The 144,179-nt window shown below is 39.3% G+C and overlaps 8 protein-coding genes, 2 long non-coding RNA genes, 3 other non-coding genes and 2 pseudogenes across 17 annotated transcripts; 7 read left to right on the top strand and 8 right to left on the bottom strand.

Annotated features, from left to right (window-relative positions):
* Positions 1-1,909: 1,909 nt before the first annotated feature.
* LOC112179300 lies at positions 1,910-3,012 on the bottom strand. Its single transcript, XR_005804057.1, has 2 exons — positions 2,236-3,012; positions 1,910-2,110 (listed from the first exon to the last, which is right to left on the bottom strand). It is a non-coding gene; the product is annotated as an uncharacterized LOC112179300 (long non-coding RNA).
* Positions 3,013-15,589: 12,577 nt separating this feature from the next.
* Positions 15,590-17,000, top strand: LOC112177713 (zinc finger BED domain-containing protein RICESLEEPER 3-like). Its single transcript, XM_024315972.1, has 2 exons — positions 15,590-16,847; positions 16,933-17,000. The coding sequence occupies exons 1-2, from the start codon at positions 15,590-15,592 to the stop codon at positions 16,998-17,000; spliced, it is 1,326 nt and encodes a 441-aa protein (XP_024171740.1).
* A 7,116-nt stretch (positions 17,001-24,116) lies between these two features.
* Positions 24,117-26,816, top strand: LOC112175688 (transcription factor MYC2). Its single transcript, XM_024313408.2, has one exon. The coding sequence runs from the start codon at positions 24,281-24,283 to the stop codon at positions 26,360-26,362; it is 2,082 nt and encodes a 693-aa protein (XP_024169176.1). The 5' UTR covers positions 24,117-24,280; the 3' UTR covers positions 26,363-26,816.
* Positions 26,817-31,608: 4,792 nt separating this feature from the next.
* On the top strand, positions 31,609-31,992 carry LOC112177712. The gene has a single exon (XM_024315971.1). The coding sequence runs from the start codon at positions 31,609-31,611 to the stop codon at positions 31,990-31,992; it is 384 nt and encodes a 127-aa protein (XP_024171739.1).
* Positions 31,993-34,016: 2,024 nt separating this feature from the next.
* LOC112180624 lies at positions 34,017-36,280 on the bottom strand. Its single transcript, XR_002928380.2, has 3 exons — positions 36,052-36,280; positions 34,945-35,182; positions 34,017-34,202 (listed from the first exon to the last, which is right to left on the bottom strand). It is a non-coding gene; the product is annotated as an uncharacterized LOC112180624 (long non-coding RNA).
* A 21,892-nt stretch (positions 36,281-58,172) lies between these two features.
* LOC112176762 (protein HAIKU1) lies at positions 58,173-60,376 on the top strand. The gene has a single exon (XM_024314827.2). The coding sequence runs from the start codon at positions 58,985-58,987 to the stop codon at positions 59,924-59,926; it is 942 nt and encodes a 313-aa protein (XP_024170595.1). The 5' UTR covers positions 58,173-58,984; the 3' UTR covers positions 59,927-60,376.
* A 208-nt stretch (positions 60,377-60,584) lies between these two features.
* Positions 60,585-63,815, top strand: LOC112176761 (annotated as a pseudogene).
* A 17,611-nt stretch (positions 63,816-81,426) lies between these two features.
* On the bottom strand, positions 81,427-82,408 carry LOC112178771 (abscisic acid receptor PYR1). The gene has a single exon (XM_024316987.2). It carries the CDS (start codon positions 82,359-82,361, stop codon positions 81,723-81,725), a length of 639 nt encoding a protein of 212 aa, XP_024172755.1. The 5' UTR covers positions 82,362-82,408; the 3' UTR covers positions 81,427-81,722.
* A 4,730-nt stretch (positions 82,409-87,138) lies between these two features.
* Positions 87,139-89,390, bottom strand: LOC112177711. Its single transcript, XM_024315970.2, has 4 exons — positions 89,228-89,390; positions 88,941-89,120; positions 87,925-88,113; positions 87,139-87,394 (listed from the first exon to the last, which is right to left on the bottom strand). The coding sequence occupies exons 1-4, from the start codon at positions 89,300-89,302 to the stop codon at positions 87,215-87,217; spliced, it is 624 nt and encodes a 207-aa protein (XP_024171738.1). The 5' UTR covers positions 89,303-89,390; the 3' UTR covers positions 87,139-87,214.
* Positions 89,391-90,902: 1,512 nt separating this feature from the next.
* Positions 90,903-91,658, bottom strand: LOC112177710. Its single transcript, XM_024315969.1, has one exon. The coding sequence runs from the start codon at positions 91,656-91,658 to the stop codon at positions 90,903-90,905; it is 756 nt and encodes a 251-aa protein (XP_024171737.1).
* A 6,458-nt stretch (positions 91,659-98,116) lies between these two features.
* LOC112178681 (mitochondrial carnitine/acylcarnitine carrier-like protein) lies at positions 98,117-104,785 on the top strand. Of its 2 annotated transcripts, none has more exons than XM_024316866.2 (4): positions 98,117-98,313; positions 98,550-98,620; positions 103,381-103,772; positions 104,131-104,785. In XM_024316866.2, exons 3-4 carry the CDS (start codon positions 103,381-103,383, stop codon positions 104,630-104,632), a joined length of 894 nt encoding a protein of 297 aa, XP_024172634.1. In that variant the 5' UTR covers positions 98,117-98,313; positions 98,550-98,620; the 3' UTR covers positions 104,633-104,785. The 2 variants fall into 2 exon arrangements, with proteins under 2 accessions (XP_024172634.1, XP_024172635.1); XM_024316867.2 differs by having other exon boundaries at positions 98,310-98,448.
* Positions 104,786-106,644: 1,859 nt separating this feature from the next.
* Positions 106,645-106,747, bottom strand: LOC112181068. Its single transcript, XR_002928676.1, has one exon. It is a non-coding gene; the product is annotated as a U6 spliceosomal RNA (small nuclear RNA).
* A 915-nt stretch (positions 106,748-107,662) lies between these two features.
* Positions 107,663-107,771, bottom strand: LOC112181081 (annotated as a pseudogene).
* Positions 107,772-113,656: 5,885 nt separating this feature from the next.
* LOC112176126 lies at positions 113,657-120,674 on the bottom strand. Of its 4 annotated transcripts, XR_005803085.1 has the most exons (10): positions 120,335-120,673; positions 119,934-120,243; positions 119,162-119,771; positions 116,864-117,051; positions 116,221-116,492; positions 115,536-115,598; positions 115,341-115,402; positions 115,133-115,240; positions 114,863-115,033; positions 113,657-113,983 (listed from the first exon to the last, which is right to left on the bottom strand). It is a non-coding gene; the product is annotated as an uncharacterized LOC112176126 (transcript). The 4 variants fall into 4 exon arrangements; XR_005803084.1 differs by having other exon boundaries at positions 115,536-116,492; positions 120,335-120,674; XR_005803086.1 differs by having other exon boundaries at positions 115,345-115,402; positions 115,536-116,492; positions 120,335-120,674.
* Positions 120,675-135,159: 14,485 nt separating this feature from the next.
* Positions 135,160-135,263, top strand: LOC112181092. The gene has a single exon (XR_002928697.1). It is a non-coding gene; the product is annotated as a small nucleolar RNA R71 (small nucleolar RNA).
* The last annotated feature ends 8,916 nt before the right edge of the window (positions 135,264-144,179 follow it).

The raw sequence follows: 144,179 nt of genomic DNA, 5'->3' as shown, positions 1-144,179 counted from the left end.
TTTGGTCATTTTTGGCCAAGAAAAAAAGAAAGAGCAGGAAGATAATTTAGGTTGTGATTGGTAAAAGATGATCATGTAGGTCACCTTTAAGATTTTTGACATTTGCTCATAGGAGGCATGTGAAATCGATCTGGAAAAGGAGTTTAAATTTGATCGAATTCTGTCTACCTTGCCTTTTATGCAAGGTGAGATCTATATCAGAACATGAGAATAAATTATACAGTGATTTTATCAGAACATACAGTAATAATTGCCAATTATAAACGAGAGTAATTAATTCTAAAACATTAGATAATTAATCAAAATGAACATTAGTATCAAAACAATTACCAGCTAGTCTATGAGCTACGTGCCTTTTAGTTTGCGGTGCATGATGAAGCCTGATCTGAGGTGAGCAAATAACATGACTTTGATATCCTCTGCAAGCTCACCAAGAACAAAATAATCTTTGATCTTAGAGAATATTTTTTGGATAGCAAGGAGACAATCATTGTGAGACAATCAACCTTTGTAGTTCGAATTTGAAGATAAACTATCTATATATATATATATATATATATATATCATCAGATCCTATCCAGAGCGGAGCTCCGCTTTGGAATTAACGTGTGAAGTTCGAGTTTTGGGTCACTTTTCGGTCGCATATCCACATCTCGACCGTTCAGTTTTTAGGTACTAGTGTATAGATCGTCTCTGCAAATTTTCAGCCAAAATGATGATCGTTAAGGCGTTGATAACTGCCTTAAAGCTAGTACGGTTCAGGTTGACAGATTCAGTCCGTCCATTGGTTTAAGCGAGTTAGATACCTTAACGATCATCAATTTGGTTGAAAATTTGCAGAGATGATCTATACACTAGTACCTAAAAACTGAACGGTCGAGATGTGGATATGCGACCGAAAAGTGACCCAAAACTCGAACTTCACAAGTTAATTCCAAAGCGGAGCTCCGCTCTGGATCGGATCTGTATATATCATTATGTTAAGTGTTAGTTGACAAATAACTATAATTATTCTTATTTATGTTGTGGGGCATTATAGTAACAAAAATTTCATTAAATGTCATGCTTTTGTTAATTAAAGTTGGAATGTATTATTGTAACAAAATGAAGTCGGCAGGCCTCTTAGTTTTTGACTTTATCACTTATAATCAAGTTGCGGATCTATATGTTGTTTTTTTTTTTTTTTGTAATAGAAAATACAAAAATCATGTAACCTTGCACGTGTCATATTCATCATTTCAAGAACTTTTTTGTTTTGTTTTGAGAATCATCATTTCAAGAACTTGATTGCGAAGATTGAAACTATAAAGGATTACAGTGTAATTAAAGATTATGATAAACATGTATCGTATAAACAACCAGTCGAAATCCCTCTCCCTCTCCAACCCCTAATTGAACGGAAATTATTCTATGCACCGACGGTGTAAGTGACCCAACCCTTATAAAATAATCTTAACTCTTGATATTTATTATCAACTTCATTTTTAATAAACAAAAAGTGTATTTAATGCAATCTAACCATTCATTTATGTTGGTGCAAGTGCACGGTGGTGTTCTAAATAATCTCTCCTAATTGAATAGGCAGAGCTCATGACTCATGTACGTATGCTCCATGTGCAAATATTACTGTAATGACAGTAGAGTTCACCCACTTTTTTTTTTTTTCGATGACTAACAAAAATACAGTTCACCCACTTGCTGCCCAAACAAAGTAATATATTATTTTACCTTTGCAGAACATATTATAATGAAAGGCATGACTAATCTGAATGGAACCATGTCCTGATTCATAACCCCGATTAACAGTAATTATCTTTTCTTAATCACTACTTAAAGGGTGATGTAATTGATAATGACAAGATCTGGATTCCTTTTAGTGATTATCTAACTAACTAATACACCTTACAAATGGAATTTCAAAAATAATAATAATTATGCTCTATTGTCATTTTGTCTCGTAGTATGAGATTAAAATTTAAAATGAATGTTCGTAGCTCAATTCGATAACGACCGATTGTGTTGATGTCTAAAATTAGATAATTTCTTCAAGATCAAGTTCCACAAGTCCTCCAAATTAAGTCGACCTGACCCTCCTGATCGTCCAGTATATCTATAAGATAAATAAAACTTATCAAAGTAACACTAGTATGATACCATCAAAAGAGCCTCGGATATCTAAATCGGTAAAGTATTAATGGAGTCTAGTCGAGATTTTGGTGTCTAAGATTTGCATACCTCATAATGGGGGTGTTGTAGCCTTTTTGTAAAGAAAAGTCGATGTATGTTGTGAGCCTCAAAAAGTAAATTTAGGGTAAAGCTCTAAAAATGCGGACTAAGTGGCCTCCAGGTAATCTTAGATTGCAAATCCTTTTGGAACCTTAGGCTCATGTTACGCACATCGTCTCAAGGATCATGTCTTTAGCAATGAGACATTAACAAGAAAATGTATTAATTAGATGATTGTTGTAACATCCATCTCAAAAGAAAATTAATTTTAGCCTCCTGAATTAGATATCAAGTTGATCTAATCACTCATACCCAATCACTTAAACAAGCTCAAAAAAAAAAAAAAAGACTTCAAGGAAAGAGGAACCGGTAGACTAGATATCAAAATCATGTGGTTATGATGTTGACTCGATCACCCAAAATAAAGCATGCCCATTTTAGCACGAACAAAAATAAGTTCTTCTTCCATCAACTGAGCTCCTTATATTCCATAATTTATGGAGTCTTAAAAGACTAGAAGCCATGGATGTATCCGCAACCCTCTTCATAATCAATTCATAGCAAAGACATGCATATAACAGTACTTAAAAAGCTACAGTCTAGCCTCCATTAACAGTACAGAAGATACAGTAGTACATTGAGAAGGAAGAGAAGTTAGTTATCCACATACAAAGCAAACAGATCTACCTTCCAAAATTAAAACGCTTGACATTTGGTAAAGTTTGATACAGATTTGCCTTCGAAGAATTATTGCAACGGGAAAGAGATGGAGGTTGAGTGAAACACTGAAGACGTTGCAAGCTTTAGTGGTGCATGAATATATAAACCCCTATGATTGATGATGGGGTTTGACTAAAGAAAATCAAAGGGATAAGAATAAAAATCCAAAAAATAAAATAATAAAGAAAAGATAAATATAAACAAGGTGGGAGGGGTTTTTCACATGGGAAGGTGGAATATACACGTGCCTAACCTATTAAAAAAAAACAAAACGTGCTTTTACGACACGCATCAAGCAAAACGTGTCTGAATAATTAATTAATTTATTTTTAGGGATTAATTTTAATTAATATGGTTGGGGCTTAAAAAAACACAGAAAGAGACGAATGCGGGCGAGCCTATCAAGGGTCAGGATTAAAGTTCCGTGACGCCAGCGCGTAACACGGCCCCACCATTTTGTGTCCTTGAGTTCTTGTTTGTTGCTATTCATTTCAATTTTTGACCAACGACATTGATCGCCGAGTATTTGGATCTCCACGCGTGGCGGCTGCTGCTACATGGAACCTCCGAGATTATAACTGATGTAAAAGTTTGGTTTGTGTTGGAGGATCTTTCCAGAATTACAGTCACTATTATATCAGAGGTCATTTTTGGGAGAATGCAGGTAGCTCCTGTGGCAGGGGTTGGAGGCTTGAAGCATCTCTTGCGATTTCATCGATGATGATTTGAGTACAAGTTTCTCTTGTTTTGAGAGAATGATGTCGGAGGTGGCATATACAGTACTAGAGTCAGAAATTTTATTTTGAGAAGCTAAAATATAAAACAAAAATAAATTGTACCACTATAAGGTTATTTGAAAAGTGTTGTTTTAGTTAATGGAAATTAGATGTTAATGCGATAGACAAAATTAAGAGCTAAATTTATTTTACCTTTTAAAACTTTACAACTAAATATTATTTGTGTCCTCAAATTTTTAATTTGATCACATATGCTTTTGTATTTTCTAATATTATCAATCATAGCCAAAACTTATCTAAGCCATCAATGGTTTCATGAAATGTTGATATAGTGAGCACGCTTATACTATTTTTTTGGCCTTGTGTCACTCAAGAAATACATTATTTACATCGTTAAGGCTAAAAATAGGCCGGAATTGATGCGTTACATAAACAATTCATGAAAAACTTGATGAATTAGTTGATTGATGGCTATGATTGGCTCCATTGGATAGTATGAGGATATGTGTGATCAAATTAGAACTCTATGGGCACAAACCATATTTTTTTTTTGTTGATAAAATGGCTGGTGCGGCTGCCCTCAAATCTTGATTAATGAAACTATTGAATACAAGGGGGGGGGGGGGGAGGGGGACATTGAGCCTAAACCCCTGATTACAATAGGCACCTAGAAAACATCGTGACATAATATCATGACTCTCTACTAAACAATTGTATTCAATTACGCACCAACTAGCAAAGAGCGCTCTACAGGTGACTCTATTTGCTTTACAGCGGTGACACAATGGAAAGATAACTCGATCTACAACACGATTACAACATAGCATAATTTCCATACTCACAGCTTTCCTATCATGTTGCCATTGGAAAATACATCTAGTGACATTAAGTTTCACTCTGCCACTAGGAGGCAGCGACCATTTGACCAAGCAAGGAACTCGCCGCTTACCTAAAGCAGACACATTACTATCACTGGGAGGTTGCGGCCACTTATCAATGCAAGGAACTCGCTGCCTACCTAGAGCTGACAAGGCACATAAGGTGCATAAACCAGAACCAAACCCACAATGTCCTACCAAAAAATGGTAGCAACTTATTAAATCAACTTCTAGCAAGAAAACATAATAGTAACTAAACACATTAAAATATAAAATAAACCATCTTGAACCCAGAGTAAAACCCCAGGCCCAAGATACATCAGGCCTAGACCAAGCCCACCACTGGATTAGGGCCCAAGAGCTCCAGCCATTGAGCCTGGCCCACGACATGTGCAGCATACACAGCCCAGCCACAACCAGCGTGCTTCCAAGCCCGTCACGCCACTGCTTGCAGATCCCGACTGCCGGCGAAGTCACGTCGCCGATCAACACCTCTAACCGCCCTCCACTGCACGCACCAAACCCAGCCCATACCTGCCCTTCGCCGTCCTCCGTTGTAAGCACTGAGATCGATCCATGAAACACCAATGGTTTTATGGCAAGATTCGAATGGATCAAACCATAGAAACCACCAGAAAAGATACGAAGCCCAGCCCCAAACCCGGTGATTGTGACGAGATCCGAACAGATCCGAGCAGATCTGAGCATTCTCCACCATCTGACGCGAAACCTCTGCCTGTGTCGACACCGTCGTCAGCCAAAGCCATGGCAAGAGGAGCCCATGCAACCCCAATTGCCGCTCACTCACACCGTCAACCCATCCGGCCGTACTCGAGGGACGCCGGAGAGGCCAGAAGCCATCGTCAGCGCCTAGGCGCAGCCGGACAGACACGGTCGGCAACTTTTCTCTCAAAGTTTTCTTTAGGTTTTTCTCTCCGTCTTGATATAATTAGGGCACAAACCATTTTATGTATAAAGTTTAGAGAGATTTTATGCTAGGTGAACCTTCTTTTTGTATGCATATCACCTACATCCACCTTAGATGGCAGCTGATATAGCACAAAACCAAACCTATCAAAGAATTTCATTAAATGACGTGGTTGTGCGCCTGTGTCAACTCATTCAACTACCATAAAAGTGAGATGCAGATGGTATCCAAAAAGATGGTTAACTCTAAAATTAACTAAATAAATACATCTTAACCATGGTGGTAGAATGATTTTTGCACTTTTGGTGTACAATTCTAGACTTAGAGCATCTCCAGTGGAAGAGTTTTTTGTCACGTGGAGTGCCTAGCAACCACTTTTGACAGATTTACTTTCTCCAACTCTTATGTCGATTATGACATGGCAAAAGACCATTCCCACAACGGCACAACCTGTCAAGTTTGACAGCCAAAATTCATCTGTCTTTTTTTAATATTTTTTTTATTGTCTCTCATTCTCCCTCATCCCTTCTCATCTTACTGGGAAATCTAGACCAAAGCAAAATCAAGAACATCTATACTCAAAATTAGATGCACTACTAACTCTTCTTCTCCCTCTCTTCTTCACAGTGAAGAGAGAGACAATTGGACCATGCCATTGAATCCTTTCTACACCCAAAATCAGATTCCTCATCCTCTGTACTCCCTCAAATTCCTTTCTCTTTCCACCTCCAGCAACCCGTAATCAACAATCCCACTCTTTCTTAATGATCAGTTTCCACACAACATCAAATCAGTGTGAATTTGTGTTGGAATTTTAGTTGATATTTCAAAATACACAATTATATGGTTGAAAGTATTTGCCTTATTTTTTAAATGCGTCAATTTAAATTTTAGAGTTGCGAATTTTCGTTTTATTTTTAGAGCATTTATTGGGGATTATAAATTAAGAATTGACTCAATATATATTAATATTATCATGATCATAACTTATCTTATAATTGTTTCATACATGGGTTATATTGTTTACCAATTTTGTAACCCCTCTATTATCATTCAATCTCTTTATGATTTGTATAATTATACTAGCTAGCAACTTCTTTATAAGCCAAAACACCACTTACTCCACAGTGACACACATATTCTTTATCTTTCATCATCTCTTTCAAAATCAGTCTCTCTCTCCCTCTCTCTCTCTCTATTGAATTATTTTTTGTCGTAAAGTTTTGAGAGTTTTACTATTATACGTTTTGCCAAAGGAAAGAATAATGCAGTTCTAGGATCCAAGTTTGCGAGTGTACGCTTACAAGGATTAACGGTTGTTGTACCCTATAGGGTAGGGTGCCACAAACCTGCTACATCGAGACATTGTCTCCGAGGGGCGAAATCTACTCTTAAGGGCAATGTTTACACGCCTCAACCTTAAACTCTTTTCGAGTAATGTGTCCTTCGGAAGCCTTCAAATTCAAGAGATAAGTTCTATAATCCTTGTTATTTAATCTATTATGACAATAATATTATGATTATTATTTATTATTAATATATTCTATTTTTAAGATCATGTAGGAAGTGAAATCTGGTGATAGAAGTAGCATCCATTGGCCAAATTTTCCAACAATCTTAAAAGTAGATATCATTGGTGGATGTTTCCTTGTGGAAAGCTTGGACATAAAGATAAGTTTGGTATTCATTTTGTTGTTGCGAGTATAACTCTTTCTCATTAAACATATTGCCTTTCCGCTCCAAAATTTGAAAAGAATATGTTGTGAGTTGTTTTGAGAATGGAGTCAATACTATATCTTGAGATATATCAACGAATAAGTTTGTTTTTCTAGGTTTGGAATTATTAGTATGGCAGTTAGCTTCCTGCAGATTGCAAAATGTCCATTGCATTTTAATCATGCATTAAGCTTCAATTTTATTTTATTTTGGCTTATGATTATAAGATGTCTTCTTACCCTTTCAAATAAGATTTGAATATGCCCAAATTCTTATTAATCCATTGCATTCATTCCTTTACTTGAGGTCTTAATGGTTGTCTGTTGGAAAACAAAACAAAACAGTTTTACAGTCGTACAATTATTGTTTTGCTCAAGATGATTTTCTCTTTTAATACTACTTATTTTGCACGGTTATAGTTACATACTTGTTCTTGTTATAATTTAACATCTTTTAATATATGTTATAATGGTAAAGTATATATTATTGTTTATGGGTTTTCAATTTCATTTGAATGTTGATCTTATAATGTGCATTTTTCGGTTAGTAATGCATGGTGTAATAATGATTTAAGTTGTGTGTAACTATTAATTTTAGTTTAATTTGCATCCACTTCATTGTTCAATGCATTGTGTTTGTAACTTAAAACAAATAGTTTTGCATTTTTACTTTTCTATATTAATAGTTGTATCTAATATCGTTTTACCGTTTTTGTACTATTTACTGTGCATCATTGGTATTAACCTTATGGTTTAGCAAGAGTTTTTAATTCTCTTTTTTATATGATTTGAACCATAATTATATTCTACACATTAATTTTTTTTTTTTTTTACCGCTATAACTCAAAAAGTTGTTCCTTTGTTGTTGCCTTCGGAATACGTCCCTTCAAAGTATTTTTTCTTCAAGGAAAGAAAAAAAATTTGAAATGTTGCCTTCAGATTATTTTTTCTTCGGAAATAATAAAGTTGTTACCTCTCAATATTTCCATTGCCTCTTCATTAAGATGATGTCTTAGTTACCGGAAATAATAAATTTGAAACGTTGCCTTCAGATTATTGTGAATAATGCATTGAGCAATTATTTTGTCAATTTTACATTGATGGTTGCCTTTGGTAATTTGATGCCTCGAAATATTATCTCCCTACGGTTTATGCCTCCGGAAAAGATGTTGCCTTAAAATTTAGTTACAAGTTATAAGGGTTGCCTCAATATTTAAATGAATGAAAATTGTTGCCTTGAAAATTTGGTTACCAAGAAAACAGTTGCCTGATTATATATTATCGGTGTTTTTGTGTATAATGCAGAGACAACAAGTCTCTAAACATGGTTGCCTAGCCATTGAAGGCGTCAATATTGTTACCACAATTATATATTGTTGCTTACTCCGGTATATATTCGGATGATTAGCTTAGTATGTTGCCTTAATGGTTTTGGTGCCTTTTGAATTTTCATTTCTTTTCGGTTAATGTTGCCTCAAAACAAATAAGTATATGCACTCCTCATTCGTTGACGCCTCAATATTGTCCCTTACACTGATGACCTGAAAAAATATCTTATTGATTGCTGCCTTCGGTTTATGCTTTGAGAAAATGAACATTCAATGTACCTCCATGATCAAATTTAATTTTGATAAAGAATTAAGAGACATTTGGCTACAAATGTGGGGGTGACTAAAGTATCCAAAGTCACGGCAAAATCGGATAAATAATGTTGCCTATTAAATTCCCAAGTCCTTGACTTGCGAAGATTCGTTGTCTAAATATATATGGTTTGATATCATCTTGCCTATATATATGAGCTTGAAACGAATTCAGATAGACTCAAAAATGTGGGGGTCAATGAAAAACAATAAAAAATAGGCTCTTTTATTTAAATGAGATTGGATAACTAAAAATCCAATCAAGATTACTTATTGTTGAGATTATTCAATAAGCTGTGTAGGTCAGAGTTGATTTTGGCCAATATTCTGACAAAACCACTAGGCTAAAGGCCGAAGTTGGCGGTTAATACATCAAGGGAGATGAGATTATGTCTATAACAAAGGTCAGGAGTGATGGTAACCCAACCTATGTGAACAGCGATCCGAGGAAGTAGGTTCATATGGATAATAACAAGTCACTTGTTGATCAGTGACGCACTATCAAATTAAAACTTTGAGTCCCTATGATGCAAAGATAGTGCTTTAACTGGAACGTATGAGAATGAACTTTGTTCTTAATGAGTATCATAGCCCTTACACTTGGGTGTTGTGTCCGATTCCAGTACACACTTGATGGACTCACTTATATGAGTGTGGAAGTGGGGCTGCTTCTTATGAAACTTGGGCAAGTTTTCTACATCACTCATGAATATCCAGGTAGGGGCACATGGCCTATTCATGCCCACTATCAGAACAAGCTTGATAGAGATTCAATGTGGATAGTAGCTCTCTTATTCACATTAAGAAATTATGGTTCATAGAAAATTTTATTTTCACCAAATTTCTGTGAGTCATGGCTAAGCTATCCTATGGCTAGTTCATAGTCCAAAAGACACTAGTTCAAATGCATTGAATTCTCACTTTCTTTTGGCATATCCATTTTTTCAGTTTCATCTGGTATATTTTCATTTTCACTTTGACGCGTCCCGTTATTCTTATGTTGGTAAACTTTCTTGTATTTTGAAATATGTGGGGAATTGTTGGAATTTTAGTTGATATTTCAAAATACACAACTAAAATTTTAGTTGATATTCTTATGTGGGGAATTGTTGGAATTTTGTAAAATGGAAATATGGTGGAAAGTATTTGCCATATTTTGTAAATGCGTCAATTTAAATTTTAGAGTTGTGAATTTCCATTTTATTTTTAGAGCATTTATTGGAGATTATAAATTAAGAATTGAAGAATTGACTCATATTAATATATATTTATCATGATCATAACTTATCTTATAATTGTTTCATACATGGGGGTTATATTGTTTACCAATTTTGTAACTCCTCTATTATCAATTTATCATTCAATCTCTTTATGATCTGTATAATTATACTAGCTAGCTACTCCTTTAAAAGCCAAAACACCACTTGCTCCATAGTAATACACAAATTCTTGATCTTTCATCATCTCTTTCAAAATCAGTCTCTCTCTCTCTCTCTCTCTCTCTCTCTCTCTCTCTCTCTCTCTCTCTCTATTGAATTATTTTTTGTCGTAAAGTTTTGAGAGTTTTACTATTTTACGTTTTGCCAAAGGAAAGAATCAAGCAGTTATAGGATCCAAGTTTGCGAGTGTATGCTTATAAGCATGGTTCTAAAAAACGGCTTAGGCGGTGCCTAGGCGCTGGGTGTCAGGTCACCATTCCGATTATGGGCTAGTCGATGGCTTTAGGCGTCTGGGTCTTCGGCAGCGGCCTAGGCGATAGGCCAAGGCGTTGGGCGCTGCAATTTTTTTTATTTATTTTTTAAATCCTCATCGTCCTGGCAAGGCAGCCCAATCAGAAGGTGACGTCTTCTTGTTCGTGGTCCAGTTCATTCTCGAAGCCAACCTCAAGGCCATTGACGACGTCCGGAGACAGATGATTTTCCCATGGAGAGAGAGAGAATAGATCCAATTGCAGAGAGAGAGAGAGAGGAGGAGGAGGAGGAGGAGGAGGAGGAAGTCTAGAAGACCGCACCACTCCAGCTTCGCTGTAGGTGGAGATCGAATTTCTGATCTGAGTTGTACTGTTGTAGTCCTTTTGTCCTTGTTCAGAAGATATTTGGCTAATGTCGGCGAAGAGTCCAAGTGTCACTCATAGAGATGGAATTAGAAGAGACTCTTTGATTTGAATATTTATTTTCAAATGATTTTTAGTATTTGACTTTGACCAAAACAATATTTTGACTATTTTAATTATTTTTATCAATTACAATAATTTTCACACTTTTATTTATACAATTATAAGTTAAAAAAGTAAAATTAAAATAAAATAAAACAAAACCGCCTAGTCCCTGCCTAAGCCCTTGGGAGTTAGGCTCCGGGCCACCGCCCGACTAGAGCCTAGCGTTTTTTAGAACCTTACTTATAAGGATTAACAGTTGTTGTACCCTGGAGGGTATGGTGTCACAAACCTGCTACACCGAGACATTGTCTCCGAGGGGCGAAATCTACTCTTAAGGGTAGTGTTTACATGCCTTAACCTTAAACTCTTTTCAAGTAATATGTCATTCGGAAGCCTACAAATTCAAGAGATAAGTTCTATAATCCTTGTTATTTAATCTATTATGACAATAATATTATGATTATTATTTGTTATTAATATATTGTATTTTTTAGATCTTGTAGGAGGTAAAATCTGGTGACGGAAGTAGCATCCATCGACCAAATTTTCCAACAGTTTGTTGATGTTTGTATGCATATTGTTTGGAATTGTGAAATTCTCGAGATCGGCAGAGAAGCTTGATTTGGAGAAAGATAATGAAATAGAAGGCTTTGATTAGTTCTTGGGTTGCTAGGATTTGTTTTTAGAATCTAAGCATGTATCTAAACATGTGATGTTTCTTCTTGTAAAAGAAAAATAAAAAGAAAATAGAAAGGGAAAAGGAGAGTCGAGAAGGAGAACTTTTTAAGTAGAGAGAAATAAGGACGCTAATTATTTTTAAATAAAAAAATTTAAAAGATAAATAATTATTCTTATTGTTTGAGGTATTCATTGGAGAAGAAGTTTAGCAAAAATAACATTGTCACGTTAGTCTTCAAATTCAATTTTAACATACTTCATTTAACATCTCCATTGGAGATGCTCTTAACTAAATCATCTGAAAGGTAATTATTTGTAGTGAGGCCCATAACCTTAATTAATTTGATTCCTTAATTATAATTTATTAGATTAACTAAGTAAAACGAATAAAAAGATGACATGCATAAATAAATAAAAAAGGTCTAAATTTTTGGTGACAGAGCCGTTAATGAGGACGATGACGTAACCATGGTAACAAGTTTAGTGGATGCACTAGGTCCCCCCATGGGAATGTGCAAGATGTGGAATTCTCGCGTCATGTGTTTGAACACTGGGCTGGTTTAGTGTTATTTATTGAACTATAAAAGTGGCCAAAGGATGGGCTGCAATGCCCTGTTGGCTGTCCAGCTACCAACAGAGTAGTCCTTGGTAGGGCTGGGATGGTTCGGTTATGTGTTGTCACTCGTCGGAACCAATAGAACTTTGCTAGGTTCGGTTTGAGCATTTTCAACCTCTAAAACTGAGTAAAACTCGAACTGACAAGAATTGATGTGGCTTCTTGGTTCTTTTTTTTCTCCCAAAGTTCTCTGTAATTCGAAGATTTGGAAATTTAGATTTGATTTGGGTTTTCAAATCAAATCTTGAGAGAACTTAGATATTTCTAAATTTGAAATCAAGATGAACAAATAAGACTCTGAAGATCCAGATCTAAATCGATCCATTGTTGAACCTATCCATCTGCAAATGAATTTTTTACATGAAAATAGAAAACTAGGTTGGTTGGTGAAGAAGAGAAGAAAAGGAATTGAGGAAAAAGAAGGAAGAACTAGTCAATGATTAAGAGAAGATGGAGAAGGAAATGACAAATGAGAGTGAAAATAGACGAAGAAAAGAAGTAAGGAAGTAGGGCTGGCAAATCCAACCGATCCAAACCAGCCAACCGCGTCCGTCCCGAACCAAGGGGTTCGGTTACCAGCAAAATCGGTTACCGAAAGTTTGGTACGGTTATACCGTACCGATATACTGTAATTGGTACGGTATCCGTACTGAATATTAACAAAATACGGTATACCGTACCGTACCATATATTTAATATAATATTTAATTATTTAAAATATTTATTATATAATCAATCATAGCCGTTGATTTTCTTCTGTTTTATTCCATATTAACTAACAACCGTTAGATGAAAAATTTCCAAACCCTAAATCCATAATCCCTCATTCCATCTCTCAGTCTCTGCCTCTCTGGAGTCTGGACGACTCACCTCGTCTCTCACTCTCTCTCTCTCTTGAACCCGATCGAGATCTGACCTGAGCCTCTGCCTCTCATACTCTTGGTCCAAACCGGCAAACCCTTATCCCTAATCCGATGATTCCGATCCCTAATCCCTCAGTGGCTCAGTCCATCTCTCGACCACTCCCTCAGTCTCTCTCTCTCTTGAACTCGATCGAGATCTGACCTAAGCCTCTGCCTCTCAAACTCTTGGTCCAACCTGCAAACCCTAATCCCTAATCCGATCCCTAATCCCTCAGTCGCTCAGTCCATCTCTCGACCACTCCCTCAGTCTCTCTCTCTCTCTCTCTCGAACTCGAGCGAGGTTCTGACTTCTGAGCCTCAGTTCGAAGAATCGCGTTCGACCCATTCGATTTCATTTCACATCAAATCGATCGATTGTTGTAGTACTGCTGGTGAGTACGAGCTCGGAGCTTCAATTGTTTTGGATTGTTGAGTTGAGGTTCGAGACTTCGATCTACCCAATTTTAGCAATTCGATCTTGGATATGTTATGTATTATCTTGAGATTTACCAATTTGTTATGGGTTTTGCCACTTTTAATGGTTTTTCTTTTGTGCTTGGAGGAGCAGGAGCACCGAGGAGGCGAGGAGGCGAGGACTAAGTTTGATGTTTGACAGTTTGAGGGAGAAGAAGGCAAAGTTAATGGGTTGAAGGACTAAGTTTGTGGCTCTCGATGGTGGAACTCTGAATTGTAAGCAAGACTCTATTCAATTGAAGGTATAATTGGATATTTGGATATATGCATAATTCTCTGTTTGAATTTTCATGACTATGTGTTGTTCTCTTTGTAAGAGTTTTTATCTGAGCAAGAGAGTAAGAGTTGCAAAGCATTTTAAATGGAGTACATATGAATTTGAAAATGGCAACCCAAGACTCATTTACATTTTTACATGCACCACAGCATTTACAATTTCATTCTGATCCGAGTTTCCCTACTTTATATGTTGCTTTTCTTATTTGGTCTAACATGCTCTGATTAATTTTCAGGTGTTCCAATCTCAAGTTCTCAACAATTCAAGAAATCTTACAATTAAGGCTTAGAAGTTAGAACTGGAGCAACGTAGGAGCACTGCAGTTGGTCGGTTTGGACCAACAGGTCAGTTTCAAAGTGATATATATTCGTAAAGTTAGATGATGAAAATGTTATATATTATATATATGTTTGATGTTTGTATTAATATCACAATGTTTGATGTTTGTTTCTTTTTTCTGCAACAATTAAAATGTTTGATGTTTGTTTGTTTTGTTTGATTCTTTTTTCTGCAGCTATAAATATTATAATGTTTGATGTTTGTTTCTTTTTTCTGCAACTATTTATATCACAATGTTTGATGTTTGTATCATTGTATGCTATGTTTGTTTCTTTTTTCTGCAGCTATTATAAATTTATAATGTTTGTATGTTCCACTTGTTTCTTTTTTCTGCAGCTATGGGTACTCAAAGTGGTAATTTGAGTCAGACTAGTAGCTCAAGCCCTTCGATTAGTTCTGGCATACATGTGACTGGTACTGCAGCTTTGGATCATTCCCCTTTAGGACAACCACCTTTAGGACAGCCACCACCACCTTTAGGACAAACACTCCCACCTTTAGGGCAAACTTCAGGTTCAGTTGATGAAGCTGATCCTACCAACTCCCAATCCCATGGAGCAGCTACTGCTAGGCAGAAAAGAAAAGAGCCTGCAAACAAAAGCCCTCTTTGGGCACATTTCACTAGATGTAAACACCTGAACTCAGACCTAATAGATACTTGTTGGTGTACTTGCAATTATTGCAATGACAGAGTGTTATGTGATACTAAAAAGAATGGGACAAGCTCGATGTGGGCACATACTAGGAAATGTGCTACTCACCCATTACATGCAGAACCTGATCCTAAGCAGGCTAAGTTGAATAGAGATAATGTGAGTGGAGGAGCCTCATACCATAAGTATAACAAAAAGAGGTGTGATGATAGGTGCATCGATATGATTATCAAGGATGAGCTCCCTTTTAGGCACGTGGAGAAGGAGGGATTCAAAGCTTTCTGCAAAGAGTTAGAACCTCAATGGCCTGGAATGGACAGAAAGCAGGCTGCCAAGGGTGTGCTAGATAAGTACAATTTTGAGAAGGCTGTTTTGTTGAGTCAATTGAAGGCAAATGAAACTCGGATCTCAATTACCACCGACACCTGGACATCGATCCAGAATATAAACTACCTAGTACTAACAGCCCACTTCATGGATAGTGACTGGAAATTGCACAAAAGGATCATCAACTTTTGTACAATTACTAGTCACAAAGGATAGGAGATTGGAAGGGTAGTAGAGCATTGTTTGAGGCAATGGGAGATCACCAAAGTGTTTACAATCACAGTAGACAATGCTAGTGCTAATGACTTAGCTGTGGCATACATGAAGAGAAGGTTGACCAGTTACAAGACTTTGATGTTTGAGGGAGAGTTTTTACATTTAAGATGTGCATGCCACATTATAAATTTGATAGTTAAGGATGGTCTGAAGGAGTTACAAGATGGGATTGCTGCTATATGGAACTGTGCCAAGTATGTTAGGAGTTCATCAAGTCGTCTTGACAAGTTTAGGGAGTTTGCTGTTTTGGAACAGTGCAGGGCAAATGCCAATGTTCCATTAGATGTAGTCACAAGATGGAACAACACATACCTCATGCTTGAAGCTGCACTTAAGTATGAAGCTGTGTTCGGTAGAATGGGTGAAGAAGACTGCAATTTTAAAGCTTATTTCGAAGAAAAGGACAGAAATGGCAAACCCAGGGTTGGACCACCATCTAGTGAGGATTGGAGGAATGCAGAAGCATTTTGTTTGTTTTTGAAGAAGTTTTATGAAGCTACTGTGAAGCTGAGCGCTTGGAAGAAGATCACTGCCAATATATTATTTGTTGAAATGGTTACATTGCAAACTGAGATTGACAAGGCTATCATTGCAGAAGACCCTATTTTGAAGAGGGTTGCCACTTCAATGAAGGCCAAGTTCAACAAATATTGGGGAAGCTTCGAATCGGTGAACAAGATAATCATGATAGCTAATGTTCTTGACCCAAGATACAAGCTGCAGTGGGCTAAAGTAGCAATGCAAAAAGTCAATGCAAGCTACGAGACAATTCATTCAATACAAGGGGACTTAAAGACAATTTTGCTGAAGATGTATGATGAATACAAAGCCAATGAAGGCAGCAACGAAGATGAACCGTACATGGGAGAAGATCTAGGATTCGAAGGGGATGACTTGGAGAATCTTGATGAAGTCAGCAAGCAAATAACAAGGGAGAGGATGGCAGAGCAGTCACAATGCATACGAAATGAGGTTGATCAGTATTTATCGGATAGGTATGTTAGCCTCCTTGCAAAGAATTTTGAAATTCATAAGTGGTGGAAGGCCAATGAGTTAACCTATCCAATCCTATCAAAGTTAGCAAAGGATGTTTTTGTTGTTCCTTGCTCAACGGTGCCTTCGGAGAATGCATTTAGTTTGGGATCAAGAGTGGTGGATCCTTTTAGAGCTTCATTGACACCAAAAATGGTGGAAGCCCTTGTTTGCAGTTCGGATTGGTTAAAGTCTGATCCCCCAAACTTCTACAAAGATCCCACTGACGATGACCTTGAAATGTATCACTCTTTGGAGGAACTTGAGAGGGGTAAGCTACTCATATTGTTTGTTACTTTGTTTCTTATTTTATGAATCATGATATTATTTTTAACCTTGTCTTTGTTATTTTGCAGAAAATGCTTTTAATCAAGGAATGGAGTCAACATTGACCAATCTCAGCTCTACACAAACTGATGCATAGCAGGCAACAGCCAACATCGTGAGCTTTCTTGTTCAACGTTAGAAATTGCAAAAATTGCCTAAATTCTTCTTCATTGATTGAATTTGCAGAACTGCCAGCATTCTTATTCTTTTCAACTAAAATTTATTTGCAGAAACTTTGACTCTTTGAGTGAGGCAGGGAGCACAACAAGCAAGTATGAAGTGACGATGAGATGAAATTTGAGTCTTTGAAAGTTTGAATACTTTGTTTTCAACTGTTGTCCGCTTTGTTATTGTATGATTCATTCATTTGTGTGAACTGTAAGTGATGATATGAAGTGATGATGAGATGAACTGTAAGTGATGAACTGAAGTTGATGTGAGAGAGTGAGAGACTGAGAGTTATAAGTTTTTTGATTGTTTTACATTTGCGTATGGTCTGGGGCTCTGGGCCTTTAAATTCAGATATGTTATTTGATTGTTTTTTATTTGCTTTCAGTTATTCAGTTGTTGACAGGTTAGGGATTTAAAATTTTCATTTGGGCCGTAGCTGAAAGCTGGCCCAATCTTAAACTCGGTTGGAGGCCCAACCAACCGCTACCAACCGCTACCAACCGATACCAACCGATACCGAGAAGTCGGTATACCGACTTTTGTGGCCGGTAGTGGTACTTCATTTTGTGTACCAATAAGTTCTGTTACGATAGGCGGTTTTGGACTTGAAGGTCCGGTACCGTACCAAACCCAGCCCTATAAGGAAGAATAGATGAAGAAGAAGAAGAAGAAGAAGAAGAAGAAGAAGAAGAAGAAGAAGAGAAGAAAGTTTGTGGGATGTGCGTCGGCGTGGCTGAGAGAATGAAAAGTGAGAGGGGGTTGTGATTTTATTAGAGAAAATAATAGGGTGTGGGAAACCAAGTGTGATAGCATAGATTTTAGCCACTTAAAATTTGACACCTAGGTATAAAAAACATATGAAGTGTAAGGCAGTAAGCTTATTGTTCTGGTTTTTCAGTTTAGTCATTAATTCAAACACTAAAATTGAAATAGAACCAGTAGTACTTTATTTTAGTTCAATATTACCCAAACAGTGACTTATAACATCAAGAACCACACCGAACCGTTGGTTTTGGTCCGATTCAGGCTGGTTTCGCTGTTTCTCGTGTCCAAAGTCTCAACCTTAGTCCTTGGACCTAGGAAGACTTTGAGATACCGCGATCAATCTGAAAGGTGGATGTCAAAAAAACATGGGCAATGACATCATGGAAGAGAGTTAAAAGCATCGTAACGGTGCGATTATAGTAACGACTCACAGTGCGAGAGTTATGATGAGACTAGAAGAAATGAAAACATAAAAAGACAAAGAGGATAAGAAAGGAAATATGCCATTTTGGTGGTTTTTTTAGGACAATGTACATCAATATATTAAAAGAACAATGTCAAGGTATATGGTATAAATATAAAAACTAAGGACAATGTCTAACAATATGAGGTTAGCATAGTGGTTTGTTGTACAACTTGTATTCATGTGGTCATGGGTTTGAGCAATTATTGGGAAACTTTTTAATTAGATTGATTTCAAATAATGAGACTCACTCATTCAATCAAAAAGTGAAACATCATTAAAAGGAGCCTATCAAGTCCACATCAACTTCTATGTTGTCTAGACATGCCACCTCATTGTCATGTTAGAAATTTGGAATATGAGCCACATAAGCAAGTTGATTTGAGCATTTTTCATTTGACTATCACGTAACAATCAACACCGTCATTAAAGATGGGATGTATTTATGTCCCAGTTGATCGTACCTCGGGGATTACGAGTTAGCTAAGAATCCTATGATTCTAGGTCACCGAAAATCACTTGCACAAACAAATAAAAATAGAAAAAATGCTAAACAAGACACCTAGCCTCATTCAAGCATGACTTTGCATCACACAAAGTCACATAGACTGCCTTGCATCAAGCAAGGCCTAGATAGGGCCGTGAAACATATAAAAGTGCTTGTAATGCTCACGTCCACATGGATTTACAAAATGAATGGTAGTGGGAAAGTCACAATGTTTTTTGGATTTTCATAAATGATAAATAAACTAACCAACTACGACATAAAAATAAGATAGATAGAAGGATGAGATGAATCACATCAAGGGTCACTATGGAATTCAAGGTTTTCCACACAAATCTAAAATCATATGGAATGACGATGATTAATTCAAATGATGCTTCAAATGTTTTGTCGGATTTCCATTTAGCATTAAGAGGTCGAAAAGAAAGCTAAATTGATTGTCATAAATTGTAGTCAAACCCTAAGCAAAAACAAGAAGAAGAAAGAATACTTAGGTTTTGGCTACCCTGTACTAGTCTCAAACCTTATGCCTTGTTACGACCATAAGTGCTCAAAACTAAATGCTTTAGGTTTCGACAATCGATTGTAACACACTCTAGCAATCATCATCACAAATAATAAGGTCGAAAAGAGTACTTGTGATAACAATTACCCTACCCAACAATTCCGAATACTATTTCGACAATCAAGGGTAATAATACTCAAAATTGGGTGATTGGAGAACCACAATCTAAGAAATCCAAATGGAAATAGAGATATGCAATGGACAAATTAATTACACCATACTCATGCCATAATCTAAATTGAAATATAAATTTTCCAATTCTAACACACCAAACATAGATTAAGGAGGGGAATACCTAAACCATACATCTAGAGTGAATAAATTAAATCAAGAGTACACCAATCATATGAATAAACATCAATTTTATTAATTCCTCAACAAAACCATACAAAACTAACTTGGGTTTCAAAACCCTAAAACCATGAAAGGTCACACATAAGTATATATCAATACACATCAAACAACACCATAAGCAAGAAATAAGAGAGAGAAAGAAGAGGGAAAGAGAGGAGAAATCCATGAAAGTTAAGGCAATACTTGTCACTAGCTATTGCCATAACTTCATGGCTTATCTTACTACCCTTATGAAACCATGGTGTAAAGATGGTGGCCTAGATACCGGAAATGTGTGTACCTCCTCCTTGTGCAAGCTTACATGTGAAGAATGAGGGATGAAAAAGAGAAGAAGAGGTGAGAAGGGAGAGAAGTCCCAAATTCGGCCAAAAGGCATATGGTGTAGAAAAATGGGTCTTAAGCTTGTGAAATGCGTGTGCAAAGGTGCTTAAATACCCCCTTGGGTTCTAGGGTTCAAGTTTGGACATGAACCCTAGATCCAAGGGCTCAAAAACAAGGAGAAAATAGATAAAATGAAAAGACTAAAACAACCTAATAAAAATATAGAGAATTAGAAGTTTAGAAAACATTTTGAAAAATATAAACAAAATCGGAGGGCAAAAGTGTAAGTGGGTGTGTGCCTAGTGTGAACACAAATAAATATCTCTATTCACATGTGTGATGTGTGTGGTCCACTAACTATTATTGTTATTACCAAGGTTCGAAAAATCGCTAGGCGCTAGTCGGGCGGTCTCTAAGCTACTAGCGCCCAAGTGCCTAGGTGGATTTGTATTTTTTAATTTTAATTTTATAGCATTTATTTACATAATAAAGACTATATCAAGACTTAATGCCCTATATATATATATATATATATATATATATATATATATATATATATATATATATATAGACACACACACACACACAGATGCTATCCAGAGGGCCTCACTATGAAATTAACGTGTGAGGTTAGAGTTTAGGGTTATTTTTCGGTCTTATATCCACATCTCGATCGTTCTGTTTTTAGGTACTAATGTATAGATCATCTTTGCAAATTTTCAGCTAATTTGATGATCTTTAAGGTATCTAACTCACTTAAACCAATGGATGAACTGAATCTGTCCACCCTAAACTGTACTAGCTATAAGGCAGTTATCAATGCCTTAACGACCATCAATTTTGCTGAGATGATCTATATAGTAGTACCTAAAATCTGAACGGTCGAGATGTGGATATGAGACCGAAAAGTGAACATAAACTCCAACCTCACACGTTAATTTCAGAGTGATGCCTCACTCTGGATATATATATATATATATATATATATATATATAGGGAGTGTGTTATTGTCCCCTTCTATCACAAAAAGAAGAAGAAGAAGTGGGTACACATGCCCTGGACTATACGTCCAAAAGCTAACCATTGTTCCCACGTGGCCCTTCTATCCACATTCCCATGAGATAAAGTTTCTTGACTTTTTCTCTTGCGATTTATCTCCCTCCACCCGCTCAAAGCTTTGCTTTGATTTTTCATTCCTATTTGCAACTAACCAACAACAATGGTGAGTCTGTCCAGAATTCACCCCAGAACGACGCCATCCACATCAGCAAATTCCTCAAAATGGCTTCAGCTACAACACCTCCTCCGTTATCAATATACTCTGAGGACCTCACCAAGCGCCTCTCCTCCGAGCTGAGCAGAAATACTAAGAAAGCCCTCCTCCTTTGGATCCCGACTTGGCTACTAGCGACGCACCATCTTCTGTCAAGCCCTCACCGTCCCTGATCTCCACGGAGCCACCGAAGTCATCTTCTCCCAAACCCCCTCCCAGATCACCCAATCTAACTCACTTAAACCAATGGATGAACTGAATATGTCCACCCTAAACCGTACTAGCTATAAGGCAGTTATCAATGCCTTAACGACCATCAATTTTGCTGAGATGATCTATATAGTAGTACCTAAAATCTGAACGGTCGAGATGTGGATATGAGACCGAAAAGTGAACATAAACTCCAACCTCACACGTTAATTTCAGAGTGATGCCTCACTCTGGATATATATATATATATATATATATATATATATATATATATATATAGGGAGTGTGTTATTGTCCCCTTCTATCACAAAAAAAGAAGAAGAAGTGGGTACACATGCCCTGGACTATACGTCCAAAAGCTAACCATTGTTCCCACGTGGCCCTTCTATCCACATTCCCATGAGATAAAGTTTCTTGACTTTTTCTCTTGCGATTTATCTCCCTCCACCCGCTCAAAGCTTTGCTTTGATTTTTCATTCCTATTTGCAACTAACCAACAACAATGGTGAGTCTGTCCAGAATTCACCCCAGAACGACGCCATCCACATCAGCAAATTCCTCAAAATGGCTTCGGCTACAACACCTCCTCCGTTATCAATATACTCTGAGGACCTCACCAAGCGCCTCTCCTCCGAGCTGAGCAGAAATACTAAGAAAGCCCTCCTCCTTTGGATCCCGACTTGGCTACTAGCGACGCACCATCTTCTGTCAAGCCCTCACCGTCCCTGATCTCCACGGAGCCACCGAAGTCATCTTCTCCCAAACCCCCTCCCAGATCACCCAATTCAAACGACTCAACCGCCTAGCGCCTAATCGTCTACCCACCTAGGCGCCTAGGAGGCCGCTCAATCAGACCGATTTGCTATTAATTGAGTCGGAGAGCTGCCGCCCAGTGCCTAGGCGGCCTGGGTAGTCGAGTTTTAGAACATTGGTTATTACATCTATTTTGAATTTGAAATTTGAATATAAAGATGTAATATAAATGGGCTTGGGTCTTCACTTGTGTGCTTCTTTGGTCTTGGGCCTTGGATTTCTTGCTATTAGACCAAGTTGACTTGATTAACCCGATGGTCAACAAGTTGACTTTTCGTCCTTTAGTCAAAAGTTGACTTTTTGCTTAAATTCGCCATTTCTTTCGACTTTTCTCTTTCTTGATCATAATTTCCTACAAATGAAGAAAACAAAGTAACACTACGAAATAATGCTTGAGTATTCACTAATTTCAAGATAATTAGGGTTAGAAACACATGTAAATTGCGTGTGAATCACAAGTTAACAGACTTATTTGACGGAAGACTAACTTATTGAACCAATTGTTCAAAAATGAAAGTCAAATGGTGTTTTTGATGAAATTAGAAGAGCATGAACTGAAGTGACTTTAAAAATTTGATGCCACCTCATTGTCATGTTAGAAATGGCATATGAGCCACCACATAAGCAAGTGAAAAGACTCTTGACGAAAGGCTAACGGATTGAACCTATTGGTTCAAAAATGAAAGTCAAATGTTGTTTTTGATGAAATTAGAATAGCATATGGGTTATCGGAGGAGGCTTTTCATGGCCGCTCTGTTTTGTTGGCATGGAGGATGGCTATGGTGGCTGCGCTTTGATGTTTGGGGCCTACCACACAACAGATCTGCAGCAGGGTGGAGCAATGACGCCAGTATCAAACCAGTGACGACGACTGCCATTGATGTTCCGGTGATTGTAGCTTGGCGACGGATTGTGGGTTGCAATGTTTTCCTTTTGGTTTTTGTTAGGGTTTTGTTTTTTCAGTTAGTTTTTTGGTTAGGGTTAATAAGTCCCTACTCCTTGGAGTTAGGGTTGTGTTCCTACTCTTTTGAGCTAGGATTAGGTCTAAGTGATATGCCATGTAAATGGTGTCATTCCCGAGGACAATCTGGTTCAACTTTGGTTTACTATGGTGGTCGATTTGCTAACGAGCGATCTTTTACACGTGGTCTGGTACTTTTTGGATATGGTGTTGAAGAGGACGCAGTCCTTTTACTGTTGACCACGAGATACTACTGGGACTTTCGGGATCATCGGTTCAAAGTAGCCTTGGAAAGAGGTGTTTTGTGGTTATAGTTTGGGTCCATTGGCCTGATGGTATCTGTAACTGCGGTTCTTGGGATTTCGGTCTATGTCCCTCCCCCAATGTTTGCTTTTCGTTGGATTGAATGAATATTCTATCTTTCCCTCAAAAAAAAAAAAAAAAAAAAAAACATGTCAACTAGAAATCGGAAAAAACTGGGATTTATATCCTTATCAACGAGAAATAAGTGAAGTTGAAGTACCGACCAGCAGACGCACAACTGCCCTAAAAAGAAAACTGCATGAATCACATTCGACCCAATCAGCTATTCAGCTTAGTGGTCAGTCCAAGCTCTCTTCCTTTCCTCAGGTCAAAAGTCAAACCGTTTCAAGCCAAAGACATATGTTGCACGTGCCACACGGCCAAACTCTTACCCAAACCGAGTAAATATAGTTCAGCTCTCTCCCGATTATTTCATCAAAATCGCCAAAACTCGCTTCTGAGAAACTTCTTCACTGCTCTGTTTTTTACTCCCCCCCCACCCCCCAAACTAAAATTCAGCTGAAATCCACCACAAATAAATCTCCAAACCCCCATTTCCTCTTCTTCCCCATTCCCCCACACACCCATCTTCTCTCCCCATTTCTTCCCCGAAAAACCCAGTTCGCCTAATCCCACAACCAAACCCAAAAAACGGTGCGTTTCATCTCTGCACATGACGGACTACCGGATACCTCCCACCATGAATCTCTGGACGGACGACAACGCGTCTCTCATGGAAGCCTTCATGAGCAACTCCGATCTCACCTCCTTCTGGGCCGCCCAGCCGGCCCAGCCCGCAACCCAGCCCGCACATCCCCTCCACCAGCCTCAGTCCTCCGCTTCCACCTCCGACTATCCCCGCCCTCCGGCCGCGCAGTCGCAGTCGCAGTCGCAGCCTCCGCCGCCGCCGGCCGCTGCGCCGTTCAACCAGGAGACGCTTATGCAGCGGCTTCAGGCGCTGATCGAGGGAGCCAGGGAGAGCTGGACCTACGCCATCTTCTGGCAGTCGTCGTACGAGATGTCCGGAGCTTCCGTGCTCGGATGGGGCGAGGGGTTCTACAAGGACGAGAGGGACAAGGTGAAAGCGAAGCCCAAAACGACGACGTCGTTGGTCGAGCAGGAGTACCGGAAGAAGGTGCTGAGAGACCTCAACTCTTTGATTTCCGGGGCCGACAACACCGCCGAGGACGACGTCGTGGATCAGGAAGTCACTGATACGGAATGGTTCTTCCTCGTTTCCATGACCCAGAACTTCGTCAACGGCGTCGGGTTGCCGGGTCAGGCTTTTTTTCAGTCCAACCCGGTCTGGGTCGCCGGGCCGGACCGCCTCGCCGACTCGCCGTGCGAGCGGGCCAGACAAGGTCAGTTGTTCGGCCTACAGACTATGGTCTGCGTCCCGACGGCGAATGGGGTCGTCGAGTTGGGCTCGACGGAGCTTATATACCAGAGCGCGGATCTGATGAACAAGGTCCGAGTGTTGTTTGATTTCAATAACCTTGAAGTCGGTTCTTGGCCCATGGGTGGCGCCGCCGATCAGGGAGAGAACGACCCGTCGTCGCTGTGGATCAACGACAACCCGGCCAGCACAATTGAAGTTGTCAAGGACTCAGTGCACATGGGTCCGGCGACTTCAGGACCCAGTACTAGTAACCATCAAATCTCGAAGCCGATTCAGTTCGACAGCCACCCTAGTTCGAGTGGCTTATCCGAGAATCCGAGCGCCGTTCTCCAAGTACAATCTCAGAGCAATCACCACCACCAAGCCCAGCAGCAAGTACAGACGCAGAGCTTCTTCACCAGGGAGCTGAACTTCTCCGATTACAACGCCTACGACGGCAGCAGCGTCAAGAATTCGAATTCGAATTCTCATTCCTTGAAGCCGGAATCCGGCGAGATATTGAACTTCGGCGAGAGCAAGAGGACATCTTACAGTGCCAACAACGGGAAGTTGTTTTCGGCTCAATCCCAAATCGCCGCCGAAGACAACAACAAAAAGAAGAGATCGCCGCCGTCGAGGGGCAGCAACGACGAGGGGATCCTGTCGTTTAGTTCGGGAGTGATTCTACCGTCGAGCAGCGGCGTCGTGAAATCGAGCGCCGGCCCAGTAGATTCCGACCACTCCGACCTCGAAGCCTCCGTGGCTAAGGAGGCTGACAGTAGCAGAGTTGTGGACCCGGAAAAACGACCCCGGAAAAGAGGTCGTAAACCGGCGAACGGCAGAGAGGAGCCGCTGAACCACGTAGAGGCGGAGAGACAGAGAAGAGAGAAGCTCAACCAGAGATTCTATGCTCTCCGAGCTGTCGTCCCAAATGTTTCGAAAATGGACAAGGCATCTCTGCTTGGAGACGCCATCTCTTACATCACCGAGCTCAAGACGAAGCTGCAAACGACGGAGTCCGACAAGGAGGACCTCCACAAGCAAGTGGAGACGTTAAGTAAAGAGCTACAAGAGTCCCGAACGTCTTCGGGTTTGGACCAAGAGCTTAAAGGGTCTAATAAGTTGATCGATTTGGATATTGATGTGAAGATACTCGGATGGGACGCTAGGATTCAAATTCAATGTAGCAAGAAGAACCACCCTGCGGCGAGACTAATGGCGGCGCTGATGGAGCTGGACTTGGATGTACACCATGCCAGCGTCTCGGTAGTCAATGATTTGATGATCCAGCAAGCCACGGTGAGGATGGGCAGCCGGATTTACACGCAGGAGCAGCTCAGGTTAGCTCTATCAGCCAAAGTGGGGGATGCCAGATAAAACGTAAACCACAGATAGCTGAATAAGTTATGGCTGAGTTTGTTTTGCTTCTATCGGCGGCAGGGTGCTTTGGGACATTTTATTTAAGGCTCCCGGCAAAGCAGCGGAGCTGAGCTCTGTGATATATACTGTTCTATCCGCTTCTTCAGTAGATTTTTGTGATGTTGTTGTAGCATTATAGATTGAGTCTGAGATTGACTTGGACGAGCTTAAATTAGATGAACAATTTTCCATGTAGCAAATGTAGCTGTATTTGAAAACCCTGTGTTCCCCATCTTGTATCCATCATCGTCAATGCGTAAATATGTGTCATAAAATTTAAACTTTCATGGAGTTCATGAAAGTTCTGGCTTAGTGATGTTGTACTAGTAGTATTTGTATCAGGATGTAACATTGCAATCTCTTGGTTCCTCAAATTCAAACCTCGAAAGAAGGTGAAGGTGTTTCGATTTTACCTGAGTTTTAAGTTGTTTCTGAGCTCAAAGAAAGAGACCCTTTCAAAGTGCGCCCGCCTTGGTTCAATGAATTCTCACCCGTATCAGCATCTGACTGTAGGGGCTTTTTCAATGTTGAATTCTAGCTTGGATGGGTTCTGTTGGGAATATTATTATTTTTCGTGCATTTTTCTCATGGGGAATAAATGCCCCAAATTCTAGAAGGTAGAGTCTATTATACCGACACTTGCGGATGAAAGAAGGGTCATCTTTTGGATTTTCGACTGTCATATTTAGCAATAAGAAGCAGCAGCATGAATGAGTGACTGAAGGTGATAATTAGTTGACAGATACAGATCGAAGGGGATAATTAAAGCTGTGAACTTGAAGAAACCCTAAAAGTTGTTAGATCCTCTTTTAACTGTGCCATGCTTTTTGCAAATGGTACACTCACACTGCTTTTTCCAGGTGATTAAATTCAACATTTGATGCAATGATTAGGGTAAAAATGGTTGGTTTCCACAATCTTGGATTCTCAGAATTTACTGTTACATGTATCAACCATGGTTTCTGTGTCCAGATTTGAACAGGATTGACGTCAAATGTTGAAGGGTGCTCCACCATAAAGTTTTAGCTAGATATGATGTTCATACAAAAAGAAATAACAAAATCTTACTGAATATCATTTGGTCTCTTTTTTAACTACAAAATATTTGAACTTGACTCACTAGCGGTTAATCATAACAAACATGATTCATTATTAATTAGCATGGTATCGATATTGTTCTAATTTAACCACTTATATATTGATTTTTTGTTTTTGTTTTTGAAGAAGGTATTAGCCAATATATTGATCAAAAGCCAGAATGACCCTTACATACCATTTCTAGATAGACAAGAAGATGTGTTAGTACCCACAATGGTACATAGAACTAGGTCACTCATTTGACATTGAATACATCGTAGACATAGCGGAATCCCATGCCATTTGGTACTACGTCGGAGGTGCTAGAAGAACAAAATAAAATAATATTTGGTCTCTTTTTTAATTACAAAATATCTGAACTTGACTCGTGAGCGATTAATCACAACAAACGTGATTCATTATTAATTAGCACGGTATCGATATTGTTCTAACTTAACCACTTATATATTGATATTACAAAAGAGTGAGAGACTACAACATGATCAGAAGTAGATCGATTATTCATTTATTAATTATAATTTTTATTTTCAAAAAATAAAATAAAAAGATCTTTCAAGAACTTGTGTTTCAAATTCAATCCTACTGCTAGTGTATCCAGAAAATGACCTCTTGATCATGTCTTTTTGCAAGTTGCATATGCCTATAGAAAAAAAAAATCAAATTCAAAGAAATTTACTAAACCTGATGCTCGTTAAGCTGGAGCCCACCTGATGCTCGTTAAGCTTCAGCCCACTCTTAATTGTTTTAAATTAATTAACACGTGGTGTGGTGTGGACGTCCAAATCAAGCACAGCCTTTGCGATAATATCAGCTCAGCCACTTAGCTTGAAAGGGTTCTTGGAGATTAAGAAAAGAAGCAAAACAAGGTCCCAGCAGAGAATTTGGGGAGCTGTATACCATTAACAATTTCAGTATTCCCAACCCATCACACTCTCATTATATTTTGAAGAATTTTTGTCACTGTTTTTATTTTGTCTACCTGGAAAGTGGAAGGTAATTATGATTCTTCTGTTGAGAGTCTTGGGACTTTTTTTTCTTATATGATAATGAGACTTATAAGAAGAGGTAATTTTGTTGATGCGGATTTATTTTTCATCTAGTTGTGAATGTATATGCATGCATAAGATTGTTATTTCGGGTCACTTGAACTATATAATTATCATGTTTTCACTGTGTCATATCAAATTAGATTCGAGTTACACCACATCAATTCTTGATAGTCATAATTAGCCGAGTGTTTAGACTTGACCAATGAAATTGATGATTTATTGTGAGTTTAGAATGTTGTGGACTTTAGTCAAAAATTTACAACACTAAACTGAAATTAGTTCTTTTATACACTAAATTTTCGCATTAGTTGCTTTTGTTTCTGGCTATATGATTCAAGATATATTCGGTTGCCCTCCATATGAAAAAAAAAAAAAAAAAAAAAAAACAGTTTGTTTGAGAGGCATGTGACTCTTCAATCGGATATTACCATGTGCAATGTCTTGTCTTGGTTTTTGCTAAGGAGGGGACTGAGACTATTATCTTTTAGCACGGTGTTCTTTCTTACTTGATGAATTCTCTGTGAGTATTCGACTCCTCAACATGGAATTTGTTTAGGGGACCTAATTTCTGCCTGTTTGTTCCAAAAAAAAAAAAATACATTGGCACGTTTGGGATACTTTATGTCACTCCCAAGATGGATGGAGGCTTCGGTGTTCCTCATCTGTAGGCTCTAGCTTTGCTTAACTTGGCACTCCCAACAAAGATATTTTGCGGGGCACCTGAGATGGATTGATTAATTTACAGTTAACGAATGACTGAGTTCAAAGCTACCCATAGCTTTGTTAAATGAATTAATATATATAAATATGTTTCATTAAGATGAGTAGACTCTGCAAAAAGGAAAATCATCTCTCTTTATCTCTTGCTTTGATCTTAGCGGATGAGGGTTTTGAACTTGGGACATCTTTTGTTCTTCTGCAGAGAAATACCACCGTCCACCGGACGTATCAAGTTCTTGTAAGAAAAATCATCTTCCAGCACTTAGGTTTCTGATTTTGTACAATCGCTATTCGCTACCAGTCATATACTTTATCAGGAATATCAGCAATAGAAAATGAGAAAAATATAAAGGTTGGTAAAGGTACCAGTCAAGTCCTATTAAGTTTTGATTAAACGAAGCTAGAGGCCACTGATATTGTACTTAACGAAGAAACCGAATAATATTGCTAGGGAAAGGTAGCAATGAATAGATTTTATAATCGAACTTAATTTACCAGGTAGCTAGGCAATCTCCTTCATCTGAATTTTTAATTGATTGGGATCATCTGGAAGATTGTTCATTCCCTATTAATTTCTTTAGGATAGGGAGGAACTTTCAAGATGAGCTTTCTTAAGATAAAACAATTATAGATCCTAATTGAGATGTATAGAGCAAGACCACTCAAACAACAGTATTTATTCCTAGCAGTCGAAAAAGAAAAAAAAACTACAGTATTTATTTTAATGATGAGATTCTAGTTTCAACATAAGCCATTTTAACAGTTATCATATAAGCGTACTAACAGCTTGAGTACGTCTTTCAATTTAAAGCAATATGGTCTCAAAAATGATCGATTCTCCATCTATGGTCTCAAAGATGATTCTCCAACCATGGTAGAGCTTCATATCTTCCCAACATGAAATCTCAATTTAATTAAGAAAAAATCAAGCCGGTGAATTACTGGCAATATGACTGTTATCAAAATATGTAAAGTGAGACCAGATTCCAATAGGGCATTGCTTCATAGGTTCAACGATTGATGCCAATATGATGTTGTAGTGTGTTCCTTGATCGACACTTGACAGACGAGAGTTTCTTACTTGGGCCTCGGACTCAAGATTAACATCGTTAAACTCAGCATCCGACGTGAATTGGAACACATGCTGTTTTCCCAATTCCGCTTGTAAAGGAGAAGAAGCATTAATGATGAGGAATGGATCACTTAAGCTTAAAACCACTGACCTTGAATTTATGAATGAGTTTGATCAGTTGGATATATGGACATAATACCTTCAACTTTACATTACGGACTGTTTAGTCGACTAGGATATCTCTACATGATCTCATGAATTATGATTATCAATTCAGACTCTTAATTGGTGCAAGGCTTTTTCTTGGCCGGCCGGTTAGTTATGCAGAGAAAGATCACGGGATGTTAAGCTCGAGTGCCTTTGTCAAGGTTGCTCCTGAATAACTCAAAGACTCCTCTCTAAAGTTTTGCTAAGACAAGTCAACACTGTCGAAAATTCATAGCAAATACTTATTTGAATTTTTAATCCTTTACACTTCATATTTCATAGGTATACATAATATATATGCAGAAAACAAAATTAATGTGTTATCGATCTCCATTGCGTGAAAAAGAAGTTTTAAAGATAGGACCATAGGATGTGAGATCAAAATACAAAGTAATTTTGTGAGTATCATTATATTGCCCTTTAAATGTTAATACTGATATAACATACGTAGCAAGTTGAGATTTTTACATATTAATGAATGATGTGTCCGATTTTTCGTTACAGCAGGATTCACATGTGACATGCTGGATGTATTGATAGAATTTGCATAAAACGGTTGTAAACAACACTTTTTTTCGTTAAAAACGTAAAATGGACTAAACCAAGTTTGATTGAAAGATACATAGCACAGCAATGTGACAGCATATAAACCTAACCTATTGCAGTAATCTAATTGGATAGGGATATATCATTGGTGACTGGCCCAAATTAGAACTGGTTAAGCTGTATTTCCGGGTTGGCATTGCCCTAATCCAAATCCAAAACTAACAAAAATAACATTTGGTTGTTATTTGATGGTTGTTATGCCAACCAATATCAGTTTGCCTCCAAGGTTCTTGAAGCATTGACATATTTCATTCTCTTTTATCTCTTCTCCCTTCATTCCATTACAAAAATGTAATGGTGCCTTTTCCATGATCATCTCCAGTTAAACCCTGTTCATACCCGTTCCCCATATGCAAACCTTGCCTGAAGTTGAAGGCTTTTCCAACTTCTGATTGTTGAAGAGCTTTCTATCTAGGGCACACGAGATAAATCATCACACACACATTGTAACCATGAGCCTCAATTGCTTGACTTGCCAGGTTCTGCAGAGGACGGATTCTTCGGGCTCCGAAAGGAACTATAAACAAGGCAAGGCTCGGAAGGCATGTAATAGGAAGCTATGCTGTGTAAACATGGACAGAAGCTGGTCCGGAAACCTAACTCCGCCGCCTTATTATGAGACAATAGATAGGTCAGCTCCTTTGTTGGGTGAGAATGGCAAGAAGAAGAAGAATGCCCAAAAGGCAGGGCATCGCAGGCTTTGTAGCACAGGTGGAGTTGCATATGAAGGGAGCACTGAACCAAAGTTGGTTAGGAGCGCTGGAATGAGAAGGGATTGGAGCTTTGAGAATTTGGGACGGCTCAGAAAAGAAAGCAAAGGGAGGAACTTATATTAATGCACCGAAGTTTCTCTAATTCATGTTCCTTGTTTTTACTTTGCATTTTATTACTTTATTTCTAATTCCCTTTGCATGTATGGCTGGTTGATATTGGATTATATATGGTGGAGATCGATTTAAACATACTATAGTTGTAATTGAGCCTAAAAGTACCTTATACAAAATTGCTCGCTTTCATTTTCTTCTTCTTGAATTTTGGATTAATTACTATGCTCACGTTAGAAATAGCTATCTCTTAATATTAATGAAAGGGGAATCAGGAATCCAATAGCCAGATTGTGTTTGTTATCCTCATTGCAACAAATGAATTCATAATATATTGAATGGCCAGAATCGCCAGATTTTCATTTCATGTGCCAGAGATTGAAGAAGACGTTCAAAGTTCGGAAAGGCTTTATCACCATTCTCCTTGATTCCTAATTTCCTAGTATTGGAAGGGAATGAGAATGACATTTCAAGCTAGCAATGTTTCGCGAAACAAACTCTAACCTCGAGTGTAATCCAAGGATCAACCTTTTCATCCAAGGATCAATATCCGAAATTTCCATTTTCATTCCATTCTCATTGTCTTAAACAGTTGCACGAACCATGAACCAAACCTGTTGGCTTCAGAAATTATTGACTTGGAACATGAAGGGATAACCTCCAGACTCAAAAATGGATCCTAGGAGAGTTAATTTTTACAGGATTCCGCACAGAATTGCAAATTGGACATGATTAATCCTTTTCCAACTTGTTCACCCTTGAATGCTCTGATATTTAGAGTTCCAACACAGGCTTTCTAAACATCTACATTTTGCGAGTGCTTTTGTGTAAAACAACAAATGTGTAGACACATTCTCTGCCATATCATTTTCCAAAGAGATCAATGCTTTTACTATAGAATATGATGTATATTGGATTAACAACACCACCCATTGAATAAAAATAATAATGAATTGAAACGCACTGATCTAAAAAAAAAAAAAAAACACACACACACACACAAGGATTCGATAATCTACAGCTTGTTTAAATCCATTCAGGCTTCACTACCCTATTTTCATCACAACCATATCCCTAACAGGCGGTAAGAAAAACAAATTTCATTAAATGATGATGATGATGATGATGATGACAATGACCTAAGATATTATATAAACATAAAAAGCCATTACGAAAGAAGATGCTGATAGTGGCACATGCTGAAGATTTCTCTTATATGGAAGGAACACAAACACGTCAGAGTTCCGTATAGATACTCCTATCTACAATTGCATGTATATGAAATCATGTGTAATGAAGTTCGAAACAATAAAAGATGCAATGCTTTCTAATAAGCAGATATTCAAATCCCACGAGTCTTTAGAGATGATACATTTGATAACAATCCTTATATTAACAATACTTCAACAACAGTACTCATACATTTTGATATTTTAGACTACTGATCTAGTTAGAGAACTAAAACAGTACAGAAGTCCAAGAATGGTCTTCTAGCACTGTTAAGCTTACATGTCTGCAATTCAACATTTACCAACTAAGGAATTACTGCATACTTTCCCCATTCCTACGATGTCAGTAAGAGCAGAAGTAGAAGAACTTACACAGACAACGACTACTGTTTACCATTCCGTTTGATGGAATGGCTAGGAGTTATCTACCCAAATCATAAACTTACCCCTCCATCAAAATAGGCGTTATCTGTCATCTGCTTTAGTTTTTCTTCTTTCTTGCATCAGCTTTCCAATCTCTTCTCCCCAGTTTAGGTCTATTCATTTCACAGTTATTTTGGTCAACAGATACCTCTGAATATGTTTCACTCTCAAATTTTGGATCTGCTGTAGTTCCAGACATGAACACGGTTTGACTTACACTGGTTGACATCAAAGTAGGGACAGCATAAGCATTAGCTGTAACTTCAGGATTCTTAGAAACATGAGCTCTCCTTGCATCCTTTTTCCAATTCCGTTTGCAGTGCACACGGGGTGTGTAATTGCTAACAGTTTCATTAAATTGCACTTCTACATCTGGTGAAGTTGAGGGCTTTATAATGCTGGAATTTTTCAATTCTGCTTCAAGACGCTTCCGGGCCCTATATCTACGTTGTCTTTCTCGGTTCTTCAAGCGACGAGTGAGAATGTCATTACGACCCCTGGTGCGCTCTCTTTGATCAATAGGCTTCATTGTAATACTATTCTGTGTTTGAATACTGTTCATACATTTGCCTGTTTCATATTCAGAGCAAGTGTAAGCATGGATTAAACAAAGAAAGAGTGCAAAAGACTACTCTTCATGAACAATGTTTCCCCATCTGACGGTAACTTACCATTAAGGTTTGGGTCGCAACTGGTGGGAACTCTATTAAATTAAGATCCATTTGAATGAAAGAAAAGAACAGCATTTACTAAGGGGATTGACTTAGAAAAATATAAACTATAGAAAATTAACAAGTACAGAAAGCCTCGAACAAAAACAAGATGTCAAGTACTAATTTTTTGACCATAGCTAACTATATCTCCTAGTTAGTCAGCACATATGCAAGATGTCTAGGGGCAAATTTATGTGATTGGGAATTAAGCAAGTTTTAATTTACTTCAAGAACTAAAAAATAGATTCCCAAAAAGGAGCATATCAACAACTTGCTTTAAAGTGGGAAAGACCCTCAAGTGACCTTCTATTTTGTCCACTCATCTGCAATGCAAATTGTCATATATTAAATGCTCGTCATGCTATGAAGTGGAAGTCCAATGTTCTACACTTTCAATATGTGGAGACTCTCTTAACTTAAAATCCCCTATCCTATTGAAATGGAGCATCTACAACAATATTTGTTCAATTTGAACTCTTACGAGTAAACCCAAAATGCATAACCTCAGTAAGCCACCCACACCAGATAATATGATTATAATTTAAAAGATGCTCTTCCAAATAAAAACAGGAAGAGGGATATGAAGTTTGGGGTTTTACCATCAAACTAGGATTCAATTATGTTTAAATTCAATGCTAGCAGCTTAGTTCCATTCTTAGATTCTTATGCCTTCAACCCTGTTCAATCTTTATCATCTTTTAGTGCAACAGAGAGACAATCCAGATATGAACGTCAAACAGCTATAACAGCATCGATCTCTATAGCATCCCCTTTCAGACTAAAAGCAGTCCTTCATGTATGTAGACATGTAGTTTATTGTTTTCTGACCCGGAACTCCTGGAGTAATGAACATTTCATTAAGCTATTTCATTCAATAATTTTAAGAACTGAAACACCTGTGTTACAAGGACGACAATTAATAATGAACATCAATATAATTAGTTACAACCTGACACAATATATCAAACTTAAAATAAACCATGACATTAAATAGAAAGGAAATCAATGACATCATAAAACACCCCATAAAGCAACCAATTTGGCAAAGGATGGCTATAGCATAGCTACCAAGAAGCTTTAGGAATGCTGGTCACTACATTGATAGCCAAAGCCACTAATCTCGGTGCAATAACATATTCTATAGTCAATGCTTCCAACGGATATTACATACGCTACTATATAGATAGGCGCACAATACAAACTATACATCATGGCTTACAATGTCGATTTAAATCAAGCTAGTGGACAGTAAATACCACAATCCAGGTCTCAAAGGATTACCATTTCACAAATGCCTTTTCGAACATTCAAGAGCCAAGACTAATGCACGTTGTGCTTGCTTAACAAAGCAGTTGGGAACCTTAATAACAAAACCCCTCTCACCCATTTGCTTAATTCACAGTTCACTGAAGCTAAAAGCAGAGTCCAAAACATAAACCCTAAAACAAAAAAAATACTGAATTTTCAGCAATTCTGCATTCACCATAACAAAATTCAAAAATTGATCATTTTATCTTACTCCAATATGGAATTTAAAACCCTTCCCTATTGATCAATCCTGAAGCATCACAGTACACAGTTTACTCGTATCAAAAACGAAAGAAACAGAGACATCAAATGCAAGATTATGATATGCACAAAGCAAGAAACCAAGGGTTTGGTGTTTTCTGAATTACAGAAAAGATGGGAGAGATGAAAGCACGTACCTTTAAGGGAAATGGAAGCAGATCTGGGTTCGATTGTAGAACCAGAGTGGTGGGTTAGGGTCAAATTCTTGAAGAAGGGAAAGGGGGAGGTGATTGAGGCAGTGAGACGAAACGAAAGGGTTCAACTTTTTAAGGCAGGGCAGGCAACGCCCACGGCCATTTGCATAGGTTTCCCGAGGTGCTCTCCCACGTGTTCAACTGCCCTAATCAATTCCAATCACATTGGTGGAGTTTGGGGTTAATGTCACTACTAAGGGATACCACCCTTTGCAATTTTTTTCTCTTCCTCTTAAGCGTGAAAATATCAAAAAGTTAAAAGTGTACAAGTAAATCAAAAATATGTGTCTGGCCTAAATTCTAGGTTATTTGACCTAGTTGTAATTGAATTTTGAATTAGAGATATTCATAGATATCCGATTAATTGTACGATTATTTTTTCCTTTGTATAATCTGATTCTATGCCTTGTAATCCTCTATATAAAGAGACTCCTATATTATCAATGAAAGCACAACTCAATTCTCTCCCAATTTCAGTTTTTCTTAAACACGTTATCAGCACGACGTCCTAACCCTAAAACCAAATAGCCAAAACCCTAAATCCGAATACAAAACCTTGATACCTTTTCTGCCTCCGCCACACAACTTGAAGACCTCAACCCCAGGAATCCAGAACCGGCCGGAAACTTATCGAACCGGCCGCCGGAATCTCTAAATCACCCGCTACAAATACTCCACCGGTTCACCATCATCCGGACCTCCAATGTCTACCAAACTTTTCCAGCAGAAGCTCCTCAAACCAACAATTCAGGAACCGGAAAAAATATCCCAAAAACCGGTCAGAAAGACACTGAACCAGCAAAGAGAACATCCGGCAGAAGAAGAAAAAAAGAGAGGAGGAGGCAGCCCAAGCCGCCCACTGATGCAGGCCCACCAAGGTGACACGTCAGCAGCACACAGGCAGCGACATCAACATCAGTCAGCAGCCTGTGCCACGTCAGCAGCTCCAGCGACAGGTCACCGCCGGTCACTTTTCCAGGTACCTTTCCGACCACTTTTTTCAGGCCACTTTTTCAAGCCAAATTTTCCGGCGACCTATTTCAAGGTAATTTTTACTAAAAATTCCCGTTTTTGAAGCTTTTATTCTTTTTCTTAGGGACTTGCAAACTCCCTTCTTCTACCCCCCTTTCTTCATCATAGGGGAGATGTAATTAAGCCGAGCTGTGAGGGTTCGTGCTCACTCCAAGCTTGGAGCTTGTTGAGATCTCCAAACTTAGAGTTTGTAGAGAATTTGTGATCGACCACTTACGTCATTGTTTCGATCTAATCCAATACCTCTTGGAATTGAATTTTCTTGGAAGCGATTACGCTCAGAAATTTTATATGTTTTCGTAGTAGCTTTTTCCGCTCCGAAACTAACCATTTTTCTTGTAATGTTTCAGGATGAGTAACCTGAACAAATTGAACTTTGCTCCATTGGGAACAACTGGCTTTGGATATCACAGGTAGGTTCGTGATGTCCTCCAGCATCTTAAGGCCGATGGAATCCTGGATACGATTCTCGAGCCTAGCCAGGACGTGCTAACTGTTGAGCAAGGTCAAGCTTTGGAAGCAAATAGAGCAGCCTTAGAGGCAAATAAGGCGAAAGCCATCATCCTAATGACTCCTCATATGGATGATTCGCTCCAGTATGAGTGTATGAATAAAGAAGGCCCCATAAAGCTGTGGGTCTCACTCGAAGAAAGATTTGGCAACATCCGTGACTCCTTGCTTCCTGACCTAAAAGTGAGATGGTATAGTCTCCGCTTCTGTGATTTCAAGTCAGTTCTTAGCTACAACTCGGAAGCACTTCGTATTAAATCCTTAATGGAATTATGTGGTAAAGAGATCACAGATGCGATGTTGATTAAGAAGACTCTCTCTACCTTCCCCGTCTCTGCATTGATGATTGCTAAGAACTATCAAATCGATGTTACTGCAAGACGGATCACAAGGTTTCAAGCATGACAACATCCTTGTGAAGAACTATAATTCGAGATCAGTGGAAACATAGCATATTCCGGAATCCAATTATAGTCGCGCCCCTAAGAGAGGGCGCCAAGAGCGAAACTCTAATCTTAGGGATACTTCTAGACGTTTTGGTCCATATAATCACTCTACTTGGGAAGGTAACAGCCAAAATAGGCGAACATGGAACTGAAGAGGTCAACGCGGAAAGAGAGAGGGAGGCAATGCCTCTGGCCATGTTGGTGGCGCCACCAACACTAAGAGCCATCTAAATGACGTTTTCAAAGCGCCTCAATCAATGGAGTCTGAGCACAGAGATGAATGTTCTCGATGTGGAGTATCCGGTCATTGGGCACACATTTGTAGAGCTCGTGAAGAAATTGTCACCGCATAGAAAGCATATTGTGAAGCAAGAGAAGCTCATTATGAGGAACAAGAAGATCAAGAAGATGATCTAGAGTAAAGGGTTGAAGACTATAAATCTGGCTGGGATCAATAGATCGCCAATTCTGTTTAAGTCTTTATTTTTCCAAGAGATGTAATAGGCAATTGCCATATATTTTGTAGTAAATGCCATTGGTTTAGTTTTTCTTCACATAGGCTCATCCAAAATGAGTATGATGTCTAGGAAGGTTTTGAGATAAGTGGTACTTAAGCGAGCTTTACTCCACCGACATCTCTCTACTCACCTGGTCATATTTATTTTGGAGTTACCGAAAGAAGTCAAATGACTACCTTTGTTTTGCATTAGCTAGCATTTGGATTCGATTCTCCTAATGGTTAAGAGACAGTGATGTACTCCGTTGGCTTATGAAGAAAATTTTGAGTTCTTTTCATGACTCTATTTTAATTCTGAGCATATGACTGTGTGACTACGATGGCTGGGCCATCAGTATTAATTCAAGGACATGGAATAGCCCAAGTTCCCCTTGCCAGATGGCACCTTGATTACTGTCACAGAAGCTCTCTACGCTCCTAGGGAAAATCGCATCTATGAATAACCAATGGATACCATGCGAAAACGCATGTAGAGAACGGAAATGAGTTCCTTTGCAATACCTCTAATGATTGCGAACAAAGACGCATCTTAGAGAAGTTTATGTGTCTCTCTAGTGGACTCTATATCACTATTCGAGCTATTAAATCCAATAAAGTCATAAGAGAAGATCTCTTAGATTTAGACACATATTGACTTTGTCACGACAGGATAGTTCATCCTGGTCCTGATAGATGATCCGTCTACTAAAGACTTCGCACTGATATCCATTCTCTTGAGCGAAACGAAGTATGAATCAAAAGTTGATTCCTGGACTAAGTGTGATTGCCGCCGCTGTCTCTGGCGCCTCCGCCTTCCACCACTAGCCTAGAGCTGGCACAGTCCCTATCCATGACGCTATGGATGACGTCCATTATGGTGATGGCGCCCTAGGTGATGTTGTAATCACCAACCTTGCTTTAAATAACGTTTCAGACACTTAGGCCCAACCAAAATCCTCATTGGTTGCTTGTAAAGCCTCTCGCTCCTTTTACAAAGCATATTCCTTAGAGAAATTAGGACTGAGATCGTCCGATGCAAATGATATGAAAATACTCATTCTGTTCTTACATAGAGTCCGTTGGGATTCTGTGGATTGATTCAACCAACTTGCGAACGTTTAAATATCTCATGATGTTGGTTGACACGCAAACACGCTGGTCACGTGTTGTGCCATTGTCCACCTCTGTTTCTGGTGGCTTTCTCCGGGTACCTCACACATAATGCTATACCGTCTGGGGTACCGATCCAACTCCTAAATCCTGTATCAAGAACACAACGTTAGAGGGGTAAACCGTACCGGACGGTTTACACCTCTCCGATGCTTAAGTGAGAAACTAATAGATGTGTATTAATTAAATAATGGATAAAGGAGTTATTACCCGTAAAAGGTGGTTGTGCTAATGTCCTTATACTCGAGCATGGGAAAGGAGTCTCCCCTAGCTTCGATGTGGGACACAGGTTGTTCTTCTGATGTCATATCAGCCCTCTTGTTGTGTAAATAGATGGGCTGTGTTGGCCTTGTCCCGGGCCCTGGGTGCCCGGGGTGGCCTCCCAAATGGGCTCGGCCATGGTGGGTCGTGAACCAGGCCCATGGCATAGTACCTGAGAGTATCGATGGGGCCCAGCCGATAGTGCCAAATTTAGTTGAGACTTACCCAGTATGTACAAGTCCCCCAAGTTCCCGTTCAAGATGCTTCTTGGGTGGGGACTTATTATTATTTTGTCTCACGGTTTGGCACTAGTGTGCCTATAGGGAGTCCCCCAAGTTCCCGTATAAGAGAAATCTTGAGCGGGTTACGCTGTACGTAGGTAATCTACGCGCTGTGATAGGACGAAGGTTGAGTCTCTGGTACTAGATGGGGCGGAGACAGGACTTGGCTCTGATACCCGATGGGGTAGAGAAAGAGAACTTGGCTATGATAACCGATGGGGTAGAATTTTGAGCCACCGGTACCTAATGGGGTAGAGAGAGAGAACTTGGCTCTGATACCCGATGGGGTAGAGAATTTTGAGCCTCCGGTACCCAATGGGGTAGAGAGAGAGAGAACTTGGCTCTGATACCTGATGGGGTAGAGAATTTTGAGCCTCCAGTACCCAATGGGGTAGAGAGAGAGAGAACTTGGCTCTGATACCTGATGGGGTAGAGAGAGAACTTGGCTCTGATACCTGATGGGGTAGAGAATTTTGAGCCTCCGGTACCCGATGGGGTAGAGAGAGGACTTGGCTCTGATACCCGATGGGGTATAGAGAGAACTTGGCTCTGATACCCGATGGGGTAGAGAATTTTGAGCCTTTGGTACCCAATGGGTAGAGAGGACTTGGATCTGATACCCGATGGGGTATAGAGAGAACTTGGCTCTGATACCCGATGGGGTAGAGAGAGAACTTGGCTCTGATACCCGATGGGGTAGAGAATTTTGAGCCTCCGGTACCCGATGGGGTAGAGAGAGGACTTGGCTCTGATACCCGATGAGGTAGAGAATTTTGAGCCTCCGGTACCCAATGGGGTAGAGAGAGGACTTGGCTATGATAACCGATGGGGTAGAATTTTTTTGAGTCTCCGATACCCGATGGCGTAGAGAAAGAACTTGGCTCTGATACCCGATGGGGTAGAGAGAGGACTTGACTCTGATACCCGATGTGGTAGAGAATTTTGAGCCTCCGGTACCCGATGGGGTAAGCGGTGCATGTCAGCCACGTGGGGCAGACTGGGTTGTGCAATAAATCCCGTCCTCTCATCTGCCAATCTTGAGAACTAGGGAGAGGCGTGGGACACATGTAGCGATCTTGTGGTTGAGGACTTTTCGGTTTCAACGGCCCTGATGCTTTGGAGATTGAATTTAAGAGGGAAACCGATTGTTTCCCTTCACATTCGCGAAAAAACTCAGAAAACCTTGAAGATTTGCAGAGGGGAAGAGGGAGAGCCAAGGGAGAAGTGTGCGTGCTTGCGGAGTGATAGATCGATTTCCTGTTGAAGAAGAGGTTAGATTTCTCGCCTTGTTTGTATGATTTTGTCTGGTCTCTCATTTCTGTTTCTGCCATGGATGTTTTTCTGTTGTGGGTTTGCTCTTCTGTGTTGTTTGCGTAAAGAAGAACACGAACAAGACAGTGTGGGTTTTACTTCTTGCTTTAGATTTTTGGGTTTGTTCCATTCTCTGGGTTTTGCTTTGAATTTCTAGAAATTTCTGGGTTTTGCTTGAAGTGGGGAGTAATCCACGCTTCAAAATGGTCTGGGTTTTGTTTTGAATTTCTGGGAATTTCTGTTCTAGGAATTTCTGGGTTTTGCTTGAAGTGGGGAGTAATCCGCGCTTCAAAATGGTCTGGGTTTTGTTAGGCTAACCCTTGTGCTTCTGATTCCAGATATAGCGAGATTTGAGGTCCCCGGTATCGTAGTTAGGATGGAATCAGAAGCCAGGGGTGGGGATACGGGTTCGTAGTACCAGTCCTCTTCCAGGCAAGCTGAAGCGGATATCGATCGGTACTTAGGCCAAGTAGATCAATTAGCAGAGAACATGGGATCCTCGACTGGGGTGTTCTCGGAGAGCAGTGAGAAGTCGGACGAGGGTGAGAGTGAGGGTGGATCTGCGGAGGCCCCGGTAGTCACTGTGGCAATTCCCGAGGGCAGACCGAAGCCTAGGTATATACTTGCGGACGGGACCGTATGCGACGAACCCGGGAGAAGTATGACAATGAATGAGATCATCGCCATGCGACTGAAGTGGGGAATACCGGACGTGGTGGAGCTTAGGCCTCTCAGGGATGGAGAGATGGCCGCAAATCCTGCCCCGGGGTGGGTGGCGCTGCACGAGAATCAGTTCCACCAAGGGTTATCGCTACCACTGCCCCGGTGCCTGCAGTATCTGTTGCGGATGCTGAACCTGTCACCGGGGCAATTGACCCCTAATGCTATTCGTCAAATATACAGTATGATGGCCATGTGGGACTTGTGCCAACAAGGGTGGCCTTCCGTAAATTAATTCCGCGCGGTACACAGGGTCCTGTACTCAAGGAAGCTGTCCTGTGCGGGTGCGGTTACATTTGCCGCTAGGGATTACGAACCATTAGTTACCGACATGCCTTCCTCGATGAGCAAAAGGTGGAGGAACAAAGTATTCCTAGCTGGGGGGCGGTGGCAAATTAAAAATAAGAAGTGGCAGCTAACTGGTACCTTCCAAGCTATCGGGGACCATGTTTATACCTTATCCGAGGTGGAAAGGAAGAGGATAGCCCGGGTATATGCTGTTTGGTCAGAGAAAGAGATGAGCTCTTATAGATTCATCCGGCATTCTATACTTTATAGGCTAGGGTTAGGATGGCTCCCCGGTAAGGCTTAAAATATTTATTTATTTATTTATTTTTTTTGCATGTCACTCATCCTTTTTACCTTTGACTAACCTTGGGACTGATTGCAGTGAAAGCGCCGAAGAGGAAACCCCGGAAAGGAAAAGAGGAGGACAGAATGGATGATGATCAGTTGATGGATATGTTGATGGGCCAGGGAGAAGACGCCCTTCACATCGATGTCGACCTAGGGTCGAAAGGTATGGGTCGGTCCGTTGAAGAGACCCTACTGGAGATCACCGATGCGGGATATGGGGAACCTGATCCTGACGCTCCAGTAACCCAAGTCGTGCAGCCCTCTGTTGCTAACGTCATCACGATAGATGATATCGGGACGGGAAGGGTACCGGCCCCCGTGTCTATTTCCTCTCGTTCCACTGGGAGCGATAAGGCATTACTTCCCGGTGAGAAGAAAAGATCCCATAGGCACCAGCACCAAAGTGATAAGCAGGAGGTGACGTATACCTGTCGGGATGTTCAGGGACCCGGTGTGAAGAGGCAGAAGAAAAATCACCCGGGGCCAGAGTCGTTGCCGTCGCTAGGTTTGTTGTCTCCTGCCATTCCGGTAATCCCCAAGAAGCCTATCAAGCAGCTGTTGTGTGAGTACGGGGTTGCCGATGAAAAGTTCGTGCGGTCCATGCTTAGTGACCTGAAGGACATTGACCTCGACCGGGTGTGGGCCAAGGACAATACGCCCAAAGAGAATCGCCGTCTTGCCCAGGAATCCATGATGCGGGTATGGTTTTGCTTTACCCTTGCAGCCGATTATTATTGTATATATATTTTGATCGGTGTGTTTGCAGGCATTCTTCAATGTGTACGCAATTGACGCCAGCGAGGAAGATACTCATCTGAAGGAAGAGGTTAGCAATCTCTCCGGGCAGGTGAAGTATCTTCATGGCGAGAAGGCCAAGCTGGAGAAGGAGCGAGACTCATTGAAGGCTGAGATGGGCACGGCTAAGCAGCGAATCGTGGAGCTTGAGGGCGAAGTCTCTGAGGCGCGGGAAGAGGTGAAAAGCGCTCAGGACTCTGAGAAAAAAGCTGCAGAAATTGCCGTGTCATGGAAGGAGAAGGCAGACTACCTGGAGGATTGCCTTCCTGTGGAGAAGCACGAGGCCGTGGAGGAGTACAAGTCCTCCCAAGAGCTCATTGCTATGCTAACTGCTGCTCAAGATAAGGCTGTCATCATGAAGTTCAAGGAGTGGGTGGCGGCCGGGTACCTGGATGAAGCCAAATTCAGGCGGGGTCTTCTGGAGAAAAAGAAGAAAGATCGGGAGGCGGCGGTCAAGTCTGGTGCCGGTGGGTCCCAGAGTACCGGTGGCGAGCAGTAGTAAATAAATTTTTTTTTTTTTTTTTGTGGAAATTATCGGTTTGAACATTTGTCTAATTCCTGTGTCTGGTAGTCCAGGCTTTTTGTGAATGGAAATTTCTTGAATTTGAATGGGAATTGGAAAGGAATTAAAATTTCTAGGATATCGTACCTTGAGCATTTGTTTGCATCACTTATTACTGGAATAGAGTAACTGACAATAGCTATGTCCGGGATAGGTAAAAAAAAATGCTATAAATGGTCTGAATAATTCATTTTTCCATTCAAATACCACATGGTGGTTAAATACAGAATGAGTACCTGATGGGTAGCTTGCCATAGCTGTATGGTCAAAAAGCAAAAGCTAGGACAAGATGCTCCCGGAGCTACTTGTAATAGTACCGGAGGCGCTGGGTATTCCATGGATGCCTGGAAACGACCCCGTTCATGTCTCGGATGAAAAAGGTTGTGGGGCCTACCTCTTCAATGATCTCGTAAGGGCCTGTCCAGGATGAATCCAGTCCCCGGGGTTCTGGGTAGACTTGCTTCATGACCCAGTCCCCCAACTTTAGTGTCCGGGATTGTACCTTGGCATCATAATAACGAGCTATCCTCCGCTTGTTTGCCAAGTTATGCATGTGTGCCACATCCCTTCGTTCCTCGAGTAAATCAGCATCGAGGTGTAGGCCTTCTGAGTTGGTACCAGCATCGAAGTATTCGATGCGGGGACTCTGGATTTGTGTTTCAATAGGGAGTACTGCTTCTGATCCGAAAGCCATGCAGAAAGGGGTCTCTCCGGTGGCCTCCGTTGCTGTGGTCCTGATAGCCCACAACACCTCCGGGAGTTTAGCAGCCCAAAGACCCTTGGCTTCGTCCAGCTTCTTTTTCAGTATTTTCTTGATTATCTTGTTGACAGCTTTGACCTGACCGTTGGTCTGGGGGTGAGCCGGGGAAGCATAGAGGATCTTAGTGCCCAGGTTCTCTGTGTAAGCCCTCAACTCATCACTGTCAAACTAGGTACCATTGTCCGTGACTATGGTGTCCGGGACTCCAAACCTGCAGTAGATGTTCTTCCATAGGAAGTTTTTGACCTTTTCCGTGGTGATGGCGACGAGAGGTTCTGCCTCCACCCACTTTGTTTGGTAGTCCACAGTGACAATGGCGTATTTGAACTGTCCCACTACTGTGGGAAGTTTACCAATCAAGTCCAAACCCCACTGATAGAACGGCCATGGTGCAAGGAGGATGGAGAGGGCAATGGGCGGTGCCCTTGGGATATTTGCATACATTTGGCATTTGTGGCAAGAACTGGATATTGTTTGGGCCAGGGCCGACATGGTTGGCCAGAAATATCCTGCCCTTAGGGTCTTGTGTGCAAGAGACCGGGCTCCGGCATGGTTACCGCATACACCAGCGTGAATGTTCTTCATTATTTTGTGACCTTCCTCCGGTGTTACACACTTCAGGTTGGGAAAGCAGTGACCTCTTCTGTACAATTTGCCATTCATGATCGTGTATCGAGCTGACCTTAACTGTAGTCTTCTGGCCTCGACCTTATCGTCCGGTGCCAGGTCGTCGACCATGTATTTCAAAATTGGGTCCATCCATGAAGCTGTGTGGTCCACCGTAAATATTTCTGACACCGTTTTAGAAGTGCTAGGTCTTTCGAGTATTTCGACCTTAGTGGCCCCATAGGTAGGACTTGGAGAAGTTGATGCAAGCTTAGCAAGGGCATCTGCCTTGTCGTTTTCTGCCCTCGGTATTTGGGTAAAAATGTAGGAGGTAAACCTCTGAACTAATGCCCAGGCTAAGGCTTGGTAAGAGGACATGTGGGGTTCCTTTGCCTCGAAGTTACCGCTAACCTGGTTTACGACTAACTGAGAATCACTGAAGATACTAAGGTGCTACACCCCTAGTTCCCGGGCGATCTGCAGACCTGCTATGAGTGCCTCGTACTCTGCGGCATTGTTGGATGCTTTTAAGGCAAATTTGAGGGCGTACTCGTAGACTTGATCGTTCGGGCTAATTAGCATGATACCAGCTCCACTGGTTTTCTTGTTGGACGCGCCATTGACGTATAATCGCCAAGTGCCTGGCGGAGGTGGATCAGGGGCTAGTGGTTCAGGTGATTCTAGGGGTGGGTTATGGGGGGAATTGACTCGGAAATAAAATCTGCCGCTGCCTGGCCCTTAATAGCTGTCCGGGGCTGGTACTTGATATCGAACTCCCCCAGCTCGATGGCCCATTTAATTAACCTGCCTGATGTCTCTGGTTTCTGCAAAACCTGCCTCAATGGGTGATTAGTGAAAACGGTGATTGAGTGTGCTTGGAAGTAATGTCTAAGCTGCCGGGCTGATACCAGGAGGGCCAGTGCCACTTTTTCAATGTCCGGGTACCTGGATTCTGCACCAGTGTAACCTTTTCCAGCGTAGTACATTGGGTACTCGCAATCGGAGTCCTTCCTAATAAGAACTGAGCTCACAGCTGTTGACGATGCTGCCAGATATATGTAGAGCATTTCTCCTGGAACAGGTTTGTAGAGTAGAGGTACCTCTAACAAGTATGCCTTCAAGCCAAGAAAAGCAGCCTCGTGCTCCGCTGTCTAGGCTATTACCTCGACGTGCTTGGTTTTTAGCAATTTGAAGAAAGGAGTACACTTGTCCGTCAGCCTGGAGATGAATCTTGACAGGGCGGCCACCTTGCCTGTAAGAGATTGGACCTTGTTTCGGTAGGTTGGGGACACCATGTCTAATATAGCCTGTACCTTCTCCTGATTGGCCTCAATTCCCCTGTGGCTAATGATGTACCAGAGAAACTTTCCTACCTCGACCCCGAAGATGCACTTCTATGGGTTAAGTCGCATACCATTGCGCAATATGATGGTGAAGACGATTGATAAGTTGGTTACGTGATCCTCCAGAGTTAAACTTTTTACCAGCATGTCGTCCACGTATACCTCCATGATAGTACCGATAACTTCCTCAAACATGGAGTTGACAAGTCGCTGATAAGTGGCACCTGCATTCTTTAACCCAAAAGGCATGACCTGGTAGCAATAGAGTCCTTTGTCTGTGGTAAAGGCAATGTGCTCCTCGTCTGCCGGATTCATTCGAATTTGGTTGTATCCACTGAACGCATCCATGAAACTGAGTAACCGGTACCCAGCAGTGGAGTCGATTAATTGATCAATTCGCGGGAGCGGGAAGCTATCTTTAGGGCACGCTCGGTTGAGGTTTGTGTAGTCCACACACATGCGCCATGATCCCGGAGATTTCTTTGGTACCATGACCACGTTGGCTAACCACCGGGGGTATGTTACTTCCCTGACAAAGTTGATGGCCATCAACTTCTTTACTTCAACCTGGATAGCCCGGTACTTATCTTGTGTGAAGGCCCTTCGTTTTTGTCTTACCGGTGTCGAGTAAGGAACAATACTAAGATTGTGCGTGGCTATCTCCGTCGGTATACCGGGCATGTCCTCATATGACCAGGTGAATGCAAATGTGTTAGAGCGGAGAAACGAGATCAACCCTTCCCTGACAACCGGAGACAGCCTAGTACCGATCTTAACAGTCATGTCCGGGAACTGCTCTGATAGCACCACCTCTTCAATGTCTTCTACGGCACCGGGCCGTTCTTCGTCAGAATCGGTATCATCTGTGGGATCTTCGTACCTGTCCGTCAGAGGGTTAGTAGCTACGTGCAACATTTTAGACTTTCCCCTGCCGCGAGATACAGTCAAAGAATAGCATTTCCTCGCAGCGGCCTGATCACCCTGGATCGTAGCACTGCCGGCCGGGGTTGGCACTTTCGTCATCAGCATGTGACCTGCAATGAAGGTTTTCAGACGCCAGAGTGCCAGTCGACCCAGGATAGCATTATAGGATGAGACGCAGTCCACTACGATGAACTCTGTTTTGATGGTTGAACAATTTGGACTTTCGCCTATCGTGATCGATAGGTAATCTGATCCGAGTGGTTGGACGATATCTCCTGAAAAACTAATGAGGGGCTCATTATCTTGTGACAGCTTGGCTCTTCCTCTGTTCAAAGCTTTGTATGCATCGCGAAATAATACGCTAACTGAGGCCCCAGTGTCTACGAGCACCCGGGACATTATATAATGGTCCATTTGAAGCGTGATTAGGAAGAGATCATCATGGGGCATCTTCAGATCGGCTTCCTCCTCCTGCAGGAATGTCACCGATGTCCACCCGGTGCCACAGTCTTGGTGCGGGGCCTTGTGGAAGTTGAAAACTTCCGGACGACCGAAACTAGAATTTCGTTTCTTCCTCAGGGGAGGCAACTCTTTCGGGCCCCCACCGTGGATCGTGAAGATCTGGCCGTACACGTCTACGGCTCTTATCTCCTTAGCAGGTAGGTATCGTTGAAGCTTGCCCTTATGATGAGGGACTCAATTGTATTTTTTAAAGCAATGCAGAGATTGGTATTGTGTCCGGCATCCTCATGATAAGTGCAGAATTTTTCGGTATCCTGTTGGGTAAGTTTACTCTTCGGGAACTTCCTTGGGGATGGTCCCGGAATCTCACCCTTGTTTTCGTTCCAAATAGTCTCGTATGAAGCGTTGAGGATTGTAAATACCTCATATCGGGGCGGTGGTGGTGTCCGGGGGGCCTGCTGTACCCTCGGCTCCCGGTGAGGGTGAGTGGTCCCGTAACTGTTAGACCTGGATGAGGACTCTTTGCCTCTTTTGTTCGAGGTATGGGGTGACATGTCATGACTATGGACCCACTCCCTCTTGCATGGCTCATCCCTGACCGTCGAGGCCGGTGTGGAAAATCTTAGCTCTGGTCTGGGGGTGTCTCCGTACGTTTCGAATTCGGCATGGGTGTGTCTGATGGCAGTGGCCATCAGCTCGTCGCAGTTAGCTAGAGGATTATGGTTGATCCCAAGGTCCCGGCATTTAGCGGTAGCCGCCTGCCATCGATTTACAAAAGGCTTCAAAGTTTCATCTTCTCCCTGCTGGACCTTTAACAGGCGATTTGGTGTGTGTATCCTGTCGGTGCGTAAGATGAATCGAGCTACAAACTTGTCAGCTAGCTCCTTAAAATTCCTTACAGAACTGACCGGCAGTTCGTAGAACCAGCTCAAAGCCTCCCCTGACAAGGTCTCCTGGAACATATTACAACACACTTCATCCGTATATCCCTTGGCGCTTGTTTGTGATCGGAAAGCCTGTAGATGCTGGTAGGGGTCTCCAACTCCCGTATAGTCAATCTTCAGTGGTTTCGATGTATTCGCTCGAATGGCTCCTCTAACCTGTTGGGTGAAAGGGCCTGGGCGGTCCTCGTAAGTCGTCATAGCTCTCCAGGTGTCTCTATTTTCTGTGGCCTGTACCCTTGCCTGCAGGGCATGCAAAGAGTTGCTCATTTGCACTAGTAATGTCGTGTTAGCATTGGTTACCGGCAAGGTTCTAAAAAACGCTAGGCGCTAGTCGGGCGGTGACCCGAGGATTAGCGCCCAGGGGCCTAGGCGGGGATTAGGTGGTTTTTATTTTTATATTTTATTTTTATTTTTATAACATATAATTATTTAAATAAAAATATAAGGTATATATAATGTTGGAAAATAGAAAGAATGGCATGGACAAATTGGTCAATTGAGCAATAACTCACTAAGTATAATAATATAAAAAATAAAAATAAAAAACCAAGCTTGAGTCTTCGACATTCCAACCTATCCCACTAAAGTACTAATTAAACCAAACCCACTACCTCTCTCTCTCTCTCTCTCTCTCGCTCTCTTCCATTTCTGTGCGTCAAAACCTCAGGCAACCTCTTCCCTCTCTCTTCCATTTCTGTGCATCAAAACCCAAGGCAAGCTCTTCCATTTCTCTGCGTCAAGACCCAAGGCAAGGCCACCACAGATCTGAGACCTCCAAGATCTCCATCTACAATTTCCAATCTTTAACAGTAAGCTACTACTCTCTCTCTGTTTCGTTGCCCAGAAAACGTGGTCAAGAAATTGGGGATTATAGTAAAGATTGAAGCTTTTGCTTTTCTTGAACCAAAGAGGGAATCCCATGTTTTCTCTGCACCCAAATAGATGATTTTGATTTTGAATTGTGATTTATGTGCTTAGAATATGGATTTTTCAGTTCTGGGTTGTTGGCAAACTAAGAGAGTGAGAGAAGACAATCGTTGCTTTGACGAATGAGGATAAAAAAAAAAAAAAAAAATTCAAGCGCCTAGGGCCAAGCCTGCTCCGCCCAGCCTCCGCTCAGGCCGCCTAACCTCCGTCTAGCTCGCCTAGGCGGGCGCCTAAGAGGCCAGCGCCTAATACCTTCGCCCAGGCCAAAATCGGAACGGTACGCCTGCGACTAGCGCCTAGGCGCCGCCCAGGCCGATTTTTAGAACCATGGTTACCGGTGGGATATTGTGAACTGGCTGTGGTAACGGTGGTGGTGGCAGATGCCTCAAACTTTCCGGGAATAAGTCTACTGGTATCTGGATTATCCGTTGACAGCCCTCCGCAGAAGGTGCTGGGGCGGTGCTGTGGCCTCTTGTTGTCGGGGCAGTGTTCACACCTGTTGCTAGCGAGGATGCTCTAGCCAGGGCCTGGGTGAGTGCCTCGTTGTGCTGGTGCCTCCTGTCCAGTGCTCGGGCCAGCGCTGTGTTTTCATCTTCCAAATCCTGCATTCTCTGTTGCGCAAGGCCGTTTGTTTCCCTATCGGTACTCCTTTGTTCCCAATCGATCCTGGATTGTTCCCTGAAGGCTGCGATCTCAGCTCGCATAGACTCCAACTCCGATACCAGAGTCACTTGATCCGGGACTATCGGGTCCAAGGATCTGAGACCATGCATTGATCCTTGAACACTTGGCGCTTCTGCTGAAGAAGTTCCTGGAGTGAATATCAGTGCCCGGGCGACACTTCTACCCTCTCCTGCCACTTCTGGCTCATCCATGATACGTATCCCCTATCTGGCGCACCAATGTTTCTGGTGGCTTTCTCCGGGTACCTCACACATAATGCTATACAGTCTGGGGTACCGATCCAACTCCTAAATCCTGTATCAAGAACACAACGTTAGAGGGGTAAACCGTACCGGATGGTTTACACCTCTCCGATACTTAAGTGAGAAACTAATAGATGTGTATTAAGTAAATAGTGGATAAAGGAGTTATTACCCGTAAAAGGTGGTTGTGCTAATGTCCTTATACTCGAGCATGGGAAAGGAGTCTCCCCTAGCTTCGATGTGGGACACAGGTTGTTCTTCTGATGCCATATCAGCCCTCTTGTTGTGTAAATAGATGGGCTGTGCTAGCCTTGTCCCAGGCCCTGGGTGCCCGGGGTGGCCTCCCAAATGGGCTCGGCCATGGTGGCTCGTGAACCCGGCCCATGGCATAGTACCTGAGAGTACGGATGGGGCCCAACCGATAGTGCCAAATTTAGTTGAGACTTACTCAGTATGTACAACCTCTAAATGCTGCATATACTACACTCCTAGCACATATCATATGACAACGGGCTCACTCCTCGGATCATCTTATTTCGTCAATTGGACGTGACAATGCTAGAGAGTTTACATCGAAGACTTTCGATGGTTATTTCATTAGGGACTAATGTTGGACATCATATCCTCATGTACACACCCAAATGGTCTCACGGAAACGACTACGATGGTAGCCCGGATATTGGTAATGCACACCAATCTCCTTGGGGTGATGCAATATCGCATGCAACTATGCTAATTCGTCTACGACCTACTGCCACTCAATGTATCTCTGCGTTACAGCTAGTGACTGGGTACACGTACTTCGTACTTACGCACATTTGAATGAGCCATTTATGTGCCAATTGCGCTGCCACAATGCACTATGATGGGTCCTTACAGATGAATGGGCAACTACGTTGGATTTGTGACTCCAACAATCGTCCGCCACTTAATGCCCTTGCAAGGCGATCTCCTTACCGCTAGATTTGCGGGTTGTTACTTTGATGAGATAGTATTCCCTTCGTTAGGGGGAGATAAGAACACGAATGTTCAGCAGGAATGACATGAATTGTCGTGGTCTATCCCCACTATGTCTCATCTCGATCCTTGTTAAAGCGACAAGATCACACATCTGCTGCAAGTATACTTGCAAGGAAGGACGTCCCTACGAGAGGACATAACGTCACCCTACACGAAGGTAGGCATGGCGCCAACCCCAAAGAGAGTGGCACTCTGGTGTTACAGGCCATGGCCCCAGCTAGGATGCGTGGGAGACTCGTGGATTAGAAGGATACTTTGGCACAACCCAATCCTTGGATCATCGACACTCAAAATCCGTCTCATGAGAATCTTCCGGATTATGTTTATCGTTGGGGGACGCCTCAACGTCAGAACATATTCCTGAGAATATAGAGCTCTTTGAAAATTACACTAGTGTACATGAGACGTGGGATAGAAACTCCATCATAATTGATGATGTAGTTGCGCATTTCGTTGCGCATGAGTTTGTTGAGTCCGATGATATTGAACCACGCTCCTTTGATGAATGAATGCCAACGTAGAGAGATTTGGCCTAAATGGAAATATGCGATCTAAGTTAAGTTGGATTCTCTAACGAAGAGGAAGGTTTTCGAGCCAGTGATGCCAACACCTCCTGACATAAAACCTGTTGACTAATGGGTCTTTGTTAGAAAGCGTGATGAGAAAAAGATATGACAATCTGGCCTTATGGCGCAAGGCTTCTCACAAAACGCCCTGGAATCCACTACGATGAGACATATTCTCTCGTAATGGATGTCATTGCACTCCACTACCCTGTCAGTTTGGTAGTTTCCGAGTAACTGAACATGTAGCTTACAAATGTGGTCACTACGTATCTTTATGGGGATCTAGATACGGAATGTACATGAAAGTTCATGGTTAACTCCATTTAACCAAGTTAAGCGGCTTGAGCGTGTTTTACAAAGAGGTTGAAACGCTCACTAAAGTGACTACTTGATTGGGAAGGGATATGCCCACGCGTTTTCAGAACAAGTTTCTGATTCTGTAGCGGTTCACGTTGGACATGATCTTCATTGAAAGCCCTTAAAGAGTTAAGGGAAACCGCTGAACACTTGAAATTTGATTTTGAGATGAAAGATTTTGGGAGAACACAATTATGTCTCGGTTTGGAACTTAAGCATCGTGTTGATAGATGTTTAGACATTTTGACAAGGTCAAGCCTTCAAGCACCCCCATGATCGTCCGTAGTCTTGATCCTGAAAAGAATCCTCTTTGTCCAAAGGATGATGACGAAGATGTGCTAGAGGCAGGAGTGCCTTACTTGAACATAATAGGCGCATTATTGCACTTAGCTCGATGCATAAAGACCGGACATCTCATTTGCAATGAACTTGTTAGTTAGATATAGCTCTGCGCCAACGCGACGCCATTGGATTGGTGTAAAAGATATCTTTCAGTACTTGAGATGTATGATTGATATGGGCTTGTTCTATCCCTATAAAGAGATGACGGATTCTGACCCATCACACACCAGGAACGCTGTCAACACTGGCCTGCGTCCACTATCCCCATCCCAAAACGACATGTGTTTTGGAAGGTTTTGCTGATGTTGGGTATCTCTCTGGCCCACACAAAAGTCATTCCCAAACTGGTTAAGTGTTCACCATAGGTAAGACCGCGATATCTTGGAGGTCTACAGAATAGACCCTAGTCACTATATCTTCGAACAATGCAGAGATTATTGCTCTTCACGAAGTGGTTCGTGAATGTATATGGATTTGATCCATAATTACGCATGTTCGAACAATTATGGTTTGAAATCTACCACATATGAGCCTATGAGCATTTAGGATAATGCTGCTTGTTTTGAACAAATGAAGCAAGGCTATATCAAAAGTGACAACACCAAGGATAATCAGCAATAACAGACTCTCTTCAAGATCAAAGTGAACTAGGTTCGTTCTGAGGACAGTATGACAGACTTGCTCACTAAGTCATTGCCTAAATTCCACTTTCGAGAAACATGTTGGTAACATCGTTTGCGGAAGTTATCTGAACTCCCATGACCGTTGTCATCAGGGGGAGATGCAGACATCAGGGGGAGATGTCTACATGTATGGTCTCGAAACGTAAAGGGTGTGTTGTGCTCTTTTTCCCATTCGACAGAGGTTATTTTTGTCCTACAGGGTTTTTGTTACTCGGCAAGGTTTTTAATGAGGCAACGAGATGAGCACCACGTTTGGGCGACACAAGAGGGAGTGTTCAAGTAAATCAAGAATACGTGTCTGGCCCAAACTCTAGGTTACTTGACCTAGTTGTAATAGAGTTTCGAATTAGAGATATTCATAGATATCCGATTAATTGTACGATTATATTTCCTTTGTACAACTCTAATTTTATGCCTTGTAATCCTCTATATAAAGAGGCTCCTATTATCAATGAAAGCACAACTCAATTCTCTCCCAATTTCAGTTTTTCTTAAACAAAAAGTTTAGTATCCTTGGACAGTAAAAGGCATGGAAAAAATCAGAAAAGTAAATTTCAGTTTGATAAATGAACCGAACTGGCAGATTTTTTTTTTCATCGTGTTTCGATGAAGAAATAATTTGATGTGGACACTATATAGAAATCACATAAATTAGGAACTCCAAAACAGATAAACTTAAAATGAGTATAAGCTTAATGCTAGATGTAGCACAAGAACACCAGAACAAGTTTGGTAGACTTTGATTTTCAAGCTAAAGAAAGGTTACCCTTTGGACAAATTTATTTTACATATCTAACCTTTACACTCTCAATTATTTGTGTTTCTACGCTTTTAATGTCATTGCATGTGCCTATATACTCAGTGGCGGACCCTGCATTTTATTTATATGGAGGCATATTGTCGTATTTTCTTTATTTTAAGCTGTTGTGACTTTGTCAATGAGCATATGTTAATATTTAGACTAAAATTTTGTATGCTAGCTCGTAGATCATCAATTAACTCCGCAACAAACAAAAATTCAGCGGGCGCATGAACCCTCACTTGCCCTCAACTAGGTCTGCCGGTGTGTATACTCACTAATTTTAATGAATCTTGTTTAATCATTGATCTTACCGTGAATCATCGGTGAGCAATATGAGGGTTTACTTCGGTTTTGTCCTGCAAACATCGCATATGCATACGGTATGCTAGCCATTGATGCATTTGTCGGGCTTTAATGATCCTCTATGGGTGGAGATTTTATGATAGCACTGACCGATGATAGTGGACTAACCTAACCAGTTGGTCATGAGATAATGCATTCCCTTGAGCTCTTATGAAGTACCAACATGGCAACAATACATTCTCAGGGCTATATAACATTTTCCCAGCATTAGCCTTGGGGAAGATATATAGTATTTAAAATAAGTGAAAAAAACACATAAAGCTTAAGGAGTCGAGTTCAAAGATTCTAATAAATGTTGGTCACAGAATCGGTATTTTATACTGGTTGCGTTTGAAAATGTGTAATATTTTTTATTATCGTATCTAAAAAATAGTCTGATCTCATATGTGATATTTAGTGTCGTATCTTTAGATAATTTATTTATACTATTATTAAGAGAAGAGAGATTGTTCTCCATAAATGATTTTTTTTTACCAATTTACTCTTTATATATATATATATATTTTGAAGGTAAAAGATACTGATCTTTGTTGAATTAAGTAGGAGGGAGAAGCTCCTTTTGAACAAGGTCTGTGATGCAATTAGGTGTGTAATTCACCCAATTGTTACATTGCTGGGATTCAAAGGCTAAATTACCTAATCTATGCGCAACCTTGTTGCATGTTCTAGGAGCAAAAGACACCTTAACCTGTGGCAAACTTCTCAAGGTGCTCCGGATGTCATAAACTAAGATTCCATGTTCAGATAGAATAGCAGTTGACCCATTGATGTCATACACAGCTCTTTGGCAATCAGTCTCAAGGAGAACTGACTGAATACTCTGCTGCTGCACAAACCTCAATCCGGTTTGAATAGCCAGAAGCTCCACTTGCAACTCTGAACTAGCAAACTGAACAGCAGATTGAAAGGCAGCAACGACCTCTCCATTGGAGTTTCTAAGGACCCATCCAATTCCACCTCATGTTAATTGAGATATGAAGGCCCCATCAACGTTGAGTTTGAGGTCGTGCCCAGCGGTAGGCCTCCATACTTGTGTAATGCGGTGACTGGGTGTAGCCTCATTGGTGGTTGACTTATGAAATTCTTCCAACCATATCATAGTACAAAAGAAAATGTCGGTTGCCGTACGTGTTGTACCCTCCCACAACATAGTATTTCGATTTGCCCATAGGCCCCAGATGAGCATCCTTAACTTCTCAAAGACCTTGAATTTGAGACTCACAGCTTGGCTCAAGAACCATTCCTTGAAAGGAGTTTGAGGGAGGAGAGAATGTTGCAGGTAAAAGGGAGCCTGGGACAATAAAGTATAGGTTGTGGGGCACTTACAGAAAGTATGATAAGTGTCCTCAATATGATGATCACATAGAGGACAGTTGAGTAGTCCCTCAGTCTTTCTCTAGTAGGCAGCAGATTGCAGCAGGCTCTCCAAACACAAATTTGAACTTTTCCAGGTACCTTAGCTCTCCAGAGTTTCCTCTACAATTCCTTAAAAGGATTACTGGTGGAAGTTGATGCAAGAGCATTGCCAAGAACATGCTCCCTAACATGCTCCCTAGCAATCCAGTACGCACTCTTTACCATGAACCAACCACGCTTATCCAAGCTCCAATATTGCTTGTTAGGGGTGCCATATCGACCTAGAGGAATGCTGAAGATTTTGGTGGCAACAATAGGGTGAAAAACAGCATGAATAATATTTGGAATCCACTGCCTAGTTCGGGAATCAATCAAGTCTGCCACAAACTCAACAGGAGACTCAGTTGGTCTTTAAATGAGGGATTGTGGGCAGTTTGGAACCCACTGGTCATGCCACGCTCGGATATTCGTCCCATCTCCAACCTGCCATCGAATACCAGCTTTTAATACTGGTCGTCCAGCAAGAATACTCCTCCAAGAGAAGGAGGGTGCATCCCCTAAGTCTGCTTGCCAAAACTCACAATTTGGAAAGTACCTTGCTTTGTATAATTGAGCTATAAGTGATGAAGGATTTGTAACAATTCTCCAACCCTATTTAGCTAACATAGCAAGGTTATAAGCATAAATGTTTTTAAAACCCATACCTCCTTCATGCTTGGTAAGACAAAGCTGCTCCCAACTTCTCCAATGGATCTTCTTTTTGTCAGATGAATCACCCCAAAAGAAAAGAAGCACACAACTTGTGTATGTCATCACAGAGAGTTTTTGGCAATAGGTAACAATTCATAGCATAAAGTGGCATGGTTTAAGCCACTGCTTTTATCAAAATCTCCTTGCTAGCACAACTCAGAATTTTAGCCCTCCCATTTTCAAGCTTCTTGGATAATTTTTCCTTGATGTACTGAAATATTTACTCTTTATATATTAGAAGACTTTGAATTAGAAATAATCAATTGGGCTAATAAAATCAATTTACAAATAAAAATGAATGCACTGGATGTGGAAACGTGGTGGATTTTTAAGAGGAAACTGCCACTATTTTTAACCACCTCCCCACACACTCCTTAGAGCTTTAGAGGAGGAAAAACAAAAAAACTTACACAGAGTGTGCAGACCGTAGACCCATACTGATTTTATTTTACGAAAATACAAAATTGATAACTTTGTTATTACTATTATAAAGCAATTAGACAACGTTACACTTACACCAACATAAAAGTCCTCGATGGTAGCTAGCAAGTAGTGACCATCCTCACCTCAGCGTCATTTCCGTTTAATTTTGACTTTGGCGATCCTCTCAGAAATGACATTTTAGCCAAACTAATAATATTGATATTATTATTATTAGGAGGAGTAGTAGTAGTAGTAGTAGTAATAATGAACACGAATCATCGCAATCGCTTCGTCACCCTTTTTGGCCCCCACTTCGTCCCTTCCTTCCTTCCTCCCTTCCTTTGTTTCATCTAATTCCATTCAGCCATTCATTCTATCTTTGACCGACTCCAACAAGCGGGTCTTCAAACCCCTTTGCTTGTCTCTTTTTCCCCGGAGATAGAAACGATCCAGCTTTGACTCTTCTTTGCCGTATCACTTGCTCAAGTCAAGCGTAATTTTCTATTCCCCTCTTTCTCAATTCCGTTTCTTACTTGTCTCGCCTTTCGTGCTGTTTACCCTTCATGCTGTTTTGAACCCTACGAGGATTGTTGTGGTTTTGGTTGGGAGTTTTCCCAATTGGGTTTTGTGTTTGTGGTTCTGATTTTGGTTGGGTTGTTCTCTGTTTTCTGAATTGGATTTTTGGTGTTTCCTGTTTTGGGGGTTAGAGCTACAGGGAAGAAAGTCAGATTTGTTGCTGGTGTTTTTTTTTTTTTTTAAGGTTAATTGTATCTGGGATTTGTTTTTGTGTGTGTGTGTGTTGGAGTGAGCGAAGAAAAGGGCAGCTCTTGTGCTTGATTTGGTTTGAATTTGATTCCTTAAGCAAACTGGGGTTGTTTTGAGCTTGGTTTTGGAGCTTGCTTGGTGGGTATGTGTCCAAGTACATGTATTTCATTTGGTGAAGTTGTCTAGTGTGATTCAAGCTTCTGGCTTTTGAGCTTCAAGTTTGAATCTTTGAACTCCTGTGCTGTTGTTTTGAAGCTTATGAATGGTTTGACTTTGTGGAGGCATTCACAGAAGGTAGATTGGTTGGTGGTTTGAGTTTGTTTGCGTTTTCTACAAAATGGATAACTCCACAAATAGGCATACTGATCATTTGGGGGTGAACAAGATTGGGAAAAATATAAGGAAGAGTCCTTTGCACCAGCCCAATTTCGGTAATGCTGCTGCAAGTGCTGCTAATGCTGTGAATGCTGCTAGGCAACAGCCTCAGCCTCAGGTGTACAACATAAGCAAGAACGACTTTAGGAACATTGTTCAGCAGCTTACTGGTTCGCCATCACAAGATCCTTTGCCGAGGCCTCCCCAGGGTCCGCCCAAACCCCAAAGTATGCGGTTGCAGAAGATCCGACCTCCTCCATTGACACCTATCAACAGACCTGTAGTCCCACCTCCAGTCCCTGTACAGGCAGCCCCGCCGCCTGTTCCTTACAATAATGGCTTTGTTAGGCCTCCCCATTTTGGACAACCATCACCAACACTGATGCCACCGTTTCCACCTGGAGATTCAATGTGGCCGAATACAGCTGAGTCTCCAATCTCAGCATATATGCGGTACCTTCAAAGTTCAATGATGGATCCAACTCCAAGGGGAAACCAGCCTCAGCCTCAACCACAAGGTCCAGGTCAAATTCAAGGACAGCCACCATCAACTGGTTTACTTCCCCACCCATCCATGCCTGCGCAGCCGCCCCCAAGAATGAATGGCCCTGTACCACCTGCGCCTAATCTCCCATCCCCTCAAATGGGTGGTCCTCCACTGTTACCCTCTCCAACTTCCCAGTTCCTATTGCCATCCCCAACCAGTTACAACTACTTGTTATCTCCACGGTCACCTTATCCATTGCTTTCACCTGGGACACAGTTTCCTTCACTGACCCCCAATTTTCAGTTTTCACAATCAGGGATATTAGGTCCAGGGCCTCAAGCCCCACCTTCTCCAGGCTTTTTATATCAATTATCTCCAGGGTTTTTTCCTCTATCAAGTCCACGATGGAGGGGTTAATAGCTGTCTCAACAGTGTTATGCATTTGGCTTCCATGCTTGTTACTGAGCTCGTTTTTATGTAGATTCGTCTACTTGTTAGTGCTTCTGTTGTGAAAAATGTATTGTATACTGGTAGTGTAAGAGGTCCTTTCGGCGACTTGTAGTTCATTTGTGTTCTCTTTATTTATCTTTTGACACTCATTCTGCAGCTAATCCTAAATCCTGTAACAGCTGCTATCTTTTTTTTATTTTTTCGACGAGTTCAATTTAGGAAATATAGTGAAGATCATCAAAAGGGTAATTGGGGAAGATTGGACAGGAGCATGAGCATAACATGAATGTCAGAAAGAGCTGTAACATGAAAGGACGTAGGACACTTGAATTACATATGTAGGCTCTTTAGAAAGAGTTCTTGTAATTGTAATATTTGAATTAAATCTTAGTTTGATGTTGAGTTCTTCTGCAGTTAGATTTTCGTGTTAGTTATTTCAGTATTGTTGTACCTTTTTTTATTCAATGAAGGATATCTTGCTCGACTCCACTAATATGTTGATGAAATGGTTTCTCATTATATTGCTCCTTCACTTTACCTGTTTCAAGTTTGTGAAAGAAAGTGAAATGAATGAACTGTAACCTTATTCAGTTATCTGTATTCATTATTTTAGAATAAAGGTTATTAGGAAGGAAAGTTTATCTAGATAATGGAGTATATTTAACATCTACTTAGCATACTCTCTTCAGATACCTTCTTAGTATTCTAAGCATTTTATTTAGTTTGAGATTAATTAGTAGTGCTTCTATGTGAAGATGAGATTTGCTGATATTCTGACATTTTATGGTTTCCTACTCCTGCCAAGGGTTAAATATTTGCAATATTGCATGCCTGTATTCATGGAAACCTTAATTCTCATGATCTGACTGGTGGTAAGATCTTGATGAAGTTTTGAGGAGCAAACCTTCTTAGCCTCGTAGTTATGAATTCTCTACTATACAGGGGTCGTATAGAGATGTTGTAAAATGTTAGAATGGGTCTGATGGCTTTTGTATTGATAGTAACAGGAGCATAACCAGAAAGCACCCCTTAGAGGTTTACCATGAATCCTTGCATCTTGGTTCTGAAATTTAACTTTCCTCACCTTTAGGTATATCTGCGCATTGAGGAAATTTAGGAACCCAGATGAAGTTGGAAGTTTTAGAAGTTGGAAGGTAGATAGAAGTGCAGCAGCCACTTTTCATTTTTTCCGATTACAGGCGACCCTTAAATTGATCATACCTAAACATCATAATATATGCCTTGGCTAACATAGTAACATAGGGGCTTAAATGCGTAACCTATCATTCCGCCGATTACATATTATTCTGAGCCAGTAGATGATGCAGGACAAGTGCCATTTAGGCTCCGAGATGCTTTATATTATTGGTTGAAGCAAGGGAAGGATAGAAATTAAACTAGAAAGCCATGGCTCTGTCCTTAGGCATCGCCCAATGCTTTTGGACTCATTCTATTCAGCTGCTTATTATTGCTACATGAATCACTGAAAGTACCTAATATCACTCGATAAGAATAACAGACGCAATGTATAACCTAATTAATGCATTGGTTATTCACATAGGAATACCGATCGACAGTGAAACTAAAATACACATATAGACTCCTAATAAGATGGTGCTTGGCACCTGGTTAGGTTCTTTATTATCCTTGGAATTGGAAGAAGTCGATTAAGGCCATTCAAGGAATTTTGAAGTCCTTTGCAATCACCGGTAAATATTGACCGAAATAGGCTAACAAATTGGTCGGTATATATAACATTGCTGTGCAGTGAAGGCCAATTTGTAGAGGCTTTCTGTGTTCACTGACTTTCTAAAATTCCCAAAAGCCCTAGCTCTCTCTTGCCGTTCCAATCTCAGAGTATCTGTTGATCTCAAGATTTAAAGTTTTGCAAGGATGAGCATGGTTGGATTTTATATTGGCAATGAGAGTGGCACTGTAGCCATGGTAAGGGGGAGCAGTATTGATATTGTCCTCAATGATGAGTCTAAACAACAAACTCCGACTGTAGTTTGTTTTGGAGACGAGCAGCAAGTCATTGGATCAGGAGAGGCTGCAGCTTCATCTATTATGACTCCCAACTCAATCTCTCAGATTAACCGCTCAATTGGGATCCTGTGTTGCAGAGTGATCTCAAGTCGCTACCTTTATTGTTACTGAAGGGTCTGATGGGTATCCATTGATTAATGTCCATTATTTGGGAGAAGCAGTGACATTTAGACCTACCCAACTTAACAATTTCCCATGTGAAAAGCATGGTGGAGAAGAACATCAATGCACCAGTTGTAGACTGCTGCATTGGAATTCCTCTTTATTTCACTGATCTTCAAAGGAGAAGTGTTATGGACGCGGCCACAATTGCCGGCTTGAAGCCCCTGTGCTTGTTTCATGAAACTAAAGCGTCTGCTTTAGAGTTTGGTGTTTACAAGAAGGATTTACCAGAAAGTAAACACAGCCAACTCAATGTTGCTTTTGTGGATATTGGACATGCTACCTTTAAGAAGGGCGTGATGAAAATACTAGTTCATTCATTTGATCAGTGTTTGGGTGTACTATTCCGGCATTTCTCTGTGAAATTTCAGGACGATTACCAGATCAATGTTTTTCAGAACACCAGGGCCTGCCATCAGCTTCAAACTGCATGTGAGAAGCTGAAGAAGGTGCTGAGTAATAAATCTGAGGCATCTGTGAATATCCAGTGCTTAATTGGCGATAAAGATGTTAGCGGTTTCATTAAGGAGGAGTTTGAACAAATTTGTGTTCCTATTTTGGAACGACTGATGAGACCTTTGAAGAAAGACCTTGCTGAAGATGGCGAGTTTACAGTAGAAGATGTTGACATGGTTGAGGTTGTGCTCTCATGTTCCTGCTATAATCAAGATGTTGAAACATTTTTTGGGGCTACGCGAGCTTTGAATGCGAGTGAGAACATTGCGAGGCTTTGTGCCCTGCAATGTGCAATTTTTTGTCCGATATTCAAAGTCCAAAAGTATCAGGTCTATGATTTCTTGCCATTTTCAGTTACAATTTCTTGGATACATTATTCTTGTAATCCCCAAAGTACTTTCCTTTTGCCAAAGGGAAATCCTATTCCAAGTCTCAAGCCTCTTGCATATAATGGAGCAGATACATTCTCAGTTGATGTGCAGACTCTGCAGTATGACGATCTTGGTGAAGTGCAGGCAGCACCCGCAAAAAGTACGTATTCAATTGGCCCTTTGAAGTCTACATCAGGTGAACGGGTGAAAATGAAGGTGAAAGTTCGCATGAATTTGAATGATATTGTGTCTATAGAGTCGGCAACTGTTTTGGAAAAGAAAGAAGTTCATGGGGTTCTAGAGGTAACAGAAGTTCGTGTGCCTGTGGCCGAATTAGTTTATGGAGGAATGACTGAAGCAGAAGTGCATAAGGCAAGGACGAAGGAATTTGAGATGGGCTTCACAAGATCGATTAACGGAGACCTGAGCATCATGGCATTTTAATGAAACTTAAATCCTATATGCTTCAGTTGGATATGATTCATTTGCACACAGTACTGTACTCTTATCTTCCAGAGTTTCTACATATGATTTGCATAATACAAATGTTGTTGCATTATGAAGTAAAAGAATGCAATTTTTCTTTGGAAAGCAAGCAAGACTAGGATTAGCATTGAACTGCAGATGAGGCATCCGGGCCAATTGTGAGATTAGCCGTAATTGGTTATGAAATACTTGACGTTCCTTACCTTAGGATTTACTCACTGAAGAAATTACAGGGCATCTTCAACAATTAAAAGCTAAAGTTGAGCTATTTTAACTTGCAACACTACCCTAAAAGTCTATTCGAGCTAGCTCTTTTGAAATTTAAATCTTTAATGTTGTTGGTGATTTTTGCATAGTTATAAACTTATTATACTTCATTGAGCATCTTCCACTATTAAGCTACTGGGAAATTTGGCTCCGAGTTATATATCTTCTCTATGATTCCTCTTAACACATTAAGCTAGCAACTAACTTGAGTTATAGTCGATGTCTTCGAGTAATTTTTTTCTCACGACTTTTCAAATATGATGGTCAAAGGATCAGAAATTTTTTTGCTATTGCAAATGCATCAGTGAGATTAAGAGTTTACACTTAGAAATAAAAAAGTTTGATACAAAGATAGACTTGTTACTTTGTCTGATTTTACTTAACATTTTCTCGGACTATAGTAAAAAAAAAAAAGAAGTTTATACGAGTTGAACCCAACTTTCTTACATTTGCTTCAGCATGCTAGATACCCATGTTCCATCAAAATAATAATTGTGTATAGTCATGTAAATGGATTATATGCAATGATGAACTCCATTTCCACATTTTATTTAGAATTTTATGAAACTACTTATGATAAAAATGGGAAAAGATGGAGACATTGTCAACAAAATTTAGATAAACCAACTTTCTCTAGCAACCAAACCCCATTTATTCGTGAACGAACTCTTCGATTCAATGTCATGTTGCAAGTTGCATATATTATCTTAATTAGCTTTTCGCCTACGGCCTACCAAAAAGCCAATCAAATCGCTTTCTTACGTTTTGACGAAGATGGAAGTACTAGATATCGTGGTGCTCTTCACGTGGTATAGACAAATGCAATCAATGAATCAAATCATAAAAACCATCCAATGCTTGATCAGACTTTCAAACTAGATTGTTTGTTTTTGAGGAGAAGATAATTTATTAAATAAAAAAAACGACCAAGCAAGATATAAAGTTAAATTCCATTTGAGCCGAGAAAAGATCTAAAAAGTAGTATTAAAATAAATACAAGATCAAACAGAACGAGTTCAACTAAAGATTCGAAGACGCACAGTAGGTGTTTGATAATGGGTAGGATAGAGATCTTGGGAAATCGTGTGGGCTTTTTTATCTTTAATTTCTTCTGTTCAGTGTTAGGAAGAGGCAAAAGATGATTTTAATATTCTGAAATTGCTTCCTTCTTATCAAGCTAAGAACTAACATAATTAATTTCAGATTGAGCATATATAGTGACTATAACCAAGCGATTTTTCATTCTCCAAATTACCCCAACAGAATTTGGTTTGAACATAGAACTACCCTAGTAGTATCCATATCCTTAATGCCACCTGAAGTGTAAGTGGGCACAAAATTTTGCTCTGCTGTAATAATGTTGTCGTAGCATTTGAAACACTCTCCATAACTCACCACCGTTCTCTGAAGGAGCCTAGATTGGTTCAGAGGTATTAGTTCCGGTTCAATCGAATCCAGAGGTATTAGTTTTGATTTCTTTATCTTTCTAAAGCCCGCCTTTGAATGCACAATAGCATTTATTAGGGAGTTAATGATGACTAAGATTTTATTTTTGTGGATGTGGTAGATTGCCTCAATGGCGGGTCTGTTTCTCTTAACTTAATGTCTTAATCAAGGGTTATTAGGAATAAATGTGATAGCCTATCACTTCACTTTCATAGGAGACAATGTTAAGGTTACACTCCATTTGGGATTGCCTCTAAAAATGGAGAGATTATTCAGAGCACCGCCGTGCACTTGCACCAACATAAATGAATAGTTAGATTGCATTAAATACACTTTTTGTTTATTAAAAATAAAGTTGATAATAAATATCAAGGGTTGAGATTATTTTATAAGGGTTGGATCACTTACACCGTCGGTGCATAGAATAATTTCCACTAAAAATGATAGAAGTGGTTTAAATTGGGTTTTCACTGCATTTGACAAAATAAAAAATTGAGTTATAGCATGTCCTTAAATATTACTATTACTTTTACCAAAAATATAAAGATTTTTCTCAAATATCAACTTCAATAGTTACCCAATTTCATTCCCTATTTTAGAGAATCATTAAATTTTCATGTTTTCATCACCTATTTTCATATACTAAAAAGACAGAATATAGGTGATACGTGATGAGTATGGTACTTGCCTAGCAGCTATGGCGCGTTATTTTCCCCATGTCCTCTCTGCTTTTCATATGGAGGCAGAGGCATGTAGGGCAGGCCTCATCTTGGCAATTCACCAAGGGTGGGATGGATTCGAACTTGAAAGTGATTGCTCACTGATGGTTGCGGTGTTGTCTCAGAGTTTGGAGGACCGATTTGAGATTGGTCGCATTATCGATGATTGTAAGTCATATTTGGCATCTTTACACTCGATTCAGATTAGTCATGTCTTCCGTGAAGCAAATGGTGTAGCTCACAGGTTAGCTCATCTTGCTAATTTAAATTATCTCAATGATGGTTGGTTAGAGGAGGCTCCTGTTATTATTCAAGATGTACTCTATGAGGACTCATGTAACTATAGTCGAGGTCAAGGCCCTATGTCCCCCTCGATGCATGATTCAAATTTTAATATAATAAGTCAGGCATGGGGATGAGCCTCCCAGCTTGGCTAGGTTCCAAACCCCTTCAAAAAAAAAAAAAAAAAAAACAGAATATAGGTAATGAAAATAGTCAACATTACATCAATTATTTTCTTTTGCTAGAAATGCAATTAATAACTAAAGTCATTTAATAATTTATTCTTTATATTGGCGATACGAGTCTTGTGCTTCCGATACTTGTGCCTAGGAGGTATATGTATACCAACATAACCAATCAAAAATAAAGATTATTCCAATGTAGCTCAATTTTAAGTAATATTGTTGGAACACATTTTAAAAATCATTAGGTAGAATAACTTTGAGATATATTTTTGAACAAAATAAGAAAATTTTAGGTAATGTGGCTGACTTACTCTTAGGGAAATACTTTTTGGTTTTTTTGCACTTCAAGAAAGACTAAATAGCTTATTGCCCTCTTAAGTTTTTTTAGCAAACTACATATACCCCCTTGATAGAATTCCAAAACACAAGTAACACCACAATATTTGGTTTTAAACATTTAAGGACAAAAGTTTACACTTAAAGACATTTTGTCTTTAAGAGGTATTTTACTTCCTCTTTAGTTTTTATCTCTTCCTTTAGTAAAAATAAAATTGACGGAGCGTAGTGGCCCCATGCTTTTGAATTTGTTTGTTTAACATATTGCATGTATAAATCCATCCTCTATACTCGAAGGTAATTAAACAATTATTCTCATTATTCATAATCGCACATTTAGACCGTATTTTGTCTAGATTGGATTTACTTGCAAACTGTCAAAGATTTAGTAAAGAGTTAGCAGAAGAGCAAGAAAAGTTGAAAAAAAGCAAAAAACTACCGAGCTAGACTCAGTAGAGAAACCCCACACTATTGGGATAGAATTTTCTTAGTACAAAAACATATTTATAGAATTGAGAAAAATATTGAAGAATTGAAATTCATCATTAAAGAGGAACAAAGACCTCTTGATTATTTGAGCATCGGTTAGATCCGCAGATCACTGGTATCAGAGCTTGTTGAAAAAGCTCAAAAGGGAATCCCCAATGGGGACAATGTCTGAATTGATATTAGAGAAGTTGAATTCTCTACTAAAATCTTCTGATGAGAAACATCAGAACCTGATACAAAAAGTATCTAGATGTTAAGATCATCTAGAAAAAGTACTAGAGATAATCTTCCGATTGGAAAAATTGGAGCACAAGATAGATTATATCAAAGAGCTTCCTAAAAGGGAAGAAGAACAGCTAACGAGTATTAGTAGAAAAATCAATGAACAACAAGAAATGCTGGATTCTATGAAAAATATATTGAAGGATAAGAAAAGGCCTCTAGTAAAATCAAAGAAAGCTAATGGATTCAAGTCATTAGAAAAACCTGAGAAGAATCCTATTCCAAACATGATTTTTCTAGAGCCTTCTACTAATCTTACTAGTATCAAATATGAAAAGTCAAAGCACTTGGTAGCAAGAGATGTCAAGATGATGAGCATCTTTGGGAAAAAGAAAGGAGTACAACTCCTAAATGCTGAAGAATTTGAATACAATGAAATAGAACAAGAGGTAAAAAACTCCGCAATCCCAAAATTAGATTTCAAACAAATCTATAAAAGAGGAAAGTTTGAATTGAAGGATAGCCGTCATTTCAAATTGTTAGAATTTACAACTCCTTCCACAACAGGAGAAACAGATCTTTTAATGATCATTCCTCAAGAGGTTGCCAGAGCAAGGGCAAAAAATTATCAATTTATGCATATTGGAGCAGTCCAAGTAGGCATAAAGCTTCTTGCACGAGAAAGCATAAATTGTTCAGTTCTATGTGTCTTACAGGACAATAGACTAACATATTTTCAAGCTAGTCTGTTGGGAACACTTGAAGCATCTCTATGCAATCAAGTGACATATTTCAACTGTTTCCCAAATTTCTCAACCAGCTTGAAAGTTGTAGCCCACTGTCTATGATTGAGAGTCAAGACAGATGGTATATCAATGAAAGAAAATATGCAAGAACTAGCAATAGTATACATAATATACTATAAACTGATGAGTACCACAGTAGAACCAAAGACAAGGATATCAAATATCCCCTTACTACTGGATTCCTCACCAGTCAAAAGAACCATGCACAACAAATTCACAAGGTTACTTGGAATGAAGTAACTTTTCCTATTAAATAGAAATTATCTGGTCCAAAGAAACCACCAGAAAGTGCTAAAGCAGCAATTTATGAAAATAGAAAGACTGGAGATATCAGTCTAAAATTTGACGATCACAGAAAAAGTGACGTATGTCCTGAAAATGTCAGAATAAACAAAAATCATCTCAGAAGATGCTACAGCACTAGATAAGCTAGTGTTAGTGGTACCAAATTTACTATTGAAGAACCAATAGATCGTATTACTGAACAAGAATTAGAAGCTGATCTAAATAGACCAGTAAATATGCTTAGAGCAAAAAAACTCTATGAACTCTATGATGAAGCAGAATCTTGCGAAAATATTGAAAGATTAGAACAACTAATTGAAGAGATGAAAAATTTCAAAATAGGAAAGGTAAGAAAAATCCGTCCTTATCAAGATATAGAAATGGAAGACGGAGAAAGCTCCAATTCCAAAACTTTCATCATTAGAGAAAATGGAAAACTGAAACTCCCTGTGCAGAAACCTCCTACAAGCAGAAAAATGGAAAGAAATTCTCAAAGATTCGTCCCAGAAGATAATATGCCTAGGGTGCCAATCACGAATTATGGTATATGGCTAAATCTAGACAAAGCTCTAGATAAAAGAAAAGCTATTGACCAATGGGTAGGTAGCCTCATGATGGCTTCTGCTCTTACCCTTGGAAAGTTTGAGTCACCAAATCTTCAGGTGTACTATGAAACTACTCTCACCGGAGTAGCCAAAAAATACTACTTGTCTTTTAAAGAGACTGGCTTGAAGAAATAAAAAATTCAAAATCTCCGTATGATTTTGCAGTACTTCTGTATGATCAATTCTGTGGAGACGTCTCAAATTTGAGTGAAAAGGCTAAAGAAACAGCCAAAATCAAATATCTACGCTCTCAAAATTTGCGACATGAGATATTTTGAAGAATACTTGAATGAATTTCAGGAATACTATTGTACGATAGGTGAACTAGAAAATACTAATCTAGTAAACCTATTACACAAAAAACTTTCTGCACCATGGAGAACAGCTATGAGAGAAATCATAGTTGAAAAACCAATTGAAAGATTTTCAGTTGGAGGAACTGCCGATAGAATCAAGCAATTATTAAAAGAACAACGCAAAGCGAATCTTAGAGCCAAAATGGCTAAGAAACAGCTCAAAGGTGTAGAAAACTTATGTTACAGAATACTGGATATGCCTACCAACTGGGGTTGTCATGAATCCAAGTTTCGTTAGAACAAAAAAGAAAAGTACTACTCAAAAAGGTTCAGAAAGAATGAAAATAAAAAAGACTGGAAGTTTAAGAAAAGCTCCAAATTCAAAAAACAAGATGAAAATCCAAAAAAGAAATTCTTCAAGAAAAAGAAGAATCACCAAAAGAACCATCAGGATAAACAACCAGGCAAGAAAGCTTGCAGATGCTGGTTATGTAAAGCTGAAGAGCACTATGCCAATGAATGTCCAGAAAAAAATAAAAGATCTACAAAAGCTCTATTCAAAGAATATGAGCCTATAGTAGAAACAGCAAATATGAAAGGCTATGAAATAGCTTATTTTGATGAAGAAGATGATGATAGGTCAATTTACTCTGTCTGGTCAGAAGAATCCTGATCTGATTCTGAAATAGAATATTTAAAATCTAGACAGATGAATGTTCTGAAAGTCAAAAACTGGGAAGTAAGCCAGACAGAAGCAATAATGTCTTCATATCAAGTTAACCCTGGTATATTCATTTGTGACTACTACTTATGTCATGAAAAGAATGGACTTCTCGTGTACTGTGAAGAATTGAAAAAGACTTATCACAAAGCATGCTTCATAGCTGAAGTAAGAAGAAAAACCAAGAATGGCCTTATCAGCCAACTGGTAGAACAAGAATATGAAGAATATTTCAGTGAACAAAAAGAGAAAAAGATAGAAACTTTGTTCCAAGAAATTGTTGAATCTTCCTCAGAAATAAAAGAAGAAAAGATCAATGATAATATAGAACTAGTTGAACTGGTTGGAATAGAAAACATTCCAGAAGAATATAAACCATTCATTCCGCAAGAACAAGCTCAAGAAAATGAGCTTCAACAATAAAAAGTCATCTCTACTAATAGATAGAGCAACTACATAGAGATTGGATTGAAATTCTCTGATCACAGAAAGTATCATCTACATGCATTTGTAGATAATGGATCAGGATTCACAGTTGCAAAGAGATTTGCAATTCCAGAAGAATTCTAGAAAGAAGATAATAAAAGAATAGCTACTGGTGTCCAGTTTGATGGAAGCCATTTAACCATGAAAAAGGTAGCTAGAAATGTTCATATCAACATTGGTGGAGGAACTAGTCACGAATATCCACGTATCAACATTTCTTTCCACAATCTCGAATATCCACGTATGTTGTTAAGGGACTAGTCAGGTTTCGCTCTCTAGCTTGCATTAACCATGGATGACCGTGTCAATAATTCGTCATTTTCTCGGAAACTTCAATTAGCTCCATTTTTTGCACAACTTCATCCGACATCCACAACTCTGCTTATTTACTACACAATAGATAAAAATGGATTAATTATATTATAATTGACTTGGGGATTAGCTAATTTCTTGTATTTTAGACATAATTACACGTATAATCAGAGCCATGAACATGAGTAGACCTAATTGACCTGAGATCCTGTCCGAGAAGCCTTCTGTTCACAATAGAAGTTTTTGCATACACTGCCGTAAACACACAAATAATACCATCCAGCGAACATGAGAAGGTAACCTGTTGAGATGATGAGGACAATATAGTAGGCTGGAGAGAGTCTTGAAAAAGAATCCAGAGATTGGGAACTTGCAGTCCCTTATCATTAGTAGCAAAAGGAACTAAACCTAACGACCTCCAAAAAGATCGATCGATAACATCGATTGGAACAAAAGGTTCATATAAAGCAACAATCAAAGGATGATGTAAACAAACCAAGTCTGAGCCAGCTGGGTGTCATCGGTAGTGATACCACAAGCGTTCCAATAGATAACTTTCATTAAAACAATTTATGTTTTTCTCCCTTCTGTATGAGAGCACGACCAACGTTTATTTTACAAAATTCTACCTTACCATTAGATTTATTGAGTTGCTTTTTGAATTTTTTAGACAACGCTGGCGTGAACTCATCCTCTTCCAAGCTAAAAGAAGAAGCCTCAGCATTAACAGAAACAGTCTGAATCATTTCATCCTTTGAAGCTAAGTTTGGATCATCATCTTTTGCATCCATCTATTTATCACTTGCAGAAGAAGGTACAACAACCAAACTAGACGTACTATCCTTCAACTGTCCATTATTCAGTCTCTAAAACCCAAGCGGAACACTATCAAATGTTGAAGCTTGGTCTGATAATTGCTAGATCATCGGTTCCGCAGTGGGTTTCTTAACATCATTAGTATGTGAAGGACCCGTGCAGTCTAACATCTGCTCTAGGGCTGGGCATCCGAACCCAAAAGACCGAGGACCAGACCCGAACAGAGCAAAAAAGCCCGATTTGGTTCGGTTTTGATATGAAAATTATTGGTTCGGTGCAAAGCCCGACCCGAATGTATTTTATCGATTCGGTCTCGGGTTTCAAATATACGGAGACCAAAATCCCGAACCGGAACCGATCTCAGCCTCCCTCTCTCTCAAAACCATCTCAACCCTGAAGGATATCGTGTTCTTCCCCCATTTTTGAAAACCCATATTAAAACCCTAAACCATTCAGGTGATTCAACCCTATTTCAAAGTTCAGACTTTGCAGAAGGCAAGAAACCGAGAAAAAAATACCAGCTCAAATCTCTGTCTCAGTACCTCTCTCTCTCTCTCTCTCTCTCTCTCTCTCTCTCTCTCTCTCTCTCTCTCTCTCTCTCTCTCTCTCTCTCTCTCTCTCTCTCGTCCATTACCATCTCCTCTGCCACTCTCCGTCTCCGAACTCTAGTAGCAAGAACCAAAAGATGGAAACTTTAGAAGCAAAGTTGTGGGTTTTGGATTATTTGGGTGGAGAAATGGATGTGGGAAATGAAAAACGAGTAGTTTTATAAGGATCTGAGATGGGATTTTTTCATGGCCTTGACTGGCTTTGAGCTTTTGAGACTGGGAAGAGAAAGGCGTAGCCGTGTAGAAGATGAAGAAGAAGGAAAGAAAGAATAATCAAATGATGTCGGCCATATTTCTTGAGTTGTTCACATGGGTTTGTGGTGAGTGGAATCAAAAAGTGAAAGGTGTAGTATTTGTTTTTTTTGGAAGAAGGAAATAAAGAATATTTGGGTGGAATCAAATATGCCGGCCATATGTCTTGATATCCATACACTGCTCTAGGCTCTAGCACACAGTGGACCCGATCTATATTTTCTTCTGGCCTGAAAAGCCCGAAAGACCAAACCAAAAAGTCTGAGTTCGGTTTTTGTCGGTTTTCATTCTGGAAAAAGCCCGAACCGGCCCGAACAGACAGTTTCAGGCTCGGTCTCGGTCTTACTAATTTTCGGGCCCGGCCCGGCCCAAGCCTAATATGCTCCTTCTGTAAAGTAGCCTCTAAACCAAGCAGCCCCTAATCATTCGGGCAGCCCGAGCGACGACGAGAGGCACCAAACTGCCTACTTCAGGGTCGTGAGCGCGTCACAAACCGGCCACGCTGTGATGTATCAGTAGGAATGGCTGTAGTTGAAACCCTGCAGCTCTCACTCAGGTGGCCAATAAGGCTACACTTGGAACATACTGATGGAAGGGCCTCATACTCTATGCCCATCATGATGTGTTCTCCATTAACACAGGTTACATGGAGCTGTTAAAGGAGCTGCTGGGATAGGTTTACATCCACCAAAATCCTGGCATAAAGGCCAACAAAGCGGTCTGCAGTTTTTGGGTCGAGCTTCAAAGGAACCCCAACTCCTTTAGCAATTTCGAAAAGCGTATGTGGCTTCCAAAATGCAAAATTCAAGTCCCAAAATTTGACCTAGACCTACGGAAAGGTATTTCTATACGTAGAGGGTGAAAATCTTGGCTACCACTTTATGAAGCATAGAAGCCCTTGCTGCAAACTCACTAAACCCAAAGACCAGATGTGTTGCATGTCCTCTAATGTATGGAACTGCAGCATGAAAAAACCCCTTCCAAGGGGAGAGACTAACCAATTGGCTAGGTCAAGCCAAAGACCCCTAAGATGGGATGCCAATTCATGTGATTTTAATGGGGGGAGGGGGGACTTTGGTGGTAGAACAACACGACCTACCAAGTTCGTTTTGCAGCGATCAAGCCCCCTAAGATAGGCTGCTTCAGAAACCTGGACGGACAAAAGTCCGTTCTCAAGGGAAGGAGAAGGGAGGTCATCGATGTTGAAATTTAGGGGCACGGGGGGAGGATTGAGAAGAGAGGCAAAGGTTGGCTTCACAGGGGTAGGGGGCTGGCATGCCATGCCGCCGACGAGAATGCCAGCAGTCATTGCGTTTAATTTAAGGGTTTTAGGGTTTCTCCGTCACTCGCCATAAAAAATGACAGCAACATGACTTTAGGTGGGAAATCGGCATATATTATAAGAAAGTGGATGCAATTTAACTAAATTAAGTTGTCGAGGGGTAAATTGACAATCATGAGAAAAATTAGGGAGTAATTTGACCATTATGCCTGAACGAAACACTATAAATTTTTTTTTAACATAAAACACTTAATTTTTTTTTTTCAAATATTCTATGCGTTTCTAACAAAAACTGCTTTCAACATAAGCAAACATGAGCAATTTTGTTTTTTTATTTTATTTTATTCTTTCAAATATTCTATGCCTTTGGATTGCTAAGCATAGTGTGAAACCTAAACTGGGGAGGCAAGGCAAATCATGGTCCCCTCCGCCTACTAGATGGCTTAAGGTTAACATTGACGGTGCTTTGGATAAAAGTACTTGTCGGGGAGGCCTGGGGATGGTTGTTTGTGACTCTGACAGCATGGTGGTGCCTGGTGCTGTTGATCAGTGCTCGGATGTATTGCTGCCTATTGTTGTGGAGGCTTTAGCTAGCAGGCTAGCCTGCAAACAGGTAGTAGAAAACTGTTTAGTACTAGTGATGTTTGAATCGGATTGTTTGCAGCTGGTTTAGGCTATCCAAGCTGAGGCATAGGATACGCTAGAGCTCGGCAGAATTGTTGATGACATTTCTTCATCTATTTCCTCTCTTGCTGGTTCTTTCTTCTCTCATGTTTATAGAGAATCAAATATGCTAGTTCACAAGCTAGCCAAATATGCTTTAGTTTTAGGAATGCAGATTTCTTGGAGTGGGCATGTCCTTCTTGAGCTTGGCAATTTCTTTTGTAACACCTAGTTTTATCAATGAATTATGATGTCTTCTCTTTCACAAAAAAAAACATAAGAAAACACTTCTAATAAGTTTCTTCTATTTTTTTGTGTGTAGTTTTTTATGGTTCTTTTTATCCCAATGATAGTTATCATTTTTTTTACAAGAAAAAATTCATGTCCAAAACGAGTTCAGATTTGTATATCCACATTTTCTTGTATTTGTATACATTAAATTAAAAAGTTGAAATTATAACAACTTAAAATTGTGCATTATTTTCAGCCGTCGGATTTACTTGTCCCTCACAGTTTGTTAAAAACTATTCATTAAGTGAGCATGCCTATATGTATATAATTTCAAGATCTTAACCATTTCATCTTTCATGTTGATCATATCTACAAAAAATATATGTACAAAAAAACCACCTATTTATGCAATTACATTAAATAAATTAACAATTAACCATCAAAACACCAACTTTCTCTTTCTGACTGCCTCAAATGGACGTGTCGTTATTGTATTAACAATTGAATTGCATAATAAATGACATTTTCAACAAAAAAAAATTATATTAAGATGAATATAATTCTTATACTAAAAAACAAGAGAGTTTGACTACACAAATCTACACTTATTTGGATGTGAATTTATTTTCAGTTAAGGGTGTGCTTCAACTTTCAACTTTCAAGTTTCAAAAAAAAAAAAAAAAAACGTAATGAAGGGAGCAAAGTCTAAAGAAGTTGACAAAATCAACCAACAGAATTAAGCCACGTGGCTGGTGGTAATCATGCATTCATAATAGGATATTATATGGATCTTTCTAAATGTACCCAGCAAATTTCTATGTAGACACAGCAAATTTTTTACTTTCAGTAAAAAAATAAAATTTGTAATTACACCAAGCAACTTTTTCAACAATACCCTTATTTTTAACTCACACCAAGCAAATCTCACGCTCAAAACTCACACCCAACAAAACCCTGATTATCTCAACATCAATGAGGGTCGCACCAAGTTCGTTCCCCAATTGAGAGGAACTCGTGCAACGCATCATTATAGAGGAAAGACTCGGTGCCGAGTCGAGGAAAAGAAGCGCAATCTCAAACTCAAGAATATCTCCATCTTGTACTGATATTCGGTGGTTGTTGGCCAAATATAGCGATCATGTTCGGTGGTTGTGTTTCGAATATTTTGCTAAATTTTGGTGGTTATCCGCCGAACTTTTGTACTTGGTTCGGTGGTTTCCTGCCGAATATTCTAATGACTTTCGACGTTTCTTGACTGATTGAAGTGCGATAAACTGCAGTAATTTTTTTTTTTTGGTTCTATGATAAACAAACAAAATACACAAATCTTATTTGACGCCTCCTAAATCATAATTGCAGTCACAACTTGGTCAATATCATGCGTATTAAACCCTTGAACCAATTATAAAGGAAGGAAAGTGAAATTTGGGTTTAAGGGTTTGCTCGAAGAAACAGCCTGACAATGTAAACACAATGAAATGCTGGGTACAACTGAACTGCTGTGTTCAAGTACAAAAAAGAGTTGTAAACTATTTGGTTTCTTTTGTTATTATTTTTATTTACCATGACTATTATTGTCATTTCGTATGAGGATATAAATGTCTTTTCATACAAAATTGATTTGCTGGGTTTACTTATAAATTTACTGGGTACATTTAGAAAGACCCTATTATATACGGATAGCATATGTCCAACCTAACATAACATAGACATCCATTCACCCTTTATTTCAAAAAAAAAAAAAAGACATCCATTCACCCAATAATGGATCCCTTCAACCAAGACATTTCCAAACCCGACGTTGACTGACTGCCCTCACTTTAATCCCAATCAAGTGTGAACGCGCCTACACAGTCCCACCTCCACCAACTAACTCATTAAATTTTCCTATATATGATGATGTCATAATTAAAAACTCGACCGCCCAAGAAGACGGTTATAACCATAAAAGGAAATTTTGAGTGTGATTTTCAGTTTTCAAACTAGGCTGAAAATAGAAATAGATGTAGAAGGGGAAGCAGTTAGTTAGGTGGCGGTGCCAGAGAAAAATGCCCCCTGTTCTTTTTCTACGGCCGGTTTCAGTTTCGGTAAAAGCCTTTCCTTAGCTGGACCCCCAACCTGTGGTACTGTACTGTACTGTCTTAGGTACTATCCAAACCTCACTCTCTGCCCTACGTACCCTTAATTTTTTTTTTTTTTCCATCACATTGATAGCATTGGTATTGTAAAGAAAAATAATTAAGGTAATTTGCTTAATTTTCGCTATAATCAGGTACTTTTGATCCCTCAGTATGGCCGATGATCAAAAAATTATATTGTTTAAGAGTGTTTCTATTGAGATCTCCAAATCTGTTCACTTGACCTCATTCATAATCGAATTATTAAATTACATATATAACCTACTATAAAATGACTATTAAGGACAATAATTATATTAAAAAAATATTATTTTTATTTCTCTAAACTTTCCAATTCAATAATAATCAGATTGCATACTTTATTATTTTCCTTATCTATTTTCATTTTCCAATTTCACTACATACTCATTAAAGCATTCATATATATTTAATAAGAACTAAAATTATGATTAAGATCATGTGACATAAAAATATATGATATACATGTTGAACACATATTGTGAGGGAGAGCAAAATAAATCATATTATAACCTAAATCTAAGTCTATCTATTATATTTGTTTAAAAAAAAAAAAGAGCTAGCATTTATAGAAAAACTAAATAAAAAAATTAAATAATTAATCATGAGGTGCAGAAAATAGAGAAAAAAAACATTAAGAAAAAAATGATTACTCTTTTTTTTTTGTGCACAACTAAAAGAAAAAAAAAGTTTTAAAAAAAATCACACAATTGTTCATGTTATTTTCTTGTTGATTAGAAATTATTTTTGATTTTTTTTATTGGATAAGAGATTTATGTTGTCTGATTAAGGAATATACATGTAATTAAGATTATAGAGTAATTAATCATTGAAATGACTAAGTTTTTTTTTTTTTTTTTGAAGAAAAGTTTTTTTTTAATTTTAAAGATAATAGTTTGTTTGCAAATTATATGAGTGAGGTTATTTAAGGAACTTTAGTGAGGTGTAGTGAGTAAATTTAGTATTTGAAAATTTGATAGGAGGTGCAAAAAGCATAGAGGTCAAGTGAGCAAATTTGGAGGTTCCAATAGAAAAACTCATTGTTTAATCACTTAAAAATATGTTGTGTTTTGACTTAATATATTTCGGTATTTGATCATTTGACTCTAAATTTAAAAAAAAATTAAAAAGGAAGAAAGTAAATTTAAAATAATAATCTAAATTTGATGACTAAGGACATCTCCAATCGAAGGTTCAAAGTCTATATTTTCGACCATGGTTGAGCAAAAACCATCTCCAATCATGCATTAGGTCTATTACAAAAATGTTTCATGGTGGTCTAAAGTCCATTTCTGGGTCTAAATATAGACCACCAAAGTTGGCCCACTTTAAGCTTCAAGTTGCATGATTGCATAATTAATCCAAATTTTTTTTTGAATAAATTTGATTTTATGAAATCTTTAATTTTATGAAATAAATTTGACCTAATAGTTTATTATAATTATAATTATTATTTATTAGTGATATGATACATAAACTAAATATAATTATGAAGTATAAATGAGATTGTAGAGGAAGTAGATGAGATGAGATGAGATATGCAACCCGAAGTACCATTTTTATTGAGATTTGAGGCTGAAGATAAGAAGTGCCATGTCGAAATAAAATCTAATCTGAAATCTGTATAACTAGTTATGAAATGACATGTGGCATGTAATATCCTATTCTAAAATTTAATAAGATTCGATAAAGATAAAAAGTGATTTGTGCAGATAAAAATTTAATCGGTAATCTGTAGAGTTGTGTATGAATCGACACGTGGACTCGAAAAGTCATAACTAACAATGTAGTAAGATTTCTTTAATCATTAAAATTATATTTTTGTCTTTAAAAATAATTCTAAGTATACTTGAATTAGTAATATAACTGAAAACACTTATAATTTTGAAGTATACAAAATAAAAATAATAAAATATATTAAAGTCTATAATTTAGACCTCAAATTATTAGAGTTGGAAAAATTATAAACCTCACTATTTGGATGAATAGTACCACTCAAAGGTCTAAAATTTTAGACTATGGTCTATTTTAGACCTCCACGATTGGAGATGGCCTAACCATCACACAAATCCCTTTTGATTTTCTTTTTTTTGAAAGGGGGCTGATGCGGCTGCCCTTAAGCCTTGATTAATGAAATTGCAGAATACAAGGGGGGGGGGATGTAGAGCCTGAACCCCAGATTACAATAAGCATAAAGAGAACATCCTGAAATAATACCAGGATTCTCCATAAAATCTATGTATTCTAACAAGCACCAATTAGCAAAGAGTGCACGAATGACTACTCCATTTGCTTTGACATAGGGGTGACATACTGGAAAGATAACTCTATCACGAAGAAGCATCAGTACAAATGACACAGCTTTCCCACTATGTGGCCACACGGAAATAAATCCGGCGACACTCAATTTCATCATGCCACTCGGAGGTTGCGTCCATTTGATCAAGCAAATAGCCCGCCGCCTCGCTAGGCCAGACAAGACACACTGAGTGTGCATACCGGGACAGAGCCCACTTCGCCCTGCCAGATAATGGCAAGGATTTATTAATGGCATAGTGCCATATTTAACTAAGAGTAAATAATAATAAATTAAAATAACAAAATAACATGGGTCAAGGGCTAAAGCCCAAGCCCAACTATCGTCAAACCCTAGCCCAGAATAATCAATGCAGAGAACACGACGCAGTGCTCCTGCCTGCACTATCCCATCACCGGCAGCAATGGCACCACCCACCTGACGCTTCCCCATCTTGCCGGCAACCAGATCCACCCATCCCGAGATCGATCGAATCCAATCACTCCGATCTGAGCCAAGAAGAACCCAGCAAAGCCACCCGACTGCCATCACCACCAAGTGGATTCCGATCCGACGACACCAACTCGATCCACCCATCAGGCCGGCCGTGCACGACTCTGGGATATAACCGCACCAGTCCTGCCTACCAAGCGAACGCAAGGCGTCCCTCCTACTCTCCAACCACCGTTGCCCAACCCCGACAGAACCTCCAGACGAACAAAACAACGACACCATCTCCCCACAGCGTAGACTTCGACTAGACCGCGACAATGCCGCGAAGGCGCGCCGTCAGACAGGGCATCGCTCTTCCCAACACTCGACCAAACGCAGGCAGCGCTTCAAGGTCAGAGAGAAAAAAATCACAGACAAAATAATATTCTATAGTTTTATATCCCTTTTGACTTTATTGTAATATGTTATACTTAAATGCTCAGATTCTCTTCCAATTGAAAAAGAAGATAATAAAAAGAAATTAAAGATTGGAGATTAGAAAATTATATTTTTATTTTTATATTTCTTACGAGTCAAACACGAGCTATATCGAGCCTATTTATAGCCATATCGGTATAGTTGGGTGTCAGTCACCCACTTATAATTTTTTTTTTTTGTTTGTTAGTTTTTTAATGTGTAATATTTCATCTCCAAAGAACTCAAATTAAAGACTTTGTGAGAGAAAAGAAAAATCATGCTTCTTGCAGTACTGTAAATTATCTCTATTATTGCATACATGCATGATAGACTAACCTAATCGTCGTACATGCACGATAGACTATATTGTCGGGTATGCTTAATGCGAGTTCAATTTTTCATCTAAAAGTCAATACACGATGTATGATGGCCTAACACAATGACTTCAATTCCCACCTCATGCAACCAAGCTAACCGATTACACTGCCTCATTATTAGTACTGCATTTTGCGTCATTATTGTTGATTTTCATCCCAAAGGAACTGACAAGTGATAAGGACCCGGAGTGGAAGCAGCAGAGATTCTGATACCATTCGTAGTAAATATCCAACCCATCAACTGCCAACATGCAATTGCTACCTCATGAAATATTAGGCAGTGTCAGTTCATTGAACCTCATCTTCAGCCTTCTTCTCTTTTTTTTTCCTATCTTCCGCTTAAATTTATGGTTGGTCGAGTACACCGAACCTTGAGAAATTGTTTCTTTCACTGTAGAGCATGGTGACCGGTGTGCCTGTATGTTAACATTTTAACGGAAAGGTGCATTGTGAATTGTGATTAGCTCTTAGAGGGCCAAAAAGCCCCATTCATCGCAATTAGATTCTTCGCAAAGAGTCAAAAGTTTAGATTCCAATCTCCTCTAGGAAAAATAATAAAATATAGGTTATGATTTAGGAGTTAATTAGGATCGCCACACCACCCATCGATATAGGTGGAAAGTGAAGTAGACTCTCCGACCGCCCGTGGTTTGACGCACCTTGTTAACTTGTCTTTCCTTGTTGATATTTAGATTTTATATCCCCTAATGTGTCTTTCAAATTCTAAAATAAACAACGAGTGTGCAGTTGAACCACCCAGTTAGATTGAGCTTCAAATCTTTTTTCATAAAAAATAAATAAATAAATAAAATTTGGAGTATAGTCTTTGGTCGTTCAACTGTTAATGTGCAACAATCAGGAAACTCTAGCTGGAACACTTCAGAATTTCAGAAGACAAAAATGTATATTGCAAAACTACGATGGAATAACACGTTTGGAGTAATTGCTGAATCCAAAATATTCACATGCGTCCTCAAACTGTACATATAGACTGGAATGCCGCTGACAATTCCGAATTCCCCAACCATGGCATTCCGGTCAATCCATTAAAATCAAGGACATTTTCGTGACTCAACAAAAAAAATAAGCAGGAGGATACTTACAAAATTAAAGCAACAAGGAAAACAAAATAGAATGCCCAAAACAAACGCCAAACAAAAACTGTGACTTTTTTTTTTTGCGTCTCTCGCATAGATCAGACCTGGAAATTAGCGTCACCGTCACGGGCCATGGCTTCCGTGACCGACGCCAGCTTCTGCAGATTCAACCTGACCACCGTATCGGCGAACAGTCGCGTTTCCTCTTCGCTATTCCCCTCCGGCACATCCACCGCATACGATTCCAAAACGACCGTGCAGATCCTCCCGTCGCGCTCGAACCCATGCACGGTGGTCACCGACCGGTAATTCCTCAGCCGGTGCTCTCCCCCTGTAATACTGAACCCGGTGACGTGTCGGTCATCGTCCAGCAAGTCCAGCCTCTCCGTGCTCGTCGCCGCTGGTAGCCCCGAAATTACATTCACCTCCCTCGTGCATCCCACGCTCATTACAAACCCTTCTCTGACCGTGCAGCTCCGGATGAAGTGCTTGTAAGTCTGCGGCCGGTCGAACCGCCGCACCACCCTCCACACCGTCTCCAGCGGCGCGTGGACTCGCTGCGCCAGTAGCGAGGAACAATACCCCGGGCCTACCCGGTACGTGTGGAACTCGGCCACGCTCGGCTTCAACTCCTCGAACTCGGACTGAGTCAACCCGGAGGGGACTGTGAGGTGGTGCTGCGACCTCTCCGGGTCGCGCTCGGCCGCCATGGATCCCTCCGCTGCTGCTTTCTCCATTTGGTCAGAGAGAGAGAGAAGAGAGAAGAGGAGAGAGGGAGGGGGAGGGTTGTGAGGCGAGGGTTATGGGGAGGGCATTTTGTAGGTTGATAGGGGTAAAATGGAGAATTCAGGTGGGTTTCTATTAAAATTTGAGGGGTAAATTTGGGAGTAAATAAATGGGTTTTTTTAAGCATAAATGGAAAGGTGTCAACTTGGTGATGCAGACAGGTGGCGTCTCTAGCTGACCTGGCTTAGCTGCAAGCCGCGCTCCCCTGCATGTCCCTATAATTTGTATTTTTGTAAATAATTTTCCTTCTTATTTTTCAAATTTTGTTTACGTAGAGGTCGGCACGGCCCGACTCGTTCCGATTTGCCCTTGAACTGAAACAGAACTGTTCTTGAAAAATGGATTGGTTTGGTTCGGTCCGATTGCTTTTTTATTAGGAAGACGATCGTATTTTACTATTTGCATTGGTTCGGTTCATACATTTCAAATAAATACACAACAATCGTCACGTATATCAACTTACGCAAGTTGATAATTTTTCATATTATACCCGAATAAAATATATATTTACATTTTTTTTAGAAGTATTTCCTAACTTCATAAAATGAATTAGTTAATTTCTCATATTTTTGAAGTCAAATATATTATACACGATTTTTATGTTATTATTATTATTATGTTAGTATTTTACACATAGTATTGAAAAAATGAGTATAAATTAATACTTTAAAATTTAAAATTAGTTAATTAATTAATTAAAAATATTTTGTTAAATTTTTCAACAAACTATTTGATACATGTCTAAATAATATATGTACATATTTTTCACGTACCATATATGTTCTATATTTTACCAACTATACGACCCACGATGCCCTAATTGGGGATGAAGGTGATGAAGAGGGTCTTAACCACATTTCATATTGGGCATTTAGAAGTTCAAGAAGAAAACTAAGGGTCAATGTGCTCAAAAGCGTGAGAAACATGGCCGGCGAATTTTTATGACAAAAACCGAATTATATTAATAATATTTTTATTTTCTTTGATTCTTCTGTTTTTATCAATTTTTTGGCCCACCTATTAATTAGAACAATGAGCATGGCCCTATGCCCCTATCTAATATTTTATATTTGGAAGTATAGAAAATGTTGGTGAAGCATAACGATTAGTGCTTTCTTTTCAAAAGTGGTTGAATGCAGTACATATTAAATCAGCCTCGCATAAGTTGGTTCAGATATGACTTACCAAAAAGAAAATTAATTCAGATATGTACGAATAATTTTAAACTATAAAGAAAAATCAATAACAGAAAATATATGTATATAGAATTAGCTGAGCTCAAAAGGTTCTTTGTTTTATTGTTGAGGTGAGCAAGACTTGATGGATTATTCCTTCGACTTCGGAGAGCTTAATAATATTGCTCAAGAGTGTTGGAGCTTGCGTGGTTTCCCCTTTCCAAAAGTAAATGTCCCCTTCATTCCACATCTAATAATCCAGCTATGCAGACCATTCTCTATGGATATACATGACTGCCAACTAGGGTTTTGTTTGGTTAATGGAGTAGAGGCTTAAAAATTGGTATGAGATTTTTTATGATCGTTCGTCATCGTTAAACTCTGAAAAATCTGTTAATAAGCACTCTCCTGAATATATGCTATATTCTATATGATAATGATATTTTGAAAAGGAGTGAGAATGAAATTTTATCTTTGCTTCCATTGAGTTCGTCATTTCTATCACTTGAGAACAAGGGCAAAGTTCAATTGAGGTCGGTACGTGTGTGTGTGTATATATAGATCCTATCTAGAGCGGGGCTCCGCTTTGAAAATTAACGTGTGAAGTTCGAGTTTTGGGTCACTTTTCGGTCGCATATCTACATCTCGACCGTTCAGTTTTTAGGTACTAGTGTATAGATCATCTCTGCAAATTTTCAGCCAAATTGATGATCGTTAAGGTATCTAACTCACTTAAACCAATGGACGGACTGAATCTGTCAACCTGAACCGTACTAGCTTTAAGGAAGTGATCAATGCCTTAACGATCATCATTTTGGCTGAAAATTTGCAGAGATGATCTATACACTAGTACCTAAAAACTGAATGGTCGAGATGTGGATATGCGACCGAAAAGTGACCCAAAACTTGAACTTCACACGTTCATTTCAAAGCGGAACTCCGCTCTGGATAGAATCTGTGTATATATATATATATATAACAAAGATGGATTATCACTTGATGACAATGCAATTCTCAAACTTTCCATGACAATCAAACTTAACTGCGTGCATGGACATATCACATATGAATCTTAATTAAATGGAGAAGAGACCACGTGTGTTCGATTTGTTACAAGTTCATATTATGTTGCATGTTAAAAGCATGTTGAAAACACTCTGGCTCTCTCTTAAATAATAGAATGAGAGTTAAAGTTCTTTATAGTGCCTACAATTTCTAATCGTTGCAAGCAATTCAAGCTCGATATAAGCACGTTTGGTTTTTATTTTGTTTTACATGTTTTTGTATTGTATTATAAATGCAATCATATTCCTTCTTGTTTCGTTCATATATAAATACTAGTGTTCACTTCATTGAGTAGTATCAATTGGCACGGTTTGTAGTTTTACTTTTTCAAGTACATGGTGAACACAAAAACTCTTGATAATTGAAATCGTGAGGTCGATCAAGTCCTGTTCACTATATTACATATTAAAATGAAGGTGTCAAATTGACTTTAAAGACAATAATTATCTGCATCTCATATTATAATTATAAATATCGCCTACTTATGGAAATCTATATTCTTAAATAATACTTATAGTTTTATACTCAAAGTCTCAAATTTGAATCTTCTTATAATAACACCAACTCATTTTTGTAGTCGAAAATAATGATCGTATATAAATATAAAACATATAGACATAAAGAATCCAACTATGTCTTGGTAGCCAACTTTGCCCACGACTGCTTGCTCCATCCAATATTTAAATATATTTCCACTTTTGGTTATGTGGTTCTTGTTTATTCCTTTAAATCCTCCTTGACCATGTAGAAAGTAGAAAAAAGAGGATATTGGATTGGTGCAAAACTGCAAATTGTTTAAACCATGCCCCAGTTTCTTCTTTGGTGTTATTCTCTCGCCAATGAATTTTTAAATAACCCCATTATAATTGATAGCCAAGTAATCAATTAAAAACAAAGGCTCGACCAATGGCTTGTAGTGAGAGATGAGTCGAGCCATTGGAGGCCAATGACCACTCATTAGTTTCATTATATAATATAGCCAGCTTTAGCTGTATTCACCAATAATTGTCATTTCAAAACTCTGGTATTCGAATCTGGAGCACAAAATTTCATGACCCTTTTTGCGGTTTAGGTTAACAGAAATGGAAGATCGTTCTCCAAGCTCATTTTATATATCAAAATAATTTAGAGAGTAGCCTAGAAGATTTGAGAGCACAGCTCGGCAACCATGTGTTTTATAATGCTTGTGTCTGGTGGTTTCGATGGGAAAAAACGACTTTGTTTGGTCCCGGATTATGGTTCAATGGAAGAAATAAAACCCTAAAATCAATCATACGCTAGTAGTGGTGTATGATTGATTTTAGGGTATCTCAAGGTTTATTAACTTGGACTTTTTTTTTTACAACAATATGAGATTAGGTATATGAGATTGTTAAAGTAAAGTCTACACATACGGCGCCTAGGAAGGAAGAGTAAAAACAAAAAGCCAGAACAGTCATTTGTCTAATCTTTAGTCATTCAAAAATCATAATTTATAAATTTGATGTTTCTTATGAAAAATCAAACAAATAGGAAACCATTTAGCTATGACCTCAAATAAAAATGATCAAAGTGTTTCTAATAGACACATGAATGATCATCATTGTTCATATCAGTTATGTGCTAAGAAAAAACACCACAATTACTCTGCCATTAAATTCCGTGGGTCTGACATTACCAACCCACATTGGAAAGGAAAAATGAGGCAAGTCCTAACCCACACTATATATATACATGTGGTTCTCTACCCTTGCTATGTCAATATTCTCAAAATATTTGACTCACACATTGGAGAGTCATAGGCCAGCAACCCTGGTATATCCCTTAACCTTTGTTCATGATTAACATGTAATAGATCTCTAAGAGTAATGTTAGGTGAACCACCTTTTTGAGTATCACCTGCATCCCACCTTACATGGCTTCTAATGTGGCAGAAAGACCAACCTATCACAGATATTTATTAAATGACGTTGTTGTGCCACATTAATTGCCACGTAATGTGGAATGCAGGTGATACTAAAAAGAGTGGTTCACCTACCATTTTTCAAACTCGAAAACGGTTTGCCCTCTCGGTGATTCTCAATTCCCCCACCGGAATCCGTAGAAACAATCATGATAATCAAGTGGTCATAAGATTTCCGATGTTGACATTTGCAAGGGACGACACTTAGAGATTAAGAGTTGGAAAGGTCCATTAAAAAAATGATGTTTTAGTTCTGATCGGAAGAAGTCCCTTTAAAGGCTACGTACTCAATTACTCCTATATAAAAATGGATCGAGATCCCTCCCAATGGGAGTACTCGAGGGACTTTGTATAGGAGTACAAAGAGCTTTGCCCTCTCAGAATAGCGGATATACGACAATACAAGAATGTAGGGTAGAAGTTCGCTCTCCTATGGGAATGCATGGAGACGCCAAAGTAAGTTAGATGGTTAAATCGAATATTAGATATTGATTATTATAAGCTTAATAATAATCTCATGCATGCACGTTCATATTTCAATTTCAAGGAAACTAGCTAGCTAGAGTACTTAAATTCTTTGATTTTCAACCAGATGATGAATAGGCTAAAAGAGAGAAGAAGACTAGCAGCCCAATATTTTTAGGTGTGGCCAACTAATGGGAGGGATTCTCTTCTTCTCAGTTTTGAGAGATTTTTCATCCTTATTGGCCCTAGTTGTCTTCTTCTTCCTATGTTTCTGTTGAGCAGGAGAACTTAAAGGCTTCTTATTCTGCTTTGGCTTATTCCCTCTATCGGGTTGTTCCTGCAAAATAACCCAACATTAATTATTCCAAAAGCACCTTTAAAATTCAATTAGAATGCGTCTAAGAGAATAATTTGATGTGACCCTGGCCCTAAAAAGCTTCATTCATGAACATTGCAGAAAATATGGACAACTACAAGCTTTCTAGTGGTATATATAATGTTGTCATCATCCAGTATATTTATATGCACACACATTATTGCATCCAACTTAATTTGTAAACTGCCAAAAGGAAAAACCCAAACAAACTAGGAATTTTCCAAATTCAAACAACATAGGAGGTTGAAGCAGTGACATGTTAACTGATGTAAGGCAAAATTTTCTAAAGAAATCCTTGATAGCATGAAAATTTTCTACACTACTGCTGCTCTAGCTTTTATATCTTGATATGATGAACTAGCTAGCTCGATCTAATGCACGCACCAAAAGACAAAATATTATCAAGTAAATTTGTCGTAGACCTTTTCTTAATGGAAGGTGAATTTTTCTCCATTATCAGATAGTAATGTGTTGATTAATTAGTTAATTACCTGAATTTCAAGCCTAATGGCATGGACTTGGGAGAGTCGTTTATTGTGAGCATGAAAGGGAATATTGGGAGTGAAAGTTGGGAGCGAGCAAGATGATTCGCCCTTCGATCCGTGGCTCCAGTAGGTTTCACCAGATGATGCCTGTGTAGAAGTGCTAGATGAGCTGCTTGATTCCTTCTCTAAGCACAGCTGAAATCACCACAAGTGATCGAATATGACAACAAATTATAAGCAGCAAAACAATTCTACAGTGGATCCTCAATCTGGATTGTTTCATAATTAATCACCATGAACAAACCTAACGTAAGTCTGAATTGGCTTATTGGAGTCTTATATGCCTAATATTCCATCCATCCTACTAAATAAGATGCAATTTGGTAATTAACCATTAGTATCTTGATGATCAATAGTACTCAAATAAAAAATTAGATTCATATGTTTTCAATTTTGCAGGAAGGCAAGTATTATATATATATATATATATATATATATATATATATACATATCCTATTCAGAGCGGAGTTCTGCTATGAAATTAAAGTGTGAACTTTGAATTTTGGGTCTCTTTTCGGTCGCATATTCACATCTCGACTGTTCAGTTTTTAGTTACTAGTGTATAGATCATCTTTGCAAATTTTCAGTCAAATTGATGATCGTTAAGGTATCTAACTCTCTTAAACCAATCGACGGACTGAATCTGTCAACCTGAACAGTACTAGTTTTAAGGCAGTAATCAATGTCTTAATGACCATCAATTTGACTGATAATTTATACACTAGTACTTAAAAACTGAACTGTCGAGATGTGGATATGCGACCGAAAAGCTACCTAAAACTTGAAATTCACACTTTAATTTTAAATCGGACATCCGCTCTGGATAATATATATATATATATATATATATATATATATATAAAACTCGTCAAAAGAGACATCATGTATGTTAATTATTAAACTCTTGTGCAATTACTGTCCAAAATAAATAAATAAATCTAGTAACAAATGAGAAAGAGAACCTGAAAAAGCCTATTTTCAAGAGCTGCCACTTGATCCATGAGTGAGCCTTTGAAGTAAGTCTCCTTCAATGCCAGATCCACTGGCATGCATTGCTTCTTCTTCAGTTCTCCTCCAGCAGTACTGGAACCATTGTTACTCTCCAATTTCGCCAAATTTTGTTTTCTTTCCAAATACTTCATCTAAATCCAATTACACATTCACACCCCAAATTGGTCATGAAAGAAAAAACTATAATTAGAAAAGAAAAGAGTAATAATAGTCATAATTAAGTGGTGGATGAACTTACAAGGAAATCCAGATGATCCAACCTAGAAACCAAAGACTTGGATGAACTATGATCCGATTGTGCTTTATCATTCATTTTGGTTTGCTTGAAGATTTGATGAAATAATAATTATGGACTGAGTCTATTTGAGCAGATCTCTCTCTCTCTCTCTGCGAAGGTTTCTCTGAAAGTGAGAGAAGCCTTCTGCGCAAAAGCGATTATGAATTCCCTCCTTTTTTGGTCGACGGATTGAGAACACGTCACTCGAGTTTGTTACATCGCGTGGCGGAGATTGTGATAAGCACGGAGCCGAGTTGAAACAGTAGGGAGTTTCTACGTGCACTAGCAAATTTTCTTTGTAATTTTTTTTTGGGGTGAAAATACAGAAGTACAACGCACACGAATATTCATGAAACACTAAATAGGACAACTGGTGCCCCAATCAAATCGTGCCACTAGAATTTAAGATCTTTAGTATCATCTCTCTCTCGAAGAAACCCTAAGGGTCGGCCGCGGCGGCTTCAACCAAGAGCTTGCTCTCGTTCGGCGACGGCTATGGCATTCGAGCGGGCCTTTTGGTCTCACCAATGACGCGTGATCTGCTACCGGACGGGACTTGATGCTAGCGTTCCGGAGGCTCGGGTGTGAGTGTTGCTCGAAAGTTTTTGCATGTGGTTTTTGGCTCTAGGTCGATGGAAATCTCAGCTGGGATGGGTGCAGTTATGGTGGGTCTCGGTGCAGATCGATGGTGTTGCAGATATTGAAGGAGCTGGGCATGGCGATTTCGACTTCGGCTGCAGCGTTTGGACCATGGATCATTGGGTCTTGGCATCGTGGCTGTTTCGACTTTAGCAACGGCGTATGATAGCGGTGTGCTGGGTCGTGGTGGGGTTCTGTGGCGGTGTTTGTGTTGTGACGGCGGGAATCCTGCCGGAGCGGGTGTGGGCACTGTGGCGATTGAGGACGGGTTTGGAGATGGAAGTTTGGTCTGTGCCAATCTCGGCCTGTTGGGCTTTGGGTGGGCCTGCTTTTGGAGCTTCTTATGACAAAAGTTTGATGGGCTAGGGTTTTTCTCTTAGCCCATCCCTATGTTTTTAGTTTGTCTAATTACAATAAAGTTCCTTGTATTAGGAACACTCTATGTACTTCTAGTGCCTCTGGAGTACGTAGTATCGAAAGAGGGTATCTGCTACCTCTACGTATTTAAACGTATAATGGGTAGGACTATATGTACATACCACTAGCTTCTTATCTGTCTATAAATGACAGCGGAATGATATGAACGGCCTATTCTGGCTTATGATGAATAGATTATTTTGCCCTTGTGGCATTACTCAAAAAAAAAAAAAAAAAATCAAATGGTGCCTCTAAATGTTAATTTGTCAAAATAAACTAATAATGATTATGTTATTTTGAATAATAATGAACTAGCTTCTGGCTTTGTTAGTTGTGATGAGCATAGTTTCCGCTCTTAGTTGGGGCTAGAAGTGTTTTTCATGCCACATTGTCCCCTCAAAACTGTTTGAGAAAGTCTTCTCCAGCATCTCCAACAGTCTAAATTACTTTTTAGTTTTTTTTTTTTTAGAGAAAGGAGGTCAGCTTATTGAAATATAAAAGTTTAAAGATTACAAACTTCAGTTGCTAAAGCAGCTTGTAAAAAAGAGGGTCCTGAAAAATAAAAAACCTCATTTGGAGCTTAGGTACAAGAGGCTGCCACAAGGTGAGCCACCTTATTTGCAGTCCTGTTGGTATGAACAACCTGCATGTTTGGGTCAGCTGCCAGAAGGACACCCAAATCATCATATATACGTCCCAGAACTGATGTATTAGGTCCATTCTTACTGACCAACTGCTGCTGCACCAAAATAGAATCGGTTTCAATAATAGCTGGCAAGAAGGACTGCTCCAACACAAATTCCACCGCCTGCTTACATGCCTCTACCTCTGCATGTTCTGGAGAGATTATGCCATGCAATGGCTTCCCACCATCGGCAAGCATAGAACCTTGCCAATCTCTTACAATAAAACCTCCACTTCCTTTTGTAGTTACATGGTTATAAGAACCATCAACAATAACCTTGAACCATCCAATCGGAGGAGCAAACCACCGAGCCACCCTCACTTCCCTAGGACCAATTCTACCTAATTTCATGTTATGAACTCTGAAATCCTGTAGTCTAGAAACTGTCTTGAGCAGCACATCACTAACCGAGCTAGCTTTATCATCCCAAATACAACAATTTCGTTCTTTCCAGACACCCCACAACAAGTACACAAACTCACCCAAGCTTTTCAACGAGAGTTCACGAGCACAAGAACTTAACCACTCCAAAATGTTATGGTGAGTAAAATGGGGATTGTAACAAACATGAGCCACCGCAGCATTGGTATGAAGCAATTGCTTAGTAAACAAGCAATCACGACAAATATGAATAGTAGATTCCACTGCCATCGAGCACAATGGACAAATCATTGATTCTAATTCAACCCTTTTTGAAGCCAATCTTTCCAATGAAGGCAGAATATCATGGCACACCCTCCAAATGTGTATCTTTACAGAACTAGGTATATCAACCTTCCATAATTTCTTCCAAAATTGTACACCTACTAACAGATCAAACGACCTCCTAGAAGAGGATGTCGAAAAAGAAAATTGATAAGCAGTTTTTATTGTAAACTTACCATTCTTTTCAAGTCTCCAAGTCTCTCTATCATCCACCTCCCTTGACGACAATGGGATAGAAAGAATTGCTTCAGCTTCTGCCATTGGAAAAATACCTCGAATCAAAGTAGTATTCTAATGGCTAGCTGGGTTCATCAATTCACTCACCCAAGTGATAGCACTAGCCGCACTATTCCCAGCCTGGGGTTTACAATTGGGAACACTAGGAATCCAAGAATCAGTCCACACCTTCACAGTTGTTCCAGTACCGACCTGCCAATGTATGCCTTGCTGTAATAGGTCGCGTGTACCAAATATGCTCTTCCAAGAGTAGGACGGAGAAGGATGAGGTTCCACACTCCAAGAAGAATCCTGTGAAAAATATCTTGCTTTAAAAATACGTGCACACAAAGACTCCGGATTATTAACCACACTCCAGGCTTGCTTTGCTAACATAGCTGTATTAAACTCAGATAAACTCCAAAACCCTAAACCTCCTTCTTCCTTAGGGTTACAAAGAGCCTTCCATGTCTTCCTATGAATTTTTCTTTTATCAAGAGTACTCCCCCACCAAAATCTAGCATATATTCGCTCCAAATTGTCGCAAAAATTTTGTGTCAGTTTAAACACACTCATTGCATAAGTGGGTAAAGCCTGCGCTACCACCCTAATCAGAATATCACGGCCTGCACCACTCAACAACTTCCCTTGCCAATTAGCTACCTTCTTGGCCAGATTCTCCTTAATATACTGGAATGTAGCTGTTTTCTTTCTACCCACATAAGTAGGTAACCCTAAATATTTCTCATGTGAAGCAACAACCTTCACTCCCAACAAACTAGCAATCTCATCTTGCACATAATCTGTAACATTCTTGCTAAATACCACCGAGTTTTTGTCAAAGTTCACCAATTGGCCAGAAGCTCGCCCGTAAGTTTCAATAACGTCTTGTATTTGATAACAAGACTCCAACGAAGCAGAAGCATAGAGCATACTATCATCAGCAAATAATAAATGACTTACCGAAGGAGCTTCACTATAAATCTCTATCCCGGGTAAGAGACCAGAACTTTGTTTCTGTTGGAGTAATGTAGAGAAGCCTTCAGCACCAATAAGAAACAGATATGGAGACAATGGGTCCCCCTGCCTCAACCCTCTGTGAGGAATCACAAGGCCACGAGGCTTACCACGTAGCAAGAAAGAATATCTAACATAATAGACACACTGCATCACCATTTCAATCCATGTAGAAGCAAAACCAAATATCTCCATTACCTTCCGAAGAAAAGTCCATTCCATCCTGTCGTAAGCTTTACTTAAATCCAATTTCAGAGCCATCCAGCCTTCACCTCCCTCCCTTTTGTTATGAATAAAATGGGCTAGTTCATTTGCAACCAGAATATCATCCGTGATCAATCTGCCTGGAACAAAAGCACTTTGAAAAGGGGAAATCAACTCTGGCAAAATAACTTTCAACCTATTAGCTATAACTTTCGAACATATTTTGTAGATAACGTCACACAACGCAATACGCCTCAAATTAGACATATTTTCCGGGTTGGATACCTTTGGAATAAGGCAAATATGAGTGAAGTTTATTTGTCTGAGAAGTTGTCCTGATTGTAAAAAACTCCGTACTGCTGCAGCAACATCTTCCCCAACAATATCCCAATAATGTTGGAAAAACAACAGAGGCATCCCATCTGGACTTGGGGATTTAGTCGGGTACATTTGGAATAAAGCATCTACTTCATCCGTAGAGTACTCGGCACATAATTGTTCATTCATAGCTTGAGACACACATGGTTGAATTGCATCCAACGTTGTTTGCATAGCATCCAAGTCAATATCAATCGCAGAGAACATTGCATTAAAGTAGGAAACCACAACCCTTCCATACCTTCGTCATCCTCAAACCATTCACCTGTTTCTTCAAACAACCCAGTAAGAGTGTTATTCCTCCTTCTATTAGCTGCCTTTCTGTGAAAGTAGCTGGTATTTCGATCACCTTCTTTCAACCATGTGACTTTGGATCGTTGCTTCCAAAATGACTCCTCTTGGAAAGTAGGGTTTGCAATCTCCCCATTAACTCCCTCTTCTCGGCTAGTACAGGTTCAGTAATAGTGACATCGATTAACTTATCCAACCTTGCCCTAATACCCAACATCTGCTGCTGCCTACCTTTGAACTTTTTTTTCTGCCATTTATCTAAAGCCATTCTTGTGTGAGAAATCTTCTTAGCCACTAGAAACATGGGGAATCCAGAGACATCAATCCTCCACGCCTCAGCCACAACATCATCACACTCACTGTGCTGCAGCCAATATGCCTCAAATTTAAACCGGTGGTGTCTAGGTCTTGCAGGTAAAGGAACCGTACTAGCATGCAGGAGTATTGGAACATGATCAAAGTCACTAAGGGGAAGGTGTTTCAGTCTTGCAAACCCAAAAATGTCGCACCATGGCATCGTACACACTCTGTCCAGTCGGAGTTGGGTTTCAGAGTTCTACCAGGTCGACTGCGGTCCTAGAAACGCTAGATCGAGCAATCCACAATAGCCTAATGCCTCTCGGAATCCTCTCATTTGACTTTCTACCCTAAGAGGACCATCCTTTTTCTCTCCATTGTTTAAGATCTCATTAAAGTCACCTATGACAACCCATGGAAGAGAATCAAGATCACCCAAGTCACGCAACAACTGCCATGACCGGTCCCTTTCTGACGCTCTAGAATAACCATAAAAGCCCGTGAGACGCCATCTAGGGTTACCAGAACCTCCATCGATCACAATATCGATGTGGTGTTGAGAAAAAGTGCCAACTTGAACCTGCACATCCTCCGTCCAAAACATCCCCAAGCCGCCAGATATACCATAACTCAAAACTTCCTTCGAGTGCACAAACCCTAATGCCAAACGGAGAGCGTTGAAGTCGGTTAGATTTCTGATCTTGGTTTCGCATAAAAAAATGATCTGAGGCCTGTTTGGGAGATGAGGTCTTTCAACGCCCTAGTCGTCGTATCATTGCAGATCCCTATGCAATTCCAGCTAAGTATTTCCATGTCCATGGTAGATTGAATCTTGCTAAAATTTTTAGTTAAATTTGCTAAAGTTGTTAAATATAGCTATTGATTTAACAATGTTACAGACTAAAAAATAAAATAAAAACAATGTTGCTCTAGCAATAATAGTTATTTGTTTATCGAATCGTAAACTGATATGTGAACCAAAGAGGATAGATAAATATAACTTTTGGTTTACCTATGCATGATTCACTAGCTAAATATAGGTCTTCATTTTAACTAAAGTAAAATTTAACTTAGCTATACGACTATACCTAGTCTATTGGAGTTTGATTTTGCTACGAAAATCATATAGCTAAAAATCGAATTTAGCTACACTGTTAGAGATGCCCGACCAACTCTTAATTGAAATTTCAAGAAACTCCACAACTAAAATATTTTTGGAGTCCTTGGGTTTAGCTGACAAATATAAAAACTGTAACTACACTAACCATCGCGCTAGGTTCAGCACTAACCATTCTTGTCTTCTTGTGTTTTAAATAAGTGCTTCAACCATCAATGATAGTGATTTTACATCAATGTCAATAAAAAGCACAGAAGACCTTCTCTTCTCCCAAGACAAAACGGTGAAAGGTTGGGGCAATGACTTGGAAACATTTAATCCTTCATGAAACCCTTGTCACGACTTGCTTTGGACTAATGGGTTGATCTTCCATGGTCATCTATTCCTAGCAATTGTGCTTTTCTTGGTCATGGCTCTAGGGATGTCTTTAGCTTATGAGGAACATTGGGTGCAGGTATTTTTTTTTCTTGGCCTGGACATCTAAGTTTATACGGTGTGTCATTGATTCAAGACATAATAAGCTTTCTAATCAAATATGAGAAGATGAGATGAAATTTCCGGTGCTAATCTCATATCAACTTCAAATTTTAAGTTAGGTCATTGACGTACTCCCAAAACATTCGGATTGTTTGTTGGGTCCAGATCAAGGGACACCAAATTTTACACAAATTTTGACACACCTTGTGAGCCATTATATTTTAAAATGTTCAACGGTTCAGATTTATTCTTTGAATGATGTCAACACAACACCAAGTGATATGGAAATTACATGGCATTACATATTTCTAATCTAAAAGTAAACTTTTCTTCATTAAAAGATAAAAATAAAATTAAAATTTGAAAAATCAAAATCAACAAAAAGTAAAAAGAGAAAAAGAAGAAGAAACGAGTAGAAGAAGAAGAATTCCCAGTTCCCATCAAAATTCTGCAGGCCTTCAATTATATTCCTCCTTTGGATATCCTCTTCACAGCCATATATGAGTTCAAGTCCTTTATGAATCCCTTATAAACCCCACCAAATCCTCCCTGGCCAAGCTTTTCTTCCTCTTGAAAGTTACTAGTTGCCCGAACTAAATCGCCGTACAAAAACTTTCTAGGGCCAGTCTCTTGTTCAAGTTCATCGTCAATGGCATCACCAACCATAGGTTCTTCATCACAGTCCATTGTTTCTTTCTTCTTCCAAAAGATAAAGCAGACCAAAGCTAGCAAAAGGCATGACATGGATGAAATTTTTCCTGTTTGCCTTTGCAAGTTTGCAGCAAACTTTTTCTATTATTTGTTCCATGGCTGTCTCCTCCTAATTATGACATTCTTCTCATGGGTCTGCTGGGCATGACCACACACTATCACCGTTCAGCAAATCGACTCATGTTGCAATTGGGATTGGAATAAGGAGGAATATAATTGAAGGCCTGCAGAATTTTGATGGGAACTAGGAATTCTTATTCTTCTGCCCGTTCTTCTTCTTTTTATCTTTTTAGTTTTTGTTGATTTTGATTTTCTAAATTTTAATTTTGTTTTTTTTCTTTTAATGAAGAAAAGTTTAATTTTAGATTAGAAATATGTAACACCATGTAATTTCCACATCACTTGGTGTTGTGTTGACATCATTCAAAGAATAAATCTGAACAGTTGAACATTTTAAAATCTAATGGTTCACAAGGTGTGTCAAAATTTGTGTAAAATTTGGTGTCCCTTGATCCAGACCCTAGTTTTAATTTGAATTTTGGAGGTCTTGTGACGATTTTACAACATTGCATAGCAAAACTCACTAGTAAGTCCTATTTTAATCATGCACAATATCCATTCGCTACCTAACATAACATAAATAAAGAATTAAAGATTGTAGTCGTGGTTGACAAAAATCCTTTGGAAGAGTTCAAGCTAATGGGTGGAATTAAATTTGATAAAGAACATTTTTTGTTTTTATTGTGAAAAGAAAATAAGAGTTACGTGACATAGGACTTTTAGTTTTGTAATATAAGTAGCTACTGTAAGTGGCCTAGTGGTTGAGCGTCCTAATTGGGAACTGTCATACCCATTAGGCATTGTGCTTTAATGCACAGTTGTACTGTTGTAGTATTTCACATAGGGATTAGTCATTGGGCTTAAGAAACCTTTAGGATACCCCGACATTGTTTAAAAAAAAAAAAAATTAATATATCACTATTCATATATAAGCGCGTGAATGTGTGATTTTGAGTTTGACTTACGAATCATTAGAATTGTAACAGAAAAAAAGTTTGACTAAAATACTTTTAGCTTGAGTGTATTTAGTTTTTGGGCCCAGAAAGTTTTTGGGATATCTTGACACTATCAACAAGAAAAAGCTTAGTGATAAGTCTGTCATATGTAAGATTGAGATTCTGAGTTTGACTTACGAATCACTAGAATTGTAACCAACAAAAAAAGTTTGACCAAAATACTTTCAGGTTGAGTATATTTAGGAGTTGGTTCAACTAATTACCTCCCAACCCTCTATTTGCGTGTGCCACCATTTCATTCTTGGTCCCATGATTTTAGTCAAATTACAATTTTACTCTGTATATTGAACTTAATTATTTTCATTCATCGATATGTTTTTAATGTGTGTCATCCACTGACTAATTTTTACACATTTTATTTAAAAAACCCAAAACATGTATGATACATTTCATGTGCAAACCAATTGCATCTCAATCCAATCGGTAAACAAATGGATCTAACTTGCCAAAAAAAAAAACACAAATGGATCTAGTTGCAAAGCACAGAACATAGTTATCCAAACCGCAATATGAAACAAACAAACAAAAGGGGTCAAAACGCAAATATCCTCTTATTGGCGTCCCTCCCTCACAGAGGCACATACAGACACTCCTCTAGTTTAAAAATGTACGTTCCCAAGTTCCCAACTCGATTGGAACCCAAGCCAGTCAGTCTGAGAGACAGAGAGAGCGGCTGTGATTGGCTTTTCCTTCGTATCATTGTCGCCAACCACACTCACTCCTCATCTGAATCCAATCTCTCTCTCTCTCTCTCTCTCTCTCTCTCTCTCTTTCTGTCAGCCACACCTCTCTTCCTCTTCACTCATTAACAGAGTTGGTGAGTGTCTTGTTTTTTTATCAATCAATCCCATGTGGTTCTGAATCTCCAGAGATTCATTCCCATCTTGTCCAATATCCACTGATTCTTTTCCCCATTCATTTCCTCTCATTTTTCTTTTCTTTTCTGTATTGGGTAATCTTACCCACCTTTTTTGTTTGGCTTGTTTTTGGATTTCTGGGTTTTCATGTCATCAGTTCTTAGTGACGGATCTAATGCTTATTGGGTTCTTGCAGATTGGACCGTCTTGGACTCTTGATTACTTCCAAAGACCTTTTCTTTTCAGGTGTCATCACATATTTTTCCAGTAAGATTCTTGCTTTTGCTGTTTTTCGGTTTGTTGTTGATTCTGTCAAATGCGTGTGCCTTTGGTTGTTCATTCATGTTATTGATAATCGGATTAAAGAAAATGCGAAAAGAGTTGGTGGATTAAAGTATGTTAATGACTTGGAACATAGATTAAAGATGTATTCTTTAGTGATGAAAAGTACAATGATTCTGTATTCTTTGGTGTGTGTCCTAAAGAATAAATTTTGGGTAAGGTTTTAACAATATACAGGGTAAAAGCAGAACCCTTTCGTCTCCTCTATTTACTAGCTGAAAAGTAAAACAGTTCTATATCTTTGGTATTGGATTTTGTGGTGCTTGTTGTAGTTTTTGAATGCATATTTACTAGCTAGTTGTGAATGCCAGTCAAGACATGAAGTTGAGCAGTTAAGTCTTGTGCACAAAAGTATGTATGCTTCTGTCCTGCAAACAGAAATGCACACACTATGGTGCTACACGGTTTTCTGCTTGTTTGTCTTGGTCTGGTAAGAAATGATTGGAATTCAATTGTGATGGAAATCTTCAAAAAATAATTAACTGTGTGGGTGTTGTCATTTGCATCGGAAATTTATGTGCTGATTATCTTTTTCCAGTGATTCCTAATTATTTGAGAGTTATGTGATGTACAGTTTGATGTCTTAATTTGATGACTTCCTTTCGTTGAAACCTGGCTTTGGCAAGCAAGAAGATGGAAATGTGTGAAATCAATAATCATTTTATAGCTTTTGATGATCTGTTGAAATAGGCATTGTTAATGGCCATCAGTATGTTTATCTTCCAGGACTGTTTCCCTATAACTGGCCATATGTAACTGACTTAATGGGCTATTGGCCTTATGTAACCGACTAATGGCCATTATTGAACAGTCTATTAGTTCAGGCAAACTAAAAGGGCTCGTTTGCTTGAACATGAAAAAGGAAATTGTTTAGGGGTACAAGCAGTTAGTTAATCACTGTTCTCCATTATGAAGTGAATGATGTGCAATTAAAATGACTGTTGTGTTTTAAATGTTTATGTTAAACATTTACTGTAAATCAAATGTATTTAAGCTTTTTATATATGGCTGTTTGTGTACAAGTATAGTTTGAAAGTATGCATACCTTTGATATGCATTTTCAAGGGATGGAAGATTGAGAATTGTTTTGGCATTGCATAGCTGCAATTTAATGGTTATCAAGAAGTGCAAAATTTTATAGAATGCAAGTGGAGGAATAATATTTGTTAGAATTCAAGATCAGTTGAAAAGATTGGAATAATACATACTTCAATGGTATGACCACACCACATGTTTGCCATTGCCTGACTTATTTTACCGTAAAGCTTAAATATACACCTGCTGCCAGATAGGTTGGTAAAAAATTATAGTGTTTTAACTCCTAGGTTTAAGCTAGTGATAGGAAACTTTTTTCTTTCAGTCATTCCTTAGCAATTTGTTGATCTGTCATTCTCTGTGTTTGTTTTTCTTGTCTAACCTTCAATGAAGATTCAAGAGTTAGAATTTTAAAGGAGAGCTAATATTCAAATTTTGAGTCCAGGAGAGTGGGGGGAGTAGGGTGCGGGGAGTCTAAAAACTAAGTATGATAAATTTGGTTTAAGGAAGATATGTTTTGGCAGCAAAGTGTCAAGTCTAAGTGGCGCCTAAAGAGGGGGTATATTTTACAGCTTGGCTTTTGTAGGAGGAAGTAAGGAACAGAAGATTTGCAAAAACTGGAATTAGGAGGTGAAGTAATAAAGGACGCTGACTTAGTAGAACAAGATTTGATTCATTACCATGAAGCTAGAAGGTCATTGGAGTCCAATTTCAGAGCAGGATGCGGAGTTGTTAGAAAGGACATTTAATGTGGAAGAATTAAAAGGCAGGTTTTGAATGCGGTAGAGACAAATCACCGTGTCCCGAGGGCTGTTTCTAAAAGCACTAGGACAAGTTAAGTCTAGCGTTGAAAAGGTTCCGGAAGAACTTTACAGTGTTGGGTCTTTAATAATGAACAAAAGAAACTTGCTTAATTTCAAAAGAAGGCAGACTAGCTAAGGATTGAGAATCATAGGCCTATCAGCCTGGTGATTAGATAGTATAAGGTAGCAGTGGAAGTGTTGGCTTCAAGATTAAAAGATGTACTTGGAGGCACACTATCTCAAATGCACAAGGAGCTTTGTTAGAGGAAGTCAGATTGATGTAGTTTTAAGGCCAATGAAGTGGTGGAGGGGTTGAGGAATACTAAAAAAAAGAAGAAAAAAGATCTGGCTAACTTGGAGAAGGTGGCTTGGGTTGTTTATATTCTGCTTGGAAGGCCAAGAGTAAAGTGTGGTGCTTCAGAGGAGTGAGATGGCGTGACTCTCTATTACCTTTTCTTTTCACTTTGACTGTTGATGTGTTGAGCAGATTACTAGAGAAGGCAAAGGAGATGAAGCTCTCGAGGTTTGGTATTGGGAAGGGAGACGGTTGAGGTTTGCATATGATACTATATTTCCATGTCCTGATGTGAGCAAAGCTGTTTTGTTCTTCTGTCAGTCTTAGATAGTTTTTGTGGTAATGTGGTTTGGCTGGTCTGAAATTAATAAAGCAAGATGCTCTTTGTGGGAATTTATTCAGAAGATGGTAAGTGGAATGGTTGGTTAACCTATTTGGATGCACTGTTGGGCTTGCCCTCTGAACACTGGAGTCTTCCACTTGGGGGGTAACTCTAGAGCACTGACCTACTGGGACTCAATTATAGACTTATAACGAAGTTATGAAGACTTTGTCTTTGTTTAGAATTGGAAAGGGGTGGCGAGGATTTAAGGATGATGACGAGGAGCTTTCTGTGGAAAAATATTGGTGAATGAATGTAGCAAAGATCATTTATGTAGATGGGAAGGGGAGGCCTGGGAGTCAGTAAGGGAATTGGCAAAGTTTGGCTACGCTGGGTAAGTGGCTACCAAGGTTGTCCTCTGGAAAGCGAGTCTTTCTGGAAATTTTGATCAAAAGTAAATATGTACTAATGATGGATGCAATTGTGGTGGCAAGAGGTTCTAGTCAGAGTTTATGGAAGGACATTTCGCTTGGACTTGATAACATACAGGTTGCAGTGGGCAAGGCAGATGAGTAAGGTTGTGGGAGGACATATGGCTGGAGGGTAATTCTCTGAAGTGTTTGCATATCCTATGCCTTTAACGTATTTAGGTATCACAACTCAACAATAGCTAAATTTGTTGATCCTCGCATAACATTCGAGTTAGGATTTTGGTCTTAGAAGGAATTTAATTGAGGCTGAGGTGGTTATACTCTTGCACGCTAACACTGCTGCAAGGTGCTCACGTTCCCCTTTAAGGAATGTCTCTCAAAGGCAGAGATTAGAATTTCACTGGTGTATTTCTTGTAAATCTTTTAGCAAGTTCTTGGAAGACCTTTTCTATTTCTCCAGCTTTTGATCAGATCTGGAAAGCAAAAGTTCCTCCCAAGGTTATTATTCTTGCTTGGGCTGTAGCATTGGTAAGGTGAATACCAGTGGTAAGGTAAAAACTGGGTTTATCTCCTAATTGGTGCATCATGTGTAAGGTAGGGGAGGATGTGGATCATATCCTTCTTCCATGTCCAAGTGCACTAAGGTTGTCTCTATGTTGTGCTTTTTTCTGTGGGGGAAGACAAAATTTATGGGCAAGCTTGGTGCTTGCTGTTATTTGAGTCATTTGGCTGTAAGATATCAGAGAATTTTTGAAAACAAGGTTGGGCTGGTGAAGAGGATATATGGGACAGAGTAAGTTTTGGACACTTCTTTGGGCATCTGTCACTTCCGAGGAGTTCGGGGTCTTCTCTTTCTCGGCTATTATTGTGGACCGCAAGGCTGCACCACACTAATGTCTAGGAATTAATTATTTAATGGTCTTGTAGGTTTGCTTATTTTCTTAGCTTTGGTTTTTTTTTTTTACTTCTCTGTCTCTGTCTCTGTCTCTCTTAGCTGTCTTTGTTGTGTGAAGTCTCAAGTTTCCCTACTGGTTCTCTTGTGTTGATTTCATGTCCACTGCTGTTTTTGTTTTTGTTTTTGTTTTTTGTTGCTTTCAAGTGATAAAAAAAAGGGAAAAGAGAGAAACCTTTACAACTTCCATCTAATCTAATTGATAAGCATGAGATCATTCATTTCACAAATAGGACATATAGATATAATTCCGTGACTGCTGATAGTGATTCGAAGGAGAAGCTATATGTTTTCAGAAACTTGGGTGAGTATTGAGTAATTCGTTTTCTTTCTTTTCCTCATATAATTCAGTTGTCACCTTCCAGAAAGTTCGAAATTATAATTAGGTGATGGGAAATCTTATTGTAATGGAGAGGAGTTTATGGTTGGTCTGCTTTTCTGATTATTATGTAGTGTTAAAATGGATCTTATCATTCATCACAGTGGAAATAAAGATGTATTCATTGGATGTAATGCTAGCATGGTTCGGTGAAATTGCTTTTAATACATTGATGAGTTGTTTGAAGATTAAGTTTACCTTTCAGGAGTTTCTTTAATTAGAAAAAGTAATAAGAAAACTAACTTTTCCTAGTTCTCTAGCAGAAATTTGTATCTAGCACTTTCAAACACACTATTTGCATAAGGTTATCTTTACAAAATGTTGTCTTTACCAGGCTATTTTAGATGTTCGCTAACATGAAATTTCTATGATTATAGATCGACAAATGTTTACTTCTATCCAATGTCCTTATATATTGAATTCATTTTCCCAGGAGCAAGTATGTTGACTTATTAATTTGATCTGCAGATGGCGGATGTAGCCAAAGATCTAGCCTCTGGGACTGTTGGTGGGGTAGCGCAGTTAGTAGTTGGGCATCCATTTGATACCATCAAGGTTAAACTCCAAAGCCAGCCTGCTCCAGTCCCTGGACAACCTCCTAAGTTCTCAGGTGCTATGGATGCTGTCAGGCAGACATTAGCTGCTGAAGGCCCAAGGGGTCTCTACAAAGGCATGGGAGCTCCACTTGCCACTGTTGCTGTTTTCAATGCTGTCCTCTTCACAGTTAGAGGGCAAATGGAGACTCTTTTGAGATCTGAACCTGGTGTGCCCCTTACAGTTGGCCAACAGATTGTTGCTGGGGCTGGGGCTGGAGTAGCCGTGTCCTTCCTAGCATGCCCCACTGAGTTGATCAAGTGCAGGTCAGTGTTATGGCTCTTTTCTTATAAAAAATGAAAAATTATGGCCCGATCTTGATTTGTAAGTTAAAAGTCTCCTACAGTCCTACTCATGCCAATATTCCCTTTCGCAATATACTCCACTCTGAAAAGGTGCTAGGGACAATTTAAAGTAAACGATATTCCCTGAAAATTTTAGTTGATAACTAACCTACCTTAATCATTCCTTTCCTTCCTCTTTTGGATTTCCAATAACTAAACTGATTCATTATTTTCATTCACAGCATGCATAATTTTATATCCATATCTGTTTGTCATTTCAATAAGGAAACGAAAAAAGCCTCTTATATATCAGCTGTTTGGGTTTTCTATGGTAGAATAGATTGCAAGCGCAGAGTGCAATGGGGAATACTGGTGCTGTTGCTGTTGCAGTGAAGTATGGAGGGCCAATGGATGTGGCAAAGCAAGTACTTAGATCAGAAGGGGGTGCAAGGGGTCTCTTCAAGGGCTTGGTTCCCACAATGGCACGTGAAATACCTGGAAATGCTGCAATGTTTGGGGTCTATGAAGCAATCAAGCAGTTTCTTGCTGGAGGTCAGGATACTTCTGGGCTGGGAAGAGGCTCTTTAATGGCGGCTGGAGGTTTGGCTGGAGCAGCCTTCTGGGGCGCTGTGTACCCTACTGATGTTGTCAAGAGTGTAATTCAGGTAGATGATTACAAAAATCCCAAATTTTCTGGTTCAATTGATGCATTTAGAAAGATCCTGGCCTCAGAAGGAGCCGCAGGCCTCTATAAGGGATTTGGACCAGCTATGTCAAGAAGTGTTCCAGCTAATGCAGCATGTTTCTTGGCATATGAGGTCACAAGGTCAAGTTTGGGATGACAGATTACTTCGGTACTAGTTGTTGGATGTGGATTACAGTGAAATTTAACAATTCTCTTTATTTTCTCGTGCAGAAGCCATTTTTCTGTACATTGAATTTATGATTTGGTACCTAGGGTCCTCCATACTTTGTAATAACGTATAGTTATCTTGGCAAAAAAAAAAAAAAAAAAATTTTCTTTTTCCCATCTTATGGTTCAAATTTGAGTACTAGTTATACCTTCCTCTTTTTTTTTTGGAAGGCAAACAACTGAATAAGAAGAGTGGCACTGAAGAGCTAAATTGATGAAGGAGAGAACATGTTGGTAGTTGATTGCAGTACAACACCAAAAGCAATATGGGCATACAAAAGCCACTGTATTTTACAAATCCATCTTCCTTTTTATTATCCGATATCGACTAGTTGAAATTGATACGTCCATTTTTCCCACCTCACGAACAACTTTCAGCGACTCTAATGGCTCCCTGCTTTCGAAGTCCCTTTCATGATTTCGCTCAAAAGGGTATTTTGGAGTCTGTTGGAGAGAGCCAGAAGAAGCCATTTGTGATTCTATTATCATACTTGAACCAACCTTCATTTATGGAGTTGCTGAGTCAAGCTGAAGAAGAATTTGGATATGATCATCCTGTGGGCGGTATCGCAATTCCTTGCAGTGAGGACACCTTCCTTGATCTCACTTGCAGCTTAAGTTTTTGACTGAATGATGAAATGAAAATGGGATCCAACTTCATATTCAAAAAGCATCTGAATTTCAGGCATGCTGCTGAGTCAAGATGAAGAAGAGGCGAGCCTATGATTGGTTGTCAACCAAATCAATTCACCTCTGTGTGCATTACAGATATTTTGCAAATCCATATCTATAGAATCAGAGATTTTAAGCTGTTAGCCTGATTGCCAATCCATAAATTTAAGACATTCCTGTGTGCATTACAGTAGTATCACTCGAGTCATATTAGCTTACCAGATTCAAAAACAAGTAAATTGGACTGCTTACAGGTATTATGATACCCGAGTACTCACCTACTTGTTATATTACATGTCTTACCATGTAATATTTGAAACCAAGTGAACAGGACTGCTTACAGGTATGAGTTACAATGATGAATACAAAGAAGACAAATGCAACAAGATGGCAGCAGGGGACATGGGCACTAGGAAAATTTTAAAAAGGTATAATGAAATACTCTGTTGTTCTTAAGTAGCAGCTTCGGTGCAACTGATAATTGAAGTTTCTCAGCAGAAATGTTTCAATGGCAGAGTAAAAGATGGAGTACATCAAATAAGGATTCACCAATGTTCCTAAAATATACGGTTTTCGAATGAAGAGCTTGAAATTGATGTCCAGAATTTTAAACATTATTGAAAACTTCACTTACAATGAATACGAACACTAACAAGGGTAGCAATGAAAACAAGAGTACAGGGTCAACATGCTTTGCAATATTCAAATTTACTCACCAGACAAAAGGAAAAAACAAAGTTACATAAGCAGTAGACTAAGGGCCTTGGCTGAACCAACACCAACATATGCATTGTGATCTTAGCTCTTTGAACTCAAAGAAAGTTTTAACTAGGGCCAACATAACATTAAAAGATTCAAGTAATTGAAAAAGGCATCTTTTATTTAGGTAAAAACAGATTCGACAGTTTACAATTAGGAATGAACAGAAAAGAAGTAGAGCCAAGTTGCCTACAATGTCAGAACATATTAGCCATCTTATACTAATAACATTCCTGATGGGTTATCTGAGTTTCATTATTCAAACAGCTTTAATGTAAGGCAGACGATAGTTCAAACAAACACAAGGAGAACATAACAATGGAAGAGATTCTCAGGGTGTCATTTCACCATAAAAGCTCTGGTGCTCACAACACCCAGTTATTCAACCAATAAATTCAAGACTACCAATCTCAAGATTTTAGTTTGTAAGCAAATGGAAATGAAGAAAAACGAAGACCCAGAAAGCAGAGGTAGTCTACCTGGAACCAAAAGACGAAAAAAAAATCCCAAAAAAATTTGGACCATTTCTCGATTTATGCGTGTCATCCTTGCGCAGGGGCCATGCTAATCTTCTCTGTATCGTTCCAATTTTATCGGATGTCCCCGAAGGGACAAGCAGTGTTGTGAGGTCTCCCTATATGAAGTCTAAGAGGAAGGCGCTTTTCTTCGATGTGGGACTCTGAAAACAATAACAAAAAAGCGGTAGTCGTGTCGTGTCCTCTATCAGTGAAGCTTAAAACTGACCAATTTTGACGGCTTATGGGCACGTATCTAGATTAATGGTTTTGCAAAATCCTTACATGGGTGTCAAGATCTGGTCACCAGCATTTCTTCCCTTATAATATGATCCACTCAAATCGCTTCAAGAGAGATGGTGAATCAAGATTTAAATGGATTAATACCACAATAACCAATAATAAAATCCATTGTTCAATGTGGCAACCCAACTTTTTATTCCTTTCCTACTCTAAGATTCAAATTTACACAATATATTGAGAAGAATATATATCATGATTGGTCATCTATATTATTATTAAGAAAATCTATTATAGTTTTAACTATTATAGTTTTGAGAATTATTTAAATCACAAAGACAATTATAACATTTACAAAATATATTTTTATTAAAAAAAATATACAAAAAAAGAACCCACAACCCACTTTTCTCTCCCATTATATTTTCTCTGAGATAACAGTTTGAAAAAAAAAAAAAAATTTGCATATGCAGAGCATGTGTAGAAAAATGCTTTTACTTAATGGAATCACATCTTTTGTTCAGTGTATGTAATCTTCTGTAATTATGAATAAGAAAGTCAGTCTAAAGATCCAAAATTGGTGAAGCTAGCATGGCGGGCAAACTTCAAATAGGCCATCCCAATTTGGTTATCATATAGACACTGAAATGAACTTCAAACAAACAAATTAAAAGCAATTAGAAACCCAGAGACATTGAAAAATTTATGGTTTTATCTCACAATTCACACAAATGACAAGAAAATGAGGAGTATTAGAAATAGAAAAAAGAAAAGAAAAAAAGAATCACTACTAAATTTGTACTTTTCATCCTTGTTGTGCAAAGGTCATGTTAATCTTCTTTTTATTATTTCAAATTTGTCAAATGTTCTGAAAATGAGAATATGCAAGAGATGATCGATATTTTACCATAAATGACATCTTTTGAGTTTTACTGCTCCATTATTATTTTTGACTGTTACGACTCCATTATTGCTTTTATCATAAAAGTTTTACCATTTTACCATAGAATACATTTTTTGGCTTTTAATGTCCATTATTTACTACTTCATTATTACTTTTACCATAATTTTTTTACCATTTTACCATTTTTTTTACCATTTTACCATAAAATACATCTTTTGACATCTACTGCTTCATTATTACTTTTGACTTTTACTGCTCCATTTGTACTTTTGACTTTTACTACTTCATTATTGCTTTTACCATAAATTTTTTACCATTTTACCATAAAATACATCTTTTGACTTCTGTTGCTTCATTGTTACTTTTGAGTTTTGACATAGAATATAAGTACTAGAAAAATATTTCAATCATTTATTATTTATTTCTTTATGAAAAACAAAAAAAAAAGTAGATAATACAATCATAATCTACATTTTGTGGTGTTGTATAGTATTATATTCTCCAAAAATATAAGTAAAGGAGATGCTTCTAATGTACTAACTACAAAGTGGAAGCTGTGTACATACAAGAATGAGTAACCTTACTTTATTTTTACTGTTTTTTTTTTCTTTTTTCATTTTTGAGAATATAAGGAGATGCTTCTAATGTACTAACTACAAAGTGGAAGCTGTGTACATACAAGAATGAGTAAACTTTCTTTTTACTGTTTTTTGTTTTTGTTTTTTCCCACTAAAACCTGGAAATTGAGAGAGGAGAGGAATAACAACATCATTTTTCACTATATTTAGTCAACTTCTCCATTTTTTTAGGAGAAAAACAGAAATTACGACTTAAAACCTGTAATACAACCCGAACTAAACTTGTCAAAATTAAAAGTTGATTTTGATTATCATCTAGGTGGGCGATTAATATTTAGTCAACTTCTCCATTTTTTTAGGAGAAAAATAGAAATTACGATTTAAAACCTGTAATACAATCCGAACTAAACTTGTCAAAATTAAAAGTTGATTTTGATTATCATCCAGGTGGGCGAGTACAGCGTTGATTTTGATTTGCAGTGGAGCGGTTTTAAGAAAGGCTGATCATTATTCATTATCATCTCCTTGATTATTAATAATCAGCAAGAGACGAGGACATTCCATGTAACTTTCAGGGTTACATAGTGAAAGTATTGCTAACCAATGTATCCAGAACAAGCTAACTAAGCTATAATCATACAAGACAACAAATATATGCATGATTGAAATGTGAACAGGCAAATATTTGGTTTCTTTTCAAGAACTTAGGATACATGATTTCATACGGGAAGGAGGGAGCGGAGAGGGAGAGAGCTAGCATTTTCTTTTCTATCAAAATTTCATTTTTTCTCACGAGGGCACAAAAAGATACTTTCAAAGGAAAATTGGACAAAAAAATTTCAAGGGTGTGTATTTAGAAGGATACTTTCTCATATTTGAAGGATAGATTGAGGAAGCGGGGTGGAAAGGAAAACTTTTAAGTAGTGCGGGAAAGAAGTTATTGCTAAAAGTGGTGGCTCAATCTCTTCCAAACTATGCTATGAGTTGCTTTTTATTACCTCAAACTTTTTGTAATGAGCTGCAGCAAATGTGTGCCAATTTTTGGTGGGGTGACTCTGACTCAACATATGGGAGAAAAATTCATTGGAGCTCTTGGAATAATATGTGTGCCCCAAAGGACCGAGGAGGGTTGGGTTTTCGTAATCTTTATGCTTTTAATCTAGCCATGTTGGCCAAACAAGCTTGGAGAATTATAGAAAATCCAAACTCATTTGTGGGAAGGCTCTACAAGGCACGGTATTTTCATTACAAAACTTATTGGGAGGCTTCTTTGGGGGGAGCTCCTTCTTATTCTTGGAAAAGCATTTTAGCTGCAAGGCAAGTGGTTGAACTAGGCTTAAGATGGCAAGTTGGAAATGGTGCTACAATTGCTATTTGGGAGGACAGGTGGATGCCTAGGCCTCATGGGTTTCGGCCCTTGCTACCACTTAGGAGCCCTACTACTTTGAGGTATGTTCATCAGCTTATTGATGTGGCTAATGGCTGTTGGAATGTCCCTTTATTGGAGAGTTTATTCCCTAGTGAGGATGTGGAGGTTATTAGCTCAATCCCTTTGAGTTCTAGATGTCCTGAGGATAAGCTGATTTGGCATTATGATAGTAAGGGAGTTTTTTCAGTGAGAATAGACAGTTTGATCCTCCCAGTCATGGCTACTTCTAGCTCCTCTCCTCATCATCTTATTGATACTTTTTGGAAGAAGTTTTGGAAGTGCAAGGTGCCGGGTAAAGTGAAACTTTGTTTATGGAAAGCTTGTCAAGATTTTGTCCCTACTAGATCTAATCTAGTTAAGAAGAAGGTGGAAGTGGATTTTTTTTTTTCCCTTTATGTGAAAATGAGGAAGAAACTCCTCTTCATATTTTTCGTTATTGTCCTATTGCAAAGTGGATGACTCATCACTTGTCTGGTATGTTGGGTTTTTCTCCCTCACTTTCTCTTAAGGAATGGTTGAATTATTGTATGGAGAAATGACCTCACTCATCGTTTTGCCGTCTTTTGGTGAAACTGTGGTTTTTGTGGAAAGCAAGGAATGATAAAGTGTGGGAGAATAGACATTGTGAGCCTCGATCTCTCCTACTTAGTGCTCAAGTTTGGCATGCCAATTATCTTCACGCAAATATTTCACCCCTCAAGGTTCCACGCAATAAGCATGCCTGGACGAAGCCTTCTGTTGGTTGGTTCAGTGTTTGCATGGATGGAGCTTTTGATATGCACTCTCATTCTGGGGGTGCAGGAATTGTGGTACGTGATTCAAATGATTCTTTTATTTGTGGGATGGCCATTAGTTTTGATCAGGTTTTTTCTCCTGCTCAAGTGGAGGCACTAGCTGGTAGAGTAGCTTGCAAGCTGGTTCTTGACCAGGGTTTGGGTCCAGTTCGTCTAGAATCGGACTCCTTATTGTTAGTACAAGCTACGCATTCTATCCAAAATTCTTTTATTCAGCTCCGAGTTGTTTATGAGGATGTTTTGGCCCTCTTTTCTTAGCTGCCTCGAAGTACTTTCTCCCACTTGTATCGAGAAGGGAATACTGCTGCTCATTCTCTTGCTCGTTGGGCATTATGTAATAGGTCGTGCAATGTTGTTTTTACTTTTACACCTCCCTTTCTAGAGGAGATTATTTTTAGAGAATGTACTTAATCTCTTCGCTTCAATAAAATTGTCGTTTCTTCTCAAAAAAAGAAAAAAAAAGAAAATGAACATGTGCTAATAAAATTTCCCTATTATGTGAGGGTAATTCTTTTTTTTTTGAAACATATGTCAGGGCAATTTAACATGAGGGGAAAAAAAAACATTGACCTTGGAATAAAATATTGAATAAAGGGTGACAAATGATGATGTCAAACTTTTTGTAATTAATTTCTTAATGATGGTGATAGCTCGTCCATGGAAGTCGAATAAGTTGTAACTTGTTGGTGTAGAAACTCAAACTACAAACGTATGTTACCCTGTTCTCTGTTCCTTTTACCCTAGACGAGGTCCTTACCCACATAAGTGAAGTCTCCTCCGTTCCAGTTCACACATGACGCGCTCCCGGTGGCGAGGCGGACAAACTTCAAATAAACTAACTTTCTGAAAGTGGATAGTCAAGTGACAACTTTACCCTTCAAAATATACGAGGTGGCATGCCAACTAACGGAGTTATTAACGGTGTGTACCAAAAGTGGGTCGGGATTTATAGTCCAAGCAAGTACCAAAGTGTAATTAGTGTAAAGTCAGGAACGTTAATTCACAGTGACCTTTAGTTCAGGTACTGTTCGAAAAATTCTCCCTAAAAGTAATAGATCTTATTCAAGAAATAAAACAAAGTTATGTTAAAATCTAACTGAGGGGAGGGAACTTACTAATTGCCATAGCTGAAAGTTGACAATGGGTAACTGTAGTTCAATTTGACGTTTCACATTCACATACTAGGCCTACCCACTGCTCGCCGTCCTGCTAATGGTTCACTCATATCTTCGAACTAAGATTAAACATACAAAAAAAATGTTAACCATCAAGGCATCAACAATAACATAATCATTAACCCCCAATTGAAAAATAGAAACCCTAACCCCCAATTTTACAATCTACTACCCTAACAAATTAATCCCCAAATTAACATTGTCACCTATAATCATATTGAGCACGCAGAATTCAAGCCAAAAACCTAGAGCCAAATCACTGAATGGAAGAGGATATGAGTGAATGCGAATGATATGAAACCAAATCACGGAATGATAGAGGGAAAGAAAAAGAAAATAGAAAGAGAGAAAGGAAGGAAAGAGGAACGAAGCCATACCTTACGTTCTACAACCGAATGGAAGAAAGGAGAGAACGAGGGAGATGACGAGAGATTGGAATGGTTGCTCGAGGCTTTTCTGTTTGGTTTCGTGCAAATTTTTAAGTTTTAGTATAAGGCGTTTCCTTTCCTAGAGATAGAAATAGCTGGAGGGGAAACGTGCCCGCTCTTCCTTTTAGAAGCCCGCTCTCTTGTCATTGACCTAGTTTTAATTTTTTCATAGCGTTTACATGCAAAACAGCTATTATAGATTGAATTAATAGTCGTTGGTGAAAAAACGCTATCATTAAATGCTATAAATAGACACTTTTGTTGTAGTGATTGTTTCCATTCTTTTTTTTTAATTGTCTCTTGATTTTTGGTTGGTTTGATTAGTGGGTGTCAATGGTCTGATTTCTCATAGTGGCTCCTCTATAAACCTTTGTTTGTTCAGGATAGTGGCTCCCATGTTTCCATTCTCTTTGTTGATTGTCTGCTACTGTAATTTGTTGTTCAGGATAGGAGAAAGAGAAGGTTGTGTGAATCAAATAGAGAGTATAATTTAAATTCATGGGCTATTCTCATAAATTGTGTCTGACTTTTTCTCTGGGTCTGAACTATCAAATATGACAAACTGTATGGATCTTAACTTCAGGAAATAGAGCAATTGTAAATTTTTTACTGTAATATCAAAGACAATTTTTTACTGTAATTTTTTTTTTTCTGAACATAAATTTTCAGAAACAAAATGCAATTATTTAACCCTAGGATGCTCATATATAAGGGATTCTCAAGAAGAGCCTCTCAACACTACTAGAATTATGTTAATAGACATCAGTCTAGAACCGATGTAAAACTAAAATCCGACCGATCTCTTAGTTGGTGATGTAAAAGATAGAGAAAATAAGACATCGGTCAGACATTGATGTCCAGGATAACAACCAACATCGCTTCTAAAACCCAAATCGATGTATAATCGTTATAATCATCATAATTTTGTATGTTAACTATATTTAATTCTTCATATTTTCACATTTTATGCTTAATAAAGTATATGTCGAACAATACCTAAGTGAACATTTAAATCTATTACAATTTCAAAAATGATGTCTAATACTCTTCTAGACATTAGTGTTCAAAAACTATTGTTTGTTCTTGGCCATTTTTCCATGCACTTTGCCACCTTATTTTCCTAAGAACGATGTATGTGCCTTGAGGCAACATTGGTTATTTTATTAAGAATGAAGTGTTCTTTTACACGGGACATCGTTTTTATTTATGTAAAACCATGTTTACTGGTTTTATGTATATCGCTTCTTTTAACATGAATTGATATGTTTTTTTTGTCGTAGACATAACTTCATGTTTTTAAAACCGATGTTCTGTATTTTATGGCAAATCGGTTTACTTTATTATAAGTGATTTGTATGTTGATGATAGATTACGTTTCTGTGTTTAGAAATCGATGTGCACTGGTTTTGGTTACATGAATTTTGTGGACATATTTTGATATGTTGATAATCATGCGACATCAATTTTTATTTTGGTACTGATTTTTAATCTCTCAATTGACTTCGTTTTCCTTGGCAATACTGTTTTGTTATGCTTTTATATACATCACTTCATTTTGACAAGCATGATGTGCAAAGTTTGCATCTAACTGCTGCTGGGAAAAGAAATACATTTTTCTCATCATCCTAAAATTGGGGCATTCCATTAATTGTCTATCCAAATTCATGATCCAAGCTACAATCAGCACCTGATTATCCAATATCTTGTTGTACCTGACACGATTATGACATAAAAGAGCATTCTCACTAGAAATTGATATGCAAACATCCCATGCAGCATTCAGCACCTGAAAGGAAAGAATGTAATGTTTATTTAGGTTGACCGAGACCTATTTTCTTGTCAAGAATAAATCTGGAAAAAAAAAAAAAGCAAACCAGAAGTTAAGTGCCCTACAAATAAGAACCCCTATAGCCTGTAGGTAGCACCAATAATTGAACACAATGGAAAGAAAGATCTTCACAATTAACTACATTGTAGAACCAGAATAATCAGATCTAGCAAACCTTAGGGATCATGGCATACATAAATTCAGTACTACCGGTAAAGAGATCGTAAGCTCAAAATTCCACTTTTTTTCTTACCCTTCAATCAAAAAGGAATCCTCGAGTTATCCCCCAGGTTTCTTTATAATTTGGGGAGAATTCCACAAATGGTCACTCAACTATGACTCATTCGACACTTTGGTCACTGAAGTTTCAAATATATCACTTTGGTCACTCAACTATTACACTGTCAATCACTTAAGTCACTCAAAGAGTATTTTTTTAAATTTTTTTTAATGAAAAAAAATTAACAAAGTGATTTAAGTGTAATAATTGAGTGACCAAAGTGATATATTTGAAACTTGAGTGACCAAAGTATCGAATGAGTCATAGTTGAGTGACCATTTGTGAAAATTTTCCTATAATTTTGGATAGACTCTAAGTTGGTGCTCCTTATTAAACAACATGAAAATACAAAAAAAAGAAAAGAAAGACTCATCAAAAGGGAGGACCCGCACACTAATAATAAACTAGGTTTCAGAAAGAGAAGTTGACCCTAAGTACTGACCAGCCTTTTTTTTTTTTTTTAAATATTGTTGAGACCATCAAGATTAATTCTTTAGAATCCTGTCAAACTGCATTACAGAAATCATTTTCATAAAGGGTAACATCCAAGCACATACTCAATCAATTCTCTAGTTGTCACTCTCGTAAAGTCTATTCCCTCGTGTGTTTTCGGATCACTTTCATTATAATCTTGAACATATGAGGAACTTGCGGGCACGGCGCTTTTCAAATAGACCCATGAGTGGAGATTTAAGTGCCTCCATGTCAGTTGCTGGAACCTTGTGAACCTATTGCAATGGATATACCACTCATAAGGATTGAGATCAATTTTATATATCAATGTGTAAGAATAATCAAGAAGTGTCGCAAGTCGGCAGAAATTTTACCTTTCCTTTATTATAGACAAAACCGCCATCGACAGCTTTGAAGGACAAATACTTGGTAACAGCTGTATGAATGAGGACACGCATTAGAGTTCCATTGGCCATCATAAACTACACAGAGAAAATAAAACAGGTTAGGGAAACTTAAAACAATAAAACTAACTCGTAGCTTGTGAGCAAAGCAATGTAGAATATAACACATAAAACGTACCTACCCCTACTAGAGCCCAACTGTGCTGGGGGCTTATCATCTCCCCTGAACCTCTTCCACAGCTGCCAGAAAATAGTGTAAAGATCACAGAAAAATAACTCAAAACTAAAGGTTAAGTAAACAGTGAGGCACCATATTAGAAGTATAAAACTAGTACTTAGTCACTAGTTAAAGATTAAGTGGCAGAAATTGGACCTGAATAAGATTAAGTGATGCACACTCTCCTCCGTAATAGTCATTCCTATCCATGTATAGAACCTGGATCAGAAGATGCAAATAGCTATCATATAAGTGCTTTATCAATATTAAGTGATCTTCAGCAAAAGAACATATTTAGCGAGAGAAACGTGCAGACTATTCTTTAAACAGGTAGTAAATATATACACAGAAAAGTGGCCTACATAAAAATGATCCGAACAGAACAGAAATGAATATAATAAAGAATTCAGTATAAGTAAACTTAACAGGTTACAGTTCCAAGTTTCAATCACAGACAAAGGATGAGTAATCATCAGGAAAGTAAAGAAAGATGCTGGGGGTATCACAAGATAAAAACATCAAGCTCTATAGGCAAAACAGAAAGTCCCAGCAATAATGTGAAACTGAAGGTCCTAGTGAAGATGGAAGAGAAAGCAACCTTAATTGAATAACGAACAAAATCTGTTGGATCTATATTATTCTTTTTGTATACAAAACTCTTCTATTGTATAATTTCTAGCTAATTTCATGTTCTTCTGTTGTGTCTCTATAAGTATTCACTTTGTTGGTTTCGTTGTAACGGATTCTGTTATACAATCTACAATACCTTCACAATCAAATATGTAAACTGTAACAACCAAGTGCAGAGGCAAAGTTATATAAGGTACTAAGATGACCTAACCGTATTTATAATATTTTGCAATGAGGACATATTTGATAGAGAAGCTATCAACATATGTGATAATTGCATCAGAACATTGGCCTTGCAACTTTTTACTGAGATCATGAGGCTGCAAGTTTAAAGTTTTAGCTACTTGGTTGTGCTCACAAACACATCCCTGCTCATCAAGCTTTGATGGGTCGGTTCCAAATGTGGCTACATTCTAAGTCAACCACCCCAGAGGACCAGTGTTATGCATCCAAAAGTTCCTAGCACCATGATCCACATAATCTCTGGAGAAAATAAGCAAAGAATGAAACTTCAATGTCATTCCTAAAACCTTTATTCCTGATTCAAACTGTGATAAAGTGACAAAACTGTTGGAATAAAAGCAAGAATCTGATCCAGTACTGTTTTAGAATAAAATGCACTAGCAAGATCATTTTGGCTTATATCAAACACGTAAAGCCCCTTCTAAAAGGAATCTTCTGAGGGTAGATAATTCTCAAGTTTCTTACCTAGTTAGAACAAACGGAAAGTTATTTCAACATGTGTTGTTTAAGAACTTGCAGGCTAGGAAATGAGGTTTTCTTCTTTTCAAGAAACAAAGCTCTAGTACTCAAGAAAACTCATGACAATATAGAAAACTCATGATCATATGTACCTAAAGTAGCTAGCAATTGAAGAGCCTCGGCCTTGAATCGCAAAACTGAGAGATCGGAATCCTAAATGAAAAGAGGTCGAGAGATGTTACGGTTGCTGGAAGTGTAGTACTCCAGCTACAAAACTCCAGCTACGAAATTGCACCCATTTCAGAATCTTGGCATGCCAACTGAATCCAAATAGGAGTAACTGTTGGAAGAAAATCAATTACACTCAACAAAACTTTTGGACACTTCAGTTACAGAAAGGCTGCCTCAAATTACAAGTCAAACAACTAGCAAATAAATCCATAGCAAGAGCTATACTAATTAGGATTATACCTCAATTAAAGTTTTCCTAAAATACAGAGAACAAATTAAGGTTTCATAAAATTGCTCCTTTGCAAAGAATACACACATGCAGAGCTGAAAACACATCAAGTAAGTCAATAATATAACATCAAGCAGATAAAAAAACAAAGACCTTGAACATGGATGTTATAGAAGATAAATCATTGCTTGCAAATATACAGTAAGGGAACACACCGAACATGGCATCATATTCACTCAACCAATCTATTTGAAGTTAGAAGTCAAATGAGCAGTGTATTATGTGGATTAGATACAATTCGACTTAGTCTTTCTTATAATGAGATTCATATAAATCAGAACTTCAACCACCCCTAGTAAATTGCCATACTTATCTGCACTATCTATCTGCAAAACTTTCCAATTAACCAAAGGACCAAATGGTCAGAGACTGATCATTTTGAAATACTTGCAGATATACTAACTTAGACATACAAAATTGCAGAGACTAAGAGAGACAGCTTTGAACGAGCAAGGAAAACAGAATAAGAATTGGATCGCAAAAGTATGCTGAGAGCAAGAATAGCAGGATCGGATAGAAACCCAACTGTCGTAATCATCATTATCACCAACATCACCAAATTTAGAGGCAAAGTACAAAAGAAAACAAAAATTAGACCACTAAGGTATCATGGACAGAAATTCAGAGAGGATGGTGAATTGAGGACTTTCCATAACCAAATCAACATTAACAAAAGTCCGAAACACAAGCAAAAACTACAAAATTTCTGACTTGATACACATTTATTTACGCAAGCGTACGTATCATTGTCAAGATAGGGAAGTATTATGCCCAAAGTTATCGTACCTTGGGGATTAGTGGCTAACCCACAATCCTTGGTAGTCGGAACTAAAGTCACTAAGCAAACAAAATAGAAAGAAAAAGAAAATAAATAAAAATGCTAATCTAAGGCACCAAGCCCTAGCAATGCTCGGCTTTGGTTTTCACCAAAGCCTAATCAAAACTAAGAGCCTAGTGATGGCTATTTACAATGAGATAGAAATTGTCATTTGAAATTGTAATTGTAATTTTTTAAAATACTAAGCCAAAAAACTAAATGAACAACAACAATTAAAAATGAAGAAAAATAAAATAGAGAGATTTTGGGTCTAGGGATCACTCTTTCGCAATTACAATGCAACGAACACATTTCAAGCAAACAAACATATCTTCATGAGAACAAAATCCTGTACTTAATGCCGGTCAAGGCCACTAAGCCGAATTTCCTTAAGGATATTCACATTTTTGGTTAGGACAAATATGACTCTCTAACTCATGAATTAGTACCTTATCAGGGCTACCAAAACATGAACTAAAGGCGTAGAGCTCTAGAAATTAGGGATTTAAGCATGCAATAGTTACAACCTAACACGTAACGATTACTTAGTTCTTTACCTAATACCGGTTAAGGCCACTAAGTCAATTTCTCTCATTTGGTATCCATTCTTCCGACTATGGCAAGAATGAACTCTCTAACCCTAATCATTATGCCTTGTTAGGGCCACAATGTGTAGGATTAAAGGCGAAGGGCACAAGAAAATAGAAGCTTAGGCAATCATTCATTCTCGATTAAGCAACTACTTGACACACCACACTAATTACATGAAGCTAGTGAACAAAAGAACCACCAATTGTATCACACAACACAAATCTCAAAACATAACAAAGAGAGTGGTCAATTCCCTAAAATTTATGCATCAAGAATCAATTAACATAGTAATTAGAGTGCACCCATATGAAAATACATTATTTATCACTTGAAAATATGTTCATTACATCAAAATTGAGCTAGAGTTAGAAACCCTAGCTCCCAAAAGTAACTACTCACAACCCATACTAATGAACATCAAAATTACAAAATTCAAATAGCAAAGAGTAAGAGAAGTGTAGGAGAAAAAAAAGATAGTCACAAATAGTTATGAAGCTAGCATGACTGGCCTTGAATTACAACCCCACAAAAATACCCAAATCTTGAATCTTATAGAGATTGAGCTCCTTGATAGATCCTTGAAGATTTGTGTGAGTAGTTCTTCAAATCTCAAAAGAAATTATAAGAAGAAAAGAGGAAAAAATGGAGGGGAAGGAGGGAGAGGGCAGCAGCCCTCCCCAAAGTTGCTGCGCAGCGTTGCTAGCTAAAGGGGAAGAAGAACGAATTAGGTCGTGGCTTTCAAATATATATATGCCTGCACATGTGTGAACTGTGAAGGGAGATAACAGAGAGTGAGTAAGCACGTGGTCTGGAGGGCAATGGAATAGGAACCATGATGATTAATCAATGGTTTGATTAATTGATGGCATGACTCACGTGCCACATCAGCAACATGTTTCTATATATATATATATATATATATATATATATATATATATATATTCTTCTTTCTTCCATTTTCTTCAAAGCTCTCTCTCTCTAAACATTTTCATTTTTGATCGAGCTCCCAGCATCCTATTTCTTGTCGACATTGATCATGGTTATATGCTGACAAATTCGTCTCCTTGTCGAAAACTCCGATTTGCTCCCTTTTTGTACTGTTTTCTCTCGTTTCCGCAACTCCGTTTATTTCCTACACAATAAATAAAAATAAATTAATTACATAATAATTGACTCGAGAATTAGCTTAATTCTAGTATTTTAGATATAATTACATGTATAAAAATGCGTGTAATCAATTTTATGAAAAACAAATAGATTTCTCAAATTAGCAGTCTCATGATTAGAGCAGTACCTGGAGGCCAGGATCAGAGGCTACATGGACGGAGTTCTCAAGAAGCATCTCAAGCTTCAGTTTGAGAGGATTTAATGGTGGTGGCCGTGGCGGCAACAGTTTATTCAATTTGGCCGCTGACGAAGGCTTCGAATCCAAGGCGGCATAGACAAGATCTGAAGGCGGAGAAGTATTCTCCTTGGAGGTTTCACAGAGGCTTGCCGGACTAGGGTTTGGCGACTGGTGCGGCTCCATCGTCTCTGGTAAGAAATTATGGTGCAGCTATATAGACTTCATCTTTGTCAATTTCATAGGCTTGCACAAGCCCGACCTGAATTGCAAAACAAACAGAAGAAGATAATGAATTTGAGAAGAGATTAACTAGTGATTATAATGGTAGAGAGAAGAGAGAGAGGACCTACGCTAGAAAAGGAGACGGGCGCTGGTTGGAGGCGGAGAAGGAGGAGGAGGTGAAGGAGGTCAGAGAAGGAGGAGAGGAGGTGGAGGAGGTCAGGTGAAAGACTTCTCACTAATTAGGGTTTGAAAAGTGTGTATTGACAAAGTGAAAAGAGTCAGGTGTTAGAGGGAATGAAGTTTAGTCCCCTCACGTTTCTAATGGAGGGAATGAAGTTTTCAAAATTTTCGAATGAAAGTTTACACATCAGTTAATTTAGCGACCAATGTTAATAATCACACTAGAAATTGGATACCTCATAAACTGATGTTAACATAATTCTAGTAATGCAAGAACTAAGAATAAGAAGAAGAAGAAGAAGAAGAAGAAGAAGAAGGATAAGGATAAGGATAAGAATAAGAATAGGATAAAGATAAGAAAAAGAATAATGATAAGAAGGATAAGGATAAGGAAAAAAAAATTATTGCATCCTAGGGTTAAATTATTGCATTTTGTTTATGAAAATTTCTATTAAAAAAAAAAAAATTGCAGTAAAAAATTATCTTTTATATTACAGTAAGAAATTTACAATTGCTCTATTTCCTGAAGTTAAGATCTGTACAGTTTGTCCTATTTCCTGAAGTCAGACACAATTTAAGAGAATAGCCCATGAATTTAAATTCCTATTCTTATTCTTATTCTTATCCTCTCCTTCTCCTTCTCCTTATTCTTATCTTTATCCTTATCCTATTCTTATTCTTATCCTTATCATTTTTCTTATCATTATCCTTTTTGTTCTTCTTTTACTTAGTTCTTGAGAGACTCTTCTTGAGGGAGCTCTTCTTTAGAATCCCTTATATATGAGCATCCTAGGGTTAAATTATTGCATTTAGTGAAAAATTTACAATTGCTCTGTTTCCTGAAGTTAAGATCCGTACAGTTTGTCCTATTTGATAGTTCAAACTCAGAGAAAAAGTCAGACACAATTTATGAGAATAGCCCATGAATTTAAATTCTACTCTCTATTTAATTCACACAACCTTCTCTTTCTTATTCTTATTTTTATGCTTATCCTTATCTTTATCATCTCCTTCTCCTACTCCTTCTCCTTCTCCTTCTCCTTCTTTTTATCCTTATCCTATTCTTATTATTATCCTTATCCTTATCATTTTTCTTATCCTTATCTTTATCCTTATCCTTTTTCTTCTTCTTATTCTTAGTTCTTGAGAGGCTCTTCTTAAGGGGACTCTTCTTGAGAATCCCTTATATATGAGCATCCTAAGGTTAAATTATTGCATTTTGTTTATGAAAATTTCTATTCAGAAAAAAAAATTACAGTAAAAAATTATCTTTTATATGACAGTAAGAAATTTACAATTGCTCTGTTTCCTGAAGTTAAGATCTGTACAGTTTGTCCTATTTGATAGTTCAGACTCAGAGAAAAAGTCAAACACAATTTATGAAAATAGCCCATGAATTTAAATTCCTATTCTTATTCTTATTCTTATATTTATCCTTATCATCTTCTTCTTCTACTCCTTCTCCTTCTCATTCTCCTTATTCTGATTCTTATCCTTATTCTTATCCTTCTTATCATTATTCTTATTCTTATCTTTATCCTATTCTTATTCTTATCCTTATCCTTATCTTTATCCTTCTTCTTCTTATTCTGTTAACACGTTTTTTTACATCGCATGAAATTCTGACCGATTTAGTAGTGATTGTTTCCATTCTTTTTTTTTTAATTGTCTCTTGATTTTTGGTTGGTTTGATTAGTGGGTGTGAATAGTCTGATTTCTCATAGTGGCTCCTCTATAAACCTTTGTTTGTTCAGGATAGTAGCTCCCATGTTTCCATTCTCTTTGTTAATTGTCTGCTACTGTAATTTGTTGTTCAAGATAGGAGAAAGAGAAGGTTGTGTGAATTAAATAGAGAGTATAATTTAAATTCATGGGCTATTCTCATAAATTGTGCCTTGTTCAAGGAAAACCTAATTTGTGTTTAGCCCAAACTCTAGGTTACTTGACCTAGTGGTAATAGGATTTAATTAGAAGGATCTAGAATCCTAATCAATGTAGAATTACTTTCCTTGTATGATTGAGATTCTATGCATTGTAATCCTCTATATAAAGAGACCCCTATTATCAATGAGAATACACAGTAAATTCCTCTCAAATTCAGTTTCTCTAAAACACGTTATCAGCACGAGCCCTAACCCTGAAATCTTAAATTTGTAGCCTTCAAATCCCAGAAACCACCGCCGCCCACCTTGAAGATCTCAACTTCAGGAGTCCAGAACCGGCGGCCCCACCCCCTGAACCGGCCGGCAAACCACCGAACCGGCCACCGGAAGTAGCAAAATTCCCTCTGCCCAGTTCAAAGCCTTCCTCACCACCACCTGCTGCCATACTCGACCACCTGCTGCGTCTCCACCCCAGAAACCCGGAACCGGAAATTTCATCACCGGAACCGGCCAAAATTCCACCGAACCCGCCACCGGAATCCTCCTGACCTGAACCGGCAGAAAAGAAAAAGAAAAAAAAAAAGAGGAAGGAAGCCACAACCCAAGTCCACCTGCTGCAGCCCAAGCCCACTTGCTGCAGCCCAAAAGCTGAGCCCACGTGCAGCAGGCCCCAGCCAAGCCGCCAAGCCACCAAACCACTCTGCCACGTCAGCACCTGCGCCGCTCTACCACGTCAGCGCCGCACTGCCATGTCAGCACATCCGGTCAACGCGGTCAACCCACCGGTCAACGGCCTGTCAACCCTCTGGTCAACCACCGCCGGCAACTTTTCCGGCTGACTTCCGGCCAGTTTCCGACTACTTTTTCGTTCAGCTACAGTAACTTTCCGGCGACGATTTTTCCGACCATCTTTTTAAGGTAATTTTTCTAAAAGTTCCCATTTTTGAAGTTTTATTTCAATTTCTTCTTCTTTTCTCGGGGACTTCCAACATCCCTTCTTCTACTCCCCTTTCTTCTTTATAGGGGAGACCAAAAGCCGAACTGTGGGGGTTCGTGCTCACTCCAAGCTTGGAGCTTGTAGAGTCCTCCAAACTTAGAGTTTGTTGAGAAGAAAACGATCGACCACATACATCATTGTTTCGATCTAATCCAAAAACCCCTCTTGGAATCAGATTTTCTTAGAAGCGACTACGCTAAGAAAATCCCTAATTTCTTGGAAGCGACTACGCTCAGAAATTTAATAGTTTTTCGTGGTAGCCTTTTCGCTCCGAAACTAACCCTAATCTTGTGTTGTTTTTCAGGATGAGTAACCTGAACAAGTTGAACTTCGTTCCACTAGAAACAACTGGCGCAGGATACCATAGGTGGGTCCGAGATGTGCGCCAACATCTTAAGGCTGATGGACTTCTGGGAGCCATCCAAGAGCCTGGTCAGAACGTGCTCTCCATTGAGCAAGCTACTGCTTTTGAAGCAAAACAAGCTAAAGCCATAATTCTCATGACAAGGCACATGAATGACGCGCTCCAAAAATGAATACCTCAATGAGGAAGACTCAAGAAAGCTATGGGTAGAACTTGAGCAGCGATTTGGCAATGTTCGTGACTCCCTGCTTCCTGATTTAGAAGTGCGATGGCATAGCCTCCGCTTTTGTGATTTCAAGTCTGTGCTTGATTATAACTCGGAAGCTCTTCGTATCAAGTCTCTGATGGAGTTTTGTGGCCAAGCCATAACTGATACGATGTTGATCGAGAAGACTCTCTCTACCTTCCCCGTCTCTGCACTGATGATTTCAAAGAATTATCGGATTGATGTAAATGCAGGACGTATCACAAGGTTTCATGAGCTCATTGGCGCCATGAACGTAGCTGAAAAGCACGACAATAATCTTGTGAAGAACTATAATGCTAGACCCGTGGGAACTAAGCCTATTCCGGAGTTTAACGATAGTCGCGCCCCCAATGGAGGACGCAAGGAGCGAAACCCTAAGGATAAGGACAATTCTGGACACTCTGGTCCATATGTTCGCCTTAAAGAGGAAGGAAATCGCCAAGAGAGGCATGCACGGAACCGTGGAGGTCAACGTGTGAAGAGAGAGAGAGGCGGAGCCTCCGACCATGGTAGTAATGCCACCAAGAGGATAGGTCGTCCAAATCGCGCCCCAATGGCACCTCGATCAAGGGAGCCTGACCATAATGATGTTTGTTTTCGATGTGGATCAATTGAACATTGGGCCAAATCATGTACCGCACCCCAAAATATTGCAAACGCATACAAGACGTATCGTGAAGCAAGGGAAGAAAATTACATGGCACAAGAAGATCAAGATGGCGATCTAGATCTAAGGGTGGAAGACTACAAGGATCAAGACCCAGAAATTGGCGATTTTGATTAAGTCTTTTTATTTTCCAAGAGATGTAGGCGATTGCCATATTACTTTTTATTGGATTAGATTTTCTTTGATCATAGAAACAATGATGTACTCCGTTGGCTTATGAATAAAATTTCGAGTTCTTTTCATTATGACTCAATTTTGATTCTAAGCATATTACTTTGTGACTACGATGGCTAGGCCATCAATATTAATTCAAGGACATGGAATAGCCCAAGTTCCCCTTGCCAAAAGGCACCTTGATTATTGTCGCAAAAGCTCTCTACGCTCATAGGGAAAATCACACCTATGAATAGCCAACGAATTCCATGCGAAAATGCATGTAGAGAACGGAAATGAGTTCCTTTGCATTACCTCTAATGATTGCGAACAAAGGCGCATCTTAGAGAAGTTTATGTGTCGCTCTAGTGGACTTTATGTCACTATTCGAGCTATTAAATCCAATAAAGTTATGAGAGAAGATCTCTTGGATTTATACACATATTGGCTTTGTCACGACAGGATAGATCATCCTAGTCATGATATGATGATCCGTCTACAAAAGACTTCACATGGACATCATTTCTTTCGAGCGAAATGAAGCATAAATCAAAAGTTGATTCTTAGACTAAGTGTGACCGACGCTGCTGCCTAGGGCACCGCCTCCGTCCACCACCAGCCTAGGGCTGGCGTAGTCCCTATCCATGACTCTATGGATGGCGTCCATCATGGTGATGGTGCCCTAGGTGATCAACTTGCTTCACATAGCGTTTCGAACGCTCAGGCCTAATACTCAATGGTTGCTTCTAAGGCCTCTCGCTCGTTTTACTAAGCCTTTTTCCTTAGGGAAATTAGGACTATGACCGTCCTATGCAAAGGATATGCCATTACTCATTCTGTTCTTACAAAGAATCCGTAGGGATTTTGTGGGTTGATTCAACCAACTTGCGGACGTTTAAATATCTCATGATGTTGGTTGACACGCAAACACACTGGTCACGTGTTGTGCCATTGTCCACTTGTAATGCTGCTTATGCTACACTCCTAGCACATATCATACAACAACGGGCTCACTCCCCGAATCATCCTATTTAGTCAATTGGATTTGACTATGCTAGAGAGTTTACATCGAAGACTTTTGATGGTTATTGTATTGGGACTAATGTTGGACATTATATTCCCATGAACACACCCAAATGGTCTCACGGAAACGACTACGATGGTAGTCTGAACATTGGTAATGCGCACCAATCTTCTTACATCCGCTTGGGGTGATGCAATATCGCATGTAGCTATGCTAATTCGTCTACGACCTAACGCCACTCAATGTACCTCTGCGTTACAACTAGTGACTGAGTACACGTCTTTTGTACTTACGCACATTTGAGTGAGCCATTTTTGTGCCAATTGCACCGCCACAACGCTCTATGATGGGTCCTTACAGACGAATGGGCAACTACGTTAGATTTGAGACTCCAACAATCATCCGCCACTTAATGCCCTTGCAAGGCGATCTCTTTACCGCTAGATTAGCGGGTTGTCACTTTGATGAGACAGTCTTCCCGTCGTTCGGGGGAGATAAGAACACAGATGTTCAACAGGAATGACAGGAATTGTCGTGGCCTGTCCCCACTATGTCTCATCTCGATCCCTGTTAAAGTGACGAGATCACACAAATATGCTGCAAACAAACCTGCAAGGAAGGACGTCCCTACGAGAGGACGTAGCGCCACCGCACATGGAGGTGGGTATGGCGCCAACGCCAAAGAGAGTGGCACTCTGGCGTTACAGGCCATGGCCCCAGCTAGGATGCGTGGGAGGCCCGTGGGTTCGAAGGATACTTTGGCACATTCCAATCCTTTGATCATCAAGACTCAAAATCCGTCTCATGAGAATCTTCCGGGTTATGGTTATCGTTGGGGGACGCCTCAACGTCAGAACCTATTCCTGAGAATATAGAGCTCTATGAAAATTATACTAGTGTACATGAGACGTGGGATAGAAACTCCATCATAATGATGATGTAGTTGCGCATGCGCATGAGTTTGTTGAGTCCGATGATATCGAACCACGCTCCATTGATGAATGAATGCCAACGTAGAGAGTTTTTGGCCTAAATGGAAAGATGCGATCCAGGTTAAGATGGATTCTCTAACGAAGAGGAAGGTTTTCGAGCTAGAGATGCCAACACCTCCTAATATAAAACCTGTTGACTAATGGGTCTTCGTTAGAAAGCGTAGTGAGAAAAAGAGATGGTAATCTCACCTTATGGTGCAAGGCTTCTCACAAAACGCCCTGGAATTGACTATGATGAGACATATTCTCTCGTAGTGGATGTCACTGCACTCCACTACCTTGTCAGTTTGGTAGTTTCCGAATAACTGAACATGCAGCTTACAAATGTGGTCACTACGTATCTCTATAGGGATCTAGATACGGAATATACATGAAGGTTCATGGTGAACTTCATTTACCCAAGTCAAGAGGCTCTAGACCACGGAGCGCGTTTACAAAGAGGTTGAAACGCTCACTAAAGCGACTACTTGATTGGGAAGGGATATGCCCACGCGTTTCTATGACAAGTTTCGGATTCTATCGCGGTTCATGTTGGACATGATCTTCATTAGAAGCCCTTAAAGAGTTAAGGGAAACCGCTGAACACTTGAAATCCGTAGTTTGAGATGAAGGATTTTGGGAGAACACAATTATGGCTCGGTTTGGAACTTGAGCATCTTGTCGATAGATGCTTAGGCATTTTGGCAAGGTCAAGCCTTCGAGCACCCCCATGATTGACTGTAGTCTTGATCCTGAAAAGGATCCTCTTCGTCGAAAGGATGATGACGAAGATGTGCTAGAGGCAGAAGTGCCTTACTTAGTACAATAGGCGCATTCTCATCTCATATGTTGTGAACTTGTTAGCTAGATATAACTCTGCGCCAACGTGATGCCATTGGATTGGTGTAAAAGATATCTTTCGATACTTGAGATGAATGAATGATATGGGCTTGTTCTATCCCTACAAAGAGATGATGGATTCGGACCCATCACACACCAGAAATGCCGCCAACGCTGGCCTGCGTTCTCTATCCCCATCCCAAAACGACATGTGTTTTGGAAGGTTTTGCTGATGTTGGGTATCTCTCTGACCTACACAATGGTCATTCCCAATCCGGTTAAGTGTTCACCATGGGAATAGACCGTGACATCTTGGAGGTCTACATAATAGACCCTAGTCGCTATATCTTCGAACAATGCAGAGATCATTGCTCTTCACGAAGTGGTTCGTGAATGTATATGGATTGGATCTATAATTACGCATGTTCGAACAATTGTGGTTTGAAGTCTACCACAGATGAGCCTACGAGCATTTAGGATAATGCTACTTGTTTTGAACAAATGAGGCAAGACTACATCAAAAGCGACAACACCAAGCATAATCAGCAACAACAGACACTCCTCGAGATCAAAGTGAACTAGATTCAATCTGAGGACAGTGAGGCAGACTTGTTTACTAAGTTATTGCCCAAATCCAAGTTCAAGAAACATGTGGCAAGAATTGGCTTGCAGCAATTATCTAAACTCCCATGATCGTAGTCATCAGGGGGAGGCGCAGACATCAAGGGGAGATGTCTACATGTTCGCCTCGAATCGTGAAGGGTGTGTTGTGCTCTTTTTCCCCTTCGACCGAGGTTATTTTTGTCCCACTGGGTTTTTGTTACTCGGCAAGGTTTTTAATGAGGCAACGAGAGAAGCACCGCATTTGGGCAACACAAGGGGGAGTGTTCAAGGAAAACCTAATTTGTGTTTAGCCCAAACTCTAGGTTATTTGACCTAGTGGTAATATGATTTAATTAGAAGGATCTAGAATCCTAATCAATGTAGAATTACTTTCCTTGTATGATTGAGATTCTATGCATTGTAATCCTCTATATAAAGAGGCCCTTATTATCAATGAGAATACACAGTAAATTCCTCTCAAATTCAGTTTCTCTAAAACATGCCTGACTTTTTCTCTGGGTTTGAACTATCAAATAGGACAAACTGTACGGATCTTAACTTCAGGAAACAGAGTAATTGTAATTTTTTTACTAAATGTAATAATTTAACCCTAGGATGCTAAAAGGATAAAGATAAGAATAAGAATAAGGAGAAGGAGAAGGAGAAGGAGAAGAAGAGGATAAGAATAAGAATAGGAATAGGAATTTAAATTCATGGGCTATTCTCATAAATTGTGTCTGACTTTTTCTCTGAGTCTGAACTATCAAATAGGACAAACTGTACAGATCTTAACTTCAGGAAACAGAGCAATTGTAAATTTCTTACTGTAATATAAAATATAATTTTTACTGTAATTTTTTTTTCTGAATAGAAATTTTCATAAACAAAATGCAATAATTTAACCCTAGGATGCTCATATATAAGAGATTCTCAAGAAGAGCTCACTTAAGAAGAGCCTCTCAAGAACTAAGAATAAGAATAAGAAGAAGAAAAAGGATAATGATAAGGATAAGGATAAGAATAAGAATAGGTAAGGATAAAGATAAGAATAAGGTGAAGGAGAAGGAGAAGAAGAGGATAAGAATAGGAATTTAAATTCATGGGCTATTCTCATAAATTGTGTCTGACTTTTTCTCTGAGTCTGAACTATCAAATAGGACAAACTGTACAGATCTTAACTTCAGGAAACAGAGCAATTGTAAATTTCTTACTGTAATATAAAAGATAATTTTTTACTGTAATTTTTTTTTTTCTGAATAGAAATTTTTATAAACAAAATGCAATAATTTAACCCTAGGATGCTCATATATAAGAGATTCTCAAGAAGAGCCCCCTTAAGAAGAGTCTCTCAAGAACTAAGAATAAGAATAAAAAGAAGAATAAGGATAAGGATAAGAAAAAGGATAAGGGTAAGAATAAGAATAGGATAAGGATAAAGATAAGAATAAGGAGAAGGAGAAGGAGTAGGAGAAGAAGATGATAAAGATAAGGATGAGAATAAAAATAAGAATAAGAAAGAGAAGGTTGTGTGAATTAAATAGAGAGTAGAATTTAAATTCATGGGCTATTCTCATATATTGTGCCTGACTTTTTCTCTGGGTTTAAACTATCAAATCGGACAAATTGTACGGATCTTAACTTTAGGAAACAGAGCAATTGTATATTTTTTAGGCCCAAATACCTGTCTCTTTGCTACTGAATCTAATTCAGCCTGGATCGCATCTTTCCATTTAGGCCAATCCGCTCTCCGTTGACATTTTTCAACAGAGCGAGGTTCGATATCATCATATTCTATAATTTCTTTTGCAACATGATATGCAAATGCATCATCAATAGCAAGAGAATTTTTATCCATAATCTCATGTACACTAGTGTAATTCATGGAGATCTTTCTATTCTCTGGAATTGGTTCTGACATTAGAGCGTCCCCCAATGATGTCTCTTGGACATAACCATAATCCGGAATATTCTCATGAGATGTATTATTCACATCGATGATTAATGGATTATTTTGTGCCAAACTTGCTTTCTTTCTAAGGCGAGAATTCATTGAACCTATGGGCCTCCCGCGCTTCCTGGCAGGAGCCGTGGGCCTAGCCACAATGTCACCAAGGGTGGGGATGTTGGCGCCATGCTCAGGTATCCTTGAGATGGCGTCATGTCCTCTAATTTTAGGGACATCAATCCTTGCAGGCACGTTTGTAGCAGGTATATGTGATCTCGTCACTTTAGCGATATCAAAAAACGCATCAGGCATCGATTCTGCTATGTTATGAAGATCGAGAATTCTCCGCACTTCAATTTCGGACTGTGCGGTTCGGGGATCAAGATGAGACAGAATGGGGACAGAACACAACAATTCCTATATTCCTGTTGAACATTTATGTTCTTATCTCTCCCTAATGACGGGAAGACTGTCTCATCAAAGTGACAATCCGCAAATCTAGCGGTAAAGAGATCGCCTGTCAAGGGTTCTAAGTAGCGGACAATCGTTGGAGAATCATATCCAACATAAATGTCAAATTGTCGTTGAGGACCCATTTTGGTGCGTTGTGGAGGCGCAATTGACACCTAAACTGCACACCCAAATATGCGTAAGTGTGAGACATCAGGCTCATACCCAGTCACCATCTGGGATGTAGAAAAGGGTTGATTGGCAGTGAGTCACAGACAAATAAGCACAGTTGCATGCAATATTGCATAGCCTAAGCAGAAATAGGGAGATTGGTGCGCATTATCAATGCTCTAGCGACGATTTGTAGTCGTTTAATGGCGGCTTATGCGAGACCATTTTGGATGTGAACATGAGGAACCGGATGTTCAATTTCAATCCCAATAGACATGCAATAATCATCAAAAAAAATTTATGTAAACTCCCCAGCGTTGTCTAATCTGATAGACTTAATAGGATGATCAGGGTGGTGAGCCCTTAACTTAATAATTTGTGCTAGGAGTTTAGCAAAGGCAACATTCTTTGTGGACAAAAGCATGACATGTGACTAGTGTGTTGATTCATCAACCAACACCATCAATTATCTAAATAGTCTGCAAGGTGGTTGAATAGGTCTACAAATATCACCTTGGATTCTTTGCAAGAATGATATATTTTCTTTAGTGTCCTTGCATAGGATGGTCTAGATCCTAATTTTGCTAAAGAGCAGGCTTTGTAGAACAAATGATGGGCTTTAGAAGCAACCAATGTGGATTTTGGTTGAGCCATGAAGTCACAATTAATTGACTTTAGAAGTAGAAGGAGGAGTCAAAGAATGGTCCATGGCGTCAAAGCCATGTTGTTGCCGTAGGGGGTAGACGACGCTGGCCCTAAGTGGCCGGTCTTGCACAGTCTTGGCGCCGTGTGGCATAGATGCATCTCCTTGAACCAATTTTTGGTTCTTACTTCTCTTCGTTATGAAGAATGGATGTCCGTGTGAAGTCTTTAATATACGGATCATCATATCACGACCTGGGTGTCCCAGACGGTCATGCCAAAGCCTATATGTGTTGGAATCCCATAAATCATCTCTCATAACATGATTGGATTCAATTATTCGAATAGTAGTTGCATACAACCCACGAGATCGACACATAAGTTTCTCTAAGACTCTTTTATGTCCGTAGTTATTAGAGGTGATGCAAAGGAACTCTTGTCCATTCTCACAATGTGTTTCCACATGAAAACCATTGACTCTTATATCTTTGAAGCTCAATAGGGTTCTTCCTGCCCTAGGAGCATAAAGAGCTTCGGTGACATATGACTCCAACATCTAGAAGCATAATAATCTCCTTCTTCCATCATGGGAGGATTCAACCTCCTCTGAGCCTCTCGTGTGGGCTTACACCCCTCCTCTAAATAAATGTGATGCTGACACTTGGATGGACTAATGCCTTTGATATCGGCAATGGTCCAACCAATAGCTCTCTTATGCTCACGGAACACCCTCAGAAGCTTATCTTCCTCAACTTTACTCAACTTCGACGAGATAATCACAGGTAATGTACTCATCTCTCCTAGAAATGCATATCTCAATGTTGAAGGTAAAGTCTTCAGCTCCAAATCTGGTGGTGTCTCATATGAAGGAATAGGTGGTGTACTAGAGGGAGGTGAAGGTAAAACTGGTGTAACACGTCTAGGAACATGTGGTCTCAAAGCCTCCAAATGTGCAATAGCCTCAATGTGCTCCTCATTCTCAAATTTAGTTCCACCTTGAGCAATACAAGTCTCCATGTAATCAGTCGATGAATGCTCAATAAAGTTCTTCCCAACAATATCATCCATAACATCAATCCGAAAGCACTCATCAAGATGATATAACGGACTCCTCATAGCGTCGAAAATATGAAACCCAATAGTAGTGTCAAAGACTGTCATGGTGAGTAAACCCTTTTGAACATCAATCTTCACCCCGGCGGTAGCCATAAAAGCTCTACCAAAAATGACAAGTAACTCATCATCATCATCATCTTCACAAGAAGGAGAGTCCATATCAAGTACTACAAAATCAGTCAGCACATAAAGCTCATCTACCTTGACAAGAACATCCTCCACCACTCCACGAGGGTACTTAATTCTCCTATCCGCCATCTTAAGCTTAATTTTCAAAGGCTTAATTGGTTCCAATGACAAAGTCTTGTACAAATCATATGGCATAAGGTTGATGCTAGCTCCCAAGTCCAATAATGCTCGATCAAAGTTTCGTGACCCAATGGTGCATGGAATAGTAAAAGATCTGGGGTCACTAAGCTTAGGAGGCAACCTCCTTTGAAGTACGGCCGACACTTGCTCACTTCAAGCGTTTTGCATAGGCCGGTACTTGCTTGATGGCATCAAGTAATGGGATATTGATGTTAACAGACTTGAATAGCTCAATGAACTCTTGCTTTTGTGTCTCATTCCGCTTCTTTTGATCTTGAGCCCTCTTAACTTGTGGATAGGGAAGTCTAGGCTCCGATGAATTTAAATCAAGAGGTGAAGAAAAAGTGAGACTCCCTCTTGAACCCCTAAGGGTGGTAACCGTCCCACTAGGGTTCTTAGCCCTCAAGGCCTTGCCTAGTGTAGAATGGATCGGTCCACTCCTATCCCTAGAATCCAAAGGCACATGAGAATAGTCTTCCTCCTTATTACTTCCCCCTTGATGTAGATCCCGATGCTCACTAGATGACGAAATAGGCGGTGAACCATTAGAATTCAAACCCTAGGATGAACCATGTGTATCAGTAGAAGTAGATGAAGTAGCTTCCGCCTTATTCCTCCCCCCTTGATGTAGATCCCTAGGTGATGATAAATGAGTAGTGGGGCCAAAATGCACATGCTTAGGTGGTGCGGATGAAGAATTAGAAGCTTGAGACTTTGAAGATGTAGAATGAGATAAAGAGGTCTTCCTTCCTTGTGCATCTCCGGGAAGTACATTTTCTTCCTCCCCGGCTTCCTTATCCACCCCATTATTTCTTCCTTTTGCATACAAAGTCACATCACTCACTCCAATTCCCGGGGGTACATTTTCTTCCCCCCGGTTCCCATCCTCCTTTGAAATAAAAGTACGATGCATATGTACATTATCATTAGCAACATGGCCAAGAGGTACATTTTCTTCCCCCTTGGCCCCATATGAATGCAACACATTATCATCATCATTATCAGTGTAATCCTCAACTAACACATGATCATCATCATTAGAATATGAAAGTGAAGAATGGGAATCATGTATAGGGGTGGAAACATGTGTATCATAAGAATGTGATGTGGGGTAAGTGGGAGCATACATGTCATCATGCACATTCAAAGGGGAGTTAGAAGATTTAGGCATGCGTACCTTATTGTCATAAACCCTCCCACTTCGAAGTGCAGTAATAGCCTTAGCTTGCTCATGTCTCGGATTTTGATCCGGTTGTGTAGGTAATGCACCATGTGGACGTGCTCCAAGCTCTTTAGCTAATTGTCCCATTTGGACTTCTAATTTTCCCACACAATGTGCAAGTGAACTTTGACCTTGAGCAAGAATATTAAGAGTTTGATCGGTCTTCGCTTGTCTTTGTGTAAGAGAAGTATGACTTTGGGCTAGGGCGGCCAATATATCATCCATATGAGACTTCTTTGGTTCCGGTTGTGGTGCTTGCCTATTTTGAAATCCGGGAGGAGCATTTTGTGTAGGATTGGCATCTCCAAATGAATGAGAACTTTGACCAAACCCTTGTGTATCATATGAGGTTCCTCCATAAACATTTTGGAGCACCAAAAGATGGCCCTTGGCCTTGAGAATTGTAACTAGATGCTTGCTGCCCATAATGATTTTGTCCACCAAATTGTGTGTTTCCATGACCGTGAGGACCAAAAGATGAAGAATTAAGGCCTTGATTCCCTCCATATGAATGAGAGCCACCTTGGTGTGCATTAGAGGACCCTCCACCATCCTTCCATGAGAAATTTGGGTGGTTACGCCAACCCGGATTATATGTAGTAGAATAAGGATCATTTCTTGGTGGCCTTTGATAAGAATTAATAGCTCTAACTTGCTCCTCAACAAATTCCAGAAATTATGAAGCCAAGTCATAATCATGAGTAGAATGATTAGGGGACTCACAAATCAAGGAAAGATGTGAAGAAGTAACACTCTTCACATGTGAAGAAGACAAACCACTACCCTTTTGCGCTTGAAGAAGCATCTCAAATTTCTTGTCAATCTTTGCTTCAAGCCTCTCAAGCTTGGAATTCATAAGCCCATCATCTTTATCAACATGAGAAACCTCGTACACGCCTCTACCACGAGGCTCCATATCAACTCGGCCTCTAGTACTAGTACCATATGCTTGTGAATCTCGGCCTCTAGATGTAGTGTGATCATCTCTACCTCCTCTTCTCCTTTGATGATTATCCCATTGACCGGATTGGGTAGCCACTTCCTCACAAGTATCCCAAGTGGCATTAGGACATTTCTTTAGAAAATTTCCACCCGATGCATTGTCTAATCTCCTTCTATCATCAATAATCAACCCATTGTAGAAAGATTCACAAAGAAGCCACTTGGTGAGTCCATGATGAGGGCAACCTAACTCAATATCCTTGAAGCACTCCCATGCATCATAAAAAGTCTCATTATCCTCTTGAAAGAACTTGGTCAAGCTATCTCGCATATAAGTAGTCCGATGATGTGGATAATAAGCATTCAAGAAGACTCTTTGCATATTGGCCCAAGAGAGAATGGATCTTGGCTTGAGCTTATGAAACCATGTGCGGGCTTGATCTTTCAAAGAAAATGGGAACAATCGAAGCTTCAAACCCTCCAAAGTTAATCCTCCCAAGTGCATAGTAGAACATATGGCATCAAACTCAATTATATGATCATATAGCCTCTCACTAGCCATGCCATGGAAAGTAGGTAGAATAGATAACATATTAGGCTTGATCTCAAAGTTGGCATTTGTCGGAGGAAGCACAATGCAAGATGGAGCATTTACAATGCTAGGACATGAATAATGGCTCAATGGAATCTCCTCCTCATCTTGTGGTTCTTGACGCTCGTTGGCCATATCTACTACTCGAATAGGAGACCTAGAAGGTGCTTGTGAGCGATGTCTTGGTCTCCTAACTCTCCTTGTTGGTCTTCCTCTAGGTAGTCTTTGCAAAACACAACCACTTCTCAAATTGATAGGTAGTAGAGTGTCGCTCATATACCTACAAAGGACCAATAAGAAATCGAGTATCTCAATAACCAAAATATAAGCAATATAAGCACCAATTCAACCCACGCAAAATTGACAAGTAATTAGAGGGGTAACAAGAGAATGAAAAACAACAAGTAGTACTAAATTTGACTAAACTAACTGAAGAAATGAAAAAAAAAGAAAAAAAAAGAAAATAAATAAATAACAACTAAACAAAGAAACAAGAGATAAAGATAAAAAAAAAAAAAAAAAGTATGCTAAAAGTTATCCAAAATGCCAATTACCAAGGTATTAAGATCCGAATACCCTAATCCCCGGTAACGGCGCCATTGACTTGATGCATATGCTCTCGCAAGCGTACGAATTGTTATCAAGTAACGGAAGTATTTGAACCTTGATTATCGTACCTCGGGGATTAAGTGTTGGACCTAACCGAGGTAATTGGCGCTAGAGTAACTTAAAAGCATACAATGAAAAATAAAAATAAAATAAAGCAAAATAAAATAATATTCACAAGACACCAAGCCTTGGCAATGCTTGGCTTAACTCACACTAAGTCTAATCAAAGCCACTAGCTTGTAGCCCAAATGAGTTATGCACAATGGAGGGTGAAATTTTGTTTGGGAGTTTTGAATTGAGAATTAACTAAATTAAATGCAAACTAAAATAAAAGCAAACAACTAATAATCAAACAAGCAATTAAATTCGGATTTTAAATTAATGGGAGCATGGGAGTGTCGGGTGATTCACACTAACTCTCTTGCAAATATCGATTTCAATTTCACAAATGCATGCATTTCGTATGTGTTAAGTCCCGTATCTAGTACCGGTTAAGGCTACTAAACCAATTATCCTTTCGGTATATTGATTATGCCGGTTAAGGCCACAATCAACTCTCTAATTTGGGCATTACGCCGGTTAAGGCCGCAATATCCAAAATTAGAGGCCTAGAGAGCAAGATAATAAAGACCCAAGCAACCTTAGATACAATTAAGCTAACTAATTGTCACCACACTTAAATCCTAGATGCAACAAGACTAATAAGTTATCAATTTATCAATCTATTCATCACAATTGCCCACAACATAATTTCAAAAGGTGACAAATCCTAGAAACGTGTTTCTAAGGACCAATAAATTCGGATTTAAAGCATACACAATGGAAATTGCATTTATTAAGAGTAAAGCATCAATATTTATACAAGATGAGTTAGGGCTTCACAACCCTAACTCCCAAAATTGAACTACTCACTCATAATTAAAACAAAATTTAACATCAAAACCATATACAATTAAAATAGATGAGAAGAGAGAGGATAAGCTTTGCTTAATTTCAACAATGCTAGAAAGCAAAGAAAACTAAGTTAGCTTGAATCCTCCTAACTACCCAAGATGAAATTAAGGTCTTGACGATCTTCCTTGATGAAATTTGAGAAGAGCCCAATAATTTAATGTGGAAGAGTGAGTAAAATGGGAGAGTGGGTGAGAGAGTTATGGAAGAGTGGTAATTGGGGGTGGTGTGCGGCTGTAGAGAAGAAGAAAGAGAAAATGGATCAGGAGAGGCTACTAGAGGAGAAGGAAGAGAGAATATAGAGAATGGGGTGTGCTGTCGTACAGAAGAAGGATGGAAAAAAAATGGGTCTGGTATGATATCTGCCGCTCCAAAAGGTTAAGAGAAGAAAAAAAAATAGAGGATAGGGTATGCGGTGTCTGGGGTCTTGAGGTCGAAAGAAGAGAGGATCATATAAGATGTGGTAACGTGGCAGCATAAGAGAGGGAGAGAGGCAAAGGAAAGAATGGATTGAGTCGAGTGTGGCAGAAGTAGGGATGGCAATGGGGCGGGTTGGGGATGGGGATCACAATACCATCCCCATCCCCGGGGTCATTTTCTACCCCCATCCCCACCCCAATCCCCAATAAAAATATGTTGGGGATTCCCCATCCCCATCCCCATTGGGGACTAAGCCTCCAAACCCGCCCCAAATCCCCAATAAGAATTTAATAAATAAAATAATTTTTTCTCATATTGTCTTTTTTTAAATCAAAATCTACAACAAATAAATTTAAAATATGATTAAATTCATAAATCATAATTCAGTGAGTGCAAAAGTCAAAACACCATTAAAGTGAAACTGTAGCTATTAAAGTAAAGTAGTAAATATATATATTTGTGATTTATATTATAAAAAATAAATTAAAATATATATAAGTTAAATATATGTATATATTATTGGGGCGGGTTTGGGGATGGGGATCACAATACCATCCCCGCCCCATCCCCAATCTTAGATAGCGGGGATTGGGGATCCCCATCCCCATTCCCCATTTGTCCCCGAATTCTCCCCCCATTAGGGGCGGGTATCCAATGGAGCTCTGCCCCGCTGGGGATTTTTGCCATCTCTAGGCAGAAGAGTATGACTAAAAGATGGTGCGACTATGTAACTTAATTAAGCAAAAAAGAAGTGAGGGTGCAGCTAGGTAACTTAATTAAGCCACAAAGAAGTCATGCGGCTGGGTAACTTAATTAAGCCACAAAAAGAAAAGTAGAAAACGGTTTGGTTTAATTAATTGTTAAGCTGTCCCATTCTCCAATTAAACTAAAATTAATTAGTTTAATAAATTCTGCTGTAACTCCTTTCAATTTACTTGACTCAAGCTTGACTTTCGTCCTTTTATCGGAAACCCCATTTTGCTCCAATTTCGCACAATTTCTTCCGAAATCCACAACTCCGCTTATTTACTACAATATAAATAAAAATAAATTAATTACATAATAATTACTTTGGAGATTAGCTTAATTCTAGTATTTAGAACGTAATTACGAGCATAAAAATGCGTGTAATCAATGAGTGTGGCTCATTATAGCTAATTATGCTTAGCAAATGTTCATGTAAGTATAAGTCCCCCAAGTCCTCAGTTAAGGAGGGCAATCTGGGTTGTGGAGTTGCTTAGCGGTTTGAAGCGTTATTTCTGCTAGACTTGCAAAAGCATAATTAGCGTCAGTGCGTTGCCAACCATGGACTTACTGAGTAGACGCTTTATACCCTTTCGAGTGGGCCCCTGCTAGGCCCCCTAGGGAGTCCCCAACTCTCCGGCTAAGATAGATCTCCGTTTGGTCGGTATATTGTTTGTTGAGGGGAGCTGCGCTGAGCAGAGGGTGTTGGGTAGCTAGCCCAATCTTTGATACCCGAGTGGCGGGGGTCAACGTGCCTGATCAGGTCTGTCACAGACTGTTGACAAGTCCCCTTGTCCCGTTGGGACGTAGCTTCTGTAACGTCGCGTGGCGGTCTTCGTATATTGTTGATTGTAACGCCGTGTGGTGGTCGTTGTTAGAATGAGGCGTTGCCTCAGGAATCATCGTTGGCGGAAGGCCCTCTGCTGATGGTAAGTGGTAAGAAGTGTCGCGGGGACCTGCCTGGTTGCAATTCAATGGAGTCTGACCCGCTTGCAAGATGAAAAGGGAGAAGTTCCGCTAGCGGTGTTGCACTTAGAAGGGACCGTCTCGCTTGCAAGATGGAGGGAGAAGTTCTACTAGCGGTGTTGCGCTTAACGGAGACGGTCTTGCTTACATGATGGAGGGAGAAGTTCCACTAGCGGTGTTGCGCTTAGCGGAGACTGTCTCACTTGCAAGATGCAGAGGGAGAAGTTCCACTAGCGGTGTTGTGCTTAGCGGAGACTATCTCGCTTGCAAGATGAAGAGAGAAAAGTTCCTCTAGCGGTGTTGCGCTTAGCGGAGACTGTCTCGCTTGCAAGATGGAGGGAGAAGTTCCGCCAGCGGTGTTGCGCTTAGCGGAGACTGTCTCCCTTGCAAGATGCAGAGGGAGAAGTTCTGCTGGCGGTGTTGCGCTTAGCGGAGACTATCTCGCCTGCAAGATGAAGAGGGAGAAGTTCTGCTAGCGGTGTTGCACTTAGTGGAGACTGTAGCGGTGATTGGTATGTTTGCCATTTGAAGGTTACTTTGAATGGACGCTTCGTCTGACGATGCTAGACACATGGCTGTCATGCATTGGGCTAGTGTGTGGGATCACGTCTCCTCAGCACGCCCGTCTCTTCGCCATTAATGTGAGTAATTATTGGTTTTGTAACTGAGGAGACACCTCGGTTAATCCGGAGAGTAAGTGCGATCGTAGGGCACATGTACGGCTGTTGTGTGATGTCGTTTTTAGAGGACAGTTTAGATTTGTTTGATGTTGACATAAAAGAGAGGGAAACTATAGTGGTTTTGACATCTTCTTCACTTCAAACTCAACTCGTCGTCTTCAAGCCTTGCCTTCTGAGAGCCGAGGATTGTGCCCTGCAAATCGAGTGTTATTCTTTGCGGAAAGAGAGTTGTCGCTGGGCAGATAATCACTTCTAAGCCCATCAAAGGTTCTACTATTTCAAGTTGGTAATCTGAGTCTCGTCCCTGTTTTATTATTTCTGTCAGTTTCTGCTTTTGGTATTTGAAGTGATTTCTGCCATTCCCCAGTGTGTTCTGAGGGTCTAGAATGATTTTTGGGGATGGATTTGGGTGTTTGACAGAGAGTTGAGGTTTATGGATTTTCTAGATGGTCGAATCTGGGTTTTGGATGCATATGCGCTGTGTTCTTGTTTTGGTACTTCCTGGGTTTTCTGGGTATGGGTGTTCTTGATGTTCTTGGCTAAAATTTGACATAGGGTTAGTGTAGATCTTGTTCGAACTGACTGACTTGGGTTTTAGGGTTTGTGATGGCTAACGTCGTAGAGATCTCGAGCGATAAGGATTTCGGGTCTGATGTGTTGCTCAGCGGTTCAGATAGGATATTTATTGATTCGTTGCATTTGTCTGCCCATGCTGGAACCTCACCGCCAGAACCGCTAGACGTTGAACCCCTGTAAACATACCTTAGGAGGTAGCGATGGGCTGTGTTGGACGTTCAGAGAGTTCTAGGGCGAGGGAGGATGTTCCCGCCCATAATAGGCGTGAGGAAAGGTTAGCGAGCAATAGTGCCGCTAGCAGTTCTATTGATGGGGGAGAGGCTGGCGGGGAAGAGATAGAGTCAGCGTGGGTCCTTCGCGACGGTACTGCAGTTGATGAGGCGGGAGGGCCGATGTCAGCGGCCGCCGTTAATCATATCAAGCGGGTGTTTCGCTTTCCTGGCGTGGTGAAGTTGCACCTGCCGACTACTGATGAAAAGGCTTCCATTCTGCCAGTGGGGTATGCTGCCGTGCACGAGGCCATCTTCCGCCAAGGGGTCACCTTTCTGCTACTGCCCAATCTTCAGATCCTGGTGTGAGAATTTGACTTCGCTTTTGGGCAAATTTGCCTTAATATGTGGCGGTTGCTTATGGCGCTCAACTCGCTATGGCGCTTGTCTGGTTGTGAGGGTCCAACCATGGCGGAGGTGTTACAGTTCTATGAATTGGTATATGTGAAGCGCTAGGGCTGTAGCGGACAGGTAAATTTCACTCGCCGCCAGGGGGCATTCAAGTTGATAGAGAATTTGAAGGATTCAATGTCTCCTTGGCGAGCGACCTTTTGTGTTGCCACTTCAGGGTGGGAATATGATGCGGGGGCGAATGAAGGGGTGCCGACATTTAGAATTAAGTCGGAGTTCCAACCAATTTGAGGTTGCTGCCAATATCCGCTGACAAAATCTGGCCGATTTTTTTTTTTTTTTTGTGTGATATGCCCTCGTGCTTTTTTTTTTTTTTTTTCTAATCATTGCTTCTTTCTCTTTGTAGTGGGCCTGCGTTTTAATTTGACAGCGAGGAGCAGTCCCGTGTAGTGAAGATAAAGGGCTGTTGGCGGAACCGCAACCTGCTCGATCTGCGCCTGCTCACCAAGTGGGAGCTGTTGGTCGACCTTAAGTTGACACGCGCCGTTGGTAAGTGTCTCCCACCTACTTGTTTTTTGTTAAAGTCCTATGCTGACTAGCGTTGTGCTTTCTCAGATACACCGCCAGGTAACAAAGCCAGTCGAGAGTCATTTGAGAAGGCCATAGATCGTGCAGAGATTAACAACTTCCTGAAGAGCAAGTATGCCGTCGGGCTGACAGCTTAGCAATCCTCCGTCGATCCTCAGACACTGGCGGTGAGCAAGTCGGAGACTCTGACGACGATTCTAATGACAGGGTCCGCCCCGGATTCCACCCTGGAATCCGAAGTGGCCCTGCGGGACCCACCTTTAAAGAAGGTTTACCAAAAATTTCGGCATAACCTCCCCTAAAAATGGACAACCCAAAAACCTGCGGAAAACCAAAATTCACTTCTAATGATCCAACCACAAACTCTTAGAGCCACCCTGCTCCCATAATTCAACCAATCCAATCTCAAAGATAATAATATCAAAACATAATCTCCAAAAGGTAAAAGAGACTCCAAGATGTAAGATACCACAATCACCAAAGTTAGGTCATAGACCTCAAATATAATTCGTACAAGTTTGGGTCATAAATCCCATAGTAATCAGAGCATTTCTAGGAATGTAAATGGACAAAGAGTGCAGTAGGCTAAACAGGTAACCTACAGAATGTGATGGCGGAAGCAGGTGCGGTCACTATGGCTCACTCTTGTATGCCGAGAAGCAATACTGTAATCTGGGCATTTGAAACTGAAGGGCCCAGGGGAAAAGTATATAAAAACGTTAGCGTGAGTGGACAAAAAAAAAATAATTGAAAAGAAAAAGGAGTTTATACTTTCCCACATTTATTTCATTAAAAACTCCCGATGCATGCAATAATTAAGAAAACAACCACGAGAAGCTCCGCTCAAGAAAAACCGACTAGCCCCGCTAGTCACAAATATCCACAAGGAAGGATTGAAATTCCGATGCTCGAGAAATAGGACCAGCCCCGCTGGTTAAACGGAAATCGGACTAGCCCCGCTAGTCAAGAACAACAATAAAAGGATATGGGGAAGAGAGTTCACCATACGGGAATGGAGCCTCCCAGGCTCTACCTACCCTCGACTGCCACTCACACATAGATTGTGTGAGGAGGAGAACTAATAACCTCTACTTCCACTCACACATAGATTGTGCGAGGAGGAGAACATTACCTCGACTGCCACCCACGTGAGGAGGAGAAAAGCTACCTCAACTGCCACTCACAAACACAAAGTAAGTGAGGAGGAGACCTAATCACATGACCCGCGTATGGTGAGGAAGAAAATCGTCGAAAACCAATAAATCCGTATAGCTTCCCCACATTTCTCACGAGATAAGAATCCAAGTGTGCAAAGACGTGACCCCGCACGCCAAGATTTCTCTCAATCTCAGAATAAGTAAGTGAGAAAAATCCATAATAAACCAATATTTCACTTTGGTGGATATTTTGAAAATAAAGTAGAGTATAAATTCTGAATCCGCGCATAGCAAAATAATATCCGAAATTAATCATAAATTCGAAAACGTAATACGATAAGCAATTTATCATTCGAAAGCAATTAAATAAATGCATGCATCATTCTTTGAAAATAAAAGTCCACTCACAGTATGTGGTCAATCCTGACGTCGCTCGTGACTTTCCTCGTATGGAGGCTCCTCTCGTCCTATTCGAATAGCACTCATAAATATATATATTTTACAGGACGGAAATTTAACTTTACGATACTTAGAAATGGAAATTCAAAACATCCCCCTTCCAAAATCCAACTCCTCAACTCTCCACAAAATCCATCCGTAATTCCCCAATAATATTCATTTATCGATAGACAAATTCTAAAGTGAATTCGAAAGAAAATAGGCTATCGAATTCACATACATCGATAATCGACAATTTATGCTCAATCGTAATTCCTCCAATTTCCACCAAACTTCATGTATGACGTTCTACAACCATTAAAGGATTTATGGAACTAAAACTATAATTAAAGCGCAGCTCTACACGCCACCCACAGTGGCGGCGTGTGGGGTCCACGCGCCGGCGACCACTACCTCCGATGACCACCAAATTCCGGCAATAGCATCAACACAACAGACCTAACAATTTTCCCAACAGCAACACATTCCAATTTTACCTTGAAGTAGTCAAATCCAGCAGGTGAAGAAAAGCCCCAAAAACTCAAGAACCCTAGAAATGAAAATCGTTAATTCGACCTCTACAACGCAAATTGGAATGAAATACTTTAGGGGAAATGATCTTCATCAAAAACAGAACCTTCGACGCCGGTATGGTGACCGGAGATGGCCGGAATAGCCGGAACCCGACGAAAACTCCAAACTTCCAATATGAAGAACTTCGCTTCGATCCAAGGTTTCTCGGCCAAATCGCCACAATCCAAGGCCACTAGGGTGCAGAGAAGAGGGAGACGCTCCTGTGGTGGCCGGCTGCACGCCGATTGGTGGCCAGACGGCGAGAATTCGTAGGGGAGGTGGAGTGACTGAAAGGGAAAGAGGGAGTTTCGGGGGAGAAGAGAGAGAATAGGG

This window comes from Rosa chinensis, chromosome 7 (genome assembly GCF_002994745.2).
Source record: "Rosa chinensis cultivar Old Blush chromosome 7, RchiOBHm-V2, whole genome shotgun sequence".
NCBI lineage: Eukaryota > Viridiplantae > Streptophyta > Magnoliopsida > Rosales > Rosaceae > Rosa > Rosa chinensis.
Note: the sequence above shows the minus strand (reverse complement) of the source record. Positions and strands in the feature narration are given on the sequence as shown.

Coding starts and splice junctions, on each gene's coding strand:
- LOC112177713 (XM_024315972.1), top strand. CDS start 15,590: ATGAAGAGAAGGTTGACCAGTTACAAGACTTTGATGTTTGAGGGAGAG. Junction 16,848..16,932: donor TTTGGAGGAACTTGAGAGGG/GTAAGCTACTCA, acceptor GTTATTTTGCAG/AAAATGCTTTTAATCAAGGA.
- LOC112175688 (XM_024313408.2), top strand. CDS start 24,281: ATGACGGACTACCGGATACCTCCCACCATGAATCTCTGGACGGACGAC.
- LOC112177712 (XM_024315971.1), top strand. CDS start 31,609: ATGAGCCTCAATTGCTTGACTTGCCAGGTTCTGCAGAGGACGGATTCT.
- LOC112176762 (XM_024314827.2), top strand. CDS start 58,985: ATGGATAACTCCACAAATAGGCATACTGATCATTTGGGGGTGAACAAG.
- LOC112178771 (XM_024316987.2), bottom strand. CDS start 82,361: ATGGAGAAAGCAGCAGCGGAGGGATCCATGGCGGCCGAGCGCGACCCG.
- LOC112177711 (XM_024315970.2), bottom strand. CDS start 89,302: ATGAATGATAAAGCACAATCGGATCATAGTTCATCCAAGTCTTTGGTT. Junction 88,114..88,940: donor TTGAAAATAGGCTTTTTCAG/GTTCTCTTTCTC, acceptor TGGTGATTTCAG/CTGTGCTTAGAGAAGGAATC. Junction 87,395..87,924: donor CCATTAGGCTTGAAATTCAG/GTAATTAACTAA, acceptor GTTATTTTGCAG/GAACAACCCGATAGAGGGAA.
- LOC112177710 (XM_024315969.1), bottom strand. CDS start 91,658: ATGGCAGTGGAATCTACTATTCATATTTGTCGTGATTGCTTGTTTACT.
- LOC112178681 (XM_024316866.2), top strand. CDS start 103,381: ATGGCGGATGTAGCCAAAGATCTAGCCTCTGGGACTGTTGGTGGGGTA. Junction 103,773..104,130: donor ACTGAGTTGATCAAGTGCAG/GTCAGTGTTATG, acceptor ATGGTAGAATAG/ATTGCAAGCGCAGAGTGCAA.